We start from the raw sequence: 144179 nt of genomic DNA on the forward strand, positions 1-144179 counted from the left end.
CCGAACATTGATAGAGGTACTATTCGCATCACTAGGATCTATGTGTGAGATAACCAACTGCTTGAGCAGTTGAGATTGGGCTACCATAGCCCACTTTGGCAATGATTTGGCAACCATTTGTGGCTAGGTTTGAAGCATTCATCTTGGATTTGAATGCTCATCAAGAAGAGATCTTGGTACATGGTTTTGATGTATGCAAGCACATGGGCTGCTTAAGCATCGCAAAGGCAACTTGTTTTTTGAAAGCAAGGGGATTTGCTTGGATCTAGTAGAGGACTTGCTTAAGCTCAAACTCTGATTGTTTTGAAGCAAGAGGTCTACTTGTGTTATAAAATAGAGAAACATAAAGAGAGAGATACTTGATGATTTACCAAGATAGTGATGTCTACAGGCTATGCTTCTGATCTAGATGTTCCATAAGCCTATTTATGATAAAGAGGATCATGTTGATGCATTTTCTTTAGTTAGGTTGCTCATATAATTTTTCTGTCTTTTCATCATCTGAAAACCATAGAGCATCCATTTTATCACAAAAACCTTTCTCTAAGATTTAAACATTAGTCAACAATGACTACTTTGTATTGCGAGGTTCTCGATTTACTCTCGGCTTTGGATGGTACACCAATTTTGATTAAATTTTCAACCTGGAAGATTTTCCACGCTAGTTTATGAGCACTTTGCAAAGATTATATGGATTGAAATTGCTTTGTAAAGGCATTTGCATGTACTTGTCTCTGGTGGTTGTTTTATGATCAAAACATAGGTAGTATACTTGGGACAACTTGCAAAAAAATCATATGCCTTTAAGAGTGCTAGGATATCATTTGTACTCTCGGCAGGTTTTGTATAATTGTGAAAACCACTCAAATAAAGTTATCTTTAGTGAATTTACTGACATGAAAAAAAGGCATTGAATTAAAGAAGTTGGCACACCAATACGGGGTGCCCGCCCGCCTGGCTACAGGCCATTGGCCTTTATCCCAATACTTTTATAGTGCATCATAATGTGATATGTACTCTATGAGTTTTGTATACTTGTGAAAATCTCTTGAATAAAGTCATCTTTAGTGAATTTACTAACATGAAAAAAGGCATTGCATTAAAGAACTTGGCACACCATATTTTGCACCTACTAAATCTATTCATCTTGCTTTATGCTTAGTTGACAACTTTGTAAAGGGGACTTGAACGCAAGCACATTTTAATGGTGCAAAAAATTTACATTGAGAAAATAGAAGTTAAAATTTATGACAATCCAATTGACAAAAATAATGCTACATTTGTCTCTAGCCTCTTTATGTGTTTAAGAATTGATTAGACACCATTACTTGGTCACTATCACTTAGCTTATTAATATATTTTAGGCAGCTATCAAGCTCTACAAGTGTGGCTAAAGGAAAAGCATCTATGATTACATGTAGTTGTGCTCAAGGAAGAAGAATACTATCTCGCAAATATTGAATAAGTTCCTATCACTTGCACAAAATCCCCAAGTTCAATATGATAAGTATGCGCACTCTTCTCTCATTTATTTTCTCTCTCCTTTGTTTTTTCATGGTCTCTCTCTTCTTCTTTCTCTCTTTCTTTCTCTCTCTCATATATATGTATATGTCTACACACACACATTTCCCTTTGCATCTTCTTCTTTTTTTAATGCTTTGTGTGTGTACACATGCACATATATATGTGCGCATATGTATATGTGTGTTTAATGTGTGTGTGTGTGTGTGTGTTAATTTGGTCTCGTAAATGTGTATATATGGATTTCGTACGTGTGTGCCTATTTGTGTGGTCTCATAAATGTATGTCCTCTCTCTCCCTCTCATCATTTTTATTTTCTATCCTTTCTTTCTCTTCCTCTTGTCTCTCATTTTTCTTTACCTCACATGTGTGCATATGTACATATGTAGTTATGTTTATACACATGCGTGTATACATTACATGTATATGTACATTTATATATTTATGTGTGGATGTATGTATCTGTATATGTTCGTGTATGCATGCATGTAAGTTCGCATTTTATAAGTGTATATCTATTCTCTCTCCTCTGCTTTCTCTCTCTCTCTCTCTCTCTCTCTCTCTCTCTCTCTCTCTCTTTATTTTTCCTATCACTCATACATGTTTATATGTATGTGAGCACGTATGCATGTATGCATATATGCATATATAGATACATATCCATATATGTTTGCACGCATACATGTGTATGTGTGTATGTATTGTTCATGTATTTTTATAATCAATGCGCATTTGTATACAATTTTAGGGTATGTGTACATTGCATGAACATGTTCAACCATTAAAACTATTATCTCATTCCAAATGTTCAATTAAAAAATATTTTTTATAATGCATGTTCATTCATGAAAGTTTTTAGAGTATGTACACATTGCATATACATGTTCAACAATTAAAATATCATTTCATTTCATAAGAGAGAGAGAGAGAGAGAGAGAGAGAGAGAGAGAGAGAGAGAGAGAGAGAGAGAGAGAATTTTTCAAATATACCTTTTGTTAGGGGTAAAGGCGCCTCTGCCTAGCCGCCCGTGTATTACTACACTGACAGTCACCACCACTGCACACTGCAGGTGGTGGGTGCCCGTCACAGTCACTTTATTCTTTATTCTTTATTCTTTTAGTGACAGTTTGAATAAAGGAAGGCCCGGTCACATATTGTGACTATTGGAGTTCCCATTTCTAGTCTCTCCCTTTCTTGCTCATGCTCTCCCGCCATAGCTCTCGAGTCCAACCTTCGATCCGTCGCTCCCTTTCAACTAGTATTAGAGCTATGCTTTCCGACTCTTGAGCTTGGTTCGTGGCATTCTCAGCATCCCATCAACTCCCTACTTGCATTGGGTCTCCTTCCCGGCAGCCATATTCGACTCCTTTGAGCTCCCGTCACTCCCTGGCTTCCTGAGCACCTTCCCAGCATTGTTGGGCACCTTCAGGGCATTACATAAGAGGTATTTGATCATTTTCTTCACGGTTTACTTCAGTTCTCAAGTCTCAAAGGCTGTAAACATGATTGGAGCAGCCACCATTGAAGCTCCCTTGCTTCATATCTCACTTGCCTTTGAACAAGACTTGTTGGAGCTTGTTTGAGGCATTCCTTGGCTTTAACCGGACCCCTCCAAAGCTTGGCCACCATTTTTTGCAGCCCCAGGACCAGAATTTACAGTTGGCGGAATCACGTAGCCTCCCATATATGTCTTCAGCATTGACAATCACAACAACAGCTCTCCCCCTCCATTGGCACTTGGAAAGGCTCAATTTCGGGCATATGAACATGCTTTGATGCTTGGTTTTGATGGTTGATGTGTTGGCATAGCATTTGGACTGATTTAACACTGTTTTGGAAATGTCATAACATTCCACATGCAGTTTATAATAGTGTTATACTAACATTTGATGCTAGAGCTTGTTTGGCATTATCATTTGATGCCCGGTTGGTCCCGTTTGATGCTCGGATGTTAGGGGAATGTATGCCTATTTTTTGGCAACCATTTGGAGCTGATTTTGGTGCTAAAATTCTCAATTTTGAACAATAAATCACTATTGTACACAGTTGGGCTGAAGTCGTTGAAGTCATTTTACTCATGTATACTTACGCCTATGCTTTTCGGGCTATGTTTCGGGCATATATGGTGATGTATTGACAATTGGGGCTCGACATAGAGCTTGGTTTTGATTTGGGATCGCTGGTTGAGCTTGAGCTCACTTTGCAAAGCATTTGGATGCTCCGTCTTGGATGTACTTATGGCATGTATGTTGCTTATGTCTAACCGGTCTTGACATGCTTAGCCTATGCCATTACTACATGCTAGTTACATTGTTTGGTGCCTATTGCTATTGGAGCTCAGTCTTGGCTTGACCTTGGATTCTCGAAGCTTACTTGAGCTATTTATTGGTTTGCCAGAGTTGTATCTTGGGATGTATTTGATGTCTTACATGCTTATGGATGCTACATACGGATGCTCTACTACCTACATGTTCGGGATGTACTATTGATGTATTGTCTTGGACTTATGTCATTGGCAATGTGTCTTGCCTTGGCTTGAGCTCTTGAGCTCATACATATGGCTTTTGTGCCAGTGGGAGCATTCTTGAATGCTTATCAGACATTGAGAAGGTGGTACTTTTATGCATTGAGCCGTTACATGCTATTGAGCAGTTACAGGCACTTAAGACTTTGGGACTTCTTACCTTTTGGGATGATACATCATATGTCTTGGTTCATTGTATGCTTATGAACTAAGTCTCAGTTTTGGATCTGTATCTTTGTGAACTGACACCTACTTGTGTCAAGTTTTGGTAGTGGCAGGAACACTTTGCCCCGTTGCCTGGGAGGTGTGCCTACTCACTGGTAGATGTTTGTATGACGTACTTAGGTGTTGGGTTCATGCTTATCGACCGTCATATGCTTATGTTATGCCCGCATGATGCCGGCTTTGGTCTTGGCAGTATCTGATTGCCTTGGGATCCCATTTTGGCACTGTTAGCTCTCTTCTACTGAAATCTAAAATTTATTATAGCAAGCATATATGTATGGACTGACATGGATTTTTCATGCTGAAACACTCTGAAATGATATACTTTCACTAGTACTTGGTGGGCAGCAGCTTTGGTTCCACTTTCTTTGCCATTTTTCCTCGATTTTGGTGATTTTTTGGTCATTTTCTACAGTAAACAGCAAGCAATTTTGAACCGTCTACAGTTTTCCAGCCTGCATTATGGCGAGTTTGTCCACTAATCATGCTATTTTCAACATCACTAAGCTTGATGGTACAAATTACTCTTATTGGAAGAGCCAAGTTTGGCAGGTGTTGCTGCATAAATCGCAGATCAAACCTTTGAGGTTAAGCGGGCATTCGCCTGCAACTATGCCAGACGAGGAATGGCTTGAGCTTGATGAGTTATGCAAGTCCACTATTGTATTATCTCTCACAGAACATGTTCACTATAATGTCTTTGAGGAAGAACAGAGTGCATGGCAGTTGTGAAAAAAGATAAAAAATCTCTATGACAAGAAAAGTCCAGCGAGTCAGATGTATTAGCTGAAGCAGCTTATGGATCTGCGCATGAAGGAGAATGTGACTATGTCTGCTCACTTGAGCCAGTTCCATGCTATACTCAAGAACTTGACTTGGTAGGACATCACTTTTGCAGAGGATGTCACTCCTCTTTTCTTGCTTGGTACTCTTAATGAGTCATGGGATGTATTCTGCACTGCATTATGTGCCTCTACTGCTACCTTGAAATTATCTGATGTTGAGAGTGCTCTTCTATAGGAAGAGGTTAACCGTAAGAATTTGGATACCTCTTGTGTGTCTCATGCTATGACAGTTAGAGGCAGGAATGATGGATATGGAAAGCATGGTAGTGGTAGTGGCTGTGGAGGGATTCTCAAAAATCTCGGTCCAAGTCTCGTGAGAAGTCATGTAGCAAATCCCATGGCAGGAATGCAGATGTTACTTGTCACCATTGTGGGAAAAAGGGCCATATTAGGCCACAATGCCATGAATTGTGCAATGAAAGGTGCAAAGATAAGGGGAAAGACAAAGTGCAGGATAAGTCTTTCTGATCACAGCATAGTACCTGCAAAGTCCAGTGTTAAAATTGAAGAGATCAATGTTATGCAACCTGAGAATGTTGATGATGATGATTGTATTCTAGCAGCTTTTTCTAGTGCTTCGCAAATGACAGAGGTACACTCTATGTATGCACAGTGTTGGCTCTTGGACTCAGGTGCGTCCTTTCATGTGACACCTTGCCGAGAGTGGTTTCATTCATACCGTACTGTTTTGGGTTCTGTGCGCTTGGGTGATGACAGCTCTCTTGATACTGTGGGCATTGGTGATGTTAGGCTACAGTTTCCTTCTGGCAGTAGTTTTGTTATGCAAGATGTACGTCATGTACCTGCTTTGACATGCAGTCTCATGTCAGCTGGATAGCTTGATGATGCAGGATATCATGTATATTTTGGAAACTCTGCATGGAAGATCACTCGTGGCAGACTTGTGATTGCGAGAGGTGCCAAGGCTGGCAGTCTCTACCCCTTGATTGTATTAGCTTCTTCCCTTGATCATGTTTTGTCTGTGGGTTCTATCCCACATGTATCTCTTTGGCATGCCCGTTTGGGCCATATGTCTTTGAAGGGAATGAAAATGCTTTTTGATTTGTAGTACTTATCGCCCCTTGATTATGCATGTTTTGATTCATGTGAGCATTGTCTTTATGGCTGGCAGACTAGGTCTACGCAAAAGAAGTCAGGTAGGCCACGCATGAGTGAGCCCTTGGCATTGGTACATTCGGATGTCTGTGGGCCCATGCCTTGTCAGTCTATGGGTGGTGCAAAGTATTTTGTTATGTTCATAGATGATTTTTCATGAAAAATTTGGGCTTATCCAATTAAGCTGAAATCCGATGTCTTGGCTATGTTTCAGAGATGGCTTGCATTGGTTGTGAACCAGTCTGGGTATAGGCTAAAATGCCTAAGGACAGATAATGGGGGTGAGTATGTCTCACGTGCTTTTGAGCAGTTATGTGATGAGAGGGGTATTAAGCATCAGTTGACCGCCCCCTACACCCCCCCCCCCAGAATGGTTTAGCTGAGCGGATGAATAGAACCATCCAGGAGCGTGTACGCAGTATGCTTAGCCATGCAGGCCTACCACAGAGCTTTTGGGCTGAGGCAGTTAGTACAGCTCTTGCATGTCATAAACAGATCACCCTCTAGTGGTTTGGATTTCTAGGTGTTGCAGAGGAGGCATGGATTGGAAAACCTCCCTCTTATGTGCATTTCCGTGTCTTTGGATGTGAGGCATTTTGCCATGTGCCCAGGGACAAGAGAAGTACGCTAGATCCCAAGAGTGTCAAATGCATTTTCCTTGGTTATGGGGATGCAGGCGAGATGGGTTACCGTCTCTGGGATCCCCAGGCGCGGAAAGTCATCCGCAGTCATGGTGTAGTCTTCCATGAAGAAAAGATGCATAGGCAGCCTAAGAGAGTTGTTGAGATCCGCAGGGTCATATTTCACGAGGAGCAAAGAGCTCTCGCACAGCCAGTTGGACAGCCTACAGCTGGGACCCCCAAGCGCGGAAAGTCATCCGCATTCATGGTGTAGTCTTCCATGAAGACAAGATGCATAGGCAGCCTAAGAGAGTTGTTGAGATCCGCAGGGTCATATTTTAGGAGGAGCCGAGAGCTCTCGCATAGCCAGTTGGACAGCCTACAGCTGCACAGCAGATGCTCATGGTCAGGGCATTGGACAAGCAACAGAGCCGGCCGTGAGACGGTCTACTAGAGACAGACGTCCACTTGATAGATTTCAGCCCTCGATGCATTATGTCTTGGTTACAGATGCAGGAGACCCTTTCACCTATGATGAGGCTATGCGCAGGGGTGACAGTCACTCATGGGAGAGGGCTACGCAGTATGAGATAGACTCCCTGCATAAGAATGACACTTGGGATTTGGTTTCCTTGCCTACGGGCAAGAAGGCTTTGCCATGCAAGTGGGTGTACAAGCTGAAAAGTACCCTGGGCACCCCAAGCCGGCATACAAGGCTAGATTGGTAGCAAAGGGTTTTAAGCAAGAGCATGGTGTGGACTTTGACGAGGTCTTTTCTCATGTGGTTAAGATGACCACCCTCTGCACTTAGTCTTGGCTTTGGTTGCTCAGCTTGACTTGGATTTATACCAGATGGATGTCAAGACGGCTTTCTTACATGGGGACTTGCATGATGAGATTTATATGGAGCAGCCTAAGGGCTTTGCAGAACTTGGTAGGCAGCACCTAGTGTGCAAATTGAAGAAAAGTCTTTATGGCTTGAAATAGGCACCTAGGGAGTGGTAGCATAAGTTTGATGCCTTTATGCAGTCGTAGGGCTACAATCAGAGTGCTATGGATCCGTGTCTTTACACGAAGAAAGCCCGTGATGGTTCTTTATTGATTTTGGTACTCTATGTGGATGATATGCTGATAGCAGGGAAAGCTCATGATGAGCTAGATGCTCTTAAGGCTCAGCTCAAGAAGAGCTTTGAGATGAAAGATATGGGACAGGCCGCTCACATACTTGGTATGCGCATTAGATGCGACATGCATTAGGGACTCCTCTACTTGTCATAGAGGGAGTACATTCATAAAGTCCTTGAGTGCTTTCGCATGCAGGACATAAAGCCTATTGGCTATCCATTGCCTTCTTATGTGAAGGTATCACAAGCTGATTGTCCGCAGACAGATGAGCAGAGGGCCGAGATGGCCAAGATTCCCTATGCATCCACAGTGGGCAGTCTTATGTATGCCATGATAGCCACTCGTCCAGATATTGCCTTTGCAGTTGGTGTTGTGGCACGCTATATGGCTACACCTAGCAAGAAGCATTGGGATGCCGTGAAGGGTATCATGAGGTACCTAAAGGGCATTGCAGATATGTGCATATGCTATGGCAGCCAAGATACAAGAGTCGTGGGGTACACTGACTCTGATTATGCAAGCATGCAGATAGTAGGAAGTCCACTTCCGGCTATGTATTCACCTATGTTGGAGGTGTTGTTTCTTGGATGTCCAGGGTGTAGAAGTGCACGACCCTTTCTACTACAGAGGCCAAGTATGTTGCAGCCATTGAGGCTTGCAAGGAGGCCATTTGGTTGAGTCATTTAGTTGCTAACCTTGGTATTGATGCTATCCCTACACTGCATTTGGATTGTATGAGTGCTATTCAGTTAGCCAAGAATCCGCCAAGAATCCAGTCTTCCATGTGAAGACGAAACACATTGAGGTGAGGTATCACTTCATACGTGGGGTCGTTGAGGATAAGTCTGTTGATCTTGTCAAGATCTTGACTGACCAGAATCCTGCAGATCTGCTCACAAAAAGCCTCTCTACAGAGTGCTTTGCCTTCCTCAGGAGGTTGATGGGTGTGGGATGAGATGGCGTGTTTCCTCATCCTGTTGTACATGTGCACATGTTGTACTGTCTTTTTTCTTTTTCTTTTCACTCCTCACTGGGGTAGATTCGCCTTTAAGTGGGAGGTTGTTGGGGGTAAAGGCGCCTCTGCCTAGCCGCCCGTGTATTACTACACTGATAGTCACCGCCACTACACACTGCAGGTGGCGGGCGCCCATCACCGTCACTTTATTCTTTATTCATTTAGTGACAGTTTGAATAAAGGAAGGCCCTGTCACACATTGTGACTATTGGAGTTCCCATTTCTAGTCTCTCCCTTTCTTGCTCTTGCTCTCCTGCCATAGCTCTCGAGTCCAACCTTCGATCCGTCGCTCCCTTTCACCTTTCCCCTTTCTATGATTATATCCTATGTTCAATTTAAAAAGAGAAAGAAAGAGAGAGTATGTATGTGTGTGTTCAATCATAAGAGAGATAATGTGTGTATTCAATTGAGAGAGAGAGAGAGAGAGAGAGAGAGAGAGAGAGAGAGAGAATATATATAAATACAACCCCCTCTTGACACTCACTCTTCAAGAAAAAAACCCTCTTTATTTCTTGAATACCAAACTTCTCCTCCTTGTGCCACATAGGCTTGGGAGCCTTCTAATTGGTTTGGGATCCCCAAGGCAAACCTCTAAATAATATACATAATAGATGAGAATGCCAATAGTCTTGTGTTTGGATGGAAGAGAACATGAACACCTACATTAAGGAGCTTAAATAGATACATATTAGTCTCAATTCAGATGTAGAAAAGTGAAAGCTGACAAAACTTAGGATTTCTAATAGTATTTTATCTCAAAGAAAATACATAGGGTGAGATACTATGGTTGAATAGCTTTTAGCATAACATAACAATGAAATGTCTATTTGTGTAGGGATAGTGCTAACAAAGTAGAGGCAAATATATATGTAGCAATAATAAGACTTGTTTGCTCAAAGATAAAAGTTAGAAGTAATAGCTAATTTTGAGGAGTGGGTTTTTATATCTATATTGCAATTAGAGAAAATAATGAGACAAGCATATGTACAAGAAGTAGTACAAGCAATTAGAGAAAAAAATGAGTAGTAGATTTCCATATCTATGTTTCAATTAGAGAAAACAATGAGACAAGCATATGTACAAGTATACAAGTAGATACCATTTATTGACTAGACTCCATCTCAGAAAGGAGAACTCCTTAGATGCAATGCAAATGACTTAGTCCTAGGACATGCTCTAAGCTTGTGAGATATGAGGATTGCTACATTGTGAAGCCAAGGGTGCTAGACCATGCTATGTATATTTCAATTAGAGAAAACAATGAGAGAAGCATGTGTACGAGTATACAAGAACTAAATTACGGATCGTATTTTCTATGTAGCATGTACAAGAGGATGGATATATATACCAGATGGTGGTAGGTGGATGCTACCATCCATAAATATCATACTTAACTTTCCACAATATCCTATCAACACTCTTAATTTTCTTATCTCTTGAGCACAACTATTTGAGGTCATTATGGCAAACCTTAATCCGCATTCATATACATTGAAATATCACAAATCAAACAACAAATCTCAATGTCTGATTATAATGCAAACATGATAAATCTTGAAGAAATTATGAGTGTTTGTATAAGAAAAATAAGTGTGGGAAGGGGGCGGGGGGGACTTGTTAGAAGGAATGGAACCTTACCAAATTGAAATGGGTTAAGAGACTAAAGTTAAAGCAATCATTTAATTAATGTACTTCTCTCTTCATTAGCTCCACCAAGCATCCAAATGAATTAGATACTATTTCTATCACCTTGTCATCATCAATGTGATCGCGTGGATAAACGCAAATAGACCAAGCCGTCATGGAAGCCCAAGAGGAGATGAGGCAATCATCATCAGCTCCATCACCCTCATTATCATCAGAAGAGGGAGAGTCTTGGTTCAGTCGACTTGAGAAAGAGAGGGAGATTAATTAAAATGAGAGTGAGGAGAGAGAAGGTTAATCTCTATAGCGGATGCTTAGGCTATATAACAAGCCTTCCAGCTAAGCATTGAAGGTTAATCCTTCCTACTCATGCCTCTCTAATCAATATGAGAGAGAGAGAGAGAGAGAGAGAGAGAGAGCGCGTGTGAGGAAACATTATTTCTTTATATTTTGCATGTTTTTAATGGCTTTTCACTGCATATTGATGTAATTATGAATGCTATATATAATCAAATAAAATAATATTAAGTAGCAAATATGATAAATGCACAATATACATGCAAATTCCTAGTATCAAAGCTCCTTCAAATATATTGATATATAATCTTAGCAAAAAATGATACTTGCAATGTAACATCTCACACTTGGATTTCAACTATAAAATTTTTATCCCCCATATCACTACTAAGCAAGGTGGCATACTATATATTGCATGGTATATTGAAGATTTTGTTGACATTGTCAAAGCAATGCATTTTTTCAACTCATGAATAAAGAAAGAAAAATAACTTCTCAGATGGAAATTCCTCTCCATTAATAGCTTCTTATATCTAATACAATTATCCTTTATGTTTGGGTTATATGAGGCTTTTGCACCAACTCTTATTTCCTCTATACACCAATGACATTAATTAGTTGGAGAAAATGATATATGTTTGAGCTAATATTACAATATACAAGAAATATGATGACACTAATTACTTGGAGGAAAACGTACTATAATGAGCCAAAATTTGAGATGCAAAGTAAAAACTAGTAGAAATAACATAATTCTTGATATATAATTTTGTTGGGTGGGTATTTTGACCATTTTAGGCCATAGATGAGGTCAGAATGCCCATTTCAATCATTTTGAGTAAAAACTTGACCCCATATTCCGAGCTTTGGAGTGAAAATTATGGCCCTTTTTTGTGATGCAATTTGACCTAGATCTTATAGTGTGCATAGGATCATATTGGTCTTGTATGCACCATAGGGTCCATGTCAAACTACATCACAAAAAGGGCCATTTGGTCCTCTGCGCACCATAGGGTCTGGGTCAAATTTCATAACAAAAAGGGCGATAACTCTCACTCCAAAGCTTAAAATGGAGTTAGGTTTGTACTGAAAACGATCGGAACGAGGTTTTCTAAGCTCATCTATGGCCTTAAAATGGTCTCCCACCCAAATTTTTTTTACATAAAGAATTATCTTATTACTATTGGTGTTTGTCTTCCAACTCAAATTTACAATCATAAACTATGTTTTCTCCAAGTTAAGTTATATTCTTTTATTGTGATGAAGTTCTAGTTTATTACCTCATTCAAGTCTACTAGTATATGGTCCAAGTCTAGTCTACTATATCATCCAAGCTTGGGTAATTGATGAAGTTCTCTCTCTCTCTCTCTCTCTCTCTCTCTCTCTCTCTCTCTCTCTCTCTCTCTCTCTCTCTCTCTCTCTCTCTCTCTCTCTCTCTCTCTCTCTCTCTCTCTCTCTCTCTCTCTCTCTCTCTCTCTCTCTCTTTCAACAGTCTGCTTCCTACACAGATTTCAGGATATGGACAGAGATCCCATTGCATACAGAGCATATATGGCATCTCAGGAGATGGCTCGAGTGGGGGATACCACATCATGGTATGCACAGACTAGAGCTTGGTTTGACAGACATGGGCTGGACATTGATAGGCTCCCACCTCTTCTATATGATACTCAGGCTCCCACTTACACCATCTCTCTCTCTCTGAGAGGAACAGAGTCATCAGGCAGGAGATATGGCATATTTATATACGGAGGACATGGGTCAGCCCTGCACAGCCATTGCCACCGAAGATGGCACATTATTATACACAGTTCTTGAGCATATTAGAGCAGGGATTCATAAAGATTCTGAGATATATGCAGATCTATATGCCACATCAATTGAGAGTTCTTATTGGACAGCTCAGGGTATCATCACATCAGCTTATGATTGAGAGTGGCAGAGCCAGTGGCATCCCACGGGAGGACAGGATATGCCCCCTTTGCAGATCAGAGGTGGAGAGTGAGGAGCATTTTGTTCTCAGATGCCCGGCATACTCAGAGTTGAGATCTAGATACACATTGAGTAGCTCACTTTAGGGATGTATGACTGATATGGACCAGAGATCATTTGGCCATTTTCTGGGAGAGGCATGGCACATCAGAGAGCAGAGCACACAGCGGGTCCCAGTCAGAGAGGGGCCCACCCAGACGACTATTACACAGTTCTTTCAGACAGACAGAGTGAGAGCTACTGTACCAGCCTCTAGCCAGACCTCTGGGCTCACACTACAGCAGGCTGAGGACCAGCGTACCCGACGCTGCACGAGGATCCGTGGGTTTTGGACCCCACAGCCACACCGACAGGAGATCCGGAGGATTCTTGATCTACATCGACAGCAGGCTGAGATCCGACGACACTCGACACATTGGATCTCAGATCTCCAGTTTGCTCTTTCTCCACCGCCGATGTACCACATCCTGCATCTAGGAGGGATCACCTGCTATTAGCGACTTCGACGACTGCTACTACATCCCAGGATAGTATATCTTCCTGCATCTGTTACATATACACATTACACCACTTTATCACAGCCGACAGTTGTTCCCCTATCACAGCCGACATTTGTTCCCCTTTTGTAGCCATTATCTGGAGTACCAGAGCTACATATGCACATACACATACACGACACTTATCACACTCAGCACCGTATTTTCAGTTTTTAGTTTTTAGCTTTTCATTCAGCACTTTTATTTTCGATAGCTGGACCTCATCAGTTGTATCACAGTTTGTCTCATAGGCCAGTTTTGGTCTTTAGAAGACATTAATATAACTTTCTCTCTCTCTCTCTCTCTCTCTCTCTCTCTCTCTCTCTCTCTCTCTCTCTCTCTCTCTCTCTCTCTCTCTCTCTCTACTGAACCCTACGATGCACAAGGATGGAATCCAAAGCCATCAAAATGGCCCCATGCATGCTATAGGGTCCAAGTTGTTTTAGACATATTATCTCTTCTTGATTAGGAAAGCTCTGGCATGGAAAAGTATATAGGATTTCTTTGAAAGATTCAATTATCTCTACTTATTGAGGTCAGAATCATCTCAAAATTTGTCATGCATTCAAGTGAGATTGGGTATTTTATGCTTTAAGCACTGTTGAGAACCTGCTTATGATGAAAAAATACGAGTCAAAAGTGGAGATCCTTATCATCATGCTGCCACCCAATAGATCAATGGTGTTATACCTAAAAAAGCTAAACTAATATGGTTGGAAGATCTTGAAAACACTCAATTATTTATCTTCTTTTTTGATGCATTCACTTACTTTCTTCACTTGTAAAATATTTCTCTAAGACAAAACGGACTCCATTGGACCTTGTTAGCCCCATCTTGATCATGTCATATGTTATATAGTATAGGAAAAATATGATCATTGAGCACTTTTTAAAAGCCACTCATGATATCTCAATGTTAACCTTAGCACAAGAAAAAGTGAAAAAAGTGAAAAAATGCAAGTCGGGAGCTGAAAGAGGTAGCCCAGAAGGAAATCACACACAAAGAAAGAAGCAGGAAGGGAAATGGCCGAAAGTGCAAGGGCGGCCTCAAAAGCTAAGTCAAAGGCAAAAGTGCATTTTTAAATGCAAGGTGCCCCTAAAAGTTTTGTAAAAGAGCATTAGGCTCCCTCCTATGCAAATTGTAAGGGTAGACGGGCAGTAGAAAGTAAGCTAGGAAGATAGGAGGACAATAGGAAAGAGGGCCTAGGCCATGTAAAAAGGGAATGACCGCCCAAAAGGGATTTAGTATAAAAGGAAAAAATTTCAATGAAGAAACTCATTCTTTGGTGTGTGGCAAAAGTGATCTCTTCTCTCCTTCTTGCTTGCTTGTGTGTGCTTAAGAGAGGGTATGTGAGAGTGTGAGGGTGTGAGTGTGTGAGGGTCAGGGATCAAGGAGAAGAGGCTCTCCATCATCTCCTCTCTTCTTCTCTTCTCTTCTCTTCTCTTGTCTCGTATGCGCCTATGGAGGATGGAGCTTGAACCTGGAGGCTTGAGGATGCTTGAGCTCACATGACAAATCATGGAGCTATCGCGTTGCTTGAGGGAGGAGGCTACTCATTCAGGCATCAAGGTAAGCTCACTACACCCCTATATGATTGAAGGCATGTTGGCTAGGTGAGAGATAGCCATTTGTGCTCGCTTGAAATGCTTGAAAGAATAAGTAGTATGTGGGTCTTGGCAGTTGAGCGTGAGCTCCCACTACATTTTGGTTCTATTTCCAAGACCAACAGATTCAAGATTGAACACTTGCATGCCTCGAATCGAGCGTCTAAGTAGAGTTGCATCCCTGAACCGATACTTGAAATAGGTAGGAGTTTTGGGGTTTTAATCTTCGCAAAAGTAAGTATTTCAATTTTTTTGATGATTACGCAAGTAGGAGGAATGATTTTAGTATTTGGGTTTTGATTTTTGTTGCATTTAGAGTAGGATAGGATTAAGAAATCAAAGGAAAAAGTTTTAGGGTTTCTATTGTAAAGCATGCCCAAACAGGGCATAAACAAGGAAGAAATGGGGGAAAAGAGTGCTTAGATGTGTTAGTGTCTCACAAGGGGAGTGATCGGGAAGGTCAAGCCTTAATTGGGAAAGGGTTTAAAACCCAAGTGGACAAGGGAGAGCTCAATTTACAATAGTAGCATTGAGAGAGAGAGAGAGAGAGCCTAGAGAGACCAAACCCTTGCACAAATCGATCGATTTATTCTGAAGGTTTTCGAGCACATCAGGTATATGCAAACCTTAACCTTTGTCCATTGATATATTTTGGAAGTGCTTGCTGCCTAGTATACTATAGATCGTGCAAACAAAGTGAAAATTGTCTTTGCTATTGCCACGCATCGTCGCACGTGTCCTGTTCGAGTCCCAGAATTAGATAGCCACATCGGGCTGCAAACCCCAGAATTGGCCCTCGGCCCGCTCACATTCGGCCCATTCGGCCCAATTAGACTCAGCTACCTGAAATTCGGCCTATCTGATTCGACCCCATCTCACTCGGTCCTCGGCCATTTGGCCTAGCTAATGCGGCCTAACTACCACTCGAACCACCATATTCTTCCTAGCCGATTCAGACGATCAGCCATTCGGCCCACCTTGCCACACTTGGCATTCGAAGACCTTACGTTTGACCCTCGAACAATCGGTCCTCAGATTCGACCCTGTTATCATTCAGCTCTACTCGTACAAGCCAAGTTTGACACTTAGACCCTGCAATTCAAACTAGTTGGGCCGAATATAGAAGTTGTCAGATTTGACATTTGTAGACCGTGACTAACATGGACCATAGCCGAGACAAACCCCAAGAGTGATATAGATGAACATAACACCTTTCTGGCACAAGAAACAAGAGAATAGTGAATTGCAAATTTAGCAATGATGCTAGCAAACTTGCTAGCTATCCACCCCACTGAGAGTGCCAAATTGAGCCATAGACCCTCAATTAGACCTTGACTAAGCGAAAAGATGCAGCGCAGACCCTAGAGACCAGCAAGAGTGGCAAACCAAGCTTAAAGCCCTATCAGGCTAAGAATATAGAGGAGAGTTTTGAAGTTACATTTACCATTTTGCATTGCACCCCACATTGTTTTTAGATACTTGAAGTGCACCTAAAGAAAAGTTGAAAGCTTGATTTCGCACAATGCATGGAAAAGAGCACACACGCGTGTACGCGCACACACAGAGTAATGGTAAATTGAGGATTTCCTGCAAATAACAAGGAACTCACTCAAACTTAAGAAATTGAACGAACCCACCAATAGGAAAAGACTCTGAAACTTAGACGGGTAATCAAGAAACCTAAGTGAGTGCCCAAGAAGGAGCCTACATTTCCACTCTGCATGATGGTCAAAAGCTCTTGCAACAATCGATCCAAACCTATCACATTCCATGTCCCTATCAATAGGCTAGAACTCCACAAGGTCTTGGAATACATGACGGGCAAGTTAGCTTGCAACCCTGCCACTAACTTGAAACCTCTCGAGGATCTCATGAATGAACCTAAGTGGAAGTGGACTAAGGTGCACAACCTAAACTTGATGTATAATTGGGCCCTAGTCAACTGATGAGAGTGAGGCTAGAGACGAGAATTGAAAGGGAGATGATGAGAAGTCAGAGGAAAATAGTTTGGATGATGAGTATGAAGACTGATGTTCTACCAGGCGAGGAAACCGAATGGATATCAACATGATAGAATACGACACTGAGGAACATGTAATTGAGAAAATATGGCGGGAAGACTCCAAACCTCAAAAGAATAACACTTTTAGAATTGAGAGAGGAGTCATGCGCATGGATTGCGATCACACATGGCTGGAGCACATAGGTGCAATTGACTATGAGCAAGCAAGTCTAGCCCAACCAACTGCTACCTCATTATTCAAGACGACACAATCACCATCTGAGCTATGCCCACCAAGAGAGACTCCCTCTCCTAGCAAAGGCAGAGAGTTCGATTCTAAGTCAAAAGTAAGCTCAAACAATGATCCTGAGATACCTCAACCGCCGAAGACTATACGTACCAAGGGGGACCTACTAATCCGCCAAAGGCACCGAAGGTTGAAGGAGGAATGAATGGGACAACCAAAGGAACCACAAAATGAGGAGCAAAGAAAGCCGCAAAACCTGTCATCGAAACGATTCACAAAGTTTGAGAAAGGTGAGGGTAATGATCTTGCTAGGAGCCAAATGACAAGGGCAAGTGAGTGAACCAATAGAAGGGCTAGTCAAAGTCAAGGAGGTTAATCTAGCTAAGGAAGGGGAGATGCTTTGACCTGTCTTTATAGACGATGACTTGACTAAAGGGGAGTAAGCCAATCTCATTGCTCTCTTATGGGAGTATATAGACATCTTTGCTTGGTCCCTCGATGAGCTAAAAGGGGTAGATCTGAGTGTAGTGACTCACAATATACCCATGACCCTCGATGCAACGCCGGTCACAAGCAGCGACCGTATCCTATGAGTCCCAAGCATACTCACACTATCAAAGAAGAAATCAATAAACTGTTGAGAGAAAGATTCATTTATGAGATTGAGCACATGGACGGGGTCTCACCCATAGTGATCGTATTGAAGAAAAATAAAAAGATCAGAGTGTGTATCAACTACAAGAAAGTTAACGCTAATACCAAGAGAGACAATTACTCATTGCCATACACTAAGCATATGCTCAAGCGAGTAGCTAGTAAAGAGGCCTATAGTTTTTTGGAGAGCTTCTTAGGGTACAGTCAAGTGCAAGTACATCCTGATGATAGGCACAAGATTGTATTCACCACTAAGTGGGGGGTCTTTGCATACATAGTCATGCCCTTTGGGTTGACAAACGCACCAACCACATTCTAAAGACTCATGTGTGCCATAGTCAAAGACATGCTTAGGAAAGAGTTAGAAGTATTCATTGATGATCTATGTGTTTACTCATTAGAAGGAATACTTAGACTCAGGTCTTTGAACTATATCGATTGTATCATCTCTCATTGAATCCCTTGAAGTGCCAGTTCTAGGTAAAACATGGATGCATCCTAGGGCACGTGGTGTCAAAAACGACATTGCCACAGACTTTTCAAAAGTTAGGGTTATTGTTGATCTGCCACCACCATCAGATTACAATGGATTTCAGTGCTTCCTAGGCCATACGAGGTATTATCAGAGATTTGTACTCAACTATGCATTGATTGCTAGACCGCTATACAAGTTGCTGGTAATATTCAAATGGACCGAGGAATGCCAAAGCACATACGAGGAATTAAAGAAGGCTCTAACCACAGCACCAATCCTACAAGCCCCTGATTGCACCATAACCTTTAATCTTCACATGGACGCTTCAAAGTTTACCGTGGGAGTTGTGTTGTGCTAGCCTAGTGAACACAATCTCGACTATCCAGTGAGCTTTGCTAGCGGACAACTCATGGATGTGGAAATGTACTAATCAACAACATAGATAGAGGGTTTAGCCATGGTGTTTGCTGTAAAGAAATTTTGTCATTATCTTTTGGCTACGCCTTTTACCTTCTTTCTTGACCATCAAGCCTTTCTTTATCTCGTGAATAAACCGTGTGCTATAGGACACATTGCTCTATGGATATTGTTGCTCTTAGAATTCAACTTCTCCATGGTTGTATGCAAAGGGAAGGAGCATTACATGGCTGACCATATGTCTCACATACCCACTGGAGAAGCCACTAGTGGACGACAAGGCATTACAAACGAATTGCCAAATGCACATCTGTTTAACCTGTCTAGCAAACAAGATTTGTTTAGAGCTTACTTGACACCATATTGGGCACATGACATAGTCCAAGTGCTTGAACACCGACTGCCTGAAAGACCCATAAAAAAATCCTAACTTAGGCGACTCATTCTTAAATTCCAATCCTATCAATTGATAGCAAGACAACTCTACAGGATAGGGCAAGATAGGTTGCTGTGAAGATGCATGTGTGAGCATGAAATGCATGACATACTTGTAGAGGCATACGAGGGAATTGTAAGAGGATACTTCACCGGCAGCCCGCAAGGTGTTGCACTCTCAACTATGGTGGCCTACTCTTTTCTAAGATGTGGCATGATTCGTAAAGCACTACGACAAGTGCCAACGGACCAAGGTACCTATTTGCAAGGACAAAATGGAGTTAAGTCCAATTATTCCAAGACACTACTCGCAGGCCAAGTACATCATTGTTTCCATCGACTATCTCACAAAATGGGTGGAAGAATGAGCCACGATGAAAAACAATGTTAGGACCACATCTAAGTTCCTATGGGAGCAAATCATCTCACAATTTGGCTGTCCCATTGAACTGGTTAGTGATCAAGGCATGCACTTCATCAATGAAGTGATTGCTCACCTCTTGTCCACCTGTTTTATCATCCATTGAAAATCCTCACCGTACTACCCTCAAGCAAATGGCCAGGTTGAGTCCACAAATAAGATTCTAGTAAACGTCTTGACCAAAGTATTTTTTACTTCGCACAGTGACTGGGATAACAAACTAATGGTAGCCTTGGGGGCCTATCGAATAGCCTATAAAATGGTTGTAGGACAGACTCCCTTCAGGTTGACCTACGGAACTGAAGCAATTCTACCCATAGAGTTCTTTGTTCCAAGCTTGAGAATAGCTCTTCAAGAGAGATGGGACAAAAGGGAGGCATGGACGGAACTCCTATTGAGCTAGAACACTTATTGAAGACTCGACTTCTAGCCACCCATGTGCTGATATGCGAGAAGGCGTGACGCAAGAGTTGGTTTGACAAGCATGTCAAGCAACGAATTTTGAACAAGGAGACTTAGTACTATTGTACTCAATTAAAGATCATAAATAGGAGATAAAGTTTAGAGGACTAGGACCTTTTAGAGTTCGCGCCATCAACCGAACAAATAATGTAGAACTCGAAACCCTGGAGGATGAGGGCATAGGTTTCTTCAATGGGGCAGCCACATAAAGAAGTACTACCCTCCCACACACCTGCTACATGAGCCTCCATTGCTGGAATCCCCTATCAAGGTACGAGTGGCAACTATCATGGAAAGTGAAGATGAAGATGAGGAAGTCGTACCTCTGGCCTACTTGCAAGCGACTATCACTACCCAACAAACACATACATTTGATGCATTAATCGATGAGGGTACTGATTTTAATATCTTGACTCACGATCATTGGATTCAAATTGGCAGACCACAAGTGCACCCCACTAACACCAAACTCAGCCCATATGGGGACCAATCATATGCACTTCTAGGAAAGTGCAAGGTTTTAGTCCCTACTATCGAGTCTGAAAGCATATCAATGATCTTTTATGTGTTGCCAAATACGAAGGATGTGAGTATGTAATCATTGTTGGGATGTACATTTAAAAAGTAGACACTATGTAATGTCGACTACCAGTCATAGCGCATTCATCTAGCCATCAACAACGTATGAATAATCATGGATTTCAACAACATACGAATAATCAAGGTTAGCACACCTCCATCGAAGCCCACAAAGCCACCAGTAGAGCAACCCACCACCAAGTTTGAGGAGGGGGGTCGTGACTTATCACAACCCACCAAACCTCAATGCCAGTAAACCACAAAAACTAGAGCTAAGGTCCAAGAACCACAGCTCAAATGGATACATAAACATCAAGGGCCGTCGCCTAGAAGCGGACAATCATGACCTTGCAAGGCTAAGAACTCGTATTCAAAACCTAGGAGGCAGAAAAGAAACTATCAGCATTGACGAACGGTCAAGCAACGATGAGTCCCTAAGATCTTATTGCAAGCGCAAGGCTATTATGAGGGTAATGCCTGGATATGGGTACCTAAAGCCAAGATGTCCAAGGGCATCACTCAAACGCTGGCCTCAAACTCGACCACACCAAGCCATGTGACAGAAAAGGCCCCAACGCCACCAACAACTCAGGTTGCGAAGCCCATAGAACCTCAACCGGGTAAGCCGATAGAGACTAGACAAGTCTATCGACCAAAGCCGCAACCTACTACTCACACACTACCTCACCCCAATCCTACTCATATCCCTCAAACCTCACCAACATCTAGTAGCTCGACACCCGCAACTCCAACCAATCCCATCGTGCAAGAATCCCAACCACACTCTCAGGAGCAACTAAAGCTGGCAACCATCAACTGCCAAATTATCTAGTTCTCAATTAAACCCCAACCACCTATAGGCCTTAGACCCTCTTACAATCAAATATCAATTCTCACGTTGGCCATGAACTTTGTTGAAAATACAGGGGATGACACATTTCCCACACTGGCTAAAAGCTATGACGGTTGGATGCCACATTTCCCACACTGGCTAAAAGCTATGATGGACTAGACCTAGGTCTTTTGGATGAGCCTTTAGCAACATATGTACATATGCTGCCTTGCTCATGGGAGGAATCTAAATTTGTATTTGTTCAGGCTCCCCACGCAGCCGAGGAATTAATTGCCGTCAAGATATCCCAAGAACACACATGAAAACAATGCCTCATTGTGTCCTATGACAAGAGCATGGTCCTTGCTACCATCGACTAGGAAATTGAGGAGTTGATGCAGCTTACTCTCAACGACTCCTATTTCTTGAGAAAATGGTATGCTCTTTGACTTCAATGGGAGCAAGAGGGCCACCACAAATCATGACCAATGCTAAGCAATGGCATGCGATCAAAACCTTGAAGTACAACCCCACTTATGTGGCTCCAACCTCCTATAGGGTGTTAACCACCATTTGTAATGGACCCCTAGAAGACCACATCCTGGCCCACCTATATTTAGATCAAATTTTGACTGAGGAGGAGTTATACGTTGCCAGCAAGTTCAACTTCGGTGACTTTCTCATGAGTGTTCTCACCTACATCACTCAAGTAGGCATCTTTTCTTTCAACATGGACCGCTATGCTACTCTAGAATACAATCCAAACTTCTATGCTTGGCTCATGAAAAAGTAAAACACCACAAGCATGTTGTGAATGCCCTTGACCTCTTAAACCTTAATTCTAGGAAGGATTCTTCTCAAATTCAAAGGGGAGGGGGTAAGGTGAATCAAACATATAAACATGTAAGGTGAATGAAATGTAAGGAAAAAAGCCTCAATCAATGTCCAAAAACAGAAACAAGTGCATGAAAATCAACTTGTGATTAAGGAAAAAAGTTGTAAATCTTTTGGAATGAATGGAGTGCTTGAAGGAAATTTTCTCTTTTTGTACTTAAGAATTTTATTCTTTCCATAAAATCATAATCAATTCTTGCTTACCTTTCAACAAGAAATTATCTTAAGGACACTAATGGTGAACTATGGTATCATAACAAGAACTCAAGATGGTAGCATAGTAGGGTCACGGGCCCATCGGCTTCCATTCACAGAATAAGAAAGGGCAAAATATTGCATCTCCCTTGATAATGGTGCCTACAACCATCTAAAGTTCAAAACTATCCACGACATTGGAGAAGTCGTGGCTGAGGAGGAGGCTACCAAAAGAGTCATAGAATAGTGTAATCTGGCAAAATACGTCGAGAAATTCGGGCAAGAAACCGACCACAACAAATGCGTAGAGTTCTTGAGAATCTACGATCCTAACATAGAATGTGGCACGGTGACAGTTGGAAGAGGAGTAGGAGCCAAGCATGTATACAGGTTTAGCTCAATAAAGCCTTGGTGGAGAAGGCACTAGGGCTGGAACCCAATGTGGAAAGGAGATCAAAAAGAGATGTCTATGCCATGTTGAATATGAAGAAGGACCAAGTTTGACCAATGATGGCATCAGCATATCCAAGACATCCCGGATGATCCATAAGTGATGCTTCATGTAAAAGTCATCCACTCCATGTTCTCTAGCCAAAGGTATAATTCGCTCATGCACAAAATCAATTTGCCCATGTTGGAGAGCCTAGCAGCCCGTCGTTCATTGGATAAGATTGATTGGAATGGGTATGTGAGGGAGACAATCGACAATCGGCCCAAGGCACTAGCCCTAAGGAGCAGACCCGACTAGCAAGCAATCCCCAACATCAAAGGCAAGAGTTGAAAGAAAGAAACCATCATCGAAAGCCTTGAGGAGAAGGAGTCAAGACAGTAGGTTGCCTCCCTACCATGAACGAGAGCAATCCAGTGAAATAATAGTAAGTGATGAAGAGAAGGAAAAGGAAACACAATCTAGCCGTGGAAGGGCTAAGAAACCAAAGAAAAAGACTGCACATGCAAAGCAAGAAGAAGAAAGCAGGAAAAAGGAGAAGGTCGACTTAGAAAAGGCTAAGAAAGAATCTAAGAAAGCATAGGAAGAAAGAAAAAAGAAGGAAAAGGAGGAGTCAGTGAGGTTAAAAGAAGAATCAAAGAGAATCGAATAGGAGAGAAGGAGGAAGGTAGCTGAAAGAGAGGAAGATTTGAGAAGGAAGGAAGAAGAGGACATCACGCTAGCAACGCGCGTGTCAATAGAATAGCAGTGCAGACAAGAAGAGTTGGGTGCCATGAGCACACCACAAGAAGAAGGGCCAAGATCAAGTGCCCAAGTTCTAGATATCACGCTGCCTCCAGTGAAAGAAGGCAAGGGCAAGGGCCTAATGGATCCCGTCCCTACTCTCCTAGTTCCCACCACCACCCCTACAACAATAACCACCCAAGGCTCCATGCCTAAAATCAATGCCAGCAACGTCTTGGCCTGGGTGCAATTCTTGGTGAATAAGGAAATGTCCCAAGGGACAGGTGAAGGAACTCCCGAGTAGGAAGTAAGAGGCCGGTCGAGGACTGTAAGAGGCAGAGGGTGGAGACCTCCATGACCCCCATTCCCACAACAATGATGCCACCTACAAACTATGATGAGTACGTCCAAGAGCTTCTCTCGCGGCTAGAGAAAGAAAAGGAGGATAAGAAGGTAGCAGTGGTGGCTAAGTTGGAAGCCCAAAAGGAGTCTATGGCAGGGTTCCAATTAGAGAAGACCCGCCAAGTAGCCATGTGCCAAAAAGAAATACATGAGATGAAGGTAAAACTCAGAGCTAAGGAGGATGAAGAAGGAAAGTGGGAAGCAAGGCTGGCTGAGGAGAAATAGAACCTTCTAAGGATGTAGCAACATATTGATGAGCTGGCAAAGTTGTATGAAGAGCTACAAGGAGATATGAAAACCATCCTAGATGACACAGAGGAGCTAGAGGTAGCAAGAGAAGAGCAGGCAGCACAAAGATATCAAGAAGAAATAGAAAACTTGAAGAAGGGGACTACCCTAGAGTTGGAGGAATCAAGAGAAACTGGAAAGGGAAGTCAAATGCTTGAAGTGCATGAAGAGCTAGAGAACCTAGAGCAGGAGGTGGAAGAGGTAAAAACCATGGTTGAATCTAAAAGACAAAGGCATAAAGAAAGGCAAGAAGCCCACGTGTAGAAGAATGAAGATCTATCTAAAAGGCTGTCAGAAATTTCCATGCAACTCTCCATGGTTCAACAAGCCCAGAAGATAGCAAAGGAGCAGTTGAACCGCCGAAACAAGGAAAAAACACACATGCTGTGGAAGTATGGAATGAACAATAGCAAGTGGTAATGACACTATCTCAAAGCATGGAAAAGGGAAAGGAGGAATCAGAAGAGAGAGCCAAACGGTGTTAAGCACAACTTCAAACAGGTGCAAGGACTTGCTGAGTTTTGGCCATAGCAAAATGCAAGCAGGTGTTGGTAGAGGCCCAGAACCAAAGCCACAGAAGCAAGTTCTTCAGATGCCCAATGGCAAGCCTTCTTAAGCATAGGGCTCCATGTAATGCAAGTGGACACAACAAGGATTCTATGGAGAGGATGAGAAGGAAGTTAGAGATGACCACCAAAGCCCTAAAGTACGGCCTGCAAGAGCATGCTCTTCCAACCGGCACTTGCCTAACGAGAAAAAAACAATGCCACTATTTGAGGCAAGCTGGCCTCTCCACCACCGATGAGCTAAAGGAGAGATAGGTTTTGAAGAGCAAGAGCAACCACATCCACCACCAGCTTCGACCCCACAAGAGCAACCACCAAAGGAAGGTCCAAACTTCGAATAGGAGCTAGAAGAAGAGCAGCATGCCCAAGAGCTTAGCCCACCATTACTAGATGCATCTCAGGAAGATCTAGAAGGCAGCCAAGTACCTGAGCGCATCATTGCAGCCAAGAGAAGAAGACGAGAATTGGTGGAGCAAGAGTAGCAGAGAGCTAGAGCACAACCCCAATAGTTTCCTAAAGAGCCCATGCCACAATGCGAGGATCGCTATCCTGCCAACACAAGAACTAAGTATTTGGGAGCAAGGAGAACTCCAAACCCAACCCTTTGAGCTATCATTTCTCTACCCACCAAGAGATTGAGTCCTACCAATGGAAGTAGTGGACAACATAATTCAAATGGCCAACAACTTGGTGAATCAATGGGCCAAGAAGCAGAGCATAATTATCACTTGATGGAGATAGGAGGTCCCATACTACTGGCAAGACAAGGTGTACTAGATTCCTAAGATAGTCCAAGGCTACGAAGCACAGTGCAAACCTTGATGCATGGATGGCATTCTGTGGCACACTCCCCAAAGAAAGGAATGATCCTATCTACATGCCCTACCCTCGCACAGGCACGGAGTGGATTACAATAGGGAGGAGCATGGTAGGTATGACTTTCCCAAGATCTACAATGCCAATGGAGAGAATCCTAAGGAGTGCCTAACCTTCAAGGCTAGAGACATCCATCTGTCAATCACGCGCTTCCTCGAGGATTTCTCATCCTGTCCAAACCCCAATTTCATCACAACTTGTAATTATCTTAGGACTATTAGGTTTCTACTAAATCAAAAGCCAACTTGCCGAAGAGGTCCACCTCCCTCCACTCTTTTTTTAACTCAACCTAGGAATAGATAGTTGCGCCATGGCCCAGCTAATGATGAGGGCTACATTGTTACCCTCTTTTTGTATGAAGATACTCAAAAGACATGAATGATAGCCAGTTTATGAGGTGTGGACACCCCTTTTAGTCAGTCACACCTCTAAACATCAGAGCTAATCTCAAGAGCTACATGCAAATCCATGCCTTTTTGAGCAAATCCCTTAGGCCAACCCGTAGTAATGTATCGTTAGAAGAGGACCAGGGTACAATCTAAGAGCATCCCTATATCTATGATGGAGATTGTGTTTATCTATTTTTTTAAAAAGGAAATAAAAGAAACAAAAGAAAAGAAGAAAAGAAAGAAAAGGAAAACACTAGGTTCCTGAAATCATTCAAGTGCCACAATCACTGCACCTAGGATTTTTTACCTAGCCCCATCCCCCACTTCATGCTCAGGGCACCTCAGGACTTCCAGACATGTCTTCGCAAGCCATGCATCGCACCTACAATGATGCACAAACTGGGTCCTCAAGTGTGAGACAACACTGTGGGCTTGCCTAAGACCCCCAACTCCCAGTTCCACTGGCACCTGCACCATGCACTACACGAAGAAGTAGATACACCCCTTAGGAAGTGCACAACTTTGTCTTGCAAGTTGAGATCATGTCACATCAATCTCAGAGGACATGAGGAAGAATCCATCCAATACCATATTCAATTTCAAGGACTGACCCGTCCATCCACCATTCTCCAAGAAGGATCCGTCCAATACCATCATCAATTTCAAAGGACAGATCCACCCATCGTTAGCGTCACGAAGGGACCCGCCACCCCAACACCATCTTCAATTTCAAAGGGCAGATCCATCCAGTACCATCCTCAATAAGGGCTTGTATACAAACTCAAAAAGCCATCTGGCTACATCCACCCCACTTTCCAACTACTACCCATCAATGCCATGGGACTGGCACTCGGCTAGGAGGGGGTAATGTTAACCTTAGCACAAGAAAAAGTGAAAAAAGTGGAAAAAGTAAAAAAAGTGAAAAAGCACAGGTCGAGAGCTGAAAGAGGCTGCCCAAAAGGAAATTGGACACAAAGGAAGAAGCAAGAAGGGAAACGGTTGAAAACGCAGGGGTGGCCTCAAAAGCTAAGTCAAAGGCAAAAGCGCATTTTTAAATGCAAAGGCATCCCTAAAACTTTTGTAAAAGAGCACCAGGCTCCCTCCTATGCAAATTGTAAGGGTAGACAGGTGGTAGAAAGGAAGCTAGAAAGATAGGAGGATAATAGGAAAGAGGGACAAAAAGGGGATGGCCTAGGCCACGAGGGCCATGTAAAAAGGGGATGACTACCCAAAAGGGATTTAGGGTTTTGTATAAAAGGTAAAAAGTGAATGCAAAAGCTCATTCTTTGGTATGTGGCAAAAGTGATATCTTCTTCTTCTCTCCTTGCTTGCTTATGCGTACTTGAGAGAGGGAGTGTGAGAGTGTAAGGGAGTGAGTGTGTGAGGGTGAGAGATCGAGGAGAAGAAGCTCTCCATGGTCTCCTCTTTTCTTTTCTTTTCTTCTCTTCTCTTCTCTTCTCTTCTCTTCTCTTCTCTTCTCTTCTCTTCTCTTCTCTTCTCTTCTCTTCTCTTCTCTTGCACACAACTATGGAGGATGGAGCTTGAAGGTGGAAAATTGAGGATGCTTGAGCTTGCATCACAAATCGTGGAGCTACCGGGTTGCTTGAGGGAGGAGGCTTCTCGTTCGGGCATCAAGGTAAGCTCACTACACCCCCGTAGGATCAAAGACATGTCGGCTAGGTAAGAGATACCCATTTGTGCTCGCTTGAAACACTTGAAAGAATAAGCTATTCGTGGAACTTGGCAGTTGAGCGTGAGCTCCCACTACACTCAACAAACACAAGTGTCTAGTATTAAGTACCCATAGGTTAGTCGAGCAATTCTTGATCTTGAAAAATCTAAAAGGTCAAGCCACAATGACAACAATATGCTAGGATAGATTGTGTGTTTCCTACCTAAATGATAGTCTTGCTACCTAACGCCTTGTGTTCCATAATCCTTGTTACCTCCTTATTTAATAATTATCCATGATTTGATCTTTAGTATCCCTTGAGGGTACCTCAAAAGATATTGGTGTGTGGAAATAAGTTGTAAGCATATTGATCACATAGCTCTTAATTTTTCAAAATTTACAGTACAAGTAATCCATGGTGATAATAACAATATCAAGATAATGAAAAATATCACAAATACTAAGAACATAAGGCATTGTGTAGCAAGACTCTCAACCATCCATACTTTAAGCCTTTATAGGCTCTCTGCATTCTCTAACCTACCATCTCCATTAATTGTGAGTGTAAATGACACTCTAATGTTCATATACATATACAACATCTAAACTTAGTTAGTCCAATATTCTAAATGTTTCTTTCCTATTTTACTAGTTACTCAATGAGAATCTTTACCACCTCTCCATTGGTATTCTCTAATAATCCACTATCTTGATGGTGGTCCTCGAAGGAATACTTGTGTTAGATCTCAAGGTTATCTTTATAAAGCAGTTGCAATTTTGATTTTACTATATCATCCAAGTCTACTACTACATCATCCATCTAGTCTCCTATATCATCCAATCCTAGGTATGTGATAAAGTTCACACACACACACACACACACACACAAAAGCAGTTGCAATTTTGATTTTACTATATCATCCAAGTCTACTACTACATCATCCATCTAGTCTCCTATATCATCCAATCCTAGGTATGTGATAAAGTTCACACACACACACACACACACACACACTCTCTCTCTCTCTCTCTCTCTCTCTCTCTCTCTCTCTCTCTCTCTCTCTCTCTCTCTCTCTCTCTCTCTCTCTCTCTCTCTCTCTCTCTCTCTCTCTCTCTCTCTCTCTCTCTCTCTCTCTCTCTCTCTCTCTCTCTCTCTCTCTCTCTCTCTCTCTCTCTCTCTCTCTCTCTCTCTCTCTCTCTCTCTCTCTCTCTCTCTCTCTCTCTCTCTCTCTCTCTCTCTCTCTCTCTCTCTCTCTCTCTCTCTCTCTCTCTCTCTCTCTCTCTCTCTCATGTACCTAGATCCTATGGTGTATAGTGATGGAATCCAATGTCATCAAAATGGCCCCATGTGCACCATAGGGTCCATGTTGTTTTAGTCATGTTACGCTCCTTGTTTGTATTAGTGGAACTATTCATAAACTTCAAATATATATGTAACAATATACTCATAGACTCACCGGATGTGCCACAATAGGAGGATATCATGAGATTATTTGCTCTAGGAAATTTTCTATTGTTGGGGGATTTCAATGCATAACATATTGTGAACATGCAACTCTATGTGTTATTGATGAACTTATATGCAACAAAATTGGATGTAGTTGTAAGTGGGTTTGTATACACCTCACAATAGATATGACTATGAGAGACACTTTCTTTCCTCAGGTAGCACACATGGTCTATGAATTTTTAATCCTCTATCTTGCTAGCCATTTTTAGATGCACTTGTTAAAACATTAGAGTAGGGCCCACAACAATAGACAGCCTATTGGACCCACCTACATTGATGTTGCACATACAAGACTTCATTGTCTAGGAAGACCTATGGGATTGGCTTACAATTACACAGGGGTGTTGTACTTGCTCAATGCCTGCTCCATTGTCTAGCTACCCAAAATACCAGCTCCTTAGAGAGAGATGGCACAGAGAGAGAGAGAGAGAGAGAGAGAATCCTATAGTGAAGTATATTGTAGCCTTGATCTCGTTGAATCTCTATTCCAAAGACAAGTGTGGCAAGCAAAAGCTTAAAATGCTCACCTAGGTAATTATGAAGTTAGCACACCCTCTCTCATATTCTCCTCTACATGGACCTCATGGTGTGTAGGGATGACATTCGAGGTTGTCCAAATGGCCACTCACATAGTGTAGGGTCTGGGTTGTTTCAACCATGTTGTCACCCTCCTTTTCGGGTTGTCATGGACATGATCTTCTTGTGTGTACACCACGATCCTCTAGTCAATGCATACCATGAGAGAGAAAATATATAAATCTTTAGAAATTAAAAAATCTGATGCCTACGTAGGTCTATACTCCAAGAACTTGCATGTCTATGACTCTTCTTCTAGATCTTCTCATGACTCCCTTTAAAGTATGTCCATGATGCTTATCCTAGATCATAAAAAATATAATATTTAAAGACTCTTTAGAGTGCAATCCCATGTTTTAAATACTCCCTCTAGAGTACATCCATGACTCTTCTTCTAGATAATTAAAAGCACCATCTTTAAAGACTCTTTACAATAGTGCAATCCCACTTTCTAAAAGCTCCCTTTAGAGTATGTTCATGACTCTTCTTCTAGATCTTCCCATTTAAGCAAATCAAGAGCAAAAGTGTTAATTTTGATGTTTTGGTTTAATAATGCATAAAAATGATGACAAACTATTGCCATAGAATTTTTTAAATGATTTTGTATTCTTATTGCAATGTTTTTTAACGTTTCCATTGTCATATTTTTTTCATTGCAAATGGAGACCAACCAAGAGAATATCAAGTTCTTGATATTGCAAAACATGAAGATATAGACATTGGAGAGGAGATTCTTACTTACTAAGAAGGTTTGGAGATTGCAAAGAAGGGGGAGATAAGAGCGGTCCTTTCCAAAGCCTTTAGATTGTGACATTGGGAAGGACATCTATGTTGGAGAAGAAGTCAATTAGGAGATGAGTCCCCACCAGTAGAGAATCTATCCTCATTCCTTTACAAAGCTGAGTATAGTACATCCTTTGAGAGTGACAAGATAATGCTCAATGCTCCCTTCAATATAAAAGAGGTTAGAATGTCCAACGTATATTTTGTAGAAGATGAGTTCAATACCTTTAAGGACTGAGTCAAAAAAAGTTATTGAAGATTCCAATATCTTCATAAGCTGCCAATTTGAGGAAAGGAAGTACAATCAAACAAAATTTGTTTTAAAAAAGTCCCCAACAACTTCGTGAAGGTTACAAGAAAACATTGCAATGTCCATTCCACAAAAATGGTTCTGAGCTATTTGAATTATATTCTAGGTTTTTGAGTCTCTTAGCTTTCAGCAAGAGAAAACAGACAAAGCTTCACTAGACTTTTGCCATGTGCAAGAGATTATATGATGTTGAGGATGTTGACATGGATATGGAGGAGGTCTTGCCGATTAGGGGATGCTTTATCAAAGGAGCTTGACATAGTCAACTTGAAAATTTGTAATCTACTTGAAGAGGAGCATAAAGACATACCAATGTCTATTGAGTCACTCACTTTGGAAAATCTCCCCTCCTTTTTTGTTTTGGAGAAGGAGTTTTCATTGCTTAATGATATCCAAAAATTCATAGGGCTCCAAAAATTACTCATTAGTTGTTGGGGGTTAAATACTACCTATGCCAGTTGCCTATATTTATATTATACTTACTACCTGCACATTTGTACACTGCAAGTGGTGATTGTCTATCACTATCACTTTATTCTCTATTCTTTAGTATGTCAATAGCATAAGGAAAGGCATGTCACACATTGTGATTGTTGGAGTTTCCACGTATAGTCTGGCTCTCTCTTCTTACTCCAATCTCCATAGCTCTTGCTTCCTTGTTCAGCTTGTGCTCTCATTCTTGCCTAGCCTTTTCACCTTTCAATTGGCATAAGATTAGGCATTCAAGGAGCTTCACCAATATTCATTTCAATCCAAAAGAGAGCTTCATTTTGTAGTTTTCATGGTAGCCCATTTTAGTCCATTTGAGGTAAAATAAGCTTCATCTCATTTTGAGCTTACTCTAGCTTATTTAGGGTCTCCTAGGACTTCTCAAGCCTTGCAAAGTGGCTTACTGAAGCCCACATTTCCATCAGGATCCCACGGGCACAATCCATGTTGTTTGCACCTATTTCCTCAATGATTTGCCTTTTCCTCATAGCTCTCGCATCTTTCTTAGACTCTTGGATTTTCTCTTAAGCATTCTTTGAAGAGGTATAACTTAGTCATTGCTTCACCATTGTGGACAGAAAGCGATTCACTATTTTGGATAGCAACTATTTGACTATTTAATACTTCATTAATGCTTATGAGGCAAGATTTTGATGCACCTAAATGATGGATTGATGTTGGGAAAATCCTTTTGGATCCGTTGGAGCTCATATACCTTTGCAATTTGAAGGTGTATTGCTGTAATTCCCTATGGATAGCAAGTATACAACTTCAATGCTTATGTATTTGATGCCTACGTGCTTTTTGGTGATGCTACATGGACATATGGATGCTTGCCACTAATGTACATGTATGGTTATGATCTTATTGAGCTTTGAGCTTTGGTTTTGAGATTGATTACATGCCTACTTGTAATGGCTACTTGGTTCAATGGTTTCTTTGTCATAGGCTTGAACAACTATTGTATACATATGCTCTTGGATGCATACTTGATGTACTTGGGCTTCTCCAATGCTATGAGATTTATGTATTGAGCTTACTTTGACATTCCAAATTTGTTTCAGTGGGAGTACCTTAGCATTTTCTTGCAGAGCTAGGTTCATTAGAGATAGTGGGAGTGTCTTAGTTTATGTACATGCTCAACTAGTTTGTGCATACATTGTCTTTGTAGACATTGCCTAGATCTAGTTTTTCTTTGGATACCCAATGCTTATTCATGTCAATGGGTTTTCAATGGTGGAGACATGCTTGTTGAGCACTTTGGTACACACCTATGTATCTAATACCTTTGGATGTTTGATAGTATTTGGTACTTGGTGGTTCATACTCTTTGTTGACACTGCTAGTTGCATTGTATATCCTGATTACTACCTAGATTTCCTTGGTAGTAAGAGCTTGTCATTTTGGACTTTTTCCTATAGTTGCATAATATTTTATTGTAATTCTATGGACAACCATGTTAAAACTCAATTTTGAGAGAGTAGACACTTAGTTTGAGCACTTTAGTGCGTTCACTTTATGGACAGCCATACATTGTATTGCATCCCACCTCTTGCATTTAGTTTTGGGCCGACTTATTGTTATCATAAAAGCCCATTCGCTCTTTTCTTTGCAATCATAATGGCAATTGCTTCAAGTGCTTCGGACAGTAAAATTTTTATTATAGAAAAGTTTGATGGCAATAACTTCCAACTATTGGAAGACCTAGATATGACAAGTTTTGGCTCAAAAGAAGTAAATTAGAGCATTGAAGACTAAAGGGATAAAGCCCAAAGAGTATGATGTAGAGGCTTGGGTTGATTTTTATGAGTTACATAAGTGCATTATTATTTTGTCTTTGTCAAAGTATATTCACTTTAAGGTCATTGAGATTGAGGGTGGTGCTTAGGAGTTATGGTAGAAAATATGTAGCCGTCTGATAAGCAAAGCCCTACTTCACAATTGTGTTAGCTTAAGAAACTCACTGATCTTTGTATGAAGGAAGGTGCTACTACATCTTCTCATTTGAATGAGTTTCATTCCATTTCTAGCTAGCTTACTTCATAGTAGGAGATTTGAGGAGGATGTCAAGGCTATGTCCTTGCTTGTCACTCTCTCTAAGTCTTGGGATATTTTTTGCACTACCATAAGTACTAATGCTCATGCTGATGGTTTTAAACTCAAAGATATAGAAGGTGCCTTGCTTATGGAGGAATTGAATAGAAATAATATTAATGTAGTCCACATCTCTCATACACTCACTATTAAAGTCCTTAATGATGGTAGATATGGTAATAACCATTGTGGCCGAGATGCACAATAGAGCAAGTCAATGTCTAAAACTCATGGATAGGTTATAGTAAATCATGTGGCCCCAAGTCATCTCTTACATGTCATTATTGCGGGAAACATGATCATATTCAATCGTAGTGCCATAGAATGCACGAGGATAAATGAGATAAATATAAGGGAAAAGTGGAGGATAGTATTAAGACTTTGGATGGCCATAGCATCACAAAGTCTACTATCAAGATTGAGGAGATAAATGCATTGGGGTATAGTTTTGATGAGTACATTCTACATGCTTCTTCACTTGATTTCATATTTCTCTTAGTGTTGGTTGATACTCAGCCATCTTTCTCTTTTATGATAGGTGAGATTGGGAGATGATAATGTTTGTGATATTGTTAGCATCAGTGACATTCGTTTGTAGTTTTCTAGTGGTACTTCATTTGTATTGCATGATGTACGCTATGTGCCGACTATGACCAAAAGCCTTAGCTCCACAATACAATTGGATGATGCTAGGTATCACGTTTCTTTTTGTGATTCTTCATGGAACCTCATTGTAGTGGGTATATAAGTTGAAATCACTTACAAAAACCTCATTTTAGTGGGTATATAAGTTGAAACAGCTATCCATGACTTTTGCAGCATGCTCTATATCCACTCAAAATGGATAGAATGGCTACATCTCAACTCGATAAGCACTTAACAAAGCTTAGATAAGCCCTGCATGAGAAGCTCCTCAACAAGCTAGGATCAAAGTGGAACAAGTTGGGAGAAGGCGAGACTCAATGTATATCTTAGGAGGAAAAAAATAGTAGCTACTATGAAACCTTGAGCTTAAGCTTCTTCATGAGCTAAACGAATGATTGGTGAAGCTCCTTGAGCCATACCATTCAGTAATTTGTGCACTCCTCCTTTCCCAAATTTCAAAGCAAGAGGAAGACCTTTTCTTTCACATGAATTTTTCCATCTTTCCAAAAGATTAATTCCCTCTCTAATGCATCACAATACATGTCACAACCACACCTCTCATGGTGAGGACTATTACACCATATATAGTGACATTAAGCTAGCATACAAGGCATATTTGGCTACTAAGGGTTTTAAATAGAAAAAGGGAGTTTTTTTCATTATATATTCTCCTATGTGGTCAATATGAATACCCTTTTCTTGGTTTTAGCCTTGGTTGTGCAAATGGATTTGGACTTGTACTACTAGATGGATATAAAAATGGCTTTCTTATATGGGAACTTGCATGAGGATATCTATATGCAGCAACTTAAGGTGTCTATGGAAAATGAAAGGAAACACCTAGTGTGCAAGTTAAGGAAGAGTCTTTATGGACTTGAGCATGCACCTAGGGAATGGTATCACAAGTTTAATGCTTTTATGCATTCATAGTTATATTCCCACAATGATATGAACATGTATCTTTAAAGAAAAAGGCACGTGATGGTAGCCTTATCATTTTGGTACTATATATGTTGATGATATATTAATTGTTGGGAGTGCTAATGATGAGTTGGATGCTTTGAAGACTTAATTCAAGAATACTTTTATATGAAGGACATGAGGCATGCTTCTCATATACTTGGTATATGTGCATTAGGCATAATCACTCCAAGAGACTCCTCTATTTATCATACAAGGAGTACATTCACAAAGTACTTGAGTTGTTCCAAATGCATCGTGGTAAGCTAATTAACACTTGTTTATCTTCTCATGTGAAGGTAAGTCAAGTAGATTTCCCCCAGTTAGATGACAAGAGGGCCAAGATGGCCAAGATCCCATATGTGTCCATAGTGAGCCGCTTGATGTTTGCCATGATAGCCCCCACTAGGCTTGACATAGCATTTATAGTGGGAGTTGTGGCTTGTTATATAGCGACACTTGGAAGAAGACATTGAGATAATGTGAAGGATATCATGAGATACCTTAAGGGTACTTCAGAATTGTGTCTTTGCTATGGTAGCTAGGATACTGAAGTCATAGGTTATACAAACTGAGATTATGCATGACATGTGGATAGTAGGAAGTTCACCTCTAGCTATGTCTTTATCTTTACTCAAAGTACTATTTCTTGGGGCTCTAGGGTGCAAAAGTGCACTTCCTTGTCTACTACAAAGGTCGAGTACATTGTATCCATTGAGGTTTGCAATGATACCTTATGGTTAGAGTGGTTGCAGACCTTAATATCACAAATATAACTCCTACGTTACAGTTAGACTCTATGAGTGCCATCTAGTTGGCATGTAATCCAGTCTTTCATACAAAGACTGGCATATTGAGTTCCATTATCACTTTTGAAAGAAGTGGTTATAAGGACAAGAAGATTGAGCTTGTTGAGATCTCTACAAAGGAGAATCATGATGATTTGGTCACTAAAAGTCTCCCAAACATTATGCCATTCTTAGGAAGATGATAGATCTAGGATGAGATGCTTTCTATTCCTCATCCTATTGTACTTATATGTACACATTGTACTTTGCCACTTCTTTCTTATTCTCTCCTCATTCAAGTACATTCACCTTTAAGTGGAAGGTTGTTGGGGGTTAAAGGACACATGTGCCTAGCCGTCTATATTTATCTTGGACTTATTACCCGCACACCTATATACTGTAGATGGTGGCCACCTATCATTGTCACTTTATTCTTTATTCTTTGCTATGATAATAGAATAAGGGAAGACATGTCACACATTGTGATTGTTGGAGTTCCCACGTATGCTCTTGCTCTCTCTTCTTGCTCCAACCTCCATAGCTCCTACTTTCTTCTTCTACTTGTGCTCTCACTCTTGCTCAACCTTTCCACCTTTCATTGGTCACTTTTTAATAAGAATTATATTATGCTGATGCTTTTTTTAATGATACAAGAACCACACTTGTGTAGGATTTTGTCCTTGCATATTACCTTCCTAAGCTTGATTTAAGCATTATGAATATTTATCATATAAAATATTTTGATAAGTCCACATTGCCAATATTTACCTTAAAACTTTGTCTAAATATTTAGGGTATTCCCATGTATGGGAAAATTGAGATATACAGATTTAAAAGTATGCTACAATTAAGTATTTTGACTATTTTCTGAGACACAAAAGTTAAAGAAGTGGATACTTCTATAGCTACAACACTTATGCCTTGGTAGCTAATCCTCAAAAGAACCCCCTATTGCAAGGTTGCAAAGGGGCAAAGATGCCTCGTGTAGAATAAGAGCAACACATTCTTGCTTGAAGACGAAGAGAAAGATGTGAAAAGCAAAAAGCAATAAGAATCTAACTTTTTGATTGACCTTTGAGCAATGCAAAGCTATAAAATCCTATGTATTGTACAACCTCGATTGTCAATACAAGAGGTTACTTGAGTGAGCTCTCTATAAAATAATGTGATTAGAATCACATCTTGTACAAACTCATTATACTAATGCGAAGCTTTATATTGAGTTAGATTTATATCCTCTGTGGTTTCTTCAGTTTGTTGTGTAGTGAATTAATTTCATACATCAAAGCGGTTTTCTATAAAAAGTATTAAATATTTCACAAAACAATTTTTCTTTTCTTTACTCACCACCATGTCTTGTGATTCTAAAGTAGAATGTTCTTGCTTGGTAGTGGATCTTCTCCATACCTTGTGTATTTCATATTGACAATCGTCCATAATTATCACAAGGTATATTTCATATATTAATAAAATGTGCTACATATAAAATGAAATTAGCCGCAACCATGGAAAATATCATTGTGAGATAAAGTGGTAGAAAATCATACTTACCATGTAGATTATTTTGTCTTTTCTTACCCAAGATTTTACCATTTCTTTCATCAAAATTTTTGTAGTCTTCTTGAAATATCGATAATAGCCTACACTATTTTTATTGTGCCTCAAGAGTTGTATGAAGTTATCAAGCAAAAGAGTGTGGGATACCTACAACATGCAAATATTTGGTTATGAGTGATTTCTTAAACTAATGCAACACAAATAAGAGTACCTTAGCATTCCAATCACATTAGCAAGATTTCCCCTTCTTTGTATCCAATTAGCACTCTAAGTTTTTTTCCAATAGAGCATATAAATGCACAAAAAGCACAAGAGTAATAGTAAGAAAGAAAGAAGATAAAGATATGTAGCAATGAAAGACATTTTAAAATCCTTTCTAACCAAATGGGCCTTGTATGTTGGCTTAGGATGCCCAAGGGTGCTCTTCAACTCATACACCCACTTGTATGACCAAGGAAACCAAGTCCCACATATGATTTTTTTGTAGTGAATCAAACTCAGATTGGATGGCCCTCTCCTAAGAGTGACTATCACCTCTTTCATAGCCTCCTCATAAGTAAGGGACTTATCAAAATCTATCACACCAAGACATAATACAGAGAGAACTCAAAATTATCAGAAGAACATGGGGCTCTAGCAGAGTATCTCAAAATTGATTGGGGGACTCATACTACCTATCCTCTCTATTTAACATCATGATCCTACACAACTTGTAAATCTTGGGCTATCCAATTGGGGGTGGTTGTACAATAATATAAGGCTCCTCCTAAAAGATTACCCTATGTACCTCAACCATGTTCTCTAGTTTCTTATGCATCTTATCTTCATGAAGCACAACATCATGGAAATAGAAAACCTTTCGAGCCTATGGATCCCAAAGTCAATAGCCCATCTCACCTACATCACCATATTTAAGAAAAATGCATTGGAAGGACTTTAGAGCCAACTTGTTGCAATTGTTTTTGGGGATATGCCAGAAAACCTCACATTCAAAGACTTGCAAGTGTGCATATGAGGGAGGTTCTCTACCACCAAAAGTAATGCATGGAGATCTATTAATCAAATAAACTACAATACTAACTGCCTTAGCCCCAAAATACTCTAGTAAGCTTGCCTAACTAAGCATATTGTAGACTCTTTCTTCAACACTCCTATTCTTGCGCTCCTACAATATCATTTTGGGATAGGATGTAAGGAGGTCAAATAATGCTTAATAATCCCCTTATCATAAAACTGCTCGAATATCTTAGAGACATATTCACCCCCATTGTCAGATCATAGGCATTTCAGTATATGTAACAAAATATTTTGCACCACCTAATGACTAATAGGGAATGGGACCACAAACATCTGAATGCACAAGAGCCAACATCTCACCCATACGTGTAGAACCAAACCTTTTGTGCGAGTTAGAAGTTTGCTTTCCATAATAAAAAAATGATTACATCAATCAAAACATTAGTCAAGAGGTGTAAATACCTCACAAGTCTTCATTTATTTAAGGAACATGTCCAAGAGATGACAATGCCAAAGAGATACATGTGGAAGATCGGTCATGGCTAAGATATGATCAACGAATCTAGATACAAGTAAGGATATAGGCTACCAACCTTGGCACTTCTAGTAAAAATGAGATTGCCATGTGTAATCTTCTAGGGAGAATCACTAAAAGATACATGATACCTATCATTATTGACTGTCTAGTTGATATGGCATACATCATGCAACACAAATGAAGTAATGGTACCAAATTGTAGTCTCATATCACCTATGCCAACAACATCATATATTTGATCATTTCTTAATCTAAATGAACTTGTAACAGTGCAATAGATATAAAAATAATGACGATGTGGAGTAACATGAAAGGAAGCCCCTGAATCAAGAAGCCAATATTGAGAGAGAGTGAGTAGAGTGAACATCAGGCAACGGAGTAGCATCAAGTGAAGAAGCAGCAAGTATGTAATCATCTGAATTGTACTCCAATGAATTTATCTCTTCAATCTTAACATTGGACTTAGGAATAATGTGATCATTATAAGAATCGGCATTATCCTACACTTTCTCTTTGTTTTTTTAATGTCTATCATTGCACATTTTATGGCACTATGGTCTTATGACATAACCATGATGCCTACAATAATGACAAGTAAGAGAGGGCTTAGGACCATGGAAATTATTGCATGATCGCCAATGAGACCTAGACTTACCCCTATTGGGATGTGAGTCTCTATCATGGTGGTCATTATTTCCTTTACCATCATGTTTGCCTCTAACTGTAAGTGCATGAGAAGTACAGTTGTATCGATGTTCTTCTTATTCATTTCTTCTATAAGTAAGACTCCCTCTACATTGGATCATTTAAATCCATCTTCAGAGAGGGATTAGTACTTATAACATGATGAAATATATCCCAAGACTTAAGTAGTGTAGCAAGCAAGAATAAAGATTTCTTCTTATCATAAAACTCAATGCCCTACTAGATAAGCTAGCTGAAAATGGAGTGGAACTCATTCAAATGATGAGCGGACATAAGAGTGTCCTTCTTCATATGAAGGTTCACAAGCTTCTTCAACCGATACAATTGTGAAGCAAAAATTCTCTTACCATAAAACTCACATATCTTTTTTCATAAATCATAAGCATTACTTTTAATTGCAATAACATTGGACTGAACGTGCTTAGACAGTGACAAGATAATGGTGGACTTGCATACCTTATCAATCTTCTCCTAATCATCTCTATTTTGATCGTTTGGATTTATTCCCTTGGTTTTCAATGGCCTCACTCTCTTCTTTTGTACCAATACATGCCAAATGTGGGTCTTTCAATATGTGACGTGCCCGCCTATTGGCTGTCCAAGCACGTTTTGGCAATCCATCTAAAAACAAATCTAAGCGTCGCCGCCCGACACTCCCATGAAATGTCACAGGGTTTGTCGCCTAGGTTTTCCCGAGTCCGCCTCGCAATGGAACGTTCACGGCCGAACTCACTAGGATCGACCTGAAACTTGAGTCCCTAGTGGTCAAGGTCTTCTAGCAGCATTCTAGCATCGGGTCCTGGACATTCTACTTTATGTGGAGTTACCCAATCCGAAGCAGATCCATACCACACTTGGTTCAATGAGAATGAGAAACAAGAGGGATGCGTCGCTCCACCTCTCTGCCCATAGGGCATAATCCCATTCCGGTCCCCTAAAACGGCATGAATCGGGTTCTAACCTTGCATTGTCTAAAGGTTGAACGATGGTAAAACCTTGTGAGAAGCCTCCCAATTCTCTAGGAGATCACCCTGTGTCGTAGGGCACACCCGTCGAGGTTCTGCCCCCACTTCCCTCCATAAGCATACTTTAGTTATCTAATTATCCCCTATCACATTTATGTGCGACATTTAAAAGTAGCTTCCTTTATTAAGCCTTTTAGGGAACAAAGTTCGTTCACATAATCTTATGGCACTAACACGAAAACAATTTCAGACAGTTCCTTGGAAGTAAACTTAATATTAGCATTTTAGCCAAGATACAAGTCTTGTTCAAAAGGGTCAATATCTGCAATCCGTGAGGATGCATCTTATTTCCTCCAAGATTCTGCCCCTTGCACTAATAATAGGGGCCCTTGAGAATCTATCAATCCGGAGTCATGCAGATTGTTTGAGTAGGACCCATAGGCAGGGAATTTACAGCCAGAGCCCCCCCTGGCATCCAAGTGTCCTCCTTCATTCAAATCAACCCATAAAGAGACCTTTTGTGGCTGGTTTGGTCCACGTTCCCGTCACGGCTATTTAGAACCCCCTTGGCTAGGGTTAGTGGCCAACTGGGGGTGGTTTGGCACGCCCTCCAAAAGTTCAACCTGATTCATTATTCCAATTTCTTATATGAGTTTGGGGTCATACAATCCTCTTACAACAAGCAGTGTTTCTAAATTTACAAGCACAAACAATGGTGAAGGCGAGTGCTTGGAACAACTACTAAGGTGGAATCCCTATCTTTGATGCTTAACGTTTATCATTCTTGCCTTGGCGGAAATTTTCAATATCCTCCGAGGGATAGAGAATACCTTCTTTCTAACCCCACTCCTATGTGATATGAGTGAGCAATTATGTAATTGGATCTATATCTGATAGTTCTCGGATGGTAGCTATCCTAGCTTGCTAGCCTTTAGTCTGCCTTTAGTCCAGGGTTCTTGTCTTGGAAAAACAACACTCGAGTTTTCTTGTATTAACATTGAGTTGTGTCATGGTTAAAGGTGATATCTTCAAGGTTGTTTTAGCTTTATCAAGGCCAGATGTAGGATAGAGACCAATGAGTGTTTTACTTGTCTCAAGGTCCTCCTATGAATGTAACAATAGTTTGGCTCATTTACTTTTAAACCCTAAATAAGTCGAGTTAAGCCCTATCCTTACGTATATAGGATTCATCTTATTGAGATGCCTTGAGCAATTAAGTTTAGCACTTCATATGCGTGTCTTATAACTATCTTTAAGATGAATCCCTAGCAGTGAAACTAAAACTATCCATGATACCATGCAATCTAGATGCGAGTCTTTCTTAAGACGATGATGCAATGTGGAGTTCTACTCTTGGGAATTCATTTCAATGCACTTATGAAAATCATAAATAGAGACTTGTAATTTTCTTTTGTGCGAGGAACATGAAGTCATCAAGCCTAATGCAAATGCAAGCTACTTCTCTCTAAAGGTTTATAGGAGCCTCATACTCGGCTTAGTATTGCAATGACCTAAATATACTTAACCGTTATCGTAGCAACTCATGATCTTCATGGACCTGATTCAAGCCTTTACTCCTACCTTTCCAATTTCATAAATTTTTCAATGCAAAAAGTATGATTTTCGCTTAATGATGACTATACTTTGTCATCCCAATAACCCATTTTTTCCTATTTCTTTTACCTCTCAAGCATGCCAATGCTAGTGCATAAATCCAATGCACTATGAACACAATCAATGAAGTCCTTGATTTCACAATGCACCAACGTGTAGAATTTTGTGCAAGTTCTTTCTAAGACATGCCAGAGTGCAATAAAACACAATGCCGAACATGATTTTTATAATACAACCTAGTTGGTGGTTAGTTGTCGTAGATTTTTGCATGAAAAACTCCTCCAAATGTAATCAATCTACATTTTTTCAAAGATTCCTACCACATTTAAGATTTATGGAATGCACCTAGTTACCAAGTGTTGCAGCTCCTTGACCCGCAGTTGTAGCCTGTAGCTCCATCGGATGAAGCAGGGTTCACGCTCGATTGGACCTTACTTTGCTTGGAGGCATGGTATAGTTCGGGTTTTTCTTCACGGCTACACACTCGGGCTACAAGAGAGTTGACTCCTTGTGGAAGGAAATCGATTGTGAGAACCCTCTCAAAGAGGGGGGAAAAAGAAAGGGGAAGCTTGAAAGCCTCCAAGGGATATATATATATATATATATATATATATATCTCTCTCTCTCTCTCTCTCTCTCTCTCTCTCTCTCTCTCTCTCTCTCTAGAGGGGAGAGATGGGTTAGTCGATGCCTCCCCACTCCAAGTCGTCCCATCCTCCCATAGCAGCCATCGGCCACCACGCATTTCCTCCGCCATCCCATCTTGTCATCATGTCGTCTCCTATGGTGCTCTTCATGACAACCACAACTAGCTGGGAAGATGAACTCGTCTTCCTCACACCCCCACTCCCACTCCTCATCACATGGCACCCCCTCCCCCTCCGTCCGCCAACTGGCGACATGAGTAAGGGGGCTTTTTTTTTCGTTAATTAAAAGGGGGGTCATTCAGTGGGGGAGGGAAATATTACACAATATTGGAAGTTATTGCCATCCAACTTCTCTATGTTAAAGATAGCACTATCATTGGAAGCATAATAACAAGAAATTAGTACCAAAATTGAGGCAAAAATAATACAAGTGGAAGACTGAGCCAATACTCTATTGTCCACAAGTAGGAAGCAGTAGGAGTGTGAGCGTTTATTCTTAAAGAATTTGCTCAAAAATGAATTTTAACATGTTTATTCATAAAACTATAGAAAATGAGTGTATAAATATGGGAAAAATATTAAAATAAAAAGCTCCCACTACTAGGGATATTTGACAAGCAACCAGGGTATAAAATGCAACTATTAGTGCAAGAAAATGCATAAATCACCAAGGTACCAAATGTTGTTAGAGACCCAAAGATGTTAGATACATAAATACAATCCCAAGTGAAAGAGTAGCATCTATACAAATCTCCAAAAGCAACAAAAATCCATCAATCTACAACTAACTCACTGCATATGAATAGTAAAGCTCAAGCACATCACCAAGAATGCATCAAAGCTAACGAACCCTTCCGGCACAAGAAGAAGTACCAAGTATACAAACCAAAGCTAAATCAGCCCACACAATCATCAATGTCTGCAAGGGCAGTCCAAAATATCAAAGAACAAAGCAATGCTCAATACACATGTCTCATAACATCCCGGCACCCAAAGGCATGAAGCAATACATTTGGGCACATTTACCCACAATAAGCCTTCAAGCTCATAAATGGAAAACCATAGAAACAAATAGCCACTACAAGTACCTATTCAAAGAATCTCAAATCCAGATCTTCGAGCTTAATATAAGCATATATGAGTATAATAATTAATGTCAAGCATCAATGCATCCATGAAGCATTCCCAAATCATCTTTAGGCATTCAATACATAACTATAACACTCTGTATGCCCATTATCCATAGGGTATTATAGCAGATAACCTTCCAAATACTAAGTTAAATAAACTCTAATTGATCCAAAAGGATTTCTTGAGCATCAATGCATCATCTAGGCATCACAAACTTGTCCCGTTAGCATGAGTAAAACATGAAGCAATCAAATACTTGCTATCCCAAACAATGAATATTAGTATATCCTAAACTATGGAGCAATAACTAACTTTAATCTCTCCAAAAGATACTCAAACAAGTCATGAGTGCTCAAAACAAATATCAAGGTCTCCCAAGCTTGAACAATATGTGGAGTTGAAGTGGAGTTGGAGATAATTGAGAAGGAGCAACTTTGACAATAGGTACAAATCACATTCACTATCTTGGGGAATTCCGCTACTACTCTAGAGCTTCATGATCACTTGTGGGAGCTTAAATGATTCCTGGGACCTGATCAATGCTAGAAGGTGTGGAATTGATCGAGGAGAAATGAAATTGATGCATATCTCAATGAGTGGCTACCATGAAAGCTGAGAATGAAGCTCTCTTCGTGGATAGTTCCTCGAATGTCCACTTTGATATCAATTAAAAGATGGAGCAAGAGTGAGAGTATAAGTAGAAGTAAGAACTATGGAGGTTCAAGAAAGAGAGAGAGTAAGATTGTATGTGGGAACTCCAGCAGTCACAATGTGTAACCTACCTTCCCTTATTCTATTGTCATTGAAAGAACAAAGAATAAAGTGATAGTGATGGGCCACCACTTGTAGTATACAGGTGTCCATGCATTGTGTACAAAGTGAATGTAGGAAACTAGGAAAAGGTGGCCTTTAACCCTTACATAATGGTAGTGAGCACACCTCTCATGCCTTTACAAACTTTCGTGCAAGTCATGGTATCAAGAGATGTTGAGATGTCAAGCTCAACACAAGTTGACACTCAATGTACTTAAGTAATATGGAGGAGAGGGCTTCAATGTCTAATCATCTCAATTGTTCAATACTATTTTCAGCCAGTTGACATCTCAAATTATTGTCTTTTGTGATTCAATGAAGGCTATGTTCTTATTAGTCACCTTACCTAAGAATTGGGATACTTTCAGGGTTGTCGTTAGTAAGTCTGCATGTATAGTTGGTCTTACAAGTACTAATGTTGAGAGTAGCTTGCTCACTGAGAAGGTGAATAGAAAGAGCAATGCCAGATCTCTAGTGCACTTACGAGGAGAGGAATGTCCATGTCATGGGAAACTTTCATGAGAGAGGTAAATCAAGAAGAAAGCACATAGCAAAAAGGATGTAGAATGTTACTTCTATAACAAGAGAAGGGACACATCAAAAAGGATTACTACAAGTGGAAGAACAAGAAAAAATCCAAAAATTGAAATGAGAATGATGGTAATGAGAAAAGCAAGGAAAAGATTGAGAAGATCAATGTATGTGGCATTGATGATGGTGATTTTTCATTTGTGTCCTCTTTTGGTGATGCATTCTTGATTGCCATGGATAATGGCATGTCTCAGAATTGTCTTATAGACTCTCAAGCATCATTTCATGTTACTCCACATAGGGAGTAGTTCTCTACTTATGATGCTCGAAACAGAGGATGTGTCCATCTTAGTAGTAACTATACATCTAGCCTCATTTTCATTCAACATGTCCACTTGTCACCACCAAATGGTTCTTTTGTCTTATGAGTGTGTGAGATGTTTCAAATTTGACAAAAAGATTTAGGACAGCTTGATGATTGTGATTAATAGAGTGATCTTTGGTGATCATGTGTGAAAGATTTGCAAGGGATCTTTTGTTGTGGCCAAAGGACTAAATTCTGGTACTCTATATCATTTGCATGTTTTTGGTGCTATAAAGACCATGTTGTATTGCTATCGTGGAACAACCACCTATTTTTTAAATGGCACCACTCTTTGAGGTATATGTTAGTCACTGGGATGAAAGCTTTGTGTCACTTAAACTCTCTTCCTTGTCTAGATTTTTTTTTATCTTGGTTTTTGTGAACATTAACTCTTTGGAAAGGAAACAAAAAAGTTGCATAAGAGAGTTACTGGGAGTAGAAGATCAAAATATCTTGATTTGGTAAAGTAATTTGCATGGAACAATGCTCATGGTTCCATTGGGTGGAGCATTGTACTTTGTCACTTTTATATATGATGCCACAAGGAAGGTTTGGGATTATCCTCTTTGTAAGAATGCATTGGATGCATTTCAAAATTTGTTGGCATTTGCAAAGCGTCAATTATGCAATAAGCTTAAGTGCTTGAGGACTGATAATGGTGGATGGTACACACTACATCCCTTTAAAAACTTTTATGCAAGCCGTGGTGGTATAAAGAGAGAGTTGATAGATCTTGAGAATCCTACTCAAAATGGTGTGGTTCAAAAGATGAACATGACTATTCAATACAGGGCCTATAGTATATTCTCTAGTGCTGGTCTTACTAATGGATTTTGGACTAAATTTATAAAAATAGCAATGCATTGGATCAAAAGGTCTTCTAGAAAGCCATTGAATGACAAGATACTAGAGGAGTTATGGTCTAACAAGAGACTTGGTTATGATAACGTATGTATTTTTAGCTATGAGACATTTATGTATATACCTAGGAATAAGTGGAGTAAGCTTGATCCTAAGTCCAAGAAATGCATGGAGAATCACGTAAATTGAGCTATTGCTTGTGGAATTATGAATCAAAAAAGGTAGTATACAACCACGATATCATCTTTAATGAGGATAAAATGCAAAAGCAGCACATTAAAATGATTGAGATCTGTATAGTGTTTCAAGAGGATGGCAGCCAACACATGAGTAGATTGTATGACTTGTTCTGCATGATGCACAACTTGAACAACCACCAAATGTTGAGATGGGACTGCCACGAGGATGGTGCATAGTCTCATGTTTACATGATAGATAGATAAGACATCCAAAGACTCCTATTGAGTCAATTGTATACAGGTCTAGGAGGGTTTCTAGACTATCGAATAGATATACTATGTCTCTAGACTATGTCATGGTAATGGATTCTAGCGAGCCTTCTTGTTACGTTGATACAATGACTATGAATGAAAATCATAAGTGGAAGAGGGCTATGTAGTGCAAGATGGATTCTTTGGAAAAGAATGGTACTTGGGAGTTAGTTCCCTTGCGTAAGGGTAAACATGCATTGCCATGCAAGTAGGTCTACAAGTTAAAGGTGTCTCCATCGAGTATGTTGCCTAAGTACAATGCAAGATTGGTGGCCAAAGGATTCAAGCACGAGAAGGAGATTGACTTTGATGAGATATTTTCACAAATAGTCAAGATTATGACCCTTCATATAGTCATTGCTTTGGTTGCTAAGAGAGGACATGCAATTGGTTCAGATGGATGTAAAGATTGCTTTCTTGCATAGGGACATGCATGTGGATATTTATATGTAGCATCATCCTAAGGGATTTTTTATGAAAGAAAAAGAGTAGGATATTTGCAAGCTACATAAGAGCTTATATGGTTTGAAACACGCTCCCAAAAGATGCTACCATAAGTTGGATGTCTTTATGCAGTCTCAAGGATGCACTAGGAGTGAGATCAATTATTGCTGCATATACACAAGGATAAAGATGGTAGCCTCATTATCTTAATTTTTTATGCAGATTACATGTTTATTGTTGGGAAGTCAATTATGGATGTGGATTCTTTAAAAGCAAAGATTGCATGATATCTTTGACATGAAGGACTTAGAATGCTAGTCACATTTGTGGTATATGCATTATGCTAAATCGAGATAAAAAGATACTCTCTATTTATCTCAAAAGAAATACATTGGGAAGGTATTGGAGCATTTCAATATGGAGAGGGGGATTTCTATTAGTGTTCTATTGCCTCCATATTTGAAACTTAGCCAAGAGAACGGCCTCAAGTTAGATGAGCAGAAGGTTGAAATGACCAAGGTTCCATATGCATCTACAATTGGTAGCTTGACATATGTTATGGTTGCTAAACATTTGATATTGCCTATGTAGTGGGAGTGGTTAGCAAGTATATAGCAAACCTTGGAAAAAGCATTAGGATGGAGTGAAGAGCATCATAAGATACTTGAACAACACTAGGTCTATGTGCATATGCTTTGAAAGTAAGGATGTATCTATTCTCGAACATGTAGCTATTCATTTTACAAGGAGTACAGACTCTAGGAGATTTACTATATGTTATTATAGGTTTTATATTTACTTTTATAGGTGGTGCAATCTCTTGGATGTCTCAATTACAACCATGTATGACTTTATCTACAACTAAGGGAGAGTAGTTTGTGGCCACGTAGGAATGCAATGAAGCTATATGGCTTACTCATTTAGGGGGAGACTTAGACATTGTAGGAGAGATATCTACATTACATTATGATAGTCAAAGTGTCATTCAATTGGCATGAAACCCTATCTTTCATGCAAAGACAAAGCACATTGAGATAAATTATCACTTCATTAGGGAGGTTCTTAAGGACAATGGATTGATCTTGTCAAGATCCATACGGATGATAAACTTATAGATCTTCTCATAGAGAGTTTACCTTATGAGAGCTTTGCACACTACAAAGTGTTGATAGGCATTTGATAGTATCTTCACTTTATTTTCATAATCCGCATAAAGGCACATTGGCCTTTAAATGGGAGGTTGTTGGGGTAAAGGCTAATGGTCAATAGCCGGGCAAGCACCCCTTGTATATGTAAACATTATATAATCATATATAAGTACAGATAACAAAGAATAAGGGCACCATTTATTTTGTACCCGCATCACTCTCTTGTATTCTTCCCTCTCTCTCACCCTGCTTGCACTCCATAGCTTCCCTCTCTCAAAATATACACTATAAAATCAATGTTAGAAATATCCAAAATTTTCATGAAGGTTGGAAGCATCTGTGGCATTGGTAGCTTAGGCATCACTTGTGTAACTTGAAATGTTACACCAAGCTACCTAGCCCTTGATTACAAATCGTCACACTTTCCTGGTGCAAAAGGAGGGGAGGAGAGTAAGGGAGACACACATAGAGAGAGACAAAGAGAGAGGGGATAGAGAGATGATATATATATATATATATATATATATATATATATATATATATATATATATATATATATATATATATATATATATATATATATATATATATATATATATATATATATAGCAAGAGAGATTATAAATATGTTTGTAATATTATGTGTCATTGTACAAGGGATAATGTATACCCATCTGTAACAATATATGAGATCCTACTTCTTCTTTTTTTGTAAAGTGTGGCTAATTCTATTTACTCAAAAGAAACTCGATGTACTCAACAACCTAGCTTGAACTAAAAGACATTAAATCGTATGAGTATATGTCCTTTAGGGTGGTCTAAGAAGAGTTATATTTGTCAAGGGGGGTGCAAGATAAATAGAACTTTAGGAGCTATAGGGGGTTTAGAGATCATGTCAATTCTTAGAATATCCCTATAGTAGCTTATATCACCCTCAAAGGGAGTAAATGATGGAAGATAATAGCTCTTACAAGGTGGTAGATACTAAAAGGCCTCTACACAAGGATAGTTTGTTACCCTCTTATGCCACAAAGAAAGCATCTCATGGGATGACAATTACAACTCCTTCCACTTGGGATAAAGGGGCTAATAGTTAAATGGGACTTCGTAATAACATAGTTTCTTAACCCTAGCAAGGCTCAATAATAAAACACACTATTTATGTCAAGAATATGAAAAAGGGAAAGTGGTTACAACAATACTATGTGGCATTTGGCTTTCTAGGAAACAAGGGTTCAAAGTCCTTTTTTTTATTGGCACACATATGTTTGTTCTTTGGCTTACAATTTTCATGTATCACTGGGCTCATTTTCTTAATGTCATGTATAGGAAGGTTCAACTTTTCACGTAGGATTAAATCAAGCAAAAATCTTTGCATGAGTTTGGATCAAGATAAGGCAAAATCAATTTCCCTAATAGAGATAGAGTTGATGCACATCTTTCTAATCTCAAACCTACAAATTTTCTCAAAATAGTGAGTATCCATTTGCAAACTCTTAGTTGCTCAACTATCGGCCTCTATACCCCTATAATATGAACACTAATTGTGAAAATTGGATTATCCAACAACTTTCCAAATGCACATACTCTCTCTTTTGGATCTCTCTTTTGGATGGAGGTGAGGCACACACACTCACACCTCTTAAAAAAGTGTAGCAACGATCTCCAAGCATCAATTCCAACCCTCTCCCACTTGAGAATGTAGCTTCGATGGTTGTTTTTGTGTGTATGTGTGATAGCACCCTAAAGGTGCAACGTGAGTGGATAACTATTAACTATACAAAAGTCAACATAAGAATGCCACCTAAGATAGCCTCTTGTATGAGTGAAAGGGAAAAGGTTGCCTATTTAAGAAGCCTTTTATTGTAGCATTGTGTGAAGTGGAAGATCAATTATCATTGTTGAGTGTGCAATCTATTTTGCAACCATGTCTTTCTTAGTCTATTTAGATCCTCCTTGATTATATATATTCTATCTATCTTACACACCATTATTAGCTTTACATTGGGTTTATTTTATATGTTATCAAAGTGGTGCCACTGAGAGAGGCTAGTTTTGAAGGTTGAAGTGAAGGAGAAGGAGCAAGAATTCAAGGAAGCAAGCAATCGATAAGAAGCTCTCACATTCTCTCTCTTTCCCTTAGATAGTGCCTGTGGATACACAAGAAGCAGGGCGAAGCAAAAATCTCAAATTGCTAGGAGAATTGGTGAGCAAGCAAAATGATGTAAATTCTACAAATGAGCCCTTTAGGACTATCTCGCTGTGTTTTTTGCCACATTTTAGCTCCACAAAGTTACAAATGATGGTTTCAAGGCATATTATATTTTTAATTGTGTCAACCATTTTTTGATGCATAGGTTACAGATTTCAAATCTGTAAGTTCTAAGGTTTTTGTCAAGAAGCAAATACAAGGTTTATCTACAAATAGATTGCATATTGTATGTTTTATTGGATAGATAATGAAAAGGCTACTCAGTTCATTGTTATGTGCATTGTGTGAAGAGTTGTAAAAGACTTGCTTATTATTTAAAACTCAACTTTTTCATAATGGTTGAGAACAATGGAAATTCTATTATTGAGAACGTAGACAAGAGTAACTACCCATCCTGGAAGTTTCATGTAACGAATGTACTTTTTGGAAAAGGCCACTTTGAGTTTGTTTCATGTGAAGAAAAGGAACCAAAGCTAAGTAATCCTACAAAACTGTAGAAGAAAAAAATGTGTGAAAAGAATGGAATGAAAAAGACAAAAAGGTAGTATATTGATTATTTGCAATCATTGATAGGACATATCAGAAATGCAAAAAGTTTACATGCAACTTGGACATCCTTTGAGAATATATTTTCAGTAAATACGAAGTATTCAACTCAAGCAAGAGTTGAATACTTTGAAGAAAGGAAAGATGTCTATAAATGAGTATGTTTTAAAGGTAAGGAGCATTGTAGATGTCTTAATAGCTATTAATGCAATGCCTAATGATGATGATTTGGACTCGTCTACTTTGGATGGCCTTAATAATAAGAAGGCCTATAAATCTTTTGTTACTTTAGTGTATGAACAAAAGCCATTTTCAGATTTTGACGAGTTGGTCTCTCTCATGATCACTGAAGAGGTCAATATTATGTAGGGTGAATCATCTGAAAGAAGTAGTAAACAAATCCAAGAATTTTACTAAAGTTCAGGAAGGGAATGTGGCAAATCCTTTTCAAGCCATCATGGTATGGGTCGTGCTAGTGGTAACCAACAAAATAGGTTAAATCAACAGTTTGGTGACATGCAAATTTTGATAGGACCTGGTAATTCTAGATGTAGGGGAAGCTCTAGAGAAAGAGGGGGATGGTAGAACATATGTTCTAAAAAAATTTGTATTGTCTATCATTATTGTGGAAGAGTGTGTCCTATTATAGCCCATTATTTTGATAAGAAGGATGACATTTGCAATGGCAAGTTATAGCAAGGAAGTTATGCATTGTCTTCAAAGCAGAATGAAGACAAAAATGAGTGTTTGTTTTTCCTGCAATATATAATGAATGTTGTTACAAGAAAGGGGACATGTGATGATGTATGGCATATTGATTTGGACGCATCTAATCATATGACTAGTCATGGTAAATGGTTTGGAGAGATGCAAGATCAGTTATGTAGAGACAAGTGATAATTCGTATCATCCAATTTCACATATTAGAAAAGTTTCATTATCCTTGCATAATGATCAGACAAAGTGTTTGTCGGATGTTTTGCATGCACCATCCAACACAAGGAATTTGGTATATGTTGGTCGAATGGTAGAGCAAGGGCTGTAGGTTAGATTTAATGCAAAGGAATGTTTTATTGAAGACTTTAACAATAAGTATAGGTTGATTGTAAAAGGAAGAAGAGTTGGCAGCATCCTTACTTTGGATGCTAGAATCCTTGCTATGAGTACTACTGTGTATGCTAAAAGCAAATATGTGATTGTAGACAATAAAATATGGCACAAATATATTGAACATAAAATTTTGCAAAGGATAAAATGAATGCAGTCCAAAGGGTAGGTTACAGGTTTGCCTACATTCAAGGTTGCAGAACTACATAAAGTCTATGAAGCATATTAGTTTGGGAATCAAGGCAACCGTTTTCACATGATAGAGATGCAAGCAAGCATATACTTAATGGTGTACACACAAATATTTGGGAGCTTATCCAAAATATATATCTTGGTGGTAGTAAGTATTTTGTTACATTTATTAATGATTGCTCTAGAAAACTCTAGGTATATTTCATGAAGGAAAAGAGTGAAGTGTTTGAGCACTTCAAAACTTTCAAGGCTATTGTTGAAATAGAAATAGGCTTGAAAGTTAAAGTGCTTGAGGTCAGATGGAGGTGGAGAATAGCTCTCTAATGAGTTTAGTGATTTTTGAGATATCATGGAATAAAGTGACGATTTACATGCAAATATACCCCACAATAAAATGCGATTGCAGAAAGGAAAAATAGACATATTGCAAAAGTTGCACAAGCATTGGCTGAAAAGAATATGCCTAAGCATTTTTTATATGAGGTTGTTAATATTGTTGTTTGCATTATGAGCATGTCTCCCACAATTGCAGTTCATGGTACGACGCTTGAAGAATGTTTTACAAGCAAGAAACCTGATCTATCACATTTGAAAGTGTTTGCTTGTATTCCATATGTTCATATGCCTAATGAGTTAAGGAGGAAGTTGGGTCCCAAGGTTGGAAAATGTATTTTCATTGGATACTCTACAAAGTAGAAAGGGCATTGTTAAAACCTTGTTTACTAGTGAGTTTTGAGTAAGTAAGGATGTTATTTTTTATGAGATGAGCAGTTAGTATACATATAGTGGAGATGCATTGGATAATGTTGATGATCATGATGGTCATGTGTAGACAAAAAAGCAAGAATCACAGACTTCTAGTGGACCAAAGATATCATCTAGTGGTAAATCTATAGTCAATCCTTGGTCTAGAAGACTAAGGAGCAGCCCCACATGTTCAGGTGCACCTACTAGTGTTGCAAGTAATGACATAGGAAAAAAGAAGAAAAATCAACAAGAAAACATGTAGGCCTCCATCTTTCTTCTTGTGTTCTTGAGTGAGCTTCCTCTTATGTGTATTGTGTGTATCCAACGTAGTAGCTCAAGCAAGTCCCCCCCCCCCCAAACCACATGATTCGTGGCATGGTATTAAAGCCGGTGTAGGTTCTTAATAATGGTGTTATACTATGCAGGTTTATCTTCTTTATATGTATGTTTGTCTTTTAGGATTTTATTAGAAAACTCAATATATCAATCAAGTGAAGGAACCGGTGAGGCACAGAGATAGAGGTATACAGACCTTATGCGTAGTGAGAGAGACAGAGAGAGTGCGAGTAAACAAAATAGAGAGTGAACACATTTTTGGTACAAGGACGAGTGTACCACTTTAGGTTTTAGATAGATATATGTATGAAAGTACAATGTGTTAAGGGTCACCCGTGCACATATAAAAGGCACGATGGCCCTTTATTCCCAACAACCTCCCACCTAAAGACAATGTGCCTTAAGAGGAGAAAAGAATCAGCTAGGTCTAAGTATGTACAAAGCTGAAATAAATATATCTATCCAACTCCCATCATCTGTCGGCAATGAGCAAACCACTTTGCTGGAAGACCCTTCATGAGAAGGTCTACAGGATTATCATCTGTATGCACTTTGACAAGCTCAATGCTCTTGCTATCAAGTACATCTCTAATGAAGTGATACTTCACATGTATGTGCTTTGTCTTTGCATGAAAGACAGGATTCCGTGCTAGCATGATAGCACTCTGACTATCACAATGGAGAACAAGTAACGCCGTGATTCCAAACTCTCCCACCAAACATGAAAGCCATAAAGCCTCCTTGCATGCCTCAGTGGCAGCTACATACTCTACCTCTGTAGTAGACAATGCAACACACTTTTGTAGCCTGGAAATACAAGAGACCGCTCCTCATGTGAAAGTAAACACATACCCAGAAGTGGACTTCCTGCAGTCCACATGACCAGCATAGTCTGCATCCGTAAAGCCAACAACATATGCTTTTTGCTTTCCAAAGCAGATGCACAACTCCTTTGTGCCTTTGAGATATCTCATAATACCTTTCACTGCATCCCAATGCTTCTTGCCAGGGGTTGCCATGTATCTCCTAACCACTCCCACTGCAAAAGCAATGTCAGGACGTGTAGCAACCATAGCATACATCAAACTGCCAATAGCTGAAGCATATGGTATCTTGGCCATTTTAGCCTTCTCATCATCAGATGTAGGCCTGTCCTCTACACTGAGTTTCACATATGGAAGTAATGGAGCCCCAATTGTTTTCCCCCCTCCATATTGAAACGCTGCAAAACTTTGGAGATATACTCCTGCTGAGATAGATAGAGTAAACCTTTAGATCTATCTCTAAGTATTCGCATACCAAGAATGTGATTTGCATCACCCAGATCCTTCATGTCAAAGCTTTCATGAAGACTTTGCTTCAATGAATCCAAGGCATGAGTATCCATGTCAGCAATTAGCATGTCATCAATATACAAAACCAAGATAATCAGGCTACCATCTGTTGCCTTCTTGGTGCACAAGTAGTGATCCACTTGACTTTTATGAAAGCCTTGGGATTGCATGAATGTATCAAGCTTATGATACCATTCTCTTGGTGCTTGTTTCAGCCCATACAAACTCCTTTTGAGTTTACATACCATTTGTTCTCTCCCTTGTTCAACAAACCCTTCAGGCTGCTACATATATATGTCTTCATGCAGATCACCATGTAAAAATGTAGTCCTTACATCCATCTATATGAGCTCCATATCCTCAATTGCAACCAAGCCCAAAAACGTTCTCAATGTAGTCATCTTCACTACAGGAGAGAAAATCTCATCAAAGTCAATTTCATGCTCTTGTTTGTACCCCTTTGCAACCAATCTTGCTTTGTACTTTAGTGAGGAACTAGAAGTGACTTTCATTTTCTAAACCCATTTGCATGGAAGGGTTTTCTGCCCTTTAGGCAACTACACCAAGTCCCAAGTGCCATTTTTTTCAAGAGATTCCATCTCTGACAGCATGGCTTTGTACCATTTCTTGCTGTCCTATCTGTTCATTGCTTCCTTGAAGCAAGATGGTTCACCACAGTCTGTCAACATGACATATTCAGCCACATTAATTGCACCAGGAACAAATCTGTCAGGTTGTCTAGTAGCCCTAGATTATCTCCTAACCCAATGGTCATTGTTTGCTAGAGATGTTCCTGTAAATTTCCATTTCCAACATGTTGTCCTGGCATTTCAGCCTGCAAATCAGCATTTACAACTTGTTGTCCTAGCTGTTCCTGCACATGTAATGGCTCATTTTCATGGGCAATAGCTGGCTGATCATTTCGAGCATCATTTCCTGCATTTACATGTTCATTTATAGCAAGTATTTACTGCTATACAAAGGGCACATTTTGTTGTCCAAAAGGTATTTCTTCCCGGAATACAATCCTACGGACCTCCTCAGTCTTTTCGGGTTATTTGTGCATGCGATCTTCCCGGAAGATAACGTCACTGTTGCGTACTATTTTCTTTTTCTCAGGATCCCACAATTTATACCCCATTTCACCCTCGTCACCATATCCTAGGAAAATGCATTTACATGACTTTGGCTCAAGTTTGTTGTGTTTTTCTTTACGAATGTGCACAAAAGCCTCGCAACCAAACACTTTCAAATGAGCATATGAAGGTGTCTTGCCCGACCACGCTTCTTGGGGAACTCCCCCCCCCCCCCCCCAAAGACCTGTTTGGTGACTAATTGATCAAGTGAAGGGCTGTCATAACAGCCTCTGCCCAAAAACCATGGGGCAATGCAACATGAGACAGCATCGTACGGACCTTATCCTGGATGGTCCGATTCATACGCTCTGCAACTCCATTTTGGGGTGGATTATGAGGGGCAGTGAGCTCCCTCTTTATCCCTTTGCTGTCACAAAATGCCTGAAAGGCTTTGGACACATATTCCCCACCATTGTCAAAGCGAAGACACTTAAGTGTCTTATCTGTCTAATTTTTAGACAATGCCAAGAATTTTTTAAACTTGTCAAGCACTTCATCCTTGCTACGAATAGAGTAAACCCATACTTTCCGTGTAGCATCATCGACAAAGGTGAAAAAATATTTCTTTCCCCCTAAAGATAATCCTGGCATTTGACATACATCTGAGTGTACTAACTCTAGAGGAGAAAATTTCAAAGAAAGAGACTTTTTGTGAGAAGTCTGTGCATGTTTGCCATAAAGACAATGACCATAATGCTCGAAATCAGCATAACGAAGACAAGGCAAGTAACCCAAACGAGAAAGCACTTTCGTTCCTGTTTGACTCATGTGTCCCAATCGGCCATGCCACAAAGAAACACTTGGCTGCTCAGTCACGACAACAACATGGTCACGCACACTAGATACATGGAGTGGATACAATGTATCACTCTTGCAACCTCTGGCAATAACCCTAGATCCCTTACAGATCTTCCATTTTCCATCACCAAAGGTGGTATGAAAACCATTATCATCTAGTTGCCCTGTGTTGATCAAGCTCTTCTTGAGCTGAGGTACATGCCGTACATGCTGAAGTGTAAAGGCAGAGCCATGCTGAAATTGTAACTGCACACTGCCAATACCTGCAATCTCACATGCATAGTTGTCCCCAAGATGGACAACACCATGTCGACCCCTTGTATATGCGGAAAACCACTCAAAGTGAGGGGTGACATGAAAAGAAGCACCTAAATCAAGAATCCGGGTATGCATGTCATCGTCTATATCTGCAAGTAGAGCATGTGCACCAAAATGTGAAGAGACAAAGAGTACATCACTCCCACTGTCACTGTCATGAGTGACTACATTCACCTCTTCAATTTTTACACTGCTTTTCTTAGGCTAACTGTCCTTCTTCTCTTCCTTGCAATCATCTGTCTTCTTGCCTTTTAATTTCTATTTCTTCCATTTATAGCAGTCACGTTTAAAGTGACCCTTCTTGCCACAATGATGACATTCAACATCTTTGCCACGTGATTTACTGCGTCCCTTGCCATCATATTTGCCCTTTTGCTGTGATCTGCCCCTAGCATGCAAAGCACTGGAAGACTTGTTGGATGCATTGTTCTGCCGATTCATCTCTTCCATAAGTAGAGCACTCTCTACATCAGCATACAAAAGGATCACGTTAAAATTGCTCATAGCAATCCTGAATGTATCCCAACTCTCTGGTAGAGTGCAAAGCAAGAAAGTAGCCTTAAATTCCTCATCAATCATAAATTTCAAGGCAACTAGCTGACTGAAAATGGAGTTAAACTCACTCAAGTGAGTAGACATTGATATACCTTCTTTCATACGCAAATCCATAAGTTTTTTCAGCCAATACACTTTACTTGCAGTTCTTTTATGTGCGTACAGTTCTTCCAGTCTAGTCCATATAGCATATGCAGAATCCAAACCTTCAATGTTGAAGAGCAAGGCATCAGAAATCGATAGCTCTATGGTTGAGCGTGCAAGCTCATTCAACTCATCCCAATCATCCTAATCCATGTCCACAGGCTTTGCCCCTTTAGTTTTGATCGGCTTTACCTGCTTCTTTTGTAACAGGATATTGTAGCATTGTTTTTGCCACACTGCGAAATTATGTGCGCCTTCAAGCTTCTTTATATGCATCAAATCACTGTTGTCATTGTTGCCAGCCATGGTTTTCAGCTCAAAAGTGACCAAAAAACCAATAAATGTAGGCCCAAATTGTCACCCAAGTGACCAAGGTACAAACAAGTACCAATCAGCAATAAATGACCACGTAAAAGTACAGATTTTAGATCTATAATTCAGTTTTCATAAGCACCAAACCAAGTGCTACAGCATTATCCAACTGATTACAGTTGTTCCAAAAGGCATGTTCATCACTTTACATGAGAAATCCCAAAATTTCAGCTGCAATTTCTGTTGAACATGTACCCACAGGCATAAAATTTGACACGAACGGTCAAAAGCCCCAAAATTTTGTGCTCAAAATCATCAAACACACATCTGCATTTCCTCTGTCATGCATAGGACTGTCCAATTTTGCCAAAATAAAGCAATTTCAGCAAAATCCCCAAATTTTACCAAGTGTTGATGTCCAGATTGTGCGGAATTCAACCTGCATGTACATAAAATGACCAAATGCTACACAAATTTTGCCCAAATTGCAAAAGCCCCAAATTGCACGAGGTCCAATGTGCCTCAATGTCAAGAAATTTGGTCAATTTCAGCACAATTTGTGCATGTACATGAAAAGCCCCAAATGTCGGGGACAAAATGTCACCAATTCCTGCAATTTCTGAGACAAATTTGCTTGTCCTGCATCAAATTTTCCAAATTTGGAAAAAGCCCCAAATTTATGGGCTAAATGTTGAGAAATTTCACTCAGGTGAGCAAAATTTCAACAATTTTGGCAAAATCTCCAATCTAAATGCGCACAATGTCTGCAATTCCAACGCAGATGCCTCAATTTTTCACGAACAGTGCTCAGTCTGGCAAAGCCCCAGCTTTTTGGGCCAAAATTGCACAAAGTTGATGTTTTGTGCTTGCACACGCGAACCCCAGTTAGGGGAAGGAGTTTGAGAAAAAAAAATTAAAGAAAAATTTTCGAATGACGGATCCGTTGACCCGTCAAGCCTTTTCGTCGCGCGATGCTCCGTCACGCATTGCAAGTCACACATTGCGCCGCCCCGTCAGGTCTCCTTGCCCGCTTCTGCTGGTTCCGTCAGGAGTTGCGCACGTTGACTGCTGTCCACTATCGCCCGTCAGTTTGCAGTCGTTTTTTGTGCACGCTGTCGCAGCCCGTCACGCTACTACCCGTGCAGTCGCCTTGGTCCACGCTGGACCCCGACTAGTCACAGCCCGTCACGCTACTGCCCGTTGGCTATTGCCCGCCAGCAACACGCCAGCGATTCCTGCTCGCACTGCCTCTTGCTGGGTCCTCAACAGTCCACAAGACTGTTACACGAGACTCTGCGTGTCACCTGCACCTCTCAACAGCTTGAGTGAACCATTGGCTCTGATACCAGTTTGAAGGAACCGATGAGGCACGGAGATAGAGGTAGACAGACCTTATGCGCAGTGAGAGAGACAGAGAGAGTGCGAATAAACAGAATCATCATATATCCACACACATATATCTAATTTATTGTAAATTTTTACGCATGGAACCTGATTTTTTCATCAAAATTTTCATTTTTAATAAATTTTTATCATTTATTTTGATATTACATGCTACTTTTTTATGTTTAGATTTATAGAGCTTATGTGAATTGCAATTCAACATTATATTCAATATAACTCTATAAAAACACCATTTGAACCATAAAAATCCATGAAATTATCATTTTCTTATTAAATCCCACATTGGAATTTTATGATCTTGATTCCCATTATGTGAATTGCTGAATTTTAGTTATTATTTTATAATTTCAAACATATTCAAGCATATTGAGACATTTCCAATCATTTTACATCATAAGAACAAGAGTCATCATAAAATTTAATAAAAGACTACTTATGAGTGAACACGTTTTTGGTACAAGGACGAGTGTACCACTTTAGGTTTTAGATAGATATATGTATGAAAGTACAATGTGCTAAGGGTGTGTTCACACCCATGCACATATAAAAGGCACAATGGCCCTTTATTCCCAACATCAAGAATCATTTGAGAGAGTATGTGTATTTGGAGGAGTTATGAAGTTGCTATTGAAGGGAAGGATGCATGAGGAGTATTGTGACACCAAAACTTAAAATGGGTTTTTTAGCAATTATGTGGAGCCATTTTCATCAAAGAAGTCAAAGAAGGTAATTGTGTAAGTATTGCCTCAAGTTTTGATTTCTCAACTATTAAAAAAATGCTATGTACGGTGGGATTATGAGCCCCATGGCTCTCACAAGAGTGATACTACAAATGCTTTGTTGCCATCAAACCACAAGTGATGATGGCTATTTTAATCCAACTTGGGCTAAAGCTAATGAAAAATGATATTTAATAATTCATATTTCTCATGTTGAAAAATAATTTAGTCATATTGATTCTCAACTGACTCTATTTACTGTTAGACTTAGTTTATGTGTAGAGGTAGATGAAGATATGTTCTCATTACAAGGCTAACTATTTGATTGGTTCTAGATCATACATATCTATTACTATTCATCAGAGTGATAAGATTTATTCATTGAAGGCACAATAATGGATTTATTTATTTTTACCGCATTGCCTACTATTTTTTATTATTACTTATGAGGCATATTGGCATTGGGATTGGATTATTATTTTTTCTTAGAGTAGATTATTTATTAGATACATGAATGTTCAAAACCTTAGTTGGATATAACAAGCTCACCCAACAAAAATCTTGTTCTAGTTTTGTATAAGAGCTATTTTAAGCAAATGCTCTTCTTTCTTTTTAGTCTATTTTTTGTATTAAGAGAGAGGGAGGTGAGACAAAGACAAAGATTGAGCTTTCGACATTTGCTACATGTGATTTTGATCTGATCTTTGCAATATTCATATCAAACTTGGCTAGGCTTCAAGCTTCTAATCTCCTAACATCTTACATAAAGGTGAGGATCATGGAGAGATCTACATGGTAAATCACTACAAACGGATAGTATGACTATGTTTTTCATACTTTGAAACATCCAAATCAACTATTAATTGGCCCAAATCAATTTAATGTCATCCTCTCCCTTTTGTGACCATGGCATGGACTTGGCCACGAAAATAAGGTGCCATAGCTTAAAATCTTTTAAATCTTATAAGCTTTATTTTGGTAGCTTTCATTTTTTAAAAATAATGAACTAGTTTTTTTTTCTAAGAGAGAATTATCTCACAAGCTTAAGCTTATTATGCCTTTATTCATTGGCTACATCTAACATGTATGAAGATTCTACCTTGTTGCACATTAATCATAAGAACTACTTTAGTCTCCTTTTAATATTTGATTAGCACTCTATTAATTCCGCGTCCAACACATGGTTCATGTGTAAGATGTTTAGGGGAGCCTTGGAGATTAAATCTAAAAGTTGCCATGTTTGTTGTCTATACTTCCATAAAATCCACTTCAAGAGTTGTTTTCTAGGTATTTCAACTTTTTGTTGATTCATAATTTGAGGATGATACAAATATAGAAGCTTTAGTCCTATAAGGAAGATCTACAATTCCTAATTAGACATAGAATTTGCAAATCTTTAATATTTAGTGAGTTATATCAATCCTAAGGTGATCCCACATTTCAACACAATAATCAACAATCTTTCTCGTACCCAATTTTAGGCTCCATTTTTGCAAATCTTACCTTCATATTTAGCAACTCATCACAAGACATGATTTGTAGAGCTTGTCTAGCAACTCATCACAAGGCATGATTTGTAGAGCTTTTTGCTATCCACAACTCTCTAATTATCATATTGGATTGATTCTATGCACTTAGAAAGTTATTTTGGTGACAAAGTGGCCCTTCCAACTCACCTAAACTTGCTAAACTTTCCAAGTCGAGCCCATTGTAAACACTTAGACTCAATAGCAAAGTAACATACAATCAATTTGGAATTTGAATATACTATAGAAGGCAAAGTTTTGACTTGTATAGAGATCTAAAACTTTTATTGGAGAGAGTTTTGCCTAAATATGCATAGTTTTCTAGTTAATTTTAGAGAAAGTTACCTGTTAGTGGAATATTTTAATTTTTTGCAAAGAAATATGCTCCAATAATTTTTAAGTGTTGATTTGGTCATATTATCTTTAAATATAATATTGCACATACATATTTGTATTAAATAAATATTGTTTGTTTAATTTCTTCAAATTTTAGCACAATCAGAGGAAAGGATTTATCCACATACAATGCAAGGACACGATTACTCTTAACTCCCCTGGAGACCGTAACAAGGGGTGACATTCACCCTTTTCACATTAAGTATAATGTGCTACTATATTTGAGATTACTTGCATGCATATGACCAACTATACACATGCTATTATAATTGAGGACACTTGCATGAGCAAGATTCTAGTTGCTACAAGGAGAATGTGAAGCTAGCTTTGAGCAAGAAAGCTTCTGAATCTTCTTCAGCAATGCTATGAATGTATATTTAGTTCATTTGCATTTAGTTTTTTGGATTTTGATTGAGTATGTCATCGCTGAAGTACATTTGCAAAATACAAAATGTATCAACATTCCTTTTTAGACTGATTAGGTGAACAAAAAATCTGTACCTCACTAGTGCAAACTTTATAAAATTATTTGCAATGTACGGATCCAAGAACAAGAACCATCAAGGAAAATCCCAACCTAAACAAGCTGCGCACCTTGGCCAAATTATATCAAGTTACAACATTTCTTATTTAAGAAGCATACATTGAAGGCAGCCTAATTCTTCAAATGTACTTAATATTTCAACGATATAGATCTACATTTGAGCAATTATCAAATGCTTTTGCTTCTTATCGAACTCTGTATTAAATATAGCTTAATTAATCTGCTGCTTGCCACCTAATCTTCCGACTATTCTTACTGTTCTTACGAATCAACTCCTTGTTTCTTGGTCTGTCAAGCTCTATCCGTCTGATTTCTAAAAATGCTTCATGATGAATGCTTATGTACTGGTTGAAACTTTGAAGCATATAAATTAGCTTTTGTCAAATATGCACCCAGAAGAAAGTTGTCACTTAAATCTCTGATGGAACTACTGTGAATAATAACGAGCCCTAAATGCTTTTGTATTGAAGTTTAAGCGTTGACCACTACCTGCAAAATGTGTCCTTCCAAACTCTAAGCCGTCTTACATGACTAGTATCAAAGGTGTATTGTATCTTAGTTCGCATAATGTTAGCTCCTTGAACCATGGGACAAGTTCACCTGGACTTAGCCACTTTCCATCAGAGCTCTCTGCTATGCCACATCTACAGAAACCTGTGAAACAACTCCTGCAGCTTACTTGCCCCTTGCCCCAGTGCATAAACAAGACTTTTCGAGTTGACTGTCAGTCTGCAAGTGCGAGTGGCATTAGACATCAAGGCATGACTTGTGGTCATGACCAAATGGCCACTCCTTCCCCACGGACAAGCATCAGGAGTGGAAGATGTTGCACATCAAAACAATTAGAGGTGTTACACTTTCCGAGGTCTTCCTCTTCCACGACCTCTTTTACTTGCAGTTGCAGATTGTTCCCCCTCCTTTCCTGCATGTTGATTTGAGCCTCTACCACCTCCCCTTCCACTTCCACGAGGTCTACCCCTGGATCTTTTTTGAGGGGCCTTATCTTCATCGTTGTCATCAGAACCGTCCTCCTCCTCTTCCTCCTCCTCCTCACTGCTGTCAGGGTCACTGCTATCCTTAACTGATTTGTTCTTTGGCCGTCTTCCTCGAGGCCTCTTGCCGTCAGTTGGCTTGGAACTTTTCTCAGCCTTCTGCAATTTCTTAGTACCATTTTGCATGCCATCATCAGTAACATCTTGTAGATCACCTACTGCAACTTCCCCTGCACTTTTACGCTTCTTATCAGAGGATTTCTGATCCCCCAAAGGTTTCTTGGTCTCTTTTACATTGGGACCTGGCACACAATGAGGCAGATTTTTCAGGCATATGGAAGTCCTGAGCCCAAAGTCTGGGCCGAAACTAAACAAATTGGCTGCTGCTGTGATGTACGGGGATTTCCGAGAAAAATAGCTGATGGTGTCTTTCTTCACAGCTTGAGCACATACCTTGAATAGGTGCTGAGCATTCGTACACATCTAGCTGAGAAGCCGAATTGAAAAATCAGAATCGTTTAAGTGATGAATCCAAACTTGATTAGATAGTGAATCCATTTACAATATATGCACAAAACCAGAGTCAATAATAATCTACAGTTAAACCGGATTATATGGAAAATCTGAAATCCCAATACTTGAAATTTCCTAAATACAAAGAGGATAATTCCTTTTAAGAGCTATAATGTATATCCTGATTAGAATCATTGACATTCTTCTGAGCACGATGCCTAGCACGCTGCTCAGGTAAGGTCAAGAAGCACACAAAGACAAGTCAGATATAAGTTTGAGATAGCTTGAGCAAACAGCTCAAAAGTAATAGCACACCTTATCAATGCGCTCCTCAAATCCAGCTTTATCAACTATTATGAGAGAGTGGCCGACACCACATGCGACACTGTCAAAAAAGCCATTTGCTTACAACTTGAAAATCAGTAAGACCATCAAAGCATTAACTTTACAAAATGCATAAATTTTTATGCTTGTGCTAGGTTACGTGGGGAAGAGACTTGCAAAGGTCTTGCATAATCAGAACAATGATCATAGATATCAGACTTCAATCAAAACCATCAAAACAGCACAAAGAAAAGGATACCCATGATATAAGGGCACATAACAAGGCTCACAAAAATCAGAAACCTTCTTTTTACAAAACTCAGTAATTTGTCAAATTATGACCCAGATTGGAATGTCCAGGTGAAAACTAGCACACAGTGAAATGAAATATTTTAAATTGACTTCAAAAATTAACGAACTGTCAGAAAGTGACACCTCACATACCTTGTAACTTTCATCCCCTCTAAAAGATCTACTTTCTTGGCACTAGCTGATGACCTGTGGTGCAACAAAATGCTAGTTTAGCTACATCCAGAAAGCTGCATAGGCAAACAGAATATCCAAATTACTGTTACGACAGACTAGACCATAAGCTGTTTTGTTTGACATATGTCACAGACCATTGGCTTTAACAGATGGATAAAGAAGAATTTAAAACAAGAAAAAGGGAAAAGCAACAGAAAATAATGTAAGATCGTTGCATGCAGTTACATATATAGTTAACGTGTCCCTAGCACATCTGTCATGTTTGTCAGCCTCAAAAGCAAGTTGTCCAAGCTAATAACAGGTGCAAACAATGAAAATTGTAATTTAAATGTTACCCCAGGAAAAATTTGGCCCAATACAAAAAGGCCAAGTCTTCCAGAGCAATGGGAAGTGCAAATGGAGGTTGCACAAAGGTTAGTTGAAGAAAAGATGATGAACTCATTCTGCAGCCTAAGAGACTGCTTCAAGGAAGCAATGAAGCAGTGAACATCACTGAGAAAATCATCTGACAATGTGAATGGTGGTACTAATCAATGATTCAAGATGGCACTGAGCATGGCAGAGTTTCTCTTCCCACAAAATGTGAAGAGCAGGTATTCAGGAATCACTTATGGGCTAGAATCGGATTTTCCTGATAGACTCTCAAAAGAGCCAATGCTCCCTATATTTGAGAATATCTGACAGGTAAACTGATCATGGTATACAAATACCTGACATTTCTCTCATAATAAAGTTGTCTTTATGCATAGAATCAGAAATTCCTGCAGCAGATTGAGTGACTCCTAGAACAGGATTTCTCTCAATAAAAGAGTGCGGGGCTCTCCAAAATCGTCAAGTCACTTATTATTGCAACTAAGCGTAAATAGATCATCCCAACCTTCCACTGCTGAACATTCAAATCTGGTAAAGAGCATGCAAAAACCAAGAAAGTGGAGACTCAAACTCAAAGTCAAATAATCTTGCAAGGATGCAAAAAGCCGTTCTGTTGTCTTGTCAGGCTTTACCACTGGAAACTCCCATGACAGAATAATCACAGTGCTTGCTCCTTGTATAACGAAAATACAACTCACACAGTCACAAGGGCAACTCTTTGAACATCTTTTGCTGTTTGGAATAGATCATACAATCTAGATGATTCTGCACAATTGCTTCCAATTCATGCATAGCTGCTTTCACTGGTATGCACATAAGCACACCAAAGTCTAGACTATTCAAACTGATCACAACCACATGAGTCGGCCGTTCCACAACATCAACCAAGTACTTTTTTTTTTTCAATCACTGCAGCGATCATTTTACAAACAGTCAAATTATTGATCAGTAACTAAATTTAGTCTGTATTCCTGTCTGTTTTAGAATTAGAAGAACAGTGATTTTTTAACTTACAAAAGGGTGAGTGGCAATGGTGTCTAAAATTTACGTAGTTGTATGGATTATGTGCACTAGGCAAAGGAGACATAACCTCCAACTTTAGAGGATGTTCCAGCATGGACATTATGAAGTAAAACATTTGGGCTTGCATCGTCAAAAAACATCAGCCCATTTTCATTTCAAATCTGAATGTAAACAAGAAGATTGAAGCTTACTCATTTCAGTTTTAAGGCTCGAAGCTTACTTTGGACCAGTGGGGCCATATCCAAGTTCACCATATGAGGATTGTCCCCAGCTTATACAAGACTTCTCAGCTCCTACAAAACTTGTCCTGTCACCACAGTCCATGCATCGTATAACCCACCCACTGTTTTCAACAGACACATAATAATGTTTTATTGATTAATCCATCACAAAAATAAGCTAATTTGACTACACCTGTGTTTCTAAGAATGTTGTTCTTGTCTTGAATTTCTAGTTTAAAAGACACTCGAGTCCCCACACTCATGAACCCCTGATATTTCAAAACCCTGAATACGTAGTACGTGACAAATTGTTGGTTCTCTTTCACATGCTTGATTAACATCAATCATGGTCACCTGATCTAAAGTTGGCCTTGATGATCTGCTGAACGCCATAATGACTTACAAAGATTATTTAAGGTTAAAATCTCACACATTGTGTTGCATTTTTCACGACAGATTAACCAGAATGCAAACAGCCATCACTCCAATTGACATTCAAGTAGTCGCATCCCCAAGCAGTTGCTAATTATGCATATTCATAGGCATACCTTAGATCAAAAACTGGCTTAGGATACATCCAGCTGTCACCTGTCGGCTTGACTCTACCCCACATGTACAGTTGCCCACCTCCTATTGCATCATCCATTTCAACAAGTAATACAAGCAAATCATCTTTCAAGGTATAAAACTACCTGTCAGTCTTACAACAATCACACATGCACATCATGCAAAAGAAGAGAGGCGGTTATATATTTTACCTGCAGTACATGCAGAAAATGCTGAGCCTGCTGCAACAACCGCTGTTGGTGGTAGTATGTTGTTCCGTTGAAAATGCTCAACTGCTCTAGGCGCAAATTCATCTTTTTGCTCCTTGTGTCCCAATCTAGCCTCTCAATATTCCAAGCATTAACAATTAATGAAAAGCTCAGAAATGTCGACAAAATCGTCAAGCCTGAATGCACTGCTTTAAAGCAGAAAGATGAAAGCTTGATGTTACTCAACGGCTAGTTAAGTGGACTGCCCCCACTGTGAAAGTATGAGGTGGGTGAAACACTCACCTTCCATGGCCTCCAAACCCCCACCTGAATGCAGTATAGGTGTTTATCATCAAGTAAACTTAATTAATCACGTAATGTACATGAACATTAAAGTCAAATCTCACTAATAGAAGAGCTACATACGTGTAGACAAAGCCAACAGAGTCCACAGCAACTGCATCAGTAAGAATACACAGAATGTGTGAGATATTGTCTTATCCAACTCAACATTAAAAGCCCATTCCACAGGAATCTGAGACAACTCATAATTAAAGCTGGACGCCAAGTTTCTTGGAAACATCAGGAGTGCCATCCAATACATCAAACGACATTTTGATATCCCTTGATGCTGCAACATTGATTGCAATAGGTATCTAGGCATCTAGTAAAACAGACCTGTATGGTTGTTCCCACATGCAACTTTTGTCACTGTTTTCTCTGTAAATGCTGCAATCGCTTTAGGTCGTGGTTGAGGCTCAAAGACCATTTTGACAGAGCTTTCCTTAGCATTATACTGTAGATGAACAAAATAAGGAATTCTGTTGAGATCTTGTTTATGAAGCACAAAGAAAGTGTTACTATACAGGGATTACTCAATCAAGAAGCCCACAGAAAGTACCATCATACAGAGACTACTTAATAGATAAGACAGTTTCTATGATCCAACTGCGTGTAAATGGAACTGTCAAACATCTGATAAGACCATTAACCTCATCGTGACCAGGATACCAAACATAATGTCAAAACATCTGATAAGTCAAAACAACCTCATCACAATAGGATAACTGAACACAACCATGAACATCTTTTTCAAAGCACATACAGTATGACAAAGGACAAACCAAGTTTACACCCTTATTCCCCATTTGGGAATGACAGTACTTCTGCCTACCATCCCCCCACTGATATGCCCTTGTAAAACAACAAAATCATATAGTCAACTTTGCACATGTCATGAAAGTTGCAAGTATAACAGACCTGATGATCAGTTCCATGCCCAAGTTGACCATATTGAGGCAATCCTGCAGTTCTGCAACAACTTATCATGATAAATCTTTTGCAACTACACTAGAGATCAAGAACAAGACATCAAAAAATGGGTTGAAAAGAATTCTTACAAAATAGTTGCTCCTGGTGTGGATGATAACCACACCGTGAACTCTGCTCCACATGCAACATGTGTGGCCTTTGCAACCAAACTCTTAAGAGGTAGGCTCTCCACCTCTACAAAAACCTCACCAAGCACAGAAGCAACAGTCAAAAATACCATTCATCAAATAAGTTTGTTCGATGATTCTTGTGCCACTCACAAGTCAGAATGCCTCTTACATCCTTATTAGTCTGTGTATACCTATTTGATAAATTGGCAAAATGTCAACAAACAACACGTCCCCACCCTTTCAATTACAAAGGGCAACCCAGTTTTGCTCATATAGCACAATGCTTTCATTGCTTCAAAGGGGTTTTCTCTCACCAAAATCATCACAAACATACCAAGTCATAAATATCTGATCAGCTGTACTTTTGACTATCAGAGACAAACCATTTTTAACAGAACCAGAACCAAGTTGTCCATGTTTGTTGCATCCAAACGCAAATGAGTCCCCATCATTTGTTATAACTACAGTGTGTTGCCTTCCAGCACCAGCTTTAACTAACCTATGTCTGTAAAACAAGAAAAATGCTAGCTAAGACAAACGTAAAACTGCAAGGAAAAATAAGATGCATCGAACTTCAATTAATGTTTTAAAAATGTGAAGACTCAAGGAGAACCAAGTTTTTAAATGTGAAGGGTTGAGGAGAACCAATTTTTATTCAAGGAATCTATAAACTTTTAGCCTTCAATCTTTCAGGGCACTTATATGGAAGATAGGAAAGCAGTAAAAATAGAGAGTCAAGGAGAATCGATCTACAAAAACAGCCATAAAGTTACCCTCATGGACGGAGTACATTATCAATGATAGAGGAAGCACATTAGAATAAGAAACAAAATATAATTGGAGAGAGAGAGAGAGAGAGAGAGAGAGAGAACACACGCGGCTAAATAAACCAATGCTGAAATGCTTGATTCTTTGTCAAAGTTCTATCATATGACATATTACATCCTTATAGGTGCAGTCCTACTACATAGCAAATTAACATGGACAAAACACAGATAAAAACTTATCACATGCAAGCAATAGGCCAAAGTGGCACACTGCCAAAAGCACATAAAAGTTAAGACTCGTGGCAAGAATACAATGTTCTATCAACATCAGTGATGACAATTAAAATTAGCCCACCTTACGAGGGTTAAGTTTTATATGAGCATGTCTATGTCCACTAGGCATGGCCATATCATGGTCCGTGTAGGAATGCCAACACATGGTAGACCACATATTAAGAATAACCAATAGGGAACCTCCAAGAAAAGAAATCATGGATACATGGTAGACCACATATTAAGAATAACCAATCGGGAACCTCCAAGAAAAGAAATCATGGATGATCTCCTAGATACCCATTTGTTATGAATCTCTAGAGAAGAAGAGTTCTACAAGGTAGATCTTACTCCATATTGGAGTTAATTAGATCATTGAAATTCTTGAGAAAGGAAACTTTGGTTGCTTAATCAAGAAGGCAAGCTTTGCTTGTTAAGCTAAAACACACTTTACAGCTGATTAGCATTTTTAAACAACCCCAAAACAAGCTTAATTAATGAAAAACGCAAATTTGATGCGCAATTTGAGAGAGTTTCAATGGTCCTCCAAAACCCTAATTTTTTGGGGCACCCTTCAACATCTATAAATAGACAGGTTGACCACCATTCAACCTTATCCTTTTGTGCAAGTTTCTCACTCTACCGTGCAAATTTCAATCATCAACCGCCTATCATCTACTGTCGAGCCATCATCGATTGCAGCCCATCACTATCCAACCCTATACGGTCTATTTTCAACATTCGCCCTGCTGTTTGGAGGCATCCATTTGCTACGTCATCGTAGCACCTAATCAACTTGCATTTTTTGGCATCTGGTGTCAGGCGACAAGCTGCTGCCATCTCTCCTACCAGGCAACTACTATAGTACCTATGTTTTTGCTATCCAACAAGCCGTCTACATCAACAAACACCTCTCCTGTTTGTCGCTTGACAATTCTTTGCCTCGAGTGATCAATTTTCAGCCTTCTTTTGGTGGTGCATTGCTGCGTTTACCAAATGTCAGCCTCCCAACTGCTGTGTTTTGGTGACCAGCCTGCTACCCTTCATTATTCACCACTCTCTCATCTCCAACTGCTGGTCACAGCACTTGGGATTCATATCCAATGGAGATCACTCTCCGACACTGCATTGCTCTACCCTTAGGCATTCTATACACTCTTACATTCATTTACAACATTCATTCACTTCAGAGTTTCTTCTCTCTGTGCTTGTTTCTCTGTTTGAGTTTTAAGTTTTGAGCTTTTGTGTTTTGTGTTTAGGGTTTAGGGTTTGAGCTTTACTTGTCTCTATCTGAGTCTTTGTGTTTCAGTCTTGGTCGTACATGTTTTGTTTCCTCAGTGCGAACCCTAGCATATCTTCATATGATATCAAAGCTTGTGCTCTTCTAAAGAGTATCCTGCAGTGATTGTGGAGCCTAGTATTTGTGCAAGACTCACACGCAACTTGATTCCGACTCATAATGTCTCAGATATCTTTTTCTTTAGATTCTATGACGCCCTATCAAACTTCTCCACCATTGGAGACTCTGAGAAGGCAATATGGTCTCGAGGAGGAGATAGACACACCTTCACCTTTACCATCTTGTTTTTGTTTTGGTCATCTTACAAATAAAGAGTTTAAGGAGAACTTCCGCATCACATACAATTCAGTTTACACTCCTCCAATGAGTGCTACTACTTTGTCTAGACCGATTGGTGAGACTGGCCACCTCTTTGATCGGTCTAGACAAAGTAGTAGCACTCATTGGAGGACCACGACATTCGGCACGTCTAACGATCCATCTCCTTTATCTTGGCCAAGCTTTATACCAAGCTCATACCCTTTTGAGTCGTATGAACCGAAACCCTCTCTTGTTTCTTCTTTTGTTGAGCAAGATCCGAATGATTTTCAATATGTTAACTTTAATAGAGGAGACTCTTGAAGGAAATACCCTTTCATGAAGTATATCTCTGACATCTGTTTCATTTGAGCAAGTAAACCACACTTCACATCGCTTTCATCCCACCATCTTCTCCACATTCTAATATACTCACATCTTCATTTTACATTTCACTTCCGCTCAAAGCACACTAGGGATTGGATCTTCTATCTTCGCTCCTAGCACTCTCTCTTCCATGCCATCATCTACCTACCCTCCATTCACTTCACCTCTTGGTGCATCGTTAGGGAGAATGTCACCCTTTAACACTATATCTCCCACCTACCCTTCCTTTACCACATTCTTTCACTCTAGGACAGTCACAACCTTTCAAATGCAAGAATATCCATCCTCTGCTTATGGACTGTCATCACACATCCCTTGGATCACTTCTACGAGGGATTTCCATCCACTGTTCCTCGTGTCCCTATCCCTCCACCTTGGGCTTCACAAGTGGTTACCATGCCCATACCCAATCCGCCCTTTGCCCACATTTGAATCTGCAATGCACACTTCTCGTATGCAAGGTGGACACTCTAGGATTCCTTCCCAAGTTTACTCCTCTCTCCCACCCTATCCCCCCTATTCACACTACCCCCATTACATACCTTCTCCATCTTCTAGCACTATCACTCCTATTACAACAACCACGGATGCCTTCACGAATAACCCTCATTTTAAGAAGTCAAATTTCACCAATCATACAACAAGTGCTTGAATCTCAAGGACTTTCGAACCTCATCGTTGGTATTGAGCCTATGCCCCAGACTCTTAATTAGCTCATCCTAATCACAACCATCCATGGAAAGCCCACAATACCACATCCAATGTTGAGTTAATGCAAGGGTTACTTCTTGAGTTCCACTCTCAATTACAACATTTTCCCCTCGCATATAAGCATTGGGATCATCTCATTGACCGCTATGTAGCTCGAGATCGCACTAGCCATATCAATCTCGACTGTGAGCTTCAAGAGTTTTTCATTAAGGAAGGGGATGATCAAAAAGTCAAGTTGGCCAAATATCAACAGTTGCTCATTGAGTTTGCCACTACTAGCTCCCCAAAGTCAAACGACAATAGGGTCACGTTCTTCTTGGACAAGTTCCTCGACAAATACTTCCATTTTATCCAGCACATTATCTCACTACCTAGATTGCCAACCTTCTACGAGTTTTGAGTGTCAAAACTTGTATTACTCGATCAAGTCCACAATAAGTCCTCCACACACATCCATTCAAAGGGGTGAGGATTGGTTGTCTCTTCTTCGAGAGAAAAAACCACCAGTGGCAAAAACTCGCAAGATGCGAAAGCAAGCCAAAACAAGGATGACATCCCTTCCTCTGATGAAACCAAAGAAACACAACTCCTTTGGCAATAAATACCTAAGAAAAATAGGTTTTGCACACTGTTAGAGGTCATGCCATGTGGACAAGGAGTGTCGAACCAAGGCCCAAGATCTTCCTCCTAGAAAACCACAACAAACTCTTGTGATTGCCTCAACTACAGCTTGCTAGTCCAATGGGGCTACGTCTTTCGCTACTACCCTAACAGCTACTAGATAAGTGACACACGACAATCTCCGCAATCTATCTCCTTCACTACTCCTAAAGGATTGGTTGATTAATTTGCTAGTGACTCGCCTATCGCACTTTACGCATCCATTTCAAGGCATCCACTGCACCTTCTAGGATCCCTTCCCCAACTCGCCATGTGCGATGGTGGCCACACACTTAGCCTTTCTCTTTTTAGACTTCCGCTACATATATATATACTCATTGCATTGCACATTCACTTAGCTTTGCTTTCTTTATTTTTAGTTCTGCTTTTTGTTTTGAAGTATCTCACTACTCACCTTTGTGTTTTTTGCAATTTTTCATCTCTTTTGCAAGATGCTCACAAGCAAGTTTACACTAGCCCTTCCCAAGTTGGAAACGAGAGTTACGCGCCATTCCTTTCATGGTTCCATTTACTTGGAGTTCTATTCTTCTACCAACATGAAAGCTTTTCCTCCCACAACGAATCATGCAACATCTCTCTTGATGTTATCATGGTAATGACTTTTATCATTGCTCTTCTAGTAAGAATGCGTCATCATTTTCATCCACTTAGTTCTCAACACCACACGAAGACTGACATCCTCAGAATCCCCTTTCTTCTACATTGACATTCAAGTTGAGAGGGGGTTCCTACCCTTCTTGGTATTCTACAAGTTTCAACACTTGTCTTCGACATCAACCTTCCCTCCTTGTTAAACCTTTCCTTGTGCATTGCATGATTTCATCATCTTTGTACTAGAGCGATTGGACAAGTGAACAATTTTCCCACAAGGGACATTGTCCAAGTGACACCTATTGCATGAGCATTCTTTAGCACGTAACATACTCTGCATCCCAATATGCAGAGCACCTCTGGGCGGATCCTAAGTTGTTTCCATTGACGAATCACACTACCATCCTTTTTCACATGATACTTCACCTTTCCCTCATTATCAACATCCTTAAGTAGTTGGGTATGCTTGTACTACGGATAATTGAAATCTAATTTAAATCCATCAACAAATATACTTTCCAACTCACCAATTAGATAGAGATAACTTACAAGTTTATTTTCACCTTTTTATAACTAAATGGAATAAATAAAATTCATATAACTCTAATAAAATAGTTCTTTCAAGCATTGAGGATCTTGACCTCAACAACTCCACAATTCTTCTGGGTTGTCTTCAAGGCTTGAAACCTGTCCTAATGTAATAATAAAGTAAAATTTCATGGATCACACTATTCATTAAAACAAAAAAATATATTTTAGTAATCTATATCAATGATGGACATAGATGCAAGTTCCAAGTAGAGGAGCTAAAGAAAGAGGAGAGCTCAAGGTAGAAAATGAGAGAAAGAGAGGAGATAAAGAAAGAGAAGGTGGTAAAGATAGAGAGTGAGGTAGATGAAGAAAAGAGAGAGAAGAGGTACAAGATGAGGAGGCCATAAGAGAGGCACAAGAAGAGGAGATGGTCAAAAGGCATAGATAGAGGTTGTTGAAGAGGAAAAGGAAGAGAAAAAAGGAGAGGAAGATCTTGAAGGTTGCAGTGATACAAAGGTGAGAGCTTGAGAAATGAGAGACGAGTGAGAAACAAATATCAAAAAAATGATCATAAAATGGATATGAAGGCACTTTTAAGAAGCTCCAATGGTTCTTGACTATTGGATCCCATACGGATCACACTAGTCCAACCAGACTGAATGAATTATACCATATGGATCTGTCCATGAACACAATGCAACCATGCATCTCGATAGAAATTTCCAAGCCTTTTGAATATTAGATTTCAAATGCAATACAAAGGAGGTGGCAGTAAGTGAACCCCAAAGCATCATGATCCATGGAGGATCAAGATGTGAAAACATCAAATCTAGCAACTGAGGTGGTATAAGCGTTGATTGTCTAGTCGGGGAGAGCAAACTGGACACACGATCTAAAGTAGAACCTAATTAGTAAAAATGTCCATGAAGGACATCCTCCACAAGGTATGGATAGCTCTAGATGCCACATGTGCACCTGTATGACTTTGCACAAGTCATAGGGACCCCAACTTGAGGCAATCACAGGTGAATATCCATCCACACCTCACATACGGTGCAGTAGCTGCAAAGAAGAGAAGAAACTATCAAGGTGCCTTCCAATTTCTTAGCGACACACAATGATGTCCTTTTCTTCTTTTTCTCAATGTCGTCTTTGGAAGTTTCGCACAACATATGGATGGCTCTGGATATTGCACATGCACCCCCATGACTTCTTGACAAAGTTGGGAACCCCAACTTGAGGTATGCTGAATGCACACCTGTATGAAAAGCTGAATCTGCTTTGATGTTAATGTTAGGAAAATGTGAAACACAAAAAGAAAAGGAAAGACTGGAAAGTGCACACCAAGCTTGAACATAATTTGATGTAGCAGAAGTATATCACAATGTGTGTTCACAAAGGAAGGAAAATATCACTCGCAATGGCCATCAAATGTGTTTACACAAGGACAAATATTTCAAACAATAGCCATCACAGAATACCTGTCCACAACCAGTGAAATGCCTTTCACATCTATTGAAATGTTTCACCCTTGGCTTGAAATGCCTCAAAGTTTCATGTCTGAAACAGATATTTTCATATATCTATACAAATAAGTCTATCTGTTTCACTAGGGACTTGATTGGCTGTGAAACATTTGTGGCTGAGACAATGTATTTCAAACATGGAATGTTTCAAGCTGCAAGATATCGCAGTTGCACTAAATTAGTGTAACACATGGGGCTTTAATCGCATACTCATGGCATCAATAGCAGTGCAGCTTTTTTGGACCCTAACTTAATAGAAGTTTTCAATCAGCACATGCCAGTGGATGGAGCGTGTGGCAAACATGGAGCTAGCTAAGAGCAAAATTATGTGACTAACCAAAACTTATTGACTGCTGAAGATGAATGGTGGTAAGGGTTGTTGTGTCTTATGATACAAGTTTAGGATATCAGCCTATGGACTGATGGAGTCTTTAGCAAACGAAGCCTACAGCCACTGATCTTCCTGGTGTTCCCTCTCCAGTGCACAGATTCCCTGCCACATCTTATTTCTCTTTCAGACATAGCATCAATTCTACATATGCATGATCACAAATTTCTACTCTAGCATAATCTATATGCCTATATTCTATACAAAAGGATTGTAGGAGTTTGTTTGATCTTTCAATTTAGGAATCTCAGCTGGTCTTGATGGTTTAGCATACAGAACTATTCATTGCCATTTCTACCTAGTTTTCAACTCAAAAACTGTTGGTTCTAGTAGGAAGCGTATTCACATTGACCACAATGGAAGCCCTAAATCAGCCCTCTTTTTGCTTGTGCCAAAAGTAAAAGGTTAAAACCAAAAGGGCTATTTCATTTAAGGACTTTGAAAATTCAAGCAATCAGCTCACTTTGCTAAGGCAGCAACAACCGTTGGAGCATCTCGAGATAAAATATCACCATGACCCAATTGTCCTTTCTATTGACCAAAAAGAACCATAAGTGTTAGCATAGAACAAGGAAAAAGGATTCCAAAACTAAATAGCCAAATAATAACTTGAAACTACCTCATTTCTACCCCAAGTGAAGCAACGGCCATCCACATCAATGGCAACACAATGGCATGAAGCTGCGAAATTCACAAAGCATAAGAATTTAGTTCATGTGAGAAAAGATGTACAAGAAAGAGACTATCTACATAACAAGACTTGCAAATGACATAAGTGCTCATTGAGAAGAATCAGTAGTAACACACACTCAAGATAACAAATATAAATTTTTCATGTGCAAAACATGATGAAACGAGTGTTCCTTGAAAAGACGTACAAGAAAGAGATGGTCTACATAACAAGACTTGCAAATGACATGAATGCTCATTGAGAAGAATCGGTACTAACACTCTCAAGATAGCAAATATATATTTTTCATGTGCAAAACATGATCGAAAAAGCGTTCCTTCTCTCTTCAAGTGAACTTACATCTTCCACCCTTTACCAAAAAGGTACACCATTTTCTAATATTGACCAATACATCCTCAAAAATAATGCTTTGCAAGCCCGAGATAGAAGAAATGTAGTTAAGTACGCGGATGGCCAAAAGCAAGGGATGAAGTCAAGGGTGCAAACAATATATTGAAAAGAAATTAACATAAATATAATGAAAACTTTAGTAGAAAACCCAATTTCCAAATATCCACTTAGTAACTTTACTAAAATACTCCATACTTTTATGGTCAAGGGCATATGTGTAAGTAGGTACATGCATGTACATGTATATATATCAAAGTTGCCTGGAATGGAGAGCGGGGACGCAAACAAGAACGCAACCCCTTTGAGCAAGGGGGAATGGCAAAGGCCAAAGATTGGGAACAAGGGGAACTATGGGTGTGTGTATGCATGAGAGAGAGAGAGAGAGAAAAAAAATACAGACACACACAGAGGATGTGTATGTGTGTTTATAGAACTTTATACATGTGCGTGTTGTAAAAGAGATGTTTGATTTAAGATGTAAATGAAACAACATTCCACAGAGAACTTGTATAAGTATGTTAAAGAGAGACCTATGTTAGCTAAATATAAAAAGTAAGGTGGGGAAGGGCAAAAGGAAGTGGAAATATAAAAGCAAAAACAAAAGGGTAATTAGATATTTTGTTCTTAGAGAGAAATATTGTGAATCTTGTTCTAGTAGACTTGTGACCAAGAAACAACCAAGGAATGGCCACAGTTGGAACGAGCTAGGAATGAGAACGGCCATTTCAAGAGTCACAAGATCCTAGAATGCATTAGTAAGATAATACATGGTAGTCAAAGTTTTCCTAGGAGCATTGGTTTCTTAGATCACATAATTAAAATGGGCATAATTATATTCCTAAGCATTGGAACAATCGTTTCCTATATCTATGATATGTGTTTGACTGAGTGTGTGACACTATGTGCGAGTGTTGCATTATGTGTCTATGTTGTGTCAATTAACATGACCATTCCAAGAAAACATTATTAAGAGTTCTGACTCAAGACCATTTGTGTAGTATAGAATATGAGGTTAAGTCTCCCCAAGCAAATTGAGAAATATTGTTGTGGTTTGCTTGAGAAAATCGCACATTTTTGCATACAGACAAATGTAAGTAGCGTTATCGGCTAATGGAGACTACATTTACAGCAAATGATCTGCTGTATGGAAAGTCTACTAGCTTTAAGAATGTTAAGGAAAATTCATAGAAAAAGACAACAAGGTCAAAGAAGCCAGATTAGACATCATTTTATGCTAAAAAAAAGAGGAATAGGTCATTCAAAACTTGGAAAAATAATGTTGAACACAAAGAATACTTTGCTGCAAATAAATGGTATGTATGTGAACAAGGGCACAAGCAAGGCATCATCCTAATAGACAGCAATCTAAAAGTTATGAGGATATGGTTGATCACAAGGGTAAAAAGCCTAGAACCAAGTTCAGGTTTTTAGGAAAAGCAAGGTTAAGAGGCAAAGCTTCCAAGCGCTACATGGTGTAACTTCAAGAATGTTTCCCTATGGATGTGAATGGATGGAAGAGGGTGACCTAGCAAATCATCCTAAGGTATTGTAGCTTAAGTCATTCAACCTCAATAGAGCAGAGTGTCACAAGGATGTGCCTTTTTAACTTCATGCTTTTTGGACGCCTAAGTCGGGACACTTAAAGTTGTGTGCATGTGAGATTAACTTAAATGTAATCACATTGACAAATAATTCTCACTTGAGCAATGGGGAACATTAGCAAAAGTGGTGGACAAGTGCTCATTGGGTACCTCAATCAAATCTTGCCCCTTGTAAATCATTTTCGGTGTCAAGGGGTCCAGAGATTTAAATGATTTGGTGTTCAAACTAAGGTTTGTAGAAAGTTTCAACACTTTCAAGTTCAAAGAGCTTAAGAATTTAAAATTGGACTGGGCATGGCCAAAACTTGACAAAGGTCACATATTTCCTATTCAATCAATTATTCTTGGCTGGAAATTAAGTCTAGAGGCTAAGACTGCATGGCCAAGTTTGACCCTTGGTAGTTGGCTAAATTTGGAAGCCATGAAAGGCTATGTGAGGCCATGCAAGGCTGTTTGGGATAGATCTAAGTGTGGAGAGTAGAGATTGGAGCAAAAAGATACCGACAACAGATCTACCACAACAAGGCAACCAATTTTGGAGGCGTTTTAGGGACTAAGAGCAGTTTAAACCCTAATTTCCCTCGTGCTACAACTCGAGGTTCATTAAATACAAGTGACCTGATTTAGTGCATAATCAAAGGGTTGACATGTAGGCGACAACTTTAACAAGCATTCAACAATAGATGACTATAATTAATGCATGGGTGGCAAAAGGCAATAGCTATTAAAAATTTTATGATAGCAATCAACTTGAGTTCAAGGTGATTTCACGGTTAGAAATTAAAAATTCATCCCTATTGCTCATTTTTCCTTCTCTTGGCTAGATGCATGTGCAATTTGGTAAGCGAAATTAAGCCTCAAATTTAAACCTTGTATTGGGATTGGGGATTTGCTGATCTCGGCTTGAAACCAATTATGTTCAGGGTTTGCATGGCTGCATTGAAATGTGTGCATGCATGCTTTACTGAATAAGGATGCTAATGTAAATTCAAGCAATGGATAGCAAAATGGATGAGATTATGAAGGTCCAAAAGAGGGCTGATTTTTGCATGTCGGTGGAAGAGGATTCAATTCGGGCTTCATAGTTTGAGAAGAGGCCGGCATTCCAATGTTGTGAGAAAGTTAGTTTGGTCAATAAAGGAAAAGGGTGTATCTCTTGAGTTCGAGGCAAGGCCTACCATCTTCTTGAGGTTTCAAGTCAAATCTCAATTGTACAACAACATTTTAGAATTCATGTGAAAAGAAATACTGCAAAGGGCGCCAACATTTTGGCGCCAAAATCAAGTGTCCACTCTTCTCAATTGAGAGCAAATCCAGCCCAAAGAGATAAAGTGCTGAATTTTTCAATGTACCATTTAATTTATAAATTTATTGCTTATCATCATCAATGTATTTCATGGTTCCACCACCCTTCTTAAAAAAAGGAGGCTGGTTTCTGCAAAGAGACTAAAGTACTACCTGATATTCAAGGGGAGGTTGTGGAGATATGCTAGGATTTACAAAAGAAAACATGGAGTGCATGACCATGACTAAAACACAAAGCTCTCAAACATAAACGCAAAACACAAAAACACAAAATGCAAACACAAACACACACAAAGAAGAAAAAACTCTAAAGTGAATGAGTGAATGCTGTTAATGAAGGAAAGAGTGGACAAGATGCTCAAGGAAGGAGCTGTCCAACAACCCATGGCTCTCATGGGAGCAGGCTGCGGGAGTAGTTTGAGTGAGATGTCCACCGAAAACCGATCCTAAATGCTATAAGCATCAGTCAAGAGGCTAACAAGGGAAGGACTACAAGCTAGAAACCAAAATGCAACAGTCTCTAGGGCTTGAACTGCCTGAAGATGATGGCAACTGATCACCAACAATATTGGGAGGCTGGACAACAACTGCAAGAGGAAGATCTGATGCAACTTGAGCCTACACTATAGTAAATGTAAGCTATACGACGGATCCTAAATAATTTAACCACCAATTTAAGCTAAGATGAGGCTGAAGGGGAAAGGGCAACAAGCTAGAAACCAAAACACAACAATCTCTCAAGCTGAACTACCTGAGGATGATGACAGCGCAAAACTGGAATCAAAAAGGGACTACAACATTGCTCAAGCCCATGATCACCCCAATGTGTCCCACCTCAAAGCAACCAAGACATAAAACAAAGGGTGTATACCGATAGCCCAATGGCCTACCAAGACTATAGAGGAGATGGTTATCTTACATCGAGAGCCCAAAGGGTCACCCCAAAGAGACCAAGGCATGGGACAAAGGGTGCTTATCGCATGCCCAATGGCTGACCAAGACTAGGTGGATAAAGCCACTTTGAATCTTTTTTTCAGCTATGCACATGGGAAAAAAGAAAGGGATGGTCAGATCCAACACATCACAAAACAAACAAGCTATCCCAACACCCATGGGTATCAATGACAAAGTACAAAGTGGTGATAAAGGTATGGTGGTAAAAAAACCACCAATGGAAATGGCTCAAGATTCTCTTAGAGCCACTCTACACAATGAGATGTGTAGACGAATACTACATGAGAATACACATGCAACAACATGCCACTTGGACAGTGTTTCTCCTTGAGAAATTGCTCACTTGCCCAAGCATCCTTATACAAAGATGATGATCATCATGCAATGCAAAGGGTAGATACAACAAGAAAGGATTGTCAATGTCAAAGACAAACACCAAAACCTATAGGTACCAAGTAAAGGATAGAAACCCCCTCTCAACCATGGATGTCAATGCTAAAGGAGGAGGATTTGATATCGGTCTTGTGCAATGCCGAAAACCATGATGAAAGATGCAATGGATGATGAAGGCCGACATGACATCCCTTAGCTGGAATAGCTAAAGGAGAATCAACCATCTAGTATGTGGAGAATACTCGTACTAATCAAGTGGCATACATAAGCTCCAATCTCAACCTCGAGAGATGGCTCCATGCTAGTTGAGAACCATGATGAAAACCATGATGAAAGATGCAATGGATGATGAAGGCCGACATGACATCCCTTAGCTGGAATAGCTAAAGGAGAATCAACCATCTAGTATGTGGAGAATACTCGTACTAATCAAGTGGCATACATAAGCTCCAATCTCAACCTCGAGAGATGGCTCCATGCTAGTTGAGAAACGTCATAATAGCAATCCACCATGCAAATGGATCTAATGGATAATGAAGGAAGACCTTACACTCCCCAACAAGAAGAGCAAGGAAAGAGTCCACCACCAAAATAGATTGATCTCGAGAGATGGCTCCAATGTTGATCAAGTTTCATAGGCATGCCTAAAACTCGACCTTAGGAGATGGCTCCAATGCCAATCAAAAGTACAAAGGCATAACCACCAAGGTAGCAATCCACCTACCATGGAAAAAAAACAAACTAAAAGTGTAGTAAATGATGGTTAAAGGATTAACAACACCTCAAATGAAAGGAAATAAAGGATGCCCAAGACCCGATCTCGAGAGAAAAAATATTACCTCTATCTCCATGTTGATGGAGACAATACTCAACAAGACAAGAACCAAAATACCAAACCTTCACCCAAGTAGGACCGATAACATACCTACAATGTTAGTCCTAACTGAAATACAAAACCCAACATGAAATAATCAAACCTACATACCAAATGTTTCATATTGAAATGATTTGGATGATGTGCTAAAGGAAAAAGAAAGCTTAGTGAGTGCAAAATGAAACAAAACGCGTGAAAAAATATAACTAAGCCTTTTAAAAAATGAAGTGTGAGGTTCCTAAGGATAACCTAAGGCTCCTGCGAAACAAGGCAAGAACCAAAAACCAAACCTTCAATCCAAGTAGTATCAATAAAATACATGTAATGTTAGTCCTAGGCTCTAGCCATAGTTGCCTTTGTAGGTAGTATGAATAAGATCGTACCATACAACTTGTATTGTACAATACCATACATATCCATAGAGATTCATACAATAAAACAAGGCCATTTCCACTGCTACTGAAAGGTGAGAAGGATCGAAGCTTGCACTCGAGAGCTATGGCGAGAGAGCAAGAGCAAGAAAGAGAGAGACAAGAAATGGGAACTCCAACAGCCATAGTTGCCTTTGTAGGTAGTATGAATAAGATCGTACCATACAACTTGTATTGTACAATACCATACATATCCATAGAGATTCATACAATAAAACAAGGCCATTTCCACTGCTACTGAAAGGTGAGAAGGATCGAAGCTTGCACTCGAGAGCTATGGCGAGAGAGCAAGAGCAAGAAAGAGAGAGACAAGAAATGGGAACTCCAACAGTCACAATGTGTGACCGGGCCTTCCTTTATTCAAACTGTCACTAAAAGAATAAAGAATAAAGTGACGGTGACGGGTGTCCGCCACCTGCAGTGTGCAGTGGCAATGACTGTCAGTGTAGTAATACACGGGCGGCTAGGCGAAGGCGTCTTTACCCCCAACAACCTCCCACTTAAAGGCGAATCTGCCCCAGTGAGGAGTGAAAAGAAAGAAAAAAAAGACAGTACAACATGTACACATGTACAACAAGATGAGGAAAGATGGCATCTCATCCCACACCCATCAACCTCCTGAGGAAGGCAAAGCGCTCAGTAGAGAGGCTTTTTGTGAGCAGATCTACAAGATTCTGGTCAGTCAAGATCTTAACAAGATCAATAGACTTGTCCTCAACGACCCCACGTATGAAGTGATACCTCACCTCAATGTGTTTCATCTTCGCATGGAAGACCGGATTCTTGGTTAACTGAATAGCATTCATAGAATCCGAATGCAGTGTAGAGATAGCATCAATACCAAGGTCAGCAACAACTAAACGATCCAACCAGAGGGCCTCCTTGCAAGCCTTAGTGGCTACAACATACTCAGCCTCTATAGTAGAAAGGGTTGTGCATTTCTGCACCTTGGACATCCAAGAAACAACACCTCCAACATAGGTGAATACATAGCCGGAAGTGGACTTCCTACTATCTGCATCTCCTGTATAATCAGAGTCAGTGTACCCCACAACTCCTGTATCCTGGCTGCCATAGCATATGCACATATCTACAGTGCCCTTCAGATACCTCATGATACCCTTCACGGCATCCCAATGCTTCTTGCCAGGTGTAGCCATATAGCGTACCACAACACCAACTGCAAAGGCAATATCTAGACGAGTGGCTATCATGGCATACATAAGACTGCCCATTGCGGATGCATAAGGAATCTTGGCCATCTCGGCCTTCTACTCTTCTATCTACGGACAATCAGCCTGTGATACCTTCACATAAGAAGGCAATGGACAACCAATAGACTTTACGTCCTGCATGCGAAAGCGCTCAAGGACTTTATGAATGTACTCCCTCTGTGACAAGTACAGGAGTCCCTGATGTCTGTCGCGTATAATGCGCATACCAAGTATGTGAGCGACATGTCCCAGATGTTTCATCTCAAAGCTCTTCTTGAGCTTTGAGGAAACATCTCAAAGCTCTTCTTGAGCTGACCCTTAAGAGCATCTAGCTCATCATAAGCTTTCCCTGCTATCAACATATCATCCACATAGAGTACCAAAATCAATAAAAAACCATCACGAGCTTTCTTCGTGTAAAGACACGAATCCATAGCACTCCTGCTGTAGCTCTATGATTGTATAAAGGCATCAACTCCCTAGGTGCCTGCTTCAGGCCATAAAGACTTTTCTTCAATTTGCACACTAAGTGCTCCATGCCAGGTTATGCAAAGCCCTTAGACTGCTCCATATAAATCTCATCATGCAAGTCCCCATGTAAGAAAGCCGTCTTGACATCCATCTAGCATAAACCCAAGTCAAGCTGAGCAACCAAAGCCAAGACTAAGCGCAAGGTGGTCATCTTGACCACAGGATAAAAAACCTTATCAAAGTCCACATCATGCTCTTACTTAAACCCTTTGCTACCAATCTAGCCTTGTATGTCGACTTGAGGTGTCCAAGGGTACTTTTCAGCTTGTACACCTACTTGCATGGCAAAGCCTTATTGCCTGTAGGTAAGGAAGCCAAATCCCAAGTGCCATTCTTATGCAAGGAGTCTATCTCAGACTGCATAGCCCTCTTCGAAGAGTGAATGTCACCCCTGCGCATAGCCTCATCATAAGTGAAAGACTCTTGCATCTGTAACCAAGACATAATGCATCAAGGACTGAAATCTATCAGGTAGACAGCTATCTCTAGCACACCGTCTCACGACAAGCTCTGCTCCCTGCCCAGCTGCCTGTCCAACACCCTGACCATGAGCATCTGCTACAGTTGTAGGCTATCCAACTGGCTGTGCGGGAGCTCTTGGCTCCTCCTGAAATATGACCCTGCGGATCTCAACAACTCTCTCAAGCTGCCGATGCATCTTGTCTTCATGGAAGACTACATCATGACTACAGATGACTTTCCGCATCTGCAAATCCTAGAGACGGTAACCCATCTTGCCTGCATCTCCATAACCAAGGAATATGCATTTGACACTCTTAGGATCCAGCTTACTTCTCTTGTCCCTGGGCACATGGCAAAATGCCTCACATCCAAAGATACGAAGATGCATATAAGAGGAAGGTTTTTCAATCAATACCTCCTCTGCAACCTGGAAATCCAAATCACTAGAAGGTGATCTGTTTATGAAATGCACAACTGTACTAACTACCTCAGCCCAAAAGCTCTGTGATAGACATGCATGGCTAAGCATACTGCATACACACTCCTAGATGGTTCTATTCATCCGCTCAGCCAAACCATTCTTGAGGGGATGTAGAGAACGGTTAAGTAACGCTTAATACCCCACTCATTACATAACTGCTCAAAAGCACGTGAAATATACTCACGCCCATTATCTGTTCTTAGGCATTTTAGCCTATACCCAGATTGGTTCTCAACCAATGCAAGCCATCTCTGAAACACAGCTAAGACATAAGATTTCAACTTAATGGAATAAACCCAAACTTTCCGTGAAAAATCATCTATGGACGTAACAAAATACTTTGCACCACCCATAGACTGAGAATGCATGGGTCCACAAACATCCGAATGTACCAATGACAAGGGCTCACTCATGCGTGGCCTACCAGACTTCTTATGTGTAGACATAGTCTGCCTGCCATAAAGACAATGCTCACATGAATCAAAACATGTATAATCAAGAGACAGTAAGTACTACAAATCAAAAAGCATTTTCATTCCCTTCAAAGACATATGGCCCAAACAGGCAATGCCAAAGAGATACATGTGAAATAGAACCCACAAACAAAACATGATCAAGGAAAGAAGCCAATACAATCAAGGGATAGAGGCTGCCAGCCTTGGCACCTCTCGCAATCACAAGTCTACCACGAGTGATCTTCCATGTAAAGTCTCCAAAAGATACATGATAACCTGCGTCATCAAGCTGTCCAACTGATATGAGACTGCGTGTCAAAGCAGGTACATGACGTACATCATGCATAACAAAACTGTTGCCAGAAGGAAACTGCAGCCTAATATCACCAATGCCCATAATATCAAAAGAGTTGTCATCACCCAAGCACACAGAACGGGAAACAGTACGATATGAATGAAACCACTCTCGACAAGGTGTCACATGAAAGGACGCACCTGAGTCCAAGAGCCAACACTATGCATACATAAAATGTATCTCTGTCATCTACGAAGCACTAGAAGAAGCTGCAAGGATATAATCATTATCGTCGACATCCTCAGACTGTGTAACATTGATCTCTTCAATTTTAACACTGGACTTTGCAAGCACTCTACTGTGATCAAAAGACTTATCCTGCACTTTGTCTTTCCCATTATCTTTGCGTCTTTCATTGCGCAATTCATGGCATTGTGGCCTAATATGGCCCTTTTTCCCACAATGGTGACATGTAACATCTGCATTCCTGCCACGGGATTTGCTACGTGACTTTCCACGAGACTTGGACCGAGATTTCTGAGAATCCCGTCCACGGCCACTGCCATTGCCATACTTTTCATATCCATCATTCTTACCTCTAATTGTCATAACAAGCGACACACGAGAAACATCCAAATTCTTACAGTTAACCTCTTCTTGCAGAAGAGCACTCTCAACTTCAGATAATTTCAAGGTAGCAGTAGAGGCGCACATAATACAGTGCAGAATACATCCCATGACTCATTAAGAGTACCAAGCAAAAAAAAAAATAACATCCTCTGCAAAAGTGATGTCCTACGAAGTCAAGTTCTTGAGTATAGCATGGAACTAGCTCAAGTGAGCAAACATAGTCACATTCTCCTTCATGCACGGATCCATAAGCTGCTTCAGCCAATACATCTGACTCGTTGGACTTTTCTTATCATAGAGATTCTTGAGTTTATCCCACAACTGACATGCACTCTGTTCTTCCTCAAATACATTGTAATAAATATGTTCTGTGTGAGATAATACAATAGTGAACTTGCATAACTCATCAAGCTCAAGCCATTCCTCATCTGACATAGTTGCACGCAGATGCCCGCTCAACCTTGATGGTTTGATCTGCGATTTCTGCACCAACACCTCTCAAATCTGGCTCTTCCAATAAGAGTAATTCGTAGCATCAAGCTTAGTGATGTTAAAAATAGCATGATCAATGGACGAACTCGCTATAATGCAAGCTAGAATACTATAGATAGTTCAAAATTGCTTATTGTTTATTGCAAAAAATGACCAAAAAATCACCAAAATCGAGAGAAAATGACGAGAAAAGTATAACCAAAGCTGCTGCCTACCAAGTACTAATGAAAGTACATCATTTCAGAATATTTCAACATAAAAAATCCATGTCAATCCGGAGTTATATGCTTGCTGTAATAAATGACAACAAGGTACTGTGAGAGACAATTGCTGACCAAATCACTGCATCAAGTCAAGAAATGACAGCCAAGACATAACCAACCATAAACGGACATAAATCAACACCAAACAATCATCAAGACCTTGAGCAAACACCCAAACATGTCACCAAAGCATCCTTCAGTGAGTAGGCATACCCTCTGGACAATAGGACAAAGCATCCTTCAGTGAGTAGGCATACCCTCTGGACAATAGGACAAAGTATACATAACACTGGCAAGACCTGACACCAGTAGGTGTATGCTCACAAGAGTGCAAAGCCGAAGCTCAAGTCAAAAGCAACTCCAAGATATCAGTGCATGAACCATGCAACATTTAAGTGTAAGAGATCCCAACGTCTCAAGTATCTGCAAAATGCTCAAAATAGCATAAACCTCCTACTCAATGTCGGTCAAGCATACAAGATGCTCCCACTCGCACAAAAGGCGGATAAACGAGCTCAACAGCTCAATCAAACTAAGTCAGAGTACCAAAGGCAAGTAGCCAAGACAATGCCTCAAAAGCATCCAATGTCGTTATGGAAAAAGCCAAGTCGTAACGAAAAAATCCAAGTCAATGTCTAACTGCTCAAGTGAATACTCAAATGAATGTCGAGATGAGCTCAAACAACTGCCATCCACAGCCAAAGCATAAAGCATTCACCAAGACATCATAACCCGTACTGGGTAGCCTAGGCATAGACCGTGTCATAGATTAAATACCAACTGCAAAGAAGTGACAGTCAAACCCAAATCGAGCTCTAATCTCAGCTCAAAAGCATTCCGAAGCATAAACAAGACATGTGGCATAGTTCAAATGCATCATGACATCATACTGAGTAGCCGGGAGCACCCCGTAACCAATAGGCATAACCCAACTGTAGCATAAATAGCTTCAGCCCTGAAGTTTCCAGCAACATATAACCTCTGTAAACTGAGCAAATCAGTACTCAATCCAAGCTCAAATCCATAAGCAAACCATAGGCATACATTCCCGTATGTATAGGCACCAACCGAGCATAATCAGACATCAAATGCCAAGACCTGTAAACATAAAATTAAAGTAACAAGTGGCTACCCTGTTTTGAATAGATCTGGGATTGTTCAAAACAATCAATGGCTCAGCTAAATCAACTCCAAATGCGTCTCACATAAGAGACATAACATCCACAAGTGATCCGGTATCAATAGACATCAGTAAAAGCATCACATAAGCCATAGGCATACAAATACATGTTGTCTCAGACCTGAAATCTGTTGCAAAATATTCTGTCAGAATTTGACAAATCCGACATCACCATCGCGTCCAAAGCATGCCAAAACCCCAACTTAGACTCTTACCTTGCCGAATCGAGTTCAGAATGCCCGAGATGTGACAAAAAAAGTGATTTTGGAACCAGATTTTAAAACATGCGCAAAAAAAACGTGAGCTGACTGGGGGGGGGGATCTACTGCTCCACGTGTCAACAATGGGGCACAAATGGGAGCCAAAGAAAGCCTACACCAAGCCTCAGCAAGCCTTAATAGACTAAAAGCAAGATCCAGGTGAAGGAAGCTCCAAGAGGTGTGAGCTATGGCTGCCCACAACCTGTGAAAACCGTGTTTACCTAGACCCGTGGACTGAGATAAATCTCTGAAATAAAGAAACAATACCTCAATGTCAATGCCCTGATGGTGCCTCAATAGGCAAGAAAGAAGCTCGGAAAACCAGGGAGTGACGAGAACTCGAGAGAATGAGCTATGGCTACCGGAAAGGAAACCCAATGCGAGTGGGAAGTCGATGGAAAGCTAAGAATGCCACGAGCCAAGCTCAAGAGTCGGAAAGCCGTGCTCTGATACCAATTGAAAGGTGAGAAGAATCGAAGCTTACACTCGAGAGCTATAACGGGAAAGCAAGAGTAAGAAAGAGAGAGACAAGAAATGGAAACTCCAACAATCACAATGTGTGACCGGGCCTTCCTTTATTCAAACTGTCACTAAAAGAATAAAGAATAAAGTGACGGTGACGGGCGCCCGCCACCTGCAGTATGCAGTGGCAGTGACTGTCAATGTAGTAATACATGGGCGGCTAGGCGAAGGCGCCTTTACTCCCAACAACTACGTCTAGGCACATTCCCACATTTCCTTAACGACCACTGACTGCACATTTTCCATTCAATTACACCTACATGGCACTTTGAAATGTACCTATGCCTTGCATGCTACAATCCTACCCCAACCCCTTTCGATTCCAAGCTTCAGCCAACCCACTTTTGACTCTTTGACTTGGCCCTTATCGATTATGCTCTTAAGCCTCTCTTCCTCCACCTTGGATCCCTCTATTCTTCCACACTCTTCTCTAGCCTATAAAAGACGCTCCTCCCCCCTTCATTCTTTCACACCAAATCAGTAAGCATTCATATCTACATCTCTAAGCACCACTTCAATCTTGGCAATCAAGCTTTCACTCTCTTCTCCCTCCCCAACCCCTCTATCTTTAAGCAAGCTATCTATCAACCCTATCCCAACCTCTCTCTCTTTTTTTTTTCGTAAATCCCAACCTCTCTCTCTCTCTCTCTCTCTCTCTCTCTCTCTCTCTCTCTCACCCCCATCTAAACTTCCAACTTCCAAGCTTGAAGCCTCAACCCTCCATCAACATCATGACTCATGAAATGTACAAGGCCTTCAATTTGCACACCATCCACGTGGAGAGGGATACAAATAAGTCCAACTCCAACCATTGGCCATGCAAGTATTGCAAGAAGCACTATATAGTGCGGTGTGATCAGACTTCAATAACTTTCCAAGATATACGCGCAAGAGAAGGGGTTTATTTTGGGAAGAAGCAAGTTGCTCCACACAAGAAAATCCTCAAAGCACTACAAACGAGATTCTCATTAAGATAAAAAGAAAACCCACTAGAGAAGGGAAAAGTGACGCACTGGTACCAACACCTATGGCTACTTATGACGAATCCTTAAATGTAGACCTATCTTCGACCGATGCCTTCACCATTGGCAATGGCAAGTCCACATCTACGTTCGGCTCCAACAAAAGGCAAAGGGTGGAGACTCATGTAGCACTGAAGAGACAATCCTCTCTCTCTCTCTCCCTAAGTCATATGCATGGATAAGTTGTCTTTCTTACAGAAGAGCAACAACTTACGAACATTGAAATTGCACGCATGGTGGTTGAGTACAATCTTCCATTCAATGTCCTAAAGCAAAAGCAATGGAAAAAGATGGCAAAAGCCATTGTCAATGTGAGTCCATGCGAATGATGAATCAGTGTCACCTACAATGACATGAGGACGAAGACGATTGATAAAAAGGAGAGTATTGATAGAGCCCTTAATCCTTTTCAAGCTGCACAAACAAAATATGTTTGCTCTATTCTCACCAACAATTAGAATGATCATAAGAAACGGGACATCATCAACATGTTTGGTTCATGTCCATTTGGCACCTACTTTTTACAAGCCATAGACACCAGTAAGAGGGAAAGGCAAACAATCAGCACGTTCACCTACTACCACATTCAACAAGCTATCATTGAAGTATACATTTATCATGGTCTTTTTGAATGTGTCTCTTCGTAATTAGAGTTTTGTATTATAATTTAATGATCATGATTCATGAAGCCTTATCCTTCTCCTATCTCTCTCCCCCCTAAACCTCTCATTCTAAAAGTTGATTCTTGAATCTTTCGAGGCTCAAGAGTCCTCTCTCTCTCTCTCTCTCAACATGGTAATTTGTGATTGTAGATGGTCCCCTCAAATGTGGTGCAAGTTATTGAAAATGTTAGAGACCAAAGCCTGTCCAAGACTGCACAGTCCAATCGGACTGTATAGTCGGACTGCCACGTGGCAGTCTGACTGATTGCAGTCCAGTCGGCTGCATTTAATGCAGCCGACCTGCCTGATTTTTTCGCCCAGATTCTGGCTATTTATAGCCGAGGTTTTCAGGAATCTTCCACACTTTTCTGCTCGCAGATTATAGACTGGTGGCTCACGCAGATTCCGTCTTTGTTCGCAGATTTCTGACAGGAGACAGTGCAGACTGCAGCGGACTTCGAGGTGAATAGCAGGTTGCATCGTCAAGGTGGAGACACGAAGTCCAGCGCACTGCGCCCATGTACATATCTGCATATCTTTGTATACAGCACACTTTATACAGCAGATCTTCATCTTCCACTGTCTCTCTCTCTCCTCTCTGCGTTCTCTCTCTCTCTCTCAAGCCCTACACTTCCACACCGCTGCACTCTGACATGGTATCAGAGCAGTATTAGAGGGCTGACTGAGTGCAGAACCAACCTGAAGAGGAGTTTCTATCGCGACACAAGGCTGCGTTTTCAGCGTTTGAGGGCAGGCAAGAGGGCTGCGCCTCGGAACAAGGCTGAAGCGAGCGTGGGCACGCAAGAAAGGAGTCTAGGTGGTGGATTTGCTGCTGTTTACTGCTGTTTGACGAGGAGAAAGTTTGAGTTTTCAGCTTTCAAGTGCAGGTTTTGCTTTTTCATCGCCTCCAGCGGGTGAAGAAGTTTCAAGACGCGGAAGAGTCCTAGCAGACTGAGTTTTCACAGTCAGAGGGGACTGCTTTTGCGTTTGTGAAGGCATTACAGGTGAAGATGTCTACCGAGATTGACTTGGAGTTCCAGACGATTATGGACCGGAAGGTGCCTGTTTTACCGACTCTTCCCGCAGATCAGAAGCTTGATGGCGACAACTACCGCATCTGGCACGTCATGATGTTGGCCATCCTTGAGTCCTATGATTTGGCGGAGCTTGTACAGGAGAAAATCGACAAGCCCTCGGTAAGAGATGAGTCCAAACTCTCTTCCGATGCTCGTGCGGAGTTGGCCAAGGCACAGTCTCACTGGGACAAACTGAATGCCAGGATTCGTTTCCTTTCTTTTTCTGTATTGTACTACAGCCATGATAGCTCACATCGAGCACTTGACGGTGGCTCAGGAGATATGGCTGAAGCTTAATCAGATGTATAACCGGATGACCCTTATGAAGCAGGTTTCTTTGGAGGTACAGATGCGGACCTTGTCCGTGAACAAGTCTTCTTCATTGCGGGAGTACATCAACAAGCTTAGACAGCTTCAGGTACAGGTTCAGAATGCGGAGAAGCTGATTTTCTCCGAAGACATGGCGATCACACTATTGTCCCAGTTGCCGCCACGATTCGGTGCTTTCTACTCCGCCCTTATTGCTTCGGGGCGAGAGTCCACTCTTCGATGGAAAGAGTTGGTTCCTATGGTCTTGGACCAAGAGGAACAACTGAAGAGACAGAATGCTTCCAAGTCGAAGACACTGACAGATCAAGCCTCTCAGAAGAAGAGGAAGGACCAAAAGAAGAAGAAGGGGGATAACAAGTCAAAGAAGGACAAGGACAAGGACAAAGAATCCACATGTCATATTTGTGGAAAGACTGGCCATTGGAAGAAGGATTGCCCTAACAAAGACAAGAAGGACACCAACAAGAAGGACACGAAGGATTCTGGAGCGATGGCTGCACCCTCATCAGCTGGGTTTCTACATCTAGCGGTCATTGTGATGCCCTTGTATGTCACATGCAAGATATGCAGAATACCAAGGCTGATATGATTGATGCACTCTTGTCAATTGACGATGGTGTCACTCAGACTTGGATTGTAGACTCTGGTGCCTCTTTCCATGTAACTCCTTGCTTGAAGTGTTTTGCTATGTTCAATGCAAGCAATTATGGAAAGATGTACCTTAGAAATAACCATGATTGCAACATTGATGGGATTGGCACCGTACACTTGTCTTTAGACAATGGCCAAGAGCTTGTGTTGAAAGATGTCATATATGTGCCTGACATTAAAAAGAGTTTACTATATGTTGGTCAACTTGACTTGCATGGCTACACCACACTGTTTGGTGGTGATTTGTGGAAAGTAAAAAAGGGTTCCATGCTGATTGCCAAAGGAACCAAGAAAGACACGTTGTATTGTTTGCACTGTAAAGCCTTGAATGGCAAGTTTCTTACAGTTGCTGAAATTTGCAACCACTTGGAGTTATGGCATAAGAGATTAGGCCATATGAGCCAAAAAGGACTTGATGTCCTTACCTCTCTGAAGAGGGTTGATGAAAAAGGCTCTAAACTTGGTTTTTGTAATGAGTGTCAATTTGGAAAGCAAACAAAAAATTCATTTGACTTTGGTGTCTCTCGTAAGTCCAATGTCTTGGACTTAGTGCATTCTAATGTATGTAGTATGCCCCTGAAATCATTGGGTAGTGTTGCATATTTTATCTCCTTTATTGATGATTGTTCTAAGAAGATTTGGGTGTACTTGCTAAAAAAGAAAAGTGAAGTGTTTGCTGTTTTAAAACTTTTTATGCATTTGTGACCACTCAAACAAGTAGAAAGCTGAAATGCTTGAAAACTAATAATGAGGGTGAGTTCACATCGACTAAATTCAAGTCATTTTGTGACTTACATGGCATTAAGAGAGAGCTTACAACCCCTTACAGCCCTTCTTCAAATGGGGTGGCTGAAAGATATAATAGGACTTTATGTGAAAGAGTGTGGTGCATGCTATCCATTGCAAATCTCCCTCATGCATTTTGGGGAGAGGCACTCAAAACCACGATTCACATTTGCAACTGCTCTCCCAACAGGTCCTTAAATAATGGCATCCCTGAGGAGGTTTAGTCTAGCAACTCATATGACCATTTACGCATATTTGGTTGTGATGCTTTCATGCAGGTTAGGAATGAGCTGAGGAATAAACTTGACCCAAAATCCACCAAAGGCATTTTAATGGTCTATGGTGATAAGGGTGAATGTCGCTATAGAGTGTGGTTACCTCAATCCAAGAAAATTATTCACAGCCGTAATGTTGTGTTTAATGAGGCAAAATTGCTAAAAGGCTCTTTAGCCTCTAATGAAGATCTAAAAAATGTGAAAATTCAAAGTTTGCAACCACCCATTACTTCAAAAAATGAGCCTCAAGGTGCTGTACCACAAACTGAAACTGATAATCAACCGGTTATTTTGAGCCAGATGATGATGGACAGCAAATAGAAGCACGAGGAGGTCATGGACAGCAAGATAGGCCTACTGATTATGAAAATGCAGGTGCTAAAAATGAAAATGAAGGTGATGTACAGTATGAACAGCATGCTGAAAATGGTTTACAACAGCAAATGAATATTGAAAATAATATACCTCAAATGTAGACCCAATTCTTGAAAATGTTGATCATTGGGTACGCAGGTCTACACGCGTAAGAAAGCAACCACATAGGTTTGACCCCTCCTTGCATTATGTGATGCTTACAAATAAGGGTGAGCCTCTTACATACAAAAAGGCCAAGTCATGTGAGTTCAGCAGAAAGTGGGAGCTAGCTATGCAAGAAGAGATTGAATCTCTGTATGCAAATGATACTTGGGATCTTATGTCATTGCCAAAGGGAAGGAAGCCACTTCCAAACAAATGGGTGTACAAAGTCAAGACAATTGATGGGAAACCCAAGTACAAGGCAAGGCTAGTTTGCAAAGGTTATGCACAAAAGGAAGGAATTGACTTTCAAGAGGTCTTCTCACCTGTTGTGAAGATGACCACTTTACGTGTGCTTTTTGCTCTTATTGCTGTTTTGGATTTAGAGTTGTATCAAATGGATGTAAAAACAACTTTCTTGCATGGTGATTGAGAAAATCTATATGAAACAACCGGAGGGCTTTGTAGTTCTTGGAAAAGAGCAAATGGTGTGTAAGCTAAAACACAGCTTGTATGGGCTGAAGCAAGCACCACGGCACTGGTACAAAAAGTTTGATACTTTTATGCTATCTCATGAGTTACACGCAGCCATGCAGATCATTGGTTGTACATGAAAAAGGATACAAATGGCAGCCCCATCATACTTGTTTTGTATGTGGATGGTATGTTACTAGCTAGGAAAAGAAAGACTAGCTTGGATGCTCTCAAAAATCAACTGAAATCAGATCAAAAAACAAGACAACCTTGCAGATGTTCTCACTAAAAGTCTAAACAAAGCTCAACACGAGCATTGCATTCGACTACTGGGAGTTGGTTAGCTAAAGGTTCATATCGAACCTTTAAGTGGAAGGTTGTGTTAGCAGAGTATTTGTCAGCTCATGTGTGAGTCTGAGCTTGATCTGGGCTGGGCATTTTTATTAGGTATTTTAGGTATTTTTCTGGTGTGGCATTTTATGCCAGTGGGACATTTTATGCACCAATCGGCCAGCTTTAATGCTGTCCGACCAGCATTATTGCTTCCCACTTTTTTAGCCTATTTATACTCAGTGGCTCCTTCTCAATCAGTCACTTAATTTTCACCATTTGCAAACTCTGTGGAGAGAGGAACCAGTGCCAGTGCCCACGCAGCCAGTGACTCACTGTTGTATGCGACTATCTCGTGTTCAGATATATGGATTCCATTTCCCGTGCATACATCTGAGTTCTCATCTGTATCGTGTTCTTTCATTTCTCTTTTTGTCTTGTGTTTCAGCAGTTTATTTCAGCACATGTTTATGCTTCCACCGCTGCTCCACTTCTGACATGGTATCAGTTTTCAGGATTTGTGTTTCTGTTGTGTTTTATTGCTGATTTCAGGACTGTTTTGTGCCCCTGCTGATCAGACGACTGCTGTCGCAGCCAGGCGACCTGTTTTGGGGCTGTTTTCAGCCTGCGTTTTTTGCAGTTTTGCCATCGCCTGCTATTTACGCACCCTCTGCTGCCTGCGTTTTTCATCTGCAGCTGCTGGCAACAGTTTTCTACCTGTTTTTCTCCAGTTTACAGCCTGCGTTTTGCTGATTCAGTGTCTCTCGTGGCTGGGTGACTGTTACTTCAGGCCGTTTTTGCTGTTTTTGGCAGTTTTTGACTGATTTTTTGACTTTCTGCAGCAGATTTTGTCTTCTATTGATCAAATTTTGGGTTATCTTGCATGTGAACTCTTCTTTTCTGTAGTCTGTGCTTGTGTTTTGGCTGTGTTTCCTCTCTCAATTCCATCTCTTCTCTACTTCTCTTCTTATCCTCTCCATATGGCTCCTCCGTGCACTTCCACTGATGATAAGTTACATGGACCTGATTATCTCACATGGAGTGCTGTCATGAAAGCTTGGTTTGTGCAGAAGCGGCTATGGTAGATCGTCTGTGGAGCTCTTGCTCGACCTCTCCGTCCTTTTCCTCTTCTTGAAGACTTTGATGAGGACAACCATGAGGAAGCGGTGCTCACATGGGACTCGGACGATGCCCGTGCTTACTCGGCGTTGCTTCGGTGTATTTCTAAAGCGGTCTTACCGGCGGCTACCTCCTGTAGGACATCTCCTGAAGTATAGCAAAAGTTGCAGCAGATGTACAAGGCACCTTCCACCATGCGGGCCGTCACACTTTATGGCCAGCTCCAGCAGATGAAGTTTGAGCCGAAAGATACTATTCAGTCTTTTCTTCTTCGTGTTACGCAGGTACAGGACCAGCTTCGGCACATGCAATCTGCTCATCCTGAGGTGCATCTTGTCGGGACGGTCCTCTACAAGCTCCCCCCGAAGTTTGATGGAGTGGCCAATGCTTTGCGGGCGCAGACATCATCGACTCCTGTCAGTTTTACACATATGACCTCGATGCTTCTTGAGCATGAGGCATCCTTGAGATTACAGGGGCGGCTTCCGGCACATTATGGAGGTGAGGCTTATGTAGCTTCAGAGAGGGGTGACGGGAAGAAGAAGTTGAAGACCCAGTGTTACCACTGTGGAAAGAAGGGACATTTACAGAAGAACTGCAAGAAGTTAGCGGCTTCCAGGAAGGAGCAGAAGACGAAGCGGGATGCTGACTCTACCGATGAGTCCTCTCCTTCATCAGACTCCGACTCCGATCCTCCGACCAAGGTGAAGTCCAAGGCGCAGAAGGGATCCTCTTCTTTGGATCGCGGGAAGGGCTTGGTGGCCCCTTCCTCGACTGCTTTCTAGTGGTGGTGATAAGGTCATCCCTCACGACTCTCTTGTGCCAGAGAGGGAGTGTGAGCGGGTGTTCAGATGGGGCAGCCGCGCCTCATCTATACTTTTATACAGGTGCACAGGTTCCAGAGAGGGACGTCCCTAACGCATCGACTTCAGTCTGGCGGAATCAAATCCTGGAGCTGGGGTTGACATCCAGGTTCATGATGAGCTGGTTATCTGACAGAGAGCGGGAGGCTTTCGTCTGGAGCTCACATGAGGGGACACTTTGGCGGTCTGGCCAAAGGCGGGAAATCCATGGTCACCTATGTTCAGGGGCATTTTTGACAGGATGGTCTTGTATGCTACTGCAAGATATTGGTGATGGACACAGAGACATGCTATGATCTTCTCTATTTTCAAGTGTTTGGTACGATCGACATCGACATCAACATCAGGTTTTCTCCGAGGCACCTCGGTGGTGGCTTGATCACCCACTACTTGGGTATCCATGGTTCTACTTGGTGGTTCTATGTTGTATAGTTTCTGATCCCTTTTCATTGTACTATTGTATTATATCAGATCACCCATGATCTGAGAGAGGGTGTTAGCAAAGTATTTGTCAGCTCATGTGTGAGTCTGAGCTTGATCTGGGCTGGGCATTTTTATTAGGTATTTTAGGTATTTTTCTGGTGTGGCATTTTATGCCAGTGGGACATTTTATGCACCAATCGGCCAGCTTTAATGCTGTCCGACCAACATTATTGCTCCCCACTTTTTCAGCCTATTTATACTCAGTGGCTCCTCCTCAGTCAGTCACTTCATTTTCACCATCTGCAGACTCTGTGGAGAGAGGAACCAGTGCCAGTGCCCACGCAGACAGTGACTCACTGTTGTATGCCACTATCTCGTGTTCAGATATATGGATTCCATTTCCCGTGCATACATCTGAGTTCTCATCTGTATCGTGTTCTTTCATTTCTCTTTTTGTCTTGTGTTTCAGCAGTTTATTTCAGCACATGTTTATGCTTCCACCGCTGCTCCACTTCTGACAGGTTGTTGGGATATAAAGACCCGGTAACCTCCGTGTATAATACAAGCACATTGTACATGTGAACGCACCCTTTATGTGCCCTAAGTATAAATACAATTTATTCTTTGTGTATCAACATATTGTTGGTACACTCTTATCGTCTCAAACTTTCACTTTGCTCACACTCTCTCAAGCCATCACACTCACTCGTTCACTCCTGTTGCTCGAGCTGCGTCCCTATCGCTTCCAACAATTTGCCTTTAACTTCTTGATGCTAGGCAAATTAAGAAAATGCAGTGGTGCCTTGAGGCAATTATTTCTTAGTGACAAGTTCACCTCATCAACATTGGCAAATACTCCTACAGGAGTCTTATGCTTGGAGAAAGCAAATAACTCCACTTTTTGGAATGATGTAAAGTGGATAGATGCTATGGTATCACCTATTGTGAATTTATTGAGAGTTATGGATACTATGCAACCTTGCATTGGCAAGGTATATGAGACTATGGATAGGTTGAATAAAAAGCTGCAAGAATTGGTACCAAATGATGAGGCGTATGAGATACACCATTTAGTTGTGACGAGGTGAAACTCCTATAGCTCACCCATGCATACACTTGCATTTGTTGTGAATCCTGAGTTCCAAGGCAAGGGTCTAGAAATTGACACTGAGGTTATGGATGCATGGAGACTTATATTGTCTCATCTACTGCCTGATCATAGCACTAGTCGAAAGATCACAGATCAACTTTCATGTTATAGAACCTTTCGAGGTTCTTTTGGTTGTGGGGATGCACAAGAGGATCAATGTAAGATTGGGACAGCTTTGTGGTGGGAGGACTATGATTTGGATGGTCCTAAGTTGCAACAACTAGCCATCCATATTTTGAGTCAATCAATTAGCTCCTCTTGTTTAAAGCAATTGAGTACATACACTCACATTGCTTCCGTCTTGGTGTGGAGAGGACAAACGATCTAGTATTCATTAATGCTAATTTGAGGATGTTATGTAACAATATGACAACAAAGCCCGATCCATTCACAGAGTGAGAGATGTAGCAAAAAGAAACACATGCTGATGTTGAGGGAGATTCAGCAATTTATGGTACACATGATGATGAGGCTAGCACTTCAAGAGTAGCTAGAGTAGCCACAGATCATGATGATGATCTTTGATTTAGTTTACTTATCATAAGTCTCATGATACATGACACATGTACATTGTATATGATATTATGATCATTGATGACAATGTGACACTTGGGCTATTGTGTCATGCCGACATTATATTTATACTTACAATCTTACAGTTACCCTTTGGCCTATTTTGACATGCCGCATTTTGCTTCAATCTAGAGATTAGACTTTATATTTGTAGTCTTTTTTGGGGCAATGAGCATGTTATTTCAAAGATTAGACTTCATATTTGTAATCTCTTAAGTCTTTTAGCAATGGAACCATGGGCATGTTCTTTCAGCTTAGACTTTAAAATTTAGTTCATTGCTCATTGTTTTATCATTTATGGCATATGTATTATGCATTTTATAATTGAATAACTTACCTCTTAAGCCTTGTAAGTTGCAATTTAATTTCTAATGAATAGTTTTAGAATGATGCATAATTTCTTAAAGTTAAAACTTAAAATGATTTGTTATTGTGAATTATATACCTTGGTTTTAACACTCTAGAGTCCACATGGATTATGAGTGAAATATTAAATTTTTTTCATGAATTTTAATTGTTTTAATGTCGTTCTTGTTCCCATGTTCCCGTTTCCTAGGTTTGGCATCCCCGTCCTTGTTTCCCGTTCCCGTTTTTCATTTCATGTTTCTATGGGCTACAACAACAAGTAACAACAATTTGAGGGCTATTTCAACCAAGCAACATCATATTCGAGGTGTTCCATTAGTGGAGATGGCTTTCATAGCTATCTAAATAGGGCAATAGCTGATTTATTCCATTTTCTCGTGATGGAAGTCAAAACTTTCTCTCTCCTCAGCACTATCTCATCCTCCAATCTAGATAGGGCAACAACTGATTTTTTCCATTTTCTCGTGATGGAAGTCAAAACTTTCTCTCTCCTCGACATTCTCTCTTATCCTCCAATCTATTCTCATCCTTCCTCAACAATTTCCAACAAAATCAACCATTGGAGGTGGAGATTTTGACTGATCTCCGTTGTAAACCTTAATTTATAGCACAAATTTGGATTTGCCAACCACCTTGGTAAGCATGCTCAAAAATTGAAGACCTACAAACTTAAATTTCAATCACTAAAACTGAGGCAATTTCAAAAGATTCAAGTGGTCATTTAACTAATAAACATTTAAGGCTAAATTTATCACCCAAGGAGCACAATTAAAGACCAATCCCCAAGCAAACCAAAGGGCGATTTGGTTTGAAAGCTTATTGGTCATTTATATCTGCAAGAGACAATTGGAGAGTGAAAGAGATTCAAGGAATCTCAATGTATTCCACCTAGATTGCAATTCAAGATTAAAAAATCGCACAAGAGACGTCAATTTTGGGGCCAACAAGCTGTCCATTGTCCAAGATTTAGTAGTAACATTTGCATTTTCAATTTATCATTATTTTATACTTACTATAATTGTTGATTGATCAAGTCATTATCATTGTCACCAAAAGGAAGGTTGGTAGCAATTTGAATCATACTCAAATCATAGTTTCATACGCCTTTGCATTTTATGTTTGATTCCCATTAAAAAACCATGGGTGGTACTCAATCTAAGTGGCTAGGTGATTCCTGTCCACTCCTTAAGCCCTTCAAAGGCGACAACTCAACAACACGATAAGAGGTCTCTTATGTTTGAGCAATCAAGGAGGATGGTACAATGTGCAAGAGGGGATTCCTTACACAATAGGATTGGAGGAAAGAAAGTAACATACTTGCATATATGTGCAAGGTGCATAATGCACAAATGGCATTCCCAATAAAAAAGCACCAAGGTGCAAACTTCAAAGTAATACACCTCTAAAAGTCAACTAATGGCCTAAATCCAAAATATAGATAAAAGACAACATGAGCTAAGATTGGATAACTTATCATAGATCTAAGTAAGGGTTTAGAAATTAGATTGAATCTAAATGTGACGTGAAATGGAAGGAAAGAGTGAGGAGTATCAAACAAAGTGAGTGGGAAGCACTAAACTCATGCGCAAATAAAATAAAGAATGATCGATTACCTTAAGAAACATCTCTAAGCATAGAGCTTTCTTCAAATTCATATTGATACCAAACTAAGTCTCTTAGGTGACTTATAGTTGGACCCTGTGTAATCGAAGGAGCAATGTAAACGTAATCAACCTCACACAAAAATGGATTGTACAAACCTGCCACTAGGCTGTATTGTGAAGAATTTGAACTCTCAACTATGTCCCAAATGGATAGTCTTGACTCTTTCCCATGCTCAAAGGTGATCAATCTTATCATAGACTACCCCAACTAAGATGCACCTTGTAAAAAAATATGAGACCAAGAATACCTCAATGAATGAACCCTAAAAGAAAGGTTAAATAGATGAAGCGTTGTTCCCCAAATCAAGACCATAATATCTCAACAAAGCCTCCATTGAAGGAATAGCTAGGAAAAGCATCTAAAGATTCAAAGATGGAGTGATCTAAGCCATTGTGAATCAACATGTGATATATAGTGTAATCAAAAACAAACCGAGCAATCCATGATAACATCAAGTAACCCTTTATAAGAGCACCAGCTCTAATACCATGTGAAGATATGCTAGGGTTTGCAAAAGAAAACATTGAGTATACAACCACGATTAAAACAAAGAACCCAAACATAAACGCAAGAACACAAAACACAAACAAAGAAGAAAGATGACTCTAAAGTGAATGAATTAATGTAGTAAATTAAGAAAAGAGCCTAAAAGATGCTCAAAGGGGAGACATGTCCAACAATCAATGGCTCTCATGAAAATGGGCTAAGAGAATAGTCCCTTCAATGGAAGGCCAACAAGCTAGAAACCAAAATACAACAATATTTAGGGCTGAAATTAGTAAACACAACAATGTAACCATTTGAAGATAATGGCAATTAATCTCATCAATAGCAATGGAAGGCTGGGCAACAACTAGAGAAGAAAGATCTCATGCAAACTAAGTTTGCATTGCAAGGCAACAACAATGAACAAGGCACCAAGGGCTAGTGATGACATGGCAAAAATCTTGATGGGCAAGGACAACCGTTGGAGGGAGAGCTGATGGTTAAAGCCTCCAAGACAAGATATAAGATTGAGTGGTGGACAGCTTATCTATTTATAGATGAGTGGATCATCCTAAATTAGGGTTTGGCTTATGGAACACAAACACTCTCTAGGACAACACACTACTTAATGAAACTTTGGGTAATTCACGTGTTTAGGGGCTATTTTAAAGACCTAATCAATTTGTAATGATGTTTTAAACTCCCCTAGAGTGAACTAGCTCATTTATGTGGTGGTCATCGATACACTTTGGTTCCGTTCAAGGTACTATATAGGCTTTGAAACTATATATTTGCATGGGCAACATAAGAATCATTGTAATGTACATTTGCATAGGACACATGAAATGTATTACATGGCTTCATCATAGTGTCTTGCAATGGTCGAAGCATTCTTGGATTTTTGGCATGTTAATATATTGCCTTTGGTTTTAGTATCAAACAATACTAATCATTGAACATTAACCATGCTTGAGGTCCATGAAATGTACATGCAATGTACATTTGCATGGGAGTCAAGACATAAAATGTATTACATGGCTATATAAGATGCATCAAATGCATTCTAGATTGAGTCATTGTTTATGTTGAGTGTTTTCATTATTGTGCCTTGCAATTGTCAAAACATGCTTGGACTTCTGAATCAATTACATACGATGCATACATTGTGTCCAACACACAAACTTAGTATAGTACCAAATATACACAACAATTTGTCAAATAAAATACAATGTTTCATATGGTTATTTGTTTTAAAAATAAGAAATAAGTAGTTAACCTATCAAATATGATCTATAAACTTCATGCTTTCAATATAATGGCAGATGATACAAAACTATGACAATGCAAGTAATGATAGAGATAGATGCAAATTCCAAATAGAGGAAGGAAGAAGAGAGCTAGAGATAGGGGATGAAAAAGAGAGAGAGAGGTAGTAAGAGAGGGGTAGAGGAAGAGGTGGTAAGAGAGAGGTAGAGATAGCTAGGAAGAATAGAAAAAGAAAGAATAAGGAGAGAAATTTTGAAGCTTGTGGTGATATGTAGAGGTGAGAGACAAGTGTGAGAAACAAATAGACAAAAAATGTAGATAAATTGGCCAAAAAATGGATAGAAAAACACTTTTAAAAAGCTCCAATGGTCAAGACAATGGACAATTCTTCTAAAACAATTTGGACAATATAGATCCCATGTGGATCATACAATCGAACTAGGCTGGACGAATCACACTATATGTATCCATCCACGAACAAAATGCAACCATAACGCAAATTGTAGCTTAGTTTTAGTGGTTGAAATTTCAATATTCTAGGGGCATGAACATAGTTTAGCAATAGATACAAATGTTGTTTGATAGTGACATTGCACATATTTCAATAGTAACTGATGCCTTTGGCTGATTGCATTGCAATCGAGAGCAATTGCAAAATTCAAGGAGACTCACATCAAGAATTTTGAACGTAATACTCTTTGGGATGCAACAAATCTTGGTCAAAGGCATTGAATAGCCCCTTGAGAATGAGCTTTGATGCCATGAGGATTAAGGAATTCTAGAAAGTTTCAACACTTTCAAGTTCAAAGTAGCAAGGATTACAAATTGGGGTTGGAAAGTGGCTAAAACATAAGCAAGGCCATAACACAAATTGTAGCTTAGTTTTAGTGGTTGAAATTTCAATATTCTAGGGGCATGAACATGGTTTGGCAATAGATACAAATATTGTTTGATAGTGACGCCGCACATATTTCAATAGTAACTAATGCCTTTGGCTGATTGCATTGCAATCGAGAGCAATTGCAAAATTCAAGGAGACTCACATCAAGAATTTTGAACATAATACTCTTTGGGATGCAACAAATCTTGGTCAAAGGTATTGAATAGCCCCTTGAGAATGAGCTTTGATGCCATGATGATTAAGGAATTCTAAAAAGCTTTAACATTTTCAAGCTCAAAGTAGTAAGGATTACAAATTGAGGTTGGAAAGTGGCAAAAACATAAGCAAGGCCAATTTATTATCAATTTGTTGAGCTATAAATGATTAAAATTTCAATCATGGAGATCGAGTTTGCACAGGCAAGTATGTCGATCAAGTTCTACCTTGTTACGTGGCAAGCAACCCCTTTTTAGGCCATGCAAGGTTGAAAAAGGATATGAAGAGTAGTTGCAACCAACATGATTCTAATGCATAATATAGCCAAGCAACAACATATGAAGCAATCTCTATACTAGCAACTTAATCAAAAGGCCCATCAAGGACAAGTGATAGCTTTTGGAGTATCATTTAAGGCAAGCAACAACTATTGCACACTAGGCCAAATAGAATAGAAATTTCTTCTCTTCTATTGTTTCTCTCTCCTACATATGTAATGCATGTTCAATCTTGTGATGCAAATTGATATTTAGACCCCCAAATTCAGACTTGAAGTATTATTGTTGGAAATTTGTTGATTCTAGATATGTAACCAATAAAAACTAGGGCATGTATGGCTGCCTTAGATTGTATGCATGCATGTTTTCAATAATGCGTAAAGATTGTTCTTGTCAAATTCAATCAATGGATAGCAAATTGAAAGGTATGCGGTGGTCTACATCGGGTTGAGCTACGCGCAACAATAGGAGACTCAATTTGGCTCCCTTGGAGACAAATTGAGTATTAAGGCTTGATTGCACACAAGTTGTTGAAGAATTGTGAGGAATAGAGCCTCAATTTGCTTGGATTTAAGGGGGATTTCAATTGAACAAACTTAAAGAAATGTTGAGTTCTCCAACTAATCTTTCCCATTTCAAAGCTTCAATCTTTTCTTATTATAGCTCACCTTCTAAAAATTAATCAAAAAGGAATACTACAAGAGGCACCATGACTTTAGGGCCAAACAATGCCAACTTGTCTCTTTTCATTAGGGCAATTTAGCCCAAGGTTAGTAATTATTAGATTTCATTTAGCTATCGATTTCATGTATTAATTGTCTATTGTTATCAATTGAAATCAAGGTCTCACCACCCTTCTCAATCAATGAAGACTAGTTTCATTAAAAAACAAATTAAATGAGATTCAATGACTACCAATCCTAGGCTACATTGCCCTCATATAAAGAGATAAGTCAACGTTGATTGACTCCAAAACCTTGGTACCTCTAACATAACTTTTTGCTTAGGTCCAAGTTTTGATGACTTACAATAAAGAAAAGTCAAACCTTTAAAATTGAAAAGACCAAGTTGAATCCAAAATCCCCCCAAGTTACATTAACTAAAATCTCCTCAATTTCAACTAATCAAGGCTCAATCTCTCACAATGCTAAAACAACTTACTATCCTTTTAACTAGCAAACCTAATTTTCAATTTACTCATTGATTTCAAATCATAAGGAGCTAAATGAAATAAATTTATCTTAGGATGGACAACCAATTACCTTTCATAAGAGTGGATCATAAGTATATGGAGCCATTCCCAAAAAACCTCTGCCATATACATAATTTGGATGTCTTCAAAAGGAATTGGAGCCTTCAAATCTTCAAGAAAAGCCTTTGTCAAGAGTAGACAGCTTGTTGTAAAAAACAAGGCATGTTGAAGAAAATTGCCATAACTTCTAATAGAAGTATCCAAATAGGGCATGCCATATATCAAAACATAGCTACTAAAGAGTAGCTTGACTCTGTAGATGGCTGAATTTTGAATATTAGTCTTGTTTGGTTTCATGTAATTCAATCCTAATATAAACCACCAAATACCATCCAATTTACTGTCTATTGACTACTAAATTACCAACAATAGCCCTTATGTGAAATTAAGATTCTCATGCATACATCCCAAGGCAACTATGCATGCCCCTAATTCTTGTTGGTTACAAACTTGGGATTAGCATAGTCCCAACAATGACCCTTTGAGTCCAAATATGAGACTCCATACATCAATTTTCATCTCCTAATTGAGCATGCATTAGATGTGGAGGAGAGAGAAGCAATAGAAAAGAGAGATCTCTAATTTCATTGCCCAAAAAGTACACAACAATTTTCACTTGCTGCTAATTATCTTCTAGATGATGCCACCTTTTGCTAATTAAGGATTTATGCCATCAAATTACCCAAATTGTCCATCAAATCAAGTTGCTCACTGCTAATTGACTTGCAGCTCTCAATTCTACCTTCAAAACTACTCTATCCAACCCCAAACTATCCCCCTCTCCAACCTTGCATGGCCCAAAAAGACCTCAATTGCCACGTGGCAAGTCAAACCTTGACACTTAGTAAACTTACCTATACAATCTCAACCTTTAGAAATGGATTTTTAACTAGTTTAATTCAACAAACTAAAACATACTTGACCTTGCCCAAGTTTTGGCCACTACCCAATCTCAATTTTAAATTGCTAGCCACAATGAACTTAAAAGTGCTTCAAACTTGCCACAAACCCTAGACTTAGACATTACATAATTCAACTCCCTATCTCCTCATGAGATTAAAAACCATTCACAAGGGATACGCAATGTCTTTGACCAAAATCCAACCCATGTACCTACTAGCACATGTCCATCATAACTTCTACTAATGTCACCCACTACCTAAACTAGGGTTATCGATCATCATGACTCACATTTGACTCGATCTCACATGTGCACAACTTTATTATCCTACAAGCATTAAGTTTAAAATTCATGAGCCCATGACACCTTGGCCCTCAAGCTAAAAGTGACACTCTTAGGCTTGAGATCTTCAAACTTCAAGTCTCTCCTCTCTCCAAGCTTCTCTAGCATAATTGTTGGCCAAAGATGGGTATAACCAAATTATGTGTTGCAATCACATAATATTCTAGAGTACTAGAATGAGCAATATCAAGTTCATACTACAAGTTTCTAAATATGGAGCAACAATGAGTTTCATGTATTAGGATTCTTAGAGCATCTCTATTTAGTGTACATTGAATAAAAAGACTTATTACAACTCCACAAAACACAATTTACTCAAGCCCTCAAGTCGATCTTTATGTCAACGTAGCTAGTCGAATTGGCATCCTCTAGATATACCCTAAGAAACCCTAACTCTTAGCATCCAAGTCCTTCCATGGCACTTCATGAATCTAATTCTCCAATCTTTCCACTAGTCTACTAAGCATACACCAAACCATTATCTTGTATTAACCTACTAAGCATACAACACAACAATCTAATTACTCTCTTAAAAAGCTACTCAACTCATATTACTCTTTTCCATCTCAAAGTTAAGCAAGATATATTCCTTATCTTTCACATGATCTAACATCATGCTTGAAAATGTAACTTTACAAAAGTCTACTTGTTCATTAGTCTCAATGTATTCAAGCAAATGCCGGTACTGCCAAATCATAAAACCTTCATCATTATTTTCCTTGGTACTCCTACTGATAATAAGAACAATAAAAGCTTACAATAATTTTTATCATAATGACAATTTAACAATGATGACACTTCTATACCTAGTATATTTCAAATTATACATATGGCAAACTCTTCATTGGCCCAATTTTCCAATAAGTGGCCATTTTTGAGACCTTCATGGGTAATGTGGAAATCTTGTTAGTTTATCAAACCCAATCCAAGAAGCCTATGAACCATCTATACAACCAATTGCATAAGATCGTGATGCAATAGTTCTAAAAGGTAGGATTCCTATGGCTCCAAGATATGCATGATTAGAGACTAAGAAAACCTAAAACAAAGATTTGTTTAAATCCTCTACAAACACATAACACTTTTGCTTGTCCTATGCTACTTGTACACTTTTAATCTTTTTCTTGAATGTTTAAACGGCAAAATTCTTACACCTCAAGATAATAGCCCCATACAATGAGTGATTGACAAAAAAGCCCCCCTCACCCAACAAACTAGAGAATAGATTCCATAAGCCTTTGATGGAACCATGCACAAGACCAATCGAAAAATTGGATGTTAGTTTATATTCTAAATGTTTGAAGTAAAGTAGCAATATTTAAGATAAAGTGGTGCTCATTATTCAAAGTGTTGCTTGGACAACAACTATATGATCATGGAGATAAGAGAGAGCAACAAAAAGTTTTATAAGATGTTTTCTTGACATGATTCCTCCACTATTTTCTAGCAAAATGGTACCATTAGCATATAGTACACCACCCTCCCAAAACTTATACAACATGTTGTAGAATGTCTTAAAAAAGAAAGCTTACAACTATTTACTACTTCTAGGGTTGAATCAAAGATGTTCATCCATGAAGAACAATTGAATGTAGATCTTCCCCTAGAATGTGACCTCTTGCCCAATCTCATGGCTTGTGAACATCAACTTCCCAAATTTCAATAGAAAGATCATTTGACAAATATCACAAACACCTTTCCAAAGTCTTTGAGAAACCATCAATTTAAAACCTCTTAGTGTCGCATCAAATGCCAAACTTGGTAATACTCTCGCATATAGGATCTAGAGTGCATAGCCGAGCTGGTTGAAGCTCAGGTTTAACAAGCAAGGATGTGTAAGTTGGATACTAGCCTCCAACTATGGACTGTCTCCATCGTAAAGTACTCTTAAATTTTTTTGATAATTTGTCTAGCTTTCTTCCTTCCCCAAACACAAATTGTTACCTAAGTGTTATCGCGCAGGCAGATCTAACACCAAAAGGCTACCAAGTTTCACAAGAACTAATTTGTATGATTAATTTTACAACTTCTCTGAAGAAGCTTAAAAATGCATGTGAAATGGATCCAATATTGTAAAAGCTTCTACTATAAATTCTCACCTCCCTCTTTCAATTTTTTAAAGGTGGTAGAAGCAACTCAGAGTGGGGCTATGTAGAGAGAAAACCTCTCGGTCATATGCATTGTAATTGAGCATGTGCTAAACCAAGTGAAGCAGCAACCACGGAAAAAACAGTAAGTTAATCTACAGCAGCGTCAACTGCTTCATCCCTTGGTTCTATCCGAACGATGCACTTGGTTTTAAGATTTCTTTCCAAAGACAGGAAATTTTTCTTTGGCTTGAAATCTTCTCTAAGAAATTTGGTTTTAAGCTTTCTTTCGAGACACAAGAAGAGCAAATTTCCAGGTTATGCACTCACAAGCTCCAGAAGCTACATGTACGATCGAGACTCCCATGAGGGGCCGAAGGCGAGTGGGAGCGAGCAGCATTGAGCTGCTATCGACAGCACCCTTGCGCGCGATGAAGTCCCATGCTGTGCTTCCGCAGAACAGAAGCTCGCCGCTGCGCGCGCTTTCGTCACCTTCCTGCGTGTCAGGCGCTCCTGATGCTGCCATCGCGAAAACCCTAGCTAGCAAAGGGGCAGCACGGTGCTATTCTGCGCACAGATTCGACAGCTTCTTCTTCCTCCTCCTCTTTCTTCTCTTCTGCTCTACCCTAACAAACAAAAGGACTAAATGGGAGGAAAGGAAGGAAGAAGATTTAAAGTGGGACCTTCCTCGACAAATTAACACGGACTTTCCCAAAGTAGTGGTTTGAAAGAAGCGGGAAGCCACGCTTACGAAACCACCTCGCTCTCTCTCCCCCACCCGCCCGGCGCCCACAAAACACATTTTTAAAGCGTCTACAAAAAATATATTAAAAAATCTTTAACTCGAAATTTTGGAGGGGTTTTTTAACCAAATTATTCACATTCCTCCTTTTAAATTTACAGCTTTTATAGAGTTTATGGTTTTCAACCTTTTTACAATTTGTTTTATGTTAAATTTCAGTTTTGCGTGAACACTACTCTCTCTTACTTGTATTGGAATTTTCTATTACTTTATGGCATTTATATATTTATCATTTTTATAAATGTACTTTATTCAAGTTTGAGGTTTTGAGCATGTTTTTAAGGTTTTTTCAAACTTCGCAATTCATTCTACATTAAACCTCAAATTTCCATGGACATAACTTCTTTATTTCACCTTTGTATGGGTAGAATGAGTAGTCAAAAGTGTTTCCAAATTTTCAAGTTTGAGGGGCCAAGTCTTTTTTATTTTTATAATTCATTTACAGTTGCCATATGGCAAAGTTTATTTGATAGCTTTTAACTTGTCTTCACCCATTAAAGTTGTGAGCTTTGCATATCAAATTAGTAACCTCCCAAGCTGCCCACCAACCTAGTTTTTGAATAACAAACCTGAATGCAAGCACCCAAAGTACCCAACCAACTCGGCTATCACTTCAAGGATAGTTTCAAGTCTTGTTGCTTTAGTGGTTAGTGTGGTAGCTTTAGAGTCTCCTTATTGGTTGAACCAAATCATTCTACTCGTCTACATGCAAACTTTTTATACATGAATGTCACCATTTAAAGGTCATTTCTTTCATCATAATTTAGAGATTTTTATCTACACTAACATGTTATAACTATAGATTTTGTAAAGTTTAATGTTTCAAACCTTTTTCTTTATATTTTTAAGATTTTTTTCAAAACTTTGCAATTCGTTACATTAAACCCAAATTTCCGAATGACCATAACTTCTATGTCTCACCTTAATGGCTAGTCAAAAGTAGTTCCAAAATTTTCAGCTTGTTTGGGTCTTGTTGCTTTAGTGGTTAGTGTGGCAGATTTAAAGTCTCCCTATTGATTGAATCAAACCATTCTACTCATCTTTTTGTAATAACTTTTTTACATGCTTGAATGTCACCATTGAAATGTCATTTCTTTCATCACAATTTAGATACTTTTATCTGTGTCAACATAATAAGCTTCCCACTAAAATCAAATACCATTCAAGTAACACTTATGTAGAACCCCCATTGCCTTTTAGTATTATATGTGTGGACAATAAGAATGACAAATGTGTAACTTTAGTGATTAGTGTGCTAGCTTTAGAGTCTCCTTATTGGGTGTTGAATGTTCAAATCCTATCAACCTACTCACTCACAAATGAGACTTATTCTAGGGACTTGAATGCCACCATCAAAATGTCATTTTATTTGTTGTGAGTTTGAGATTTACATCTATACAGATATAGGAAGTTTCACACTAAAGTTTGATGGGGCAGCATCAGCATAACTACTATCTACTAATCAAATCCTTTCCCAAGATTATGATGAGTTTGTACTTTGCATCCTTTCTAGCTAGTTTCTCTATCTTGAGGCATCTTTTAATAGTTCTAACCACATTAATCTCTCTCTCTCTCTCTCTCTCTCTCTCTCTCTCTCTCTCTCTCTCTCTCTCTCTCTCTCTCTATGGTGGATCTTCAAGTTCAACTACCTCCACAGTGCTCAAATTTTCTAAGGTTTAGTCTCAAGCAAATTGTAGAATACAAAGGTCCTCTAAAATTTTGAAGAGGTTTGAGAAATGTTAAAGTTGTGACCACTTTAGCTATACATTTACAAAATGCTCTTCATCCGAACATTGGAAAATCAGTTAAATTGCAATTGTTTATGCGGAATGTTGTCAATGGATGCAATCCAAGACTCTTGAAGTCACATGCAACATGAGCACTAGGATTTAAATGCATGTATACTAAGATTGTATGAAGCAAGTTCATGCATGCTTGTGATTAAATTAGGAGAATCTAACAAGACATGCAACGCAACAACTTCAGAACCACTCCTTGGACAAACTATCAAAATTGTAAAGGATTTATCTTCTAGAAAGGAAAATGAATTGTGGGACATGTATATACTAAGATGGGCATATAGAATTGTACATGGGAATGACATTTTATGATGTGGATTAACTACAAGGGGTAAACCATAGAAAAACACAAAATGTTGGAAGTTGATGTCATTGCAAGCTTTGAGGGCAAAGCTTCTTTAGGCCGGGTAGACTTGTAATAAAGCATCAAGGATTTAATGCTAGAGAATGGGGTATATTAAGTTGTGGGAATAACATGGCCATTATCCTTTTTCTAGTAAAATCAAATCATCTTATTGAGGACTCCTTCTCTTGGACCTCCCACCATTGTGAGGGGTGTGTACCTTGCACCACCATTGCAAGGAGTGTGAACCTTGCTACTTGTTACATTTCTTTCTTTCTATGAAATATAAACCCATAGTATTTCAAATACATCAAATGAAATAATAAGGTGAGTGGGAAAACTATGAGATTCTTAAGGATATAGATGTAAAGCAATATTATTTTAGATTTTACAATGTACGTACTAATCACCTCAATTGTTTTAGCTGTGAGATAAAAACTTTGGTCCATTACAACCATTTAGGTTCATGATTTTCTAACTCATTCGATCATTGCTTGACACAAATTTGAATTAAAACCTTGACTAAATTACGTTAAAGTATTAGATATCACCTGCACACTTATGTTAGTTAAGTTCCATACATATTTGCTTGTAGTACTTATAAAATATGCAAGTGCACATGCATCCTAGAAATGATATCTCCTTCATCTATGAACTAATATGTAGCATACACAAATCTGAAAAATTACTCACACTTTAAGAAGGAACCACTACAAGACAAAGTCACAAATACTTTTAAGGAAAGTGATTTGTGATGAACTTGGTTTGACTCGGGGAAGCTACAAGGAGCTCAAACACTTTCTTTGCCACTTCTTTGATCTATTAACGCTAGGCACTCCATGGATGTGTGTGTGTGTGTGTGTGTGTGTGTGTGTGTGTGTGTGTGTGTGTGTGTGTGTGTGTGTGTGTGTGTGTGTGTGTGTGTGTGTGTGTGTGTGTGTGTGTGTGTGTGTGTGTGTGTGTGTGTCCCCTTGGGATTAGATAGCACCTAGCTGAGCATGTTGCTCTCGATCTTTCTCTATGAGTGCTCATGCATGCGCGCACAAACACACACGTAGACAAACACACACACACACACACACTCTCTCTCTCTCTCTCTCTCTCTCTCTCTTTGTGCACTGGTGTTGGATATGCTAATGCCCCACCCTCATAAGGTACCACCAATGATCCACGGTGTTCAATGTTGTAAGGCCTCATATGAGAAGAAGACATGTGAGCTAGGATCTTGACTTGTATGTTAAATGAGGCCTATATGATTGGATTGCAAAAAGATAACTCTTTAGGTTAGATAAACTAGTTAAGTTGCCAGCAACTCGAAGCACATTACATTGAGTTGCAGGAGGTGTGGGAGTTATTAGGGGCGAGTAGTGCAGCACTAGAGTAGTAGGGCAAACAGAGCACCAATGCAAGTAGAAGTGCTAAGTTAGGTGGTTAGAGCCTTAGGGAAAAGCTTGAGTAATGCTTGGCAAGACAACACGCCTTTGGTGGAAGGGCAAGTAGCACGAGTTTTGTGTATGTGTAAAAGATTAAATAACGTAGAGAGAGAGAGAGAGAGAGAGAGAGAGAGAGAGTATTTTGTTTTGGAGTTCATCATTTTGATAATGTTTAATTAGGTTGAGTTTCTCGAGCCATTTCAGCAACTTAAGGTGAGACTTTAGGTCTTTCGGAATAATTATATCCAAGTAAAATTTGAGATCAAATTTCCTAAGCTTACCCTAAGCTACTAGATACATCAAAGAAAAAACATCTCTCAATCGAATTACCTCCTGCATTGCCAATTTCTAGTTGGTACAAGTCAACAAAAATTAGTATTGTGATTTACCCCTATCTAGATTTAAAACGTTGCTCATCTATCAAGTCCACCCATCCATAGAAACTAACCATCAGGATTGCAATCTCCCACTTTCCTTGAGTTTTTTTAAAACATTTGATGCTACCATATAGTTAAATGTTAACAACAAATGTGGAAGGCCAAAGGTAAAAGTAAAGTCAAAGTGCAAGTGTCAAATTCGTTTGTGATAACCCAAAATTTATGCAAGAAAAAGGCACAAAACGTGGTCTACATCGGCAAAAAGAAAATTCAAGCAACTATCATTGATAATATCCTTTGTAATTTGCAATGGTATTTTAGTGGGTTCGTATTGTAAAGCCATGAGCATGAGAAGTAGTGTGTGTGTTTTGCAAAAGTTGAAAGGTTTTAATGTTTCAATGTTCATAGATCTCCTTTCTAAGGTCTAAGAATGCTCATGTAAAACAAACCCTTAAAGGAATATGAAAAGGTGGAAATGAAGAGCCATGCAAGAAGTGGAAAAAGGTGGTTTGGGGAGTTACAACTTCTCTTCCTCTCCTTTATCTAGCTACTTGCACGTATCTTCTTTTCTCTCTTGCATTGGCACAACTCTTGCTCTCTTTCCTTTCTTGTGCTTTCTTGCTTTATCTCTTCCATGGAAGAAGGAGAGAGTGAGGATGAAGATGATGGCCATATTTCTCGTGTGCCAGATTCTTGCGTGTGTGAGCATGGTTTCTTGTTGAGAGGAAGGGTGTTTCTTGCAGGTTTTGGAGAGCACGGGCATTGTAGATGCCACCATGAGGCCTGCTCTCTTGGTAGATTAGGTGCTATCCTTGGGCTGTTCATTTTTGGCGATCTTGCCAGGGGTCTACTCATGGATGCTCTCACAATTTACAAGAAACAAACAAGAAAGAAGGATAAATTTGATGTGGTTCAAGTTCATTCCAATGCTGTCCAGATGATCCTGCTCTCGATGCAGTCCTTCTATCCATTGCAATGCCATTCTCTGTGACAAATCAGGGTGCCCCAACTTGCCATGTTGGCCCTTTTCTCCTTTGCTTCAAGAAGACTTGTATTCGGCATCATAGGGTGCACATCACAATTATAATGGCTCTAGATACAAAATAAAGTGCATATCTTCTATAATGCTAAAGCTTCACGGGCATGTTAATGTATTCGTCAATGGTCTCTGGCTAAAGATGAGGAAGAAGGGCCATTCCTTGCACTGATACTATGACATCGAAGACAACAGTGATGGCATTCGACATTGCGCACAGCAATGGCGGACATGACAAAGTCAATAATGAACTTGTTGTTGATTTCAAAGCTAACCATAAAACAGAAGAAGAAAAAGAAAATTATGGTGTTTCTGAAGATTAAAAGAAGAAGAAGCTAATGGAGGAAGAGGCGCGGGAGATGGAGGCGAGGCCGGGGGGTTTTGGGTCTGTTCTCGGACAGAAGGAGGCAGCTGCATACGACATAGACATCAAAGTTTTTGGGGTGTTTCATGGGTTTGCGGCCAAGCTAATGGAGGAGGAGGGCGTGACCTTGTGATTGCGAGCTCGGTTGTCTGTCTGGGAGGTGAGAGGAAACAAAAAATAACACATCATCAATCTTCAGAGGTATCCCCTTCACATAACATTTCTGCTCACACGAAAGAAGGAAGGAGGGGTTTTTCTGCAAAACATGCCATCCTATCTCCATCACCATATCCGCTTCCAAAAGGTCTGACTAACTTGCAGTTTTCCTACCTTTCCTTATCTTTTCACCATGTACTCTGCAATAGTGTTATGCTTATCCACACAATCATATCCAACGGCTTTTGGTGCTCCCTATTTTGAAAAATTGATGATCAAAGTATAATCATGTAAACCTTTTTATAAAAAAAAACCAATCCTTCTATAGCCTGATCGCATGATGTTCTCAATTGTTCTTCTTCATGCAAGAATCAAAATAGTAGTAGGATAGTTTATTTTTTCTAAAATAAAACCACCTTCTTCCCTTTTGTACCAAAGACACACAAATTTTACTGGGTGGAGCTTTTCAAATTTGATCTTTTGCAAGGGTTTTCTATAAGATCAATCTTTTGCGAGGAAATTAATCCATGGTCCTTCCCATGGATCGGTCTACAATGTGTTTCAAGATGAAGGTGGTTCTCTTTCCTTCTTTGCTAAAGATTGTGGGCAGATTTGTGTTCTTTTGGAGGGTGTTTTGCCTTGTGCTCTTTTCAAAGTGAAAGTGGAAGGTTTTGCAAATGTTGGTGTGAAGAAAAAGTTAGAGACGAGATTTGAAGTGGAAGTGTGAAGAAGTATGGTGTTTTTGGACGGGTACCGATTGAGGTGGTCCATTTTGAAGTGAAGTGAAGTAAAGAGATGCAGATTCTTCATCAACATGAGGTGCTTATTCCAAAGCAAAGTGTCTTTCCAAAGTGTTTGCGAGGACGCTCACAAGATTGGAAGAGGAGGAATGATAACCCAAAATTTATGCAAGAAAAAGGCACAAAATGTGGTCTACATCGGCAAAAAGAAAATTCAAGCAACTATCATTGATAATATCCTTTGTAATTTGCCATGGTATTTTAGTGGGTCCGTATTGTAAAGCCATGAGCATGAGAAGTAGTGTGTGTGTTTTGCAAAAGTTGAAAGGTTTTAATGTTCAATGTTCATAGACCTCCTTTCTAAGGTCTAAGAATGCTCATGTAAAACAAACCCTTAAAGGAATATGAAAAGGTGGAAATGAAGAGCCATGCAAGAAGTGGAAATAGGTGGTTTGGGGAGTTTCAACTTCTCTTCCTCTCCTTTATCTAGCTACTTGCACGTATCTTCTTTTCTCTATTGCATTGGCACAACTCTTGCTCTCTTTCCTTTCTTGTGCTTTCTTGCTTTATCTCTTCCATGGAAGAAGGAGAGAGTGAGGATGAAGATGATGGCCATATTTCCCGTGTGCCAGATTCTTGCGTGTGTGAGCATGGTTTCTTGTTGAGAGGAAGGGTGTTTCTTGCAGGTTTTGGAGAGCACGGGCATTGTAGATGCCACCATGAGGCCTGCTCTCTTGGTAGATTAGGTGCTATCCTTGGGCTGTTCAATTTGATGGTGATTATTATTTTGGGAGCACTTTAGTGTATAATTTTTGGGTACTTGTTTTTTTTTTTTTTGGGAGGGGGGTACTTCATGGACATATTATTATGGTTGTATTATCTTATGAGAGCCGAGCTCACTTCCATGCATATTGTATCATCACCTTGTTGGGGGTAAAGGCACATGTACCTACATCACCCTGTATTTACTTCACACATTATGATTACACACTTATACACTACAGGTGGTGGGCGCCTATCATTGTCACCTTATTCTTTCAGTAACTATTGAATAAGGGAAGGCCAATCACACATTACGACTATTGGAATTTCCACATCTTCTCTCTCTCTCTCTCTCTCTCTCTCTCTCTCTCTCTCTCTCTCTCTCTCTCTCTCTCTCTCTCTCTCTCTCTCTCTCTCTCTCTCTCTCTCCCCCCCTCCATAGCTCACATCTCTCTTGCTTCTGCTTCTACTCAAACTTCTCCCTTCAACTGGTATCAAAGCTTGGATTAGGGAGCTTCCCCAGCTTGACTTCAACCTGATTTCTTGAAGGCTTGAGCACTTCATCTATGGCAGCCATAGTGTCAGATTTGACAAGGTATGTTTTGTGGTTCCATTACTTCTTGGTCTTCTTAAGCTTGTTCCAGGGATTGAAAATGCACCATTGCACCTTGGTTGAGGCCTATTATGGTCAGCTCAACTTCAACACATCTCTATCCCTATTGGCATAGCTTTCGTGGCTTTTCCAACCTACTATCTTGGATTGACACGTCACTTCTATTACCTCATATGGCCTCTAGCACTTGGAAATCAACCTTGGTAATCATCTTGAAGCATCCCAGCACTTAGATCTTGTGGTTGGTGGGTACCAATTGGAGTGGCAATAACTCTGCCATCTACTATATACAACAATAGACTTGCTACAACACAAGTTTGTGAAGGGTTATCATCAGAGTTTGAATCTTGTCTATGCTTCTCTTCATGCCTATTGGTGCCCAAATTGTTGTTTAATAAATGCTTGGGAAATGTATTGAGATACTTTGTGGCTTATATTGAGCTCATTTAGCTCAAATTTCAATGGTCATTTCACTATCGTAATAAACAAGGTAGCAAGTATTTGTTTGGGAAAAGATTATGCCTAATTCTCTTTGATGTTAAACGGGTATACCATTTGGATGCATAGATATTTGGTTGTCATATATGCACCCAGCTATGCTAAGAAATTATTTGAGCGTTGCATTTGAGCTTGGTTACATGTCTTGGAGCTTCGACTACATGCTTTGGTTGCTTTGGTGCTTGTTAATATTGTAGGCTCAACAACTTATTGATGCTTATTCTCTCTGACATACTCTTGATGTATCTTGGATTCCAAATAGTCACGTACTTGATGCATTGAGCTTGCAATGCTCATTTAGCATTTGGATTTGCTTTAGTGGGAGCTACTTTGAGATACTTGCTATTGGAATTTAAGCTTTGGGTTCTATGCAGTTGAGCCTGATCTCTTGAGACAGTGGGACTCTTGGTTTATGTACATACTCTCTTGATACTCACTCAGATGTAGTTACCCTCCTAGTGGGTTGATTTGATTATGTCAAAAACATGAATCTAGAGCATGATAGCTATGGAGGTTGGAAGATGAAGACTAGATTCATAATGACATGGACAATGAATAGACCAACTGTTACACAAGTGAATTAGGTTCCAAGATGGAAGCTTGGTCTCATAAACACAATCTTGTGTAAGAGATCGACAATGACAATGACAGTAAAACTAAAAGTACAAAGCATCATGATATTGCATTTAACTCTTGAAAGTGATAGTCAAGTACAATGCTTTATAGTAGTTGAATAGTAGCATTCTGCCTCATTTTGCATATGGAATTCAAGGCATCTCTTCTTGGATCATACATAATTTGTCATATCTTTCAACACCCCCCCTCAAATGATGAGTTCCTACACTTGCTAGCTTTGCCCCCCCCCCCCCCCCCCCCACATGATGACATGGCCCGAGAGACTAGCTCATAGGTAGCCTAGTCAAGTTAAAGCTTGAAATTTTACATATTTGGCAAGGGTTTTTTTATTTTTTAATTTTACAAAGCAAATCCACTATGGGAAAACACAAGATCCACTATGGGAAATATAATTTCTTCAAAACAATCTATTAGAGTTGTTGTCGATAGAGCAGAAGCATCTTCTTCATTCATGAACTAAATTTGATAGTTAACATTTTACACCTGTTGTGCTCTTTTCCCGTGGAAACATTCACTGGCCATGTACCCAGTCTTACCACCACAATAATGACATGTGACTCGATCCCTGTTGTTGGTGTTGAATCCTCATCCATGTCCTTCTCCTATATCATCCTCAAATAGATCCCAAAGGTCTTTCCTCATGAGATGGTACATTGTCTTTTCTTTCCAGGCTTGAAAGCCTTCACCATTGAATTTGGCTATTTGCTCAAGTTCAAACATTTTGAAGGAGGTCTTACCCTGCGAGTACACTTGGGGACAGTGTCTATCCTTTTACAATGAGATTGAGACTTACAAGGGATTTAATCAATTCAGCATTCCACATTAAAAATCTTCATGTTTGTCACTGCAAGAACTGAAGTAAAACCAGCAAATGAATTGTTCTTGGACGTGTCAAGAAATACAAGTGCCAAGAAGCACTAGATAAGTATCAAGAGATACTATCTTGATGTCAGGCTTGATAATGCCTGATCTTTAGGTAGGTTGCTTGATCTTCAGGCAGGTTGCTTCAAATCTTCTTCTTGAAGTTTGCACTTGCTCGAACTGATTAGATTTGAATGACAGGAACTCCAATTGATTGAGAAGGATGAGAAATTGAAGTGGGAGAAGAGCTTGAGCTTAGTGGCTATGGAGTCTCTGTTAGGGTTTGTAGGACAGATTGGTTTTTTGTTTTGTGCAGTAGCTACAGTGGATCATTTACCACAAGATTTATGTGGGAAGTAGCTTATGTGTAGGCCTTCAAAAGCCCTATATGGGTAGGGTGAATCGCGCCTCATGTGAGGAGCTGGGAATATATGACTAGCGCAAGCTCAAATCTGGACAACGACGATGAAATCACACAATGTTGGTTGCTCCATGCATCAATCGGCTCAAATTTTGTGATGGGATGAATCATATTGGACTGTAGAGTAACTCTTCATAAGAAATCAAGTTGAGATATGGCATGTAGAGAGAGTTATGAAGGCTCCAAGTGCTACTGGTCCTATCTGGCTATGCCAGACAAGAAGGCAAAGTGGAGATGGAGGTGAGAAATTAAATCATGGGCTAACAATGAATTATCCAGAGGTAAAGAGAGACTGGAGGAGTAGAGTAGAGCTACTCCATGCTCAGCTCAGCTCTAGTACCATGTCAAAAACACAAATCTAGAGCATGGCAACTATGGAGGTTGGAAGATGAAGACTAGATTCATAATGACATGGATAATGAATAGACCAACTGTTACACAAGTGAATTAGATTCCAAGATGGAAGCTTGGAGTCATAAACACAATCTTGCGTAAGAGACTGATAATGACAATGACACTAACTAAAAGTACAAAGCATCATGATATTGCATTCAACTCTTGAAAGTGATAGTCAAGTACAATGCTTTATAGTAGTTGAATAGTAGCATTCTGCCTCATTTTGCATATGGAATTCAAGGCATCTCTTCTTGGATCATACATAATTTGTCATAACTCTCAATAGATTACATGTCTTGGATGTCAGCACTTATCTCTGTCAGCATGAGTTCTTGACATATATATGCCTATTTGGTATGTATCGAGCTACATTACCTTTTGCTTAGTTGGTTGTGCGTTTAGAAGTTCTCTTATATTACCCTTGAGACCTACTACATGCATGATGTCTATGCCTATTGGATGTATGGTTTACTGACACATTGAGGCTGTGACAAATCTTGGTACCAGTTGTATGCCTATTCATTGGTAGTTGCTTTTACATATCCCATTTTTTCTCGGATATTCTTGATACTGGAAGCTTGGCTTTCCTTGATTGATTGCCCATAGTTGGTTCTTGCTATACAACTGCATTTATTACAGCAATGTTGTAATTACAGTTTTCAGCATCCTTTGTGAGAGTAGATACCTGGATTTGATAGTTTGTTACTTGAATTAGTGGACAACTCTATATTTTGATTATCCCTCCCATTTTGCCCTTGTTTTTTATGAGTTTTGGGATTGTTTATGTAGTCATTTATAGTAGCATGTACTCTTGAGTTTTGCATTAGTATTTGGTCATTATGATAGATTCTTCGAATGATAGTGCTATTTTCAATATTGAAAAGCTTGACGGTACTAAATTTACCTACTGGAAGATGCAAATATGGCATGTGTTGGTTCAAAAGAAGTAGATTCAGCCTTTGAAAACCAAGAGTGTAAAGCTTGAAGCCATTGATCAAGATACTTGGGACAAGTTGGATGAGCTTTGTAAATCTACTCTCTCATACTATCACTGTCTAAATAGATTTATTTCAATGTTGTGGCACATGAGGACAATGCTTAGTAGTTATGGAAAAAGATATGCAATCTTTATGACAAGTAAAATCGTGCTTCACAAATGTATTGGTTGAAATAACTCATGGACATTTGCATGAAGGAAGGGACTAGTGTGTCCACTCATTTGAATGAGTTTTCTTCGATTTTCAATCAATTGGCTTTGCAAGGCATTGAATTTACAAATAAAATTTCTCCCTTATTCTTGCTTGTGACACTTCCTAAGTCCTAGGACACTTTCCATAGTGCCATGTGTGCTAATATGGCTAAGGATGGTTTGAAACTCCAGGATGTTGAGAGTGCCTTACTCACAAAAGAGATAAATAAAAAGAATATGGATGTAGCCTATGCTTCTCATGCATTGACTATTAGGGACAAACATATGATGGTAAGAGTGGAAATGAGTGCCATGGTAGAGACCTGCAGAGGTCTCAGTCTCACAAATAGTATTGTTGTAAGTCTCGTGGTCATAAGGCCTCTCTTACATGTCATTATTGTGGGAACCAGAGCTAGGCATAGTGCCGTAAGATGCACAATGATAAGCACAAGGGGAAAGGCAAGAGAAAAGTGCAAGAAAATTTTAATGATTACAATCTTGTCCCTAGTAAGTCCAGTGTAAAGATTGAAGATATAAATATAGTACATCTCGAGTCAAATGATGAGTACATCTTGGCAGTATCTTCTCTTGATGCTAATCATTTGGTTAATGCTTCACCATCTACTTTTTCTCAGTGTGTTAGCTGCTTGATTCGGGGGCTTTTTTCCATGTTATCTTGCATACTAGGTTCAGTTAGATTGAAAAATGACTTCACATTGGATATCATTGGCATTGGGGATGTATGGCTACAATTTACTTCAGGTACTTTTTTTTTTTGCATAATATACTCTACGTTTTAGCTTTGACCAAAAGTCTACTCTTTGTTGGGTAGTTGGATGATGTAGGCTATCATGTATCTTTTAATGATTCTGGATGAAAGATTACATGTGGGAATCTTGTCTTTGCCTGAGGTGCCAAGGCTGGCAGCCTCTATCCCTTGCTTATATTTGGGTCTATAAACCATGTTTTGGATGTGGCTAATAACATACCACGTATATCTTTATGGAGTCGTCACTTTGGGCACATGTCCTTGAAGGGAATGAAAATGCTTACTCGTTTGCAATATCTTTTTCCTCTTGACTAAAAATTTTCTGATTCGTGTGACTGTTGTCTTTATGGTATGTAGACATGTAGTTCTTATAAGAAGGCTAGTATACATGCACGGATGAGTCTCTGGCTCTTGTTCATTCTGATGTACATGGTTCCATGCCTTATAAGTTACTAGGTGGTGTGAGATATTTCGTGACTCATTGATGATTACTTGCATAGAGTCTGGGCATATCCTATTATAAGCAAAAATCAAAAGTCTAATCTATCTTTCAGCATTGGCTTTCTTTTATTGAGAAGTAGTCTAGGTACAGATTGAAATGCCTATAATTTGATAATGGGAGTGAATATGTCTCTTAAGCATTTGAGTAATTCTACGATCAGAGGGGTATTATACATCGATTGACTACTCCCTACACCCCACCCCAAAATGGTATTGCAGAGCACCTGCATAGGATAATTCACGAGAGTTTGTAGCATACTTAGCCAAGCAACCTATCGCATCATTTTTGGGCTGAGGTAGTTACCACTATTGTACACTTGATAAACAAATCCCCATGCATTGCTATTGATTGCTAGGTTGTAGAGCAGGTATGGTCTAAAAAACCTCCATGTCATATGCTCATTTGCGTGTCTTTGGATGCAAGGCTTTTCGCCATGTCCCAAGGACAAATGCAATAATGTGAATCCTAAGTTAGTGAAATGTGGGATGCAGGTGAGGTGGGCTATCACCTATGGGATCAGTAGGCTCAGAAGGACATCTATAGAGCCATGATGTTATCTTTCATGAGGAGAAGATGCATAAGTAGCCTGAGCAAGTAGTTGAGATTCGTAGGGTGATCTTTGAGGAGGATCCTCCTATCACTATATGTCCAGCTAGATAGCCTATAGTTGATGCTCCAATGGTCCATGACCATGATGTTAGACAGGATGTACAAGCCCCATTGCCTGTTTTGCAACGGTCTACTAGAGATAGACATCAACGTGATCAGCTTATGCTCTCCATGAATGATGCTATGGTGACAAATTCTCGTGAGCCTCTTACTTACGAGGAGGTTACATGCAAAGATGATAGTCACTCTAGGGAGAGGGCCATGCAGTTAGAGTTTGATGCATTGTAGAAAAATCATACATGGGATTTGGTTCCTTTGCTTATTGGGAAACATGCATTGAAATGCAAGTGGGTATATAAGTTGAAGAGTATCCCTGAATACCCCAAGATAGCATATGAGGCTAAATTGGTTGCTAAGGGTTTTAAGCAAAAGCATGGCATTGATCTTAGTGAAGCCTTCTCTCTTGTAGTCAAGATGACTATACTATAATTGGTTTTGGTCTTGGTTGTGCAATTAGATTTGATCCTTTTATCAGATGGATGTGAAATCAACTTTTCTACATGGGGACTTGCATGAAAATTGTTAATCACAACATAAGAAAAAGAAAAAAAGTGAAAAAGCACAAGTCAAGACCTAAAAGAGGCGGCCCAAAAAGAAATTGGACACAACAGAAGAAGCAGGAAGTGAAACATCTGAAAGAGCAAAGGCGGCCTCAAAAGCTAAGGTGAAGGAAAAAGCACACTTTTAAATGCAAGGCGCCCCTAAAACTTTTCATAAAAGAGTGCCAAGCTTCCTCCTATGCAAACTGTAGAGGTAGATGGGCGGTAGGAAGGAAGCAAGAAAGATAAGAGGACAATGGGAAAAAGGGCCTAGGCCACGTCGACCATGTAAAAAAAGTGATAAGGGGATGGCTGCCCAAAGGGAATTAGGGTTAAGGTTTTGTATATAAAGTTGAAAAGTGAATGAGGAGCTCATTCTTCAGTGTGCACAAGGGAGGAGGGCACTCAATTGGGCATCGAGGTAAGCTCACGACACTTGTAGAGAGAGATAGCGCATCGGCTATGTGAGAGGTGGCTATTAGTGTTCGGCTTGAAACGCTTGAACCAATAAGCGGTTCATGGGTCTTGGCAATTGAGTGTGAGCTCCTAACAAATATATTTATATGCAATAACCTAAGAGCTTTATGAAAAAGGGTAGGGAACACCTAGTGTGCAAGTTGAGAAAGAGCCTATGCCCTTAAGCAGACACCTATGGAATGGTATCATAAGCTCCATGCTTTCATGTATTCACAAAGATATGCTTGTAGTGATATAAATGTGTACTTATATACAAAGAAGGCTTGTAATGTTAGCCTTATTATCTTAGTACTTTATGTCAATGATATGTTGATTTCTAGGAGAGCTCGTAACAAGCTAGATGCTTTGAAGGCTTAGCTCGAGAAGAGATTTGAGATGAAGAACATGGGGTAAACCTCACATATTCTCAGTATATGTGCATCATGTACAGTTGCTTTAAGAAGTTCCTTTACATGTCATAGTAGGCATATATATGGAAGGCATTTGAGTGATTCCATATGCAGAATGTTAAGCCTATTGGCTATCCTTTACCTTTCCATGTGAAGTTTAGTCAAGTTGATTGCCCTGAATCTGATGTGAGCAAAAGCCGAGATGACCAAGTTTCCTTATATATCCACAGTGTGGGTAGTTTGATGTATGCCATGATAGCCACTTGCCCTAACATAGCATTTGAAGTAGGAGTTGTGGCACACTATTTGACTACACTTGGGCAATGACATTGGGATGCCGTGAAGGGTATCATGAGTGTTAAAGGCGGCAACAATCAACGCCATTTAAGCTAGAGTCGCCAGCGGTGCATTAAGGAGCCAATGAGTACAGATGTAGTAAAGGCTACTGAACACGGCATATGGGTGGAGAGAATGTCTTGCTACCTCATATGGCACATGGGTAGAGAGAATGTCTCATTGCAAGTAGAGGCCTATATAAAGGAGGGAAGCGAATCATGGTAGTTGGTTGTTGTTCAACCATTCTCATAGTCCTGGAGGTCAAGTCACAAAGGGCCCTCTTGCTCCATGCCATAGCCTACCTGAGTCTTTCTATTAGTCTTATTTGATTGGCATCCTAGGTTCTCTCTAATAGTAGAGCTATATTGTACTGTCCACAATCATTGTGTTCGGCAATAGTACTATCTTGATCATTGTATCCAGCAATTGTTTAGTCCCTTGTATTGTGTTGTGACCATTTGGTTCCCAATTGATGTACTAATTTCTACTTCAATAATACATTTTGGATTGAGTTTGAGTACACTTTATGTTTGTTCTCTATACTGTGATTATGTCTTGCTCTCCAACTTGGGCATTGTATATTGAAAGTGATGTCAATGTCAGCTCTAAGTATAGCCATTGTCATTTTTGTGGTAGTTGTGCTTTGAAACCAATTACACATGGTGATCACGATTATTGTTCCTTTGCGTGATGCTGACCTGAATGCATATGCACTTGCAAGGTCCACCGAAGGTAGTTTCGTTAGGCCATTCACAATGGTCCCAATCAAGACAATGCCAAATGATACCATCTTCTGAGGCTATTCCATTCCTCAATGTATGAGGGGATATCCAAAGCATAGAAAGCTTCTTCAAAATTTTAGAAGCATTGTTTGCATTCCACTCCTCTGATAGGGAGCGGATCTGGAAATTCTAACTTTCTGCCCACTACACCATTGAATCTAGTAAATTGTTTCCTAGATTCACTCAAACCGATAGATATTCCATCCATAGTCACAACTCCTCCTATCCTTCCCATCCCAATGGCACACCAACATAGCATATCCCTCCCAAAGTTATTTGGATCTTCCCATGAAGATCCGTATGCTTTTATTCAATAGTTTGATGTGGTATTCACAGTCAACTACCTTGGTCAAGTCAATGAAGCCCACAAATGTTGCCATTTTTAAATTTTCGATGCGAAAGAAGGTTGCAACTTGCCTAGCGATAGAACATGGCTGGCCATCATGGAATGAAGCCTTAAATGCCTTATGTATCCAATTCCAACCGAATCAAATGGGTGCACAAAATCTTGAAAGACTCTAATACCTGAAGCAAGGTGACAAATCAATCTAGGCATATACTACCAAGTTAACAAACCTAAATAGTCACATTGATCTGAATGTGCATCCAAAAAATGAAATGTTGAATACCTATATGTCCAAGGTTTTAATAAACCTATTCAAAAAGCCATTGCTTTTGATTATCTATCTGGTAACAATATTCACCCATTTTATAAGAAAGCTCTCAGATCAGAGCAGTTCTTGTCAAACGAAAAGTCAGGAAAATGGAATAAGTTCGGCAAATCAACAAATGTAAAAATAATGATAAAAGTGAATCAACTTTTGATATTGACTTGAAAGTAGAATCCAACAATACATAGTTTGATTCTGAGGAGGAGGAAGAAAGAAAGTGACATAAGAGTAAGAAGAAAGACAAATAAAATAAAATGGTGGAAAACATAAGAAGAATGAGATAAAAAACCTTTGGTGCACATAGTGCAACAATCTCGAACATGTCCAGGCTAAATGTGGCCTAAACCAATGATGGTTTTGCAACATAACCATGCACAACATTGAGTGTTGCTAGTACAATGGCAGGTACCAGATGGCCCACTTTGGTGGATGATAAGGGACCAAAGCAACTAACTCTGGCCAATGGACAAACCTCCTAGCCAATCTGATTCCTATCTTAGCCGTGGTGTATACCTATCAGGAGTATGTAGCTCGACAATGGCCATGGTGGATGTAATAGAGGTGGAATAGGTCGAGGGAATTTTTGGCCCTTTGCAATAAACATTGCTTCTTCTGCATGCAAGATGGACACTAGTGAGACGAGTGTCCAAATGCAAGCATACAATGCTTACAAAAGACACAATCACATATGACTGGAGCCAATACAGTGGAGATCAAGGAATTGTTCAAACCAAAAGTGCATATGATTTCTCAATCTGGTAAGACCTACAAGGATGCCACGTTGTGACCTAGAGTCACTTTGATCGAGCAGGAGAAAGTTTCTCACCATGTGGCAGGATGGAAGCTGATGGCCATGAAACATTTGACCCCAAGTTTGAGTTTGAAGGACAAACCTAGCAATTGGCTTTGCAGCTTCAAGCAGCCACAATCTAATCCCCATATCCCAACCACTCTAGGAATGTAGTAGTTTGCAAAGACTCACCCTTCACCCAGCATGGAAAAATCCAAACCAACTTGAGCATTAATTTGAATTCTGTGAAGTTCAAACCGTAGCGAGATTTGACACAAATAACAACAAATCCATCCTAGGAGAAGAACAAACAAGTTTTGTGAGAAGCCCTACAACCTAGTGGAGAGAAGAACCCCGGCAATAGCCCTAGAAGTCAAAAAGGGAAGCTACCAAAAGCTCATAATGGCAAGCAAAAAAGTTAGATTCTAGACACCCACTTTGGCAAAGCCCTAAAAAAGAATCCAGAGGATTAGCCCTTGGACAGAGACATAGTACAACCCTGAATGCTAATCACAGAGGTAGCGGAAGCCAGAAATAGGAAGTAATCTTGTAGCAGCAAAAGGGAACATTCCAAGCACTTCGCCTATTCTGGACTCATCCAAAGTGAAAGATGAGAAGGATCGAAGCTTGCACGGGAGAGCTATGGCAAGAGAGCTTAACCACAAGAGAGAAGACCTCATCAAAGTCAATACCATTCTACTGCTTAAAACCCTTCACTACCAATCTAGCCTTGTATGCCGGCTTGGGGTGTCCAGGGGTACTTTTCAACTTGTACACCCACTTGCATGGCAGAGCCTTCTTACTAGCAGGCAAGGAAACCAAATCCCAAGTCATATTCTTATGCAAGGAGTCTATCTCTGACTGCATAGCCCTCTCTCAGGAGTGACTATCACCCTTGCACATAGCCTCATTATAGTTGAGAGGCTCTCCTGCATATGTAACCAAGACATAGTTCATGGAGGGCTCAAATATGTCAGGTGGGCATCTATCTCTAGTAGAACGCTCCACTGTAGGCTCTACACCCTGCCCAACATTCTGTCCAACACCCTGGCCATGAGCATATGCTGCTACTACTATAGCATGAGCATATTCTGTCTAGCTGGCTGTATGGGAGCATGTGGCTCCTCTTGAAATATAGCCTTGTGTATCTCCACTACTCTCTCAAGCTGCTTGCATAGCCTCATCATAGTTGAGAGGCTCTCTTGCATCTGTAACCAATACATAGTGCATGGAGGACTTAAATATATTAGGTGGACGTCTATCTCTAGTAGATCACTCCACTGCATACTCTACTCCCTACCTAACATTCTGTCCAACACCCTGGCCATGAGCATTTGCTACTGTTGTAGGCTGTCCAGTTGGGTGTACGGGAGCACGTGGCTCCTCTATCTCCACAACTCTCTCAGGCTCTACCTACGCATCTTGTCTTCATGGAAGACTACATCATGGTGGCTACGTATGACTTTCTGTGCTTGCGGATCCCATAGATAGACGATAACCCATCTCTCCTGCATCTCCATAACCAAGGAATATACATTTAACACTCTTAGGATCCAGCTTGTTACACTTGTCCTTGGGCACATGACAAAATGTCTCACATCCAAAGACACGTAAATGCGCATAAGAGGGAGACTGTTGTGTCTATACCTCCTTTGCAACCTAGCAATCAATGGCACTACAGGGCAATCTATTAATGATATACATGGAAATCGTAATTGCCTCAGCCTAAAAGTGTTGGGATAAGCCTATATGGCTAAGCATACTGTGAACCCTCTCCTGGATGGTCCTATTCATTTGCTCAGCCCTACCATTTTGGGGAGGGGTGTAGGGGGCAGTCAATTGATGCTTAATATCCCTCTCATCACATAACTGCTCAAAAGCACATGAGACATACTCACCCCCATTATTTGTCCTTAGGCATTTCAGCCTATGCCCAGACTGGTTTTCTGCCAAAGCAAGCCATCTCTGAACAAATGCCAACACATTGGACTTTTGCTTTATGGGATAAGCCCATACTTTACATGAAAAATCATCTATGAAAGTAACAAAATACTTTGACCCACCCATAGACTGATAGGGCATGGGCCAATAGACATCAGAATGAACCAAAGCCAAGGGCTCACTCATGCGTGATATACCAGACTTATTATGCATAGACCTAGTTTACTTGCCATAAAGACAATGATCACAATAATCAAAATGAGAATAGTCAAGGGGTGGTAAGTATTGCAAACTAGAAAGCATTTTCATTCCCTTAATAGACATGTGTCCTAAACGGGCATGCCAAAGATATACATGAGGTAAAGACCCCACAGACAAAGCATGATCAATTGTAGATCCAAAAACAACTAAGGGGTAGAGGTTGTAAGCCTTGGCACCTTTCGCAAGCACAAGCCTGCCACGAGTAATCTTCCATGTAGAGTCTCCAAAAGATACATGATATCCTACATCATCAAGCTATCCTCTAGCGGACATGAGACTGCGTGTCAATGTAGGTACATGATGTACATCATGCATAATAAAACTACTTCCAGAAGGAAACTACAGCCTACTATAGCCTAACATCACCAATGCCGACAATCTCAAGAGACCTGTCATCATCCAAGTGTATAGAACCCAAAACAAAACGGTATGAATGGAACCATTCTCGGCAAGGTGTCACATGAAAGGACGCACTTGAGTCTAAGAAACAACATTGTGCATACATAGAGTGTATCTCTATCATTTGCAAAGCACTAGATAAAGCTGTTGCAAGGATATAATCCCCATCACTATCCTCGTGCTGCATAACATTGATCTCTTCAATTTTAATACTTGACTTAGCAGGTACTATGTTGCGATCAGAAGACTTTTCCCGCACTTTCTCTTTCCCCTTATCTTTGTGCCTTTCATTGCACAATTCATGGCACTATGGCCTTATGTGGCCTTTCTTCCCATAATGATGACAAGTCAGATTGGCATTTCTCCCATGAGACTTACTGCACAACTTGCCACGTGGCTTGGATCAAGATTTCTACAAATCCTGTCCACGGTCATTCTTTGCATTTCCATCATGTCGGCCTCTAACTATCAAAGAATGAGACACACGAGAGGCATCCAAATTCTTACAGTTAATCTCTTCTTGCAAAAGAGAGCTCTCAACATCAAATAGCTTCAGAGTAGTGGTAGAAGCACATAAGGTAGTGCGGAATACATCTCAAGACTCATTAAGAGTTCCAAGCAAGAACAACGGAGTAACATCCTCTTTGAAATCAATGCCTTGCAAAACCAAGTTCTTAAGAATAGCATGAAACTAGCTCAGATGAGCTAACATGGTCACATTCTCTTTCATGTGGAGATCCATAAGCTATTTCAGCCACTTGTAGGACTTTGCTTATTGTAGAGGTTCTTGATCTTATCCGAAAGCTGCCAAGCACTCTGTGCTTCCTCAACCACATTGTAATGCACCTCTTCAATGAGAGCTCTTCAGTGAGAGACAAGATGAGGGTGGACTTGCATAACCCATCAAGCTCCATCCATTCGTCATTAGTTGTAGTTTCAGCTTGCTCTCCACTCAAACTTAGTGGCTTTATCTATGATTTCTGTACTAATACCTGTCAAAATTGGCTCTTCCAATAGGCATAATTCATACCATCAAGCTTAATGACGTTGAAGATAGCACTATCAATGGAAGAACCAAGACAAAATGGTGAGAAATGAGTATTTAATGATATTTTCCACCGAGTACCATCAAAAGTACATCAAACCAGGATGATTTAGCATGAAAAATACATCACAATCTAGAGATACATGCCTGATATAATAATTTGTAGCAGTGTACAATGAGAGTTGACAATAGGTAAAAAACAATATTCCAAGTCAACCATTGACTGTCAATGCAAAACCAGATCAAGCGAGCATCAACAAGCATGTAACAGTCAAACTGACATGAGCCAACACCCAAGCATGTCGGATAAAATCGTCAATAAAGTCGGTACACCTCCCAATTAATCGGGCAAAATGTACATACCACTACCAAGACCTGGTGTTTGCTCAGTGAAGTACAAAGCCGAATCAGTCCAAGTACATCTACATGGACCAAGGTATATCAACCATACGTCATCCATGAGGAGATCTCAGTCTCAAAGATCCAAAAGCTCAATATGCATAACCCGCATTGCTCAATGTCTGATAAGCATACAAAGACGCTCCCATTGGCATAAAAGCCGTAAGTGTCAAGCAAATAAGCTCAAACAAAGCATGTAAGAGCACTAGTGATGGAGCATCCAAGATCATACATCAGTAAGACATCCATAGCATATGAGTAGTCAAGTATCCAATGATACTATCCAATGTCATGATGAAGACAATCCCAATCAATCTTTGACGAGCCAAAGCAAGACCAAAATAAGTTCCAAAATATCCAAAGTCAATCCCAAATGAAGCTCTAGTAGCATTCAAGTCCAAACAATGTAACTAGCATGTGTAGTTTTGCTGGTTGTCACTACCACATCCTGTACCATGGCCTCTTGAAGAGAACCTATCACGTCCCCTTCCTAAACTAGAGTAGAAAGCTTGGACCTATTCACCACTTCTTTCAGATGTCTCACTCTGCATGTTGATCTCTTCAGTGATCATAAGGGAGACCAACTCATCGAAATCTGGAAATGGCTTTCTAACATATACGGAAGTTACAAAAGACTTCCAAGCCTTTCATTGTTAAGTTCACCCAAGGTAGACAACACCAAATCATCATCATTGGGCACCTTCATTTTAAATTGAAAGTGGGAGGGCAGATAAACCTATTCATGGTCCTAGTAAGCTAGGAGGTTTCCCATAAACATTAGGTAAATAGACCAGAAGAGATGCTACAAATATGAGAGAGAGACACACACACACACACACACACACACACACACACACACACACACACACACACACACACACATATATACATAAGATCAAGTAACATAAGCATCAACCATGTAACAACAGGTCATACATAGACCATAGGTATAGCCTCTGTCCCAAAAACCATCCAAAGCATTTGCCAACCTTCATTTGCATCCCAATAGTCATATGAAACACCCGGGAAGCACCCATGAAAGAACCAATACGCAAAGCATAAAGTGACTAAATAAGCTTTAGCCTTGGAGTGTATAGTAGTGATTTACTATGTAAAACTGAGTATTTTAGACCATTAAATCAGCTCCAAATGATGGCCAATCAATAGGCATACATTCCCTTAATATTCACGGACCATTTGAGACCAACTGAGCTTTAAATGTCAATGCTATCCAAGCATAAATATAAAGTGCTGGTGTAACACTATTTGTGACTACCTTGGACTGTGGAAAATAGTCTTTGACTGAGGTAAATTGGTCCACAAATCAATGCCAATGATAAACTACCAATGGCGAGCATCAAGGGGGTGTTCCCAAAGTGCCAAATGAAGTGTTTTCAAGCTTCCAATGAGTGCAAGGCTGAAGTAAAAAATGAATTTTTGTAGGTCTTCAAGTTGGCCCAAATAGGGATGATGTTGTTGGGTATGCTACTGGTCCACGTGGCATTAATGGGGTGGAAGGGGGGACTCAAGTAGGGCCTAAAGAAGGCCTACACAAAGCCTTGTCAAGCCTAATCAGACAGGAGCCAAGATACGAAATGGGGGAGCTCCAATGGTTGGAGTTATGGCTGCTCCTTCATGCTGTACCATGCAAACTGAAATAAACGCTCTAAAGAATGCTTCAATACCTATGAAGGAATGCCCTGAGGGTGCCCAAATGGGCTGGTCGGGAAGCCGAGTGATAAAAGGAGCTCGAAGGACTCAGATATGGCTGTAAGAGTGAGAACCAATGGTGTAGGGGTTCGAATGAATGCTGAAGGAGTCACGGGATGCTTAAGCAACCATACTTTAATACCAGTTGAAAGGTGAGAAGGATCGAAGCTTGCACGGGAGAGCTATGTCGAGAGAGAGAGAGAGAGAGAGAGAGAGAGAGAGAGAGAGAGAGAGAGAGAGAGAGAGAGAGAGAGAGAGAGAGAGAGAGAGAGAGAGAGAGAGAGAGAGAGGATGTGGAAACTCCAACAATCACAATGTGTGACCGGCCTTTCCTTTATTCATTTGTCACTAAAAGAATAAAGAATAAAGAGATGGTGACATGCGCTCACCACACTTGCAATGTGCATGAGTGGGTAAGTACTGTCAGTGTAGTAATACACGGGCGGCTAGGTGGAGGTGCCTTTACCCCCAACACGAAGCATCAATTGGATGGGATGTTGTCAATATTACTATTTCACTAGGTGATTCACTCCAACTTTCAAGGATCATCTCCTGAAGATGATTCAACCTGAGCACTCGACATACAAGAACTAGAAGTAGCGGCCATGATGGCCCATGCCTTGAATGAAGTAGTTCGCAAGATCCAACAGTAGACCCCCCGTCTGATCCAACCATTGTAGTGATTTCTATTCAATGCAAGGACCAGATCATCTAGAATGTCTTGCTCGATAGGGGGATCAAGGGTGAATATCATCATAGTGGCAACTTGCAAACAACTGGGATCGATGGAATGGGAACCAACCCCCTTCTTAGTGAGGATGGCCCAACGAGTACAACCTTTGGGTATCATCAAGTCCATACTTCTAGAAATTGCCACAATTCAATTTTTAGTATCCTTACTAGTCTTAAATATAGAGCATGTTGGTGAAGATTATTACCACTTGTTATTGTAGTTAGTCTCACAACTAGGATAAGGATAAATTGACTATCCAAAGAAATCGGCATAAGGTAATAGCTTCTTAACCAATGTTGTCTCACCTGTCCTACACTATTGACTAGATGTATAGTCGAAGCAGTTAACATGGTTGAGAAACTCATTGATGATGAGGAAGAGGAGTTCTTGAAGGCAAATGCTGACCTACAACCCTGGTGTCTTATCAATGTTCTTCAAATCAATAAATAATACATGCAAACCCAGAGTCTGCAACCTCAAGCCTAAGAAGAGCAAAAACGGGACAATAGTCTAGACAAATTAAGAACTCAAAGCTCAGACTATATAGAAGGCAACACCAACATTAACCAGATTGTTGATGTTAGCTCGGACTATATAGAAGGCAATACCAACATTGACTAGATTGTTGATGCTGACATTAGTGAAATCTTGAATCAAGAGTACAATTTTGAAGCATAGATGCAGAAAGTAATGAGTCAAAGAACATTAGTTGGACATAGTCTATCTAATTAGGCACGATCAATACTAAATTGCAATCACCCTTTTGTTAGCAACTCATCAATTTACTAACCAAATTCAAGGATGTATTTGCATGGGAATATTTAGATATGAAAGGGCTACATCCTCATTTCTATTACATTGGATTCCTTTGAGACTAGATGTTGTTTAAGTCTAGATGCAATTCTACATAATGAACCCTCACATGGCTAAGCAAGTTAAAGAGGAGTTGGATCGACTACTAAGAGTAGGTTTCATCACTCCAATAGATCAAGTGGATTGGATACTTCCAATTGTCATTCATCTAAAGAAAAACAAGAAGCTTCAGATATGTATGGATTATTGTAAGCTTAACACAACCATAATCCTGGATCTTTTTCCTATCTCTTACACTTGGATACCATACTCAATGAAGTAGCTAGCCATGAGATATACTCCTTTCTTGATGGTTTTAGTGGGTATAATAAAGTGCACCTTACTCCATAAGACCAAGCTAAAACTACTTTCATCACTGCATGGGGAGTGTATGTATACAATAAAGTGGTTCAGTCTCAAGAATGCTCCAGCCTCCTTTTAGAGAGACATACAAGAGATCTTTGGGCCCTACCTCACGAATTTCATGAGAATCTTCTTGGATGATTTCAATTTCTTTGGAAAAGCCATGCTTCACTTGATGCACCTCTAGCTTTGCCTCACCAAATGGTGCGAGGTAATTTTAAGTTCAAATCTAGTATATTTGCTATTTAAGGTGGTATTTTGCTAGGCCACATCATTTTGCAAAATGGCATAGTCTACTTTGTTTCATTAGGTAAAAGCTCATTTTACTTGGATGCCATTAAAAGATATTTAGTTCCAACTTGACACCTACCTTTGAGGTTGATATTATGATATATTTGCATGGGTCGGATGATGCAAAGGATCATGCAAATCTAGCAAATATGATTTCCTACCTTTTAGTGCATTAGAGTAGGTGGGGAAATATTTTTGTAGACACTAAATGAGTGGAGAGTTTATTGCATTGAGAGGACATGAAATTGATTATGGAGGAGCCCCAAAGAGGTTGCACTTGACTCATTAGATAGTTAGTAAAAAGCTTGGCAATAGATGGCAAAAGATAGCAAAAGCAACCAATAGAATCGAACTTGAACTAGATAATGGAAATTGATGTTAAATTTCCTCTTTTTTCAAAGAGGACACCCAAGGAAAGACAAGAGTTAATTGGTGCATTTAAGTGCTTAGAAAATAGGGCATAAATATTTTAAATATTTGAGGTCTTCACACACCAATTTTTCATCATCACAAAGGTGCATCAAGTTGGTCTTCTCTCTCCACTGAGAAAGAAGACCACAAAATAAAGTCTAGTTCATATCGTATATGTCCCTTTTACTTGCAGAACTCCATGTGAATGTGTCTCCATATGAGCAAAAAAGAACCCTTCCTCCTATACAAGGTCTTGACACTGTCTTGTCGCACATCCTATTTCGAGCCATACATTCAGCGCATACCACCACAATGTGCTATATGAGGAGTTGAGTTTGATAGTTCAACTTCTTGCTTCACAGAATCAATGGGACAAAGGCAATTATAGCAATGACAGTAGTCAAGCTAGCGAAGTAAGTGAGGATGTCCATCTAGTTTGATTGTTCATCTTCTTGCTTCACACTAAGGGGAAAAAAAGAGGGGGGCAAAGCCCCCTATCATATGCTTGGATGCAAACCTCTGCCCCCCTTTTTTCTCATAGAAATGATTGCACATTGATTCGTGCATTTTGTAGTTATGTAATAATGAAAGATGCATAGGCAATCATGCTAGCCTTGTAAAGCTTGCTAACATGAAGAGGGAAAGGGGAGGGAGAGAATGACATCGAAATTAACCAACTTTTTGGGAAAAAAAGGGGGGGTAGAACCCCCCATTGTTCATGCAGACAAGGGGAGGGGAGAGGATGACATCGAAATTAACCAAAATTTTGGGAAAAAAAGGGGGGTAGAGCACCACCATTGTCTGTGCAGAGAAATTAACCAAATTTTTGGGGGAAAAAAGGGGGGGCTATGTGGACAATGGGGGGGCTCTACCACCCGCCCCCCACCCTCGATTTTTTGCAGATAAATTAGGATAGAGTGTGGTTGGGGGCATACCTTCAGGTGGAGCAAGGTGCAATAGTGTCATTGAAATTGTAGCATGGATGGAGTGGGGCGCAACAGCATGTTGCCAGAGCTTGAGCAGAGGATGGTCGAGGCTAGGGTGGAGCTTAACTATGCCTTGTAAGAGATCAAGCTCACAAAAACAATGCACTTTGCTTGGATAGTTTGTTTCCTTGGACTCTTACTTTTGATCGTCCTTGGCTATGTTAGTTCAAATGGTTGGTGCTTGATCCCATACAATGATCCACCTCACTTGGCTTGCTCTAAATACTTTGCCTTTACATTAATTGGTTCAATGTGTAATGTAGTGAGTGGCTTGATAGGTAGTTAGGCCCAATGCTATGTTGGATAGTGGTTCTTTAGGTTAAGCCCCTTAGCCAATCTTGGTCAATCGTAGGTAGCTAGGCCTAATGCTATGTTGGGTAGTGATTCTTCATGCTAAGCCTCTTAACCAATCTTGGTTCTTCATGTTGAGATTACAAGCAGCCCCATTCAAAGGTTCACTCAAAGGAGTTTAACTCAAATGTCAACTTTCCTCACAATCCCACACTCTTGATGCACTTTAGAAGCATTCTTCAACATAGTATACTAGGCTATCTCATTCAATAGACTCCCTTCAAATGTAATGGGCTTAAGCCTAAATGCTAGATTGTGATATGGAATGGGAATTTACTACTTATCGAACCCTAATGTGGTGTCCCCACTTTTTGTATGCAATGAGACTCTAATAGACAAGGCCTATATGAGTTGTACTTGAGTATGGTAGTATCTAATAACTCTAGTGCTTAAAGTTAATAGTCCTAGAAAATGCTCTACATACCATGTACATGAGGCTCTTAGGTGCAATAGTTGGCCTATGGTTACCTAGGATATGTAGCAAAATGAGAGCTTTGTGGAAATGTGGGAGCTTTCACTCAACCGCCAAGACCCTCGGACCGCTTATTGTTTCAAGTGTTCCAAGAGAGCTCTGATGGCTATCTCTCACCTAGCCGATGCGCCGTCGATCCTAGGAGTGTAGTGAACTTACCTTGATGCCTAATCGAGTACCCTCCTATCTCTTGCACTCCGGTAGCTCCACGATTCTTGATGCTAGCTCAAGCATCCTCAAGCCTCCTCCATCTCCAAGCTTTCTCTTCCGTAGCTGCGTCGCAAGAGAAGAGAAGAGAAAAGAAGAAGAGAAGAGGAGAGGAGATGGTGAAGAGCTTCACCCTCTTGATCCCTCACTCTCACACACACTCACTCCCTCACACTCTCACACTCCCTCTCTCAAGAGCACACACAAGCAAGAAGGAGAGAAGAAGAGAGGAAGAAGAAGACTCTTTTTGCCACACACCAAAGAATGAGCTTCTCATTCACTTTTCAACTTTATGTACAAAACCCTAAATCCCTTTTGGGCGGTCATCCCCTTTTCCCTCTTTTACATGGTTGGCCGTAGCCTAGGCCCTTTTTCCCATTTCCCACCATTCTAATTTATCCTATTCCCGGCTAATGCGTACACTTTGCATAGGAGCGAGCCTGGCACTCTTTTACAAAGATTCGGGGGTGTATCTGCATTTTAATTCTTTTGTTGCCTCGGCTTGACACCGAAGCTTTCTGAGGGTCGTGCCCGAACATTTGAATTTTTCAGGGATTGGCTACCGGTCAAGGCACCTTTTTCTGCTTTTATCCTGCATCTTTTTTGCTATTTCCATTTTTTCCATTTTTTGCTCCTCTGTGCTGCGGGAACACGGTAACATTATCCCCCTCCTAGCCAAGTGCCAGTCCCATGGCACTGCGGTGGGACGTAGTGGCTAGTTAGGTCGGCTGTTAGGCGGAACACGTAGGTGGGTGGTTGGGGGATTGATAGGTGATAGAGGTTGGGACGATGACCAGGAAAGATTCCGGCGTGCTTTAGGCTCCATGAAGATACTCGGCATCTTTCACCATGTTGTGGCGCCCCTTATGTAGCCGGTCGTCTTTTGAGTATCAGAAATGCTTGAAGCAATAAGCAATCCCTTAGGAGGATGGTATTGGAGGGATTTATTCTGGAGAAACCCCCCGAACACTGTTTGTCTTGAAAACCCATGGCTTTGATTGAAGATCCTTGTCTTTGAGTTGAAAGTCTTTAGTTTGAGTTGAAGGTCTTCAGGCTTGTGGAATCAATAAGCGATATGTGGATCTTGAGGCATTGGGCATGGATCTTCGGACGATGAGATTCCAAGATCTATGCCAATGGCAGTTCTACCTTGACTTGGTTCGATCATGGTGGCTATCAGGAGCAGGTAGATGGCTGGATGCCGGCGCATGAAAAGAAGTTTGGGTCATTAAAGGGTGCCGTGGGTGATCTTCTTCCGCGGGTAGCCATTTCTTGAGAGTCGAACATAACCTGCAAGAAAAGTTGTGCACTCCCTATTGGGTGTGTCTGCTCGCCGTGTAGTGTGTGGTGCTTGTGGCAGTGGAACTGGGAGATGGGTCCAACCTTGGGTAAGCCCTTGGTAACGTCCCACACTTGAGGACCCAGTTCGTGCTCGTTGGAGGTGCGATGCGAGTCTTAGGGTGACAGGTCTGAAAGTCCTGCCCTTAATGTGCCCTAAGCGTGAAGTGGGGGGAGGGCGCTAGGGAGAAGGCCTAGGTGCAGTGACTGTGGTGCTTCTTCTTCTTCTTCTTCGTTTTTTTTTTTTCGAAAAATGATACATAGGCCTAATTGTCTTGATCGGAACGAGGAGGAGAAGGGGGTCGGATAGACTTGCTCAAAAACTGGTGACTTTGCATGCAATCTTTCAGATTCATGCGTACTTGAAGGGAGGTGGTGGAGAGGAAGGGGTGGTTGCATCTAGTGAATTGGTTGTCGCAGCATAGCTCAAATCTGGCCTGGTAATAGTCATATAAATCAAACTTCCTACTACGCATCTGTACATAGTAGGGTCTTCTAGAAGCTCACCTGCATCTGTGCTCAGCTTCACATTCTGCTCCAAAGGAACTGAAATAGGCTTACAGCCTATCATCCCATATTTGGACAGCATGTCCAATCCATACTGCCTCTGCAAGAGCCGTATCCCACTTGGTGATCTAATCACCTCAATGCCTAAGAAATAACGCAGCTCTCCCAAATCCTTCATCTCAAACTTCTGCTTCAATAGCATTTTCACATGAAGGATATCTTCATCACTGTCACTTGTCATAATCAAATCATCAACATAAATGACAAGCAGCATAATACCTTTCTCTGTTTTTCTCACATAAAGTGAGAAATCTGCCTTGGAAATCTGAAAGCCAATAGTGACAAGATAATGTCCTATCTTGTCAGACCATGTTCTAGTTGCTTGCTTCAAGCCATACAAGGCTTTCTTGAACCTGCAAACAAACTCAGGATGAACAACATATACATAACCTGGTGGCTGCTCCATATATACCTCTTCTTGCAAATCACACTGCAAGAAGGCATTCTTTACATCCATTTGATGTAAAGACCGTTCCTTTGATGCAGCCATAGCAATGACTGCTCTTACGATTGCCATTCTTGCAACCGGACTGAATGTTTCTTCATAATCAATGCCATATGTTTGTGCATACCCCTTGACTACTAATCTTGCCTTATATTTGTTCACAGAACCATCTGAATTGTGCTTCACCTTATAAACCCACTTACAACCAATTGCATTCTTACCTTTAGGCAAAGGTACCAATTCCCATGTAGCATTTGCTTCCAAGGCATCCATTTCTTCATCCATGGCTTTCTCCCATTTTTCTTTTCCCATGGCTTGCTCAAAAGAAGTGGGTTCTGGTTCTTGTATCACTTTGACCATATAGGCATAGTGAATGGCTGTAAATCCATCATATTTCAGCCTATCCACAGGATACCTAGCTCTAGTAGACCTGCGCAAAGTAGGTTCACTCCTAGATGCTCTCAAAACATCCCTGGTCTTCCTTACTCTAGGTGTAACAATAGAAGGAATATCCAACTCATCATCAATGCTCTGTTCTGAGCCACTGGATTCACCATCCACATAAGAGTGACCTGCATTCACATCAAACATGGGCTGAACTACCTTCTCTTTTCCTTTTCGTGATACCTGAATACCACTATCTGCATTGCTTTGAGAAGATTCTCCTGATCTCAATCTGCCTGTCCATGGCGAAGAATGTGAATCACTGCTAGAGGACGCTCCAGGTCCACTAATATTTTGTGACTGCTGCTGTGAATTCTGTGCAGCATTACCATTTTGTGCATCTACATCATCAATCACATTTACTGGTTTATACAAGCTACTCATCTCATCAAAAACAACATCTCTGCTCACTGTAAACTTACGAGTAGAAGGGTTATAGCATCTATACCCTTTCTACTCTGCAGAGAGTAACCAATAAAGATGCACTTCTTAGCTTTTGGATCCAACTTGGATCTCAACTCATCTGGCACATGAACATAGGCAATACAACAAAAAATCTTCAAATGAGAAATATCTGGTTTCCTACCAGTATACCTCTCCTCTAGAGTCATCCCATGGATTGCTGCAGTGGGAGTCCTGTTCATTATGTAGACTACTGTAGCAACTGCTTCAGCCCATTAAAAATCTGGCAAGTCTTTTTCGTTGAGCATGGCACGAGATACCTCTCTAATATGCATGTTTTTCCTTTCTGCAATTCCATTTTGTTGTGGGTTATGACTGCATGAATATTGCTGCTTTATGCCATGCTCCTGCAAGAACCTTGCAAACTCATTTGAGAGGTACTCTTCCCCTCCATCTGACCTTAGGCATTTTATTTGCAGGCCTCTTTCTTTTTCAACCATAGCTTTAAGAGTTTTGAAATGCCCAAAAACTTCACTTTTCTTTTTCATAAAATACACCCAAACTTTTATGCTATAGTCATCAATAAAAGTGACAAAATAATGACAGCCTCCAAGAGATGCAGCTTTAGTAGTCCACACATCAGAGTGGATTAATTCCAATGGCTTCTTACTCTCTTGAATATGTCTAGGTAATGGTTTCCTTGCATGTTTTCCAAATTGACAGGCTTCACATACCTTATGCATTTCTGCATCCTTGAATTTAGGCAATCATGCAACAATATTTTGGGCCTGCATTGATTTAAGTCGCTGTACATTAACATGACCAATGCGTTTATGCCAGATATCAATATCTGCAACTACACCGGTCCCATGTGCAAACATTGTTGCACTCAATTCATGCATGTTTGTATCCAACGTAAACATTCTGCCCTTCTTCTTTCCTTTTGCTATCAAGCGACCTTTATTTTTCATATCCTCAACAAAGCATCCATGAGGATTAAATCTGACCTGCAAGCCCTGCTCAACCATTTGACCAAGAAATAGAAGAACCCTATATATATGGGTCTCAAACCAAACTCAACTAACTAAGGTGGCATACTAACTAAACCACGAACTAGAGTAGATAAGGATAGCTGTCATCTAGCTATTATTCATCGACGGTGTACCAACCGCATCTGCAACTAACAAGCCGATGACATAAATGCACAACGGTCACCCTAGCATATCACGAGTGGAGCTTGATATCTCAACACATCAGCCTGCACTAACTCCTATTAACCTTGCCTTTATGTTACGAAAAACACACAATATATGCCTCATCATGTAGGAAGCCCAAAGCTAAGCACAACTCGTTCATTGTTTTGGCCCACTCATCATCATCATGTAGGAAGCCCAAAGCTAAGCACAACTCGTTCATTGTTTTGGCCCACTCATCATCATGCTCACATCAATAGTGCATGGCATGAAATTTTTTATCGCAAGAAGAGTAGGGTGTAGCAATCCTGGAACCTTTCCAAAAATTGGTTTCATTGGGAGCTCTCACATGATGCTACATGCATTATATTTCATATACCTCCATGTTAAAAATGAGAAGTAGTGTGTGGTATTGTGAGACTATTGCATTTGAATTATCATTATACCTTTATGCAGTAAATAATAATATTGATATGATTTGTAGGAAAAACCCAAGGTTGTTTCAAAAAGCTCAAAAAATCAATTTCAATTGCAAAAGCATGAAATTGAAAGCTCGCAAAAAAAACGCACTCGCTCGATCTTTTTCCAACCAATGTGAATGAATACAATGCACTTTTTGTAAAAGTTGAGTGAAATCACACTTTTCAATTAACTTTCATGTGATTCTCATGCAATCA

General features: G+C 40.0%; 1 protein-coding gene across 2 annotated transcripts; it reads right to left on the reverse strand.

The window, feature by feature from the left end:
* Window positions 1-63699: 63699 nt before the first annotated feature.
* LOC148017120 (Regulator of chromosome condensation (RCC1) family protein) lies at window positions 63700-111002 on the reverse strand. 2 transcript variants are annotated; one of them, XM_087662416.1, is made up of 16 exons: window positions 110673-111002; window positions 77549-77610; window positions 77393-77460; window positions 69861-69982; window positions 69436-69541; window positions 69296-69347; window positions 68714-68831; window positions 68462-68492; window positions 68339-68362; window positions 68039-68163; window positions 67829-67910; window positions 67280-67366; window positions 65623-65676; window positions 65170-65239; window positions 64795-64828; window positions 63700-64643 (listed from the first exon to the last, which is right to left on the reverse strand). In XM_087662416.1, the coding sequence occupies exons 1-16, from the start codon at window positions 110866-110868 to the stop codon at window positions 64201-64203; spliced, it is 1674 nt and encodes a 557-aa protein (XP_087518542.1). In that variant the 5' UTR covers window positions 110869-111002; the 3' UTR covers window positions 63700-64200. The 2 variants fall into 2 exon arrangements, with proteins under 2 accessions (XP_087518542.1, XP_087518541.1); XM_087662415.1 differs by having other exon boundaries at window positions 67280-67402; window positions 110673-111000.
* Window positions 111003-144179: the final 33177 nt, after the last annotated feature.

This window comes from Lygodium microphyllum, chromosome 22, assembly GCF_053477565.2.
Source record: "Lygodium microphyllum isolate KBCC chromosome 22, Lygodium_microphyllum_v1.1.10, whole genome shotgun sequence".
Taxonomy (NCBI): domain Eukaryota; kingdom Viridiplantae; phylum Streptophyta; class Polypodiopsida; order Schizaeales; family Lygodiaceae; genus Lygodium; species Lygodium microphyllum.

What these genes read in the sequence shown, in the direction of transcription:
- LOC148017120 (XM_087662415.1), bottom strand. Translation starts at nt 110,868, where the DNA reads ATGGCAGCATCAGGAGCGCCTGACACGCAGGAAGGTGACGAAAGCGCG. An exon ending in TTCTGGTTCTGTTAAAAATG is followed by an intron (nt 69,542 to 69,860) that starts GTTTGTCTCTGA and finishes AGGTTTTTGTAG; the next exon opens with AGGTGGAGAGCCTACCTCTT. An exon ending in GGGTTTGGAGGCCATGGAAG is followed by an intron (nt 68,164 to 68,338) that starts GTGAGTGTTTCA and finishes TTGAGAGGCTAG; the next exon opens with ATTGGGACACAAGGAGCAAA.